The sequence below is a fragment of the Pinus tabuliformis genome, chromosome 6 (genome assembly GCF_031772625.1).
Source record: "Pinus tabuliformis cultivar Carrire ecotype Pingquan chromosome 6, CPIR1, whole genome shotgun sequence".
Classification (NCBI taxonomy): domain Eukaryota; kingdom Viridiplantae; phylum Streptophyta; class Pinopsida; order Pinales; family Pinaceae; genus Pinus; species Pinus tabuliformis.
The window spans coordinates 779,181,953-779,326,131 of NC_142292.1; positions in this window are offsets into that span (position 1 = coordinate 779,181,953).

The following is a 144,179-nucleotide window of genomic DNA, read 5'->3' on the forward strand; positions in this document are numbered from 1 at the left end:
CTTCTTCAAGTACACATGTAGATCATGAGGCATGGTTGATTGACTCAGGTTCATCCTTTCACTTCACTCCCCATAGAGAGTGGTTCTGCGAGTATGAGAAATACGACGGTGATGATGTCTTCTTAGGGGATGATAGGAATGCTACAATCATTGGTTGCGGAAAAGTAAAGTTGAAGTTGCAAGGTGGAAGGGTTAAAACACTTCCGGGTGTTCTGCATATTCCTGCATTGGCCAGAAATCTGATTTCTGTAAGCAAGCAGGATGATGTAGGTGTAAAAACAGTGTTCGAGAAGGATACCTGCAAGATGGTTCAGGGAGCACTGGTATTGATGCGGGGATTTCAGATTGGAACTCTGTACAAGCTGCAAGGTAGCATTGCTGTTGATGGGTGCAATAGCTCTATGGTTCTTGAAAGTGGAGCAGAAAATCTAGTGGTCTCTGGAGAGAAGACCATGATATGGCATCAAAGGCTTAGACATATTGGAGAGAAGGGCCTTCGAATACTTCATGGTAAAGGTATGGTAGAAGGTATGAGTAATAGCTCTCTATATTTTGATTTATGTGAAAATTGTGTATATGGGAAGCTGAATCGGGTGAGTTTCCCCTCTGGTGGTAAGAGGGCGAAACAGATATTAGAACTTGTGCACAGTGATGTGTTTGGACCTGTGAAGGTTCCATCACTGGGTAAGTTTGTGTACTATGTATCATTTATAGATGACTTCTTAGGGAATACATGGATATATTTCCTTAAGAAGAAATTTGAAGTCTTTGACAGGTTTAAAGAATTTAAGGCTCTGGTGGAAAACCAGACAGAGAAGAAGATAAAGGTGTTGAGGATAGATAATGGTGGAGAGTTTTGCAGTCATCTTTGTGTATCCCTCTCTCTCTCTCTAACCCTTCTCTCCCTATCTCTCCCCCCTCCTCTTCCTATCTCTCTCGCTTCCTCTCCTCTCTCCATTACTCCCTCTCCATCTCTCCCTCATTATTGAAGGTATTTTGAGCCTATTTACAATTAATTGGGAAATAAATGCATAAAGAATATAAATTGAATCACACAGCAAGAAACACAAGAAATTTACACGGTAAAACCCTAATAGTGTGTCGAGGAAACCTTCACGGGGCAAGGGATTGGAATTCTTATTGATCCAGGTCAAAAATAAGACTCTCTAAGTTATATCAAGCCTTTTAGGCAATCAACATTTTAATATGGATAATTTTGTTGTGTAACTTCCTATAGTTACAAAATTCACTGAACCGTAAAACTAAATTTACTTAGATAATTACATTGTTAATATTGATTGTTGTCATTCTTTAACAATCTCCACCTTGACAATAGTTTTCCTAATTCCTTTCGCATGCCCATTCATCATCTCCTCTGCAAGCAAAGAGAAGCCAAACACCATCGCAATGTCTCTACTAAAATTGGCTTTGTGAACATGTTTGTGTGATTCTTCTGTGTAGGGACCTTATTGAGAGATACTTTGCCTCCATTAATCACATGTATCACAAAATGGTACCTTACATCAATATGCTTAGTCTTACCGTGATAAGCTAGATTTGTAACCAAATGAACAACACTCTAACTATTATAGAACACATTCATTTTCTCCTGCATCCTTCTAATCTCATCAAGTAGACCTTTCAACTACATTTCCTATTTATAGGCATCTGAAGTAGCTATATATTCTTCTTCAGTAGTGGACAAAGAAACTATATCTTAAAGATTTGACATCCAACTAATTTCTCCACCTGCAAGAGTAAATACATATCTTGTAGTAGATCTCCTCTTGTCCAAATCACCTACATAATCAACATCCACATATCCATAGACTAAAACTTCATTACCATTAAAGATGATACAATGGTCACTTGTGTCTCTTAAATACCGAAGCACCCATTTAACTACTCGCCAATGTTCTTCTCCCAGATTTTCCATGAACCTGCTGACAACTCCAAGTACATGTGAAATATCAGGTCTTGTAGATACCATCACATACCTTAATTTTCCTACCGCATTTTCATATGGTACATGAGACATATACTTCTTTTATTCATCAGTTCTAGGACTCAAACCCGAAGAAATCTTAAAATGGGAAGGTAATGGAACATTAACAAGTTTCACATTGTTCATACCAAACTTTTCAAGTACTTTCTGCACATACTTCTGTTGTGATAACCAGAGCTTTCCATTTTTCCTGTTTTTGTGTATCTCCATGCCCAAGATATGGTTTTCTGCTCCAAGATCCTTCATACCAAACATCCTAAAAAGTTGATCCTTCAACCTATTGATCTCTTCCATGCTTTTGCTTGTAATAAGACTATCATCAACATACAAGACTAACATAATGAATATTACAATGAAACTCTTAAAGTACACACAATGGTCATACTAACTTCTAGTAAAGTTCTAGCTCACCATGAAGGAGTAAAACTTGTTTTGCCATTGCTTGGGGGACAACCTCAAGCCATACAATGATTTCTTGAGCTTTCAAACTAGTTTTTTTGCGACCCTGTACAAAACCTTCCATATAAATCTTTTCATCTAAATATTCATGAAGAAAATTTGTTTTAACATATAACTATTCTAACTCAAGATCAAGTACTATAGTTAGTGCTCACACAGTTTGAGTAGAAAGAAGTTTTACGACTGGTGAAAAAAATCTCATGAAATTCAATACCTTCAATGTGAGAATACTCTTTTGCTACCAACCTTTCCTTATATCTTTCAATACTTCCATCAACATTTCACTTTTATTTGAAGATCCATTTTCATCTGAAAACACTTCTCCCTTCAAAAAGTTCTACAAGATCCCAGTTTTTGTTCTTGGCTAATGAATCCATTTCTTCATCCATAGCCTTTTTCCACTTTTTGCTATACACATCATCCACTGCTTCCTAATAAAAATAAGGTTCCTCATCTTCAGTAATCAATGCAATAGATGAATCAGAATATTCATACCTTTTGGTTGTTTTTATTTCTCCTGTAGATATCCTTAGAGTGACTGGTTGTTAGACAAGTTCTTCAACTTCTATAGTTTCCTTTGCATATTCTTCACTTTTTTCTTCAGAGTTCTCTCCTTCCTTTTGACTTTCTGAAAAGGGTTTATCCTCCAACTAAATTTGTTGATTTGGTGATACCTATTCTTATTTAGCTTTTACAACATCCAATTTTAAAAGAGAAGATTCATCAAATGTTACATCTATACTAATGTATATCCTACGTGAAGAAGGATCCCACAACCTATATCCTTTCACTGCATAATCATACCCAACAAAGACATAACATTTTGCTTTTGGGTCTAGCTTAAAATGTTGATTCTTCATAATAAGAGCATAGGCATCATAACAAAAAATTATTAAATGTGAATAATCAAAAGTCTGACGTGACCAAAATTCTTTAGGAATTTTACAATCAATGGTAACTAAAGGTGATCTGTTTACCAAATAACAAGTACTAGATATCACTTCTTCCCATAACTCCTTCAACAGGTTAGCATTGTTGATCATGCTTCTGGTTCTTTCCATAAGAGTCTGATTCATACGTTCAACAATGCCATCTTTTTTAGGAGTATAAACAACAATTTATGTCTAACAATCCCTTCATACTTATAGTATTTTTCAAATTCTAAGGAAGTAAATTCACCACCATTTTCAATTCTTACATATTTAATTGATTTGCTTATTTTCATTTCCACCATAGCCTTAAATTGTTTAAAAACACTAAATACATTAGATTTTATTTTCAACATATAGACCGAGAATTTCTTAGAGAAATCATCAATAAACATTAAGAAGTATAATGCACCTCCATAAGATATAGTAGGATATGGTCCCAAAGATAATAATGAATATAGTCCACAATTCCTTTACTATTATGAATTCTAGTTTTAAATTTCTCTTTACATTGTTTTCCATATACATAATGCTTACAAAATTCCAAACTCAAGGATTTCAAATTTGGAAGCAAATTATAATTCATTAGTAACTGAAGACCCTTCTCACTCATGTGACCCAGTCATTGATTCCATTGGTGATTATCTTCATCTGACTTCTCAGATACAATTGTTTCCTCACTTACCTAAGTACTTCCTTTGAGTCTGTAAATATTTTCGATCTTCTTTTCCTTCATAACAACCAAAGAGCCCTTTGAAACTTTTAGCACTCCATTTTGACCTGTAAACTTGTAACATTCTGAGTCCAATACTCCCAAAGGAATCAATTCTTTTCTTAACTGAGGTACGTATATAACATCAGTCAATGTTCTAATTGTAGCATCATACATTTTAATTCTGGCATTTCCCATTCTAATAGTTTAAAAATATACATTATTACCCATAAACACAGAACTACCATTCACAATTTGATATGAAGTGAACCAATTTATGTGTGGACTCATGTGATGAGAGTCTCCAAAATCCAACAACACAGGGCCTTGATTCATACACATCATGTCGCTTCCACAAGTATGGTTGTCCTAATAATACATCACAAGCTTCAAGGGCAGCAACGTCACACAATACCTCATCTGTGAAGGGCTTGATGTTGTATGGAAGGCGACACTGCTGGCTCACATGAAGATCCCGTCCTTGGTGAAACCACCCGATGGTGTACGTTTGTGGATGTGCTATGGTCGATAAGCCCAACTGCTTCATGACCTCTACCGAAATGAGGTTCTTTTGGCTCCCGTTATCGATAATGAACTGTAGCGGGGATCCTTTTACCCACATCTGGGAGTGGAAGAGACGCTCCTCCTCCTCTAGATCTTCGAGTTCCTCCTTCTGTATCTTTGTGGTGGAAACGGTGGCATTGGGCTCTGCATCGATAATCTGCTTCCCTTTATCATTCCCCTTCTCAAGTTCTGACTCAGAGTTGGAACATACATCTGATTTTGAAACCTTTAACTCAGCCACCAGTGACTGCTTGGCCCGACACTCACTTGTGTTGTGGGTGGAGCTCTTATGGAACTCACACCACTTTCTCGTGTCCTTTTTCGGCTTCACGGTGTTGTTCTTTGCTTGCAGCTTTGGCGGGTTGTCTTGGGCCACCCCGCCTTAGATTTTTCCTTTGTTCTGGGGTTTGGGGGCACCTTTCCCTTGCTTCAAATTCGCAGATCCAAAGTCTCACTTCTTCTGTTCAAACTTTTGCTCGACCTTGACGGCATATCGGTATGTCACGTCGAGCGAGGGGATGTTCAGGAATTCTATTTCTTCCTAGATGTATTTGTGCAGGTAGCCACGGTATTTGAGTACCAATTGCTGCTCTGAATTCGTGATACCCAACTTTGTGTGAAGGGTATGGAAAATATTGGTAAACTCCAGCGTGTCTTGGTCCCTCCCCTGCCGCAGCATGGTCCACTTTATGTATTGATCCTCATAGCTTCCGACAGGGTAATACTTCTCCCTAGCATCCCGAAATGAATCCCAAGTGGGTGCAACTGAAAATAGAGAGCCTGTACTTTCATCCTTCTGCTCACAGTAGGTTTCCGCCCAGTCTTTGACGTGGGGGGCTGCTTTGAGAAGAGTGAAAATAATCTTTTCCCAACTGGAAAAATCATGAACAAAAAAATAACCCTCTAGCAGATTTAACCATTTATTGACGGCATCTGCGTCTATCTGACCCTCGAATATGGGGATTTCAAAATTATCTTGTACCTTAAATGGTGTGGCATTTCTAGAGTAGCTGTTGGAAGCCGATGCGTTGCCCCTGGGTAGCCGCTGAAGGATCTGGGCAAAATTGTCCAACATCGCGTTCCTTTGTCATTCGAGGGCTTCTTCGAGCAAGATTTTGATAGAATCTCCTACCCCCTCGTCCTTATTTTCATCTGCCATGGGAGAACATCGAGATTTGCGAGGCTAGTCTTGCAAAGGTTCGACTAGTTCAAGCCTAACTCCTTATATTTTGATCTCGTTGGGGACATGCAAAGAAAAATAGAGAAAAAGTAAACCACTCTAATACCACTGATCTAGATTTAAACAGAAATGCAACAAATCACAAAGATAACCATAAACACAGAGATGCAGCCGAAATAATACTTCATTTCATTAATGTAAAATACTGAAATATGCTTACAAACAACAATGGAAATAAACCAGCTAGGGTGATGGTAACTTATCTCTAAGAAGAGATGTGGTGGCTACATGCCTCTGAACTGTGTTACAATGAGGCTCGAAGGCCTATTTATTGTTGAGAAATAATGCAAAACCCTAAACATCCAAAAACCTAACCCTATAAGATGAAATGCCAAACTGTGGGCCCCATTTGGGTAAATTGGTACATCAACTTCTCGGGGTCGTAACCTTGGCATATGATCTTCGTTAGGTCTATCCGAGAACTACTAATTTGGGAAGAGAAAAATTGGAAAATGGCCCCATGTTGCTCCCAGTTTTCCCAAAAAAACGTTGTTTAGGGCCTCAAAATGGCTCCATAAGTTCAAGACCCGAAAAAGTGCTAAAAATAGTAAACTGTACTACAATTAAGGAAACTGAAAAGCTAAAAGAAACAATGATGGGGGTCCAAGTGGACTTGGCAGGTGGCCACCAATATCCACTTAGATCATTCCTCCCCCCTTAGTAAGCAATGGTCCTCATTGCGTTGAGTTCCTCCATGAGATGAGGAAACTTCTGCTGAACTTGGTCCTTGGTGAGCCACTTGCCTTGGTGAAGGAGTTGTCCTACTTTGACAACTCGATATAGTCAGATATTCAGTTGGCAAGTGTGCTTGATCTATGTGTCCATGACCTAATCAGTTGCAGCTTGTTCCATGCAATCTGGATTTAACTCTGTGGTTGTGAGTTGTTCTGCAATGTCGGATGTGTCTAGTAATGGTGGAAAGTATGGTTGAAGGCGGTCCACATTGAACACTGGGTGCAAGCCAAGGAATGGGGGAATGCTGAGCTCAAATGCATTGTCTCCCACAACCTTGGTAATGGTTTAAGGACCATATTGGAATGGTATGAGTTTCCGATAGGCTCCGGTAAGGTGTTCCTTTTGCAAATGCAACCAGACTTTGTCGCCCACCTAAAACTTGTGTGGCACCCGATGTTGATCATGTCACTACTTGGACTTGGCATTTGATTTCTTCAGAATGTCATAGACCTGCTGCGAATATGTTGGATGTGCTCAATGAAGTTGGTTGACTTATCTGTTTCGAACTGGATATGAGCCAAATCTGTGTGAGTAGCTGCAAATGGCATGTTCACATCAATGGGACATAGTGGCTAGAATCCCAAGCCCACCTAAAAAGGGTTGTGACCAGTCGAGCTGTGAAGAGCCCAGTTGTAGTTGTGTTGAACATAGGGGAGGCTCTCGTCTCATGCACGTGGATGCTTTGAGTTGTACATGTGCAGAATGTGTACGATCATCCTGTTGACAACCTCTATCTGGCCATCAGTTTGAGGATGGAAGGCTATGGACTTAGTGAGTTTGGTGTCTAGCATCGACCAGAGACTAGACCAAAATGTATTGAGGAATCCGTTGTCCCGGTCTGAGATGATAGACTATGGGATCCCAAAGTGTACCCACACTCGTTCAAAGAAGAGTTTAGCAGTGGCTTTTGCTATGATATTCTTCTTGCAGGCCACCATAATGGCCATCTTCAAGAACCTGCTGACAACCACAAAAACACAGTTGTTTTAATGCTTAGTGGAAGGAAGGCCTAACATGTAATCCATGGAGATGGATTCCCAAGGTTGAATAGGGGTAGGCAGCGGGGTATAGAGGCCTTTCTTGTTGATGGTCGGTTTGGCAATGGCGCAGGCAGTGCATGATTTGATGTACTTCCTAACATCTTGTCGAAGATTTAGAAAATAGAAATACTTCTGCAGTACTTCCACCGTTTTCTCGACCTCAAAATGCCCAGCAGCCCGACTGTAGTGTGCTTCCCAAATCATCTTGGCGCGCTCGCTTGAAGGAACACAAAGGTGACCCAGGTAGCATAACAAGGTATCCTGGAGGTGAAATTCTGGAACATGCTAACCCTTCAAGAGGTGTTTGGTATGTGTGGCCAAATTTTGGGTCGCTTTTGTAGAGAAGTGGCCAATCAGAAGTCTCATGCCCACAAGATTTGAGCACGGTGGTTAATGCCATGATTGGTGGTCAACTAAGGCAATCTGAAACATTATTGGTGTTGCTCTTCTTATACTTGATATTCAAATGGAACTGTTGCAGGTATGTGGACCACTTCTAATGGTGATCATTCTGCAATTTCCCTTGGGTCTGTATGAACTGTAGGGGTCGGTGGTCTGTGCGGATGACCATTTCCTTCCCCAAAATGTAATGCTTCCATTGTCGGCAGGCCCGCACAATGGAATACATCTCTTTGTCATAAGTGGGATACTTTCGGACTGTGTCTGAAAGTGTCTCACTGTGATATATCACTGGATGCCTGTGTTGAGTAAGGACTGCCCCAATAGCATGGTTAGAGGCATCTGTCTCGACCTCAAATGGTTGTTGCAAGTTTGCTAATGCGAGCACTCGTGCCGTGCAGAGGCAATATTTCAACTCTGTGAATGCCTTCTGTTGAGATTCAGACCACAAGGATTTTTCTTTCGCTCCTCCCTTGGTGACTTGACTCAAGGGCCAAGTGATATGATAAAATCCCAACACGAACCTGGGGTAGATGTTGGCAAGACCTAGAAAGTTGCGGAGCTCTGTCATAGTGGTTGGAGATGGCCAATCCCGAATGACTTGGATCTTGGCCGGATCCACATGCACCCCCTGTTCATCAATAATGTATCCCAGATACTGAACCTAGATCATGCCAAAAGTGCATTTATCCAAATTGGCACATAACTTGTGTTGCCGCAATGTTTGGAGAACCTATCGGATGTGGTGGAGGTGCTCTTCCCAACTCTGGCTAAAGATCGGGATGTCATCCAAGCATACCACCACAAATGAGTTGGTGAATGGCCGCAAGATATCATCCATAGTCTCATGAAGGTTGCAGGAGCATTCGTCAATCCGAAAGGCAAAACCAACCATTCGAAGAGGCCCTCCTTGGCTTTGAAGGTAGTCTTCCACACATCGGAGGGTTCGATTGGTACCTGGTGATATGCTGACTTCAAATCGATCTTGCTATATATTTTGCCTCATTTAGTTGGTCCAGGAGGTCATCAGTCCGTGGGATCAGGTACCTATTATGGACAGTGATCTTATTCAGCGCCCGTTAGTTAATACAGAGTCTCCAAGTCCCATCCTTCTTCTATACCAACATGAGCGGGCTCCCATAGGGCGATGAACTCGGACGGATGTGACCTTTCTGCAGTAGCTCCTGAATCTTCCTCTTCATTTCATCATTCTCCAGAACATAGCGTCAATAGATTGGTCCATTGGGCAGCGGCGCACCTGGGGTCAGATCGATGGAGTGCTTGACCTGACAGTGAATAGGAACCCTTACAGGGGAGGTGAAGATGTCCTCGTACTCCTCCACGACCTTGTCCATCTGTAGTTGTCGTGCAGAGGGGCCTTGTCTAGAGGTCATGGCCACTATCTTCTTCCTTCCTTGAGGGCGTATCATCAGGAAAAATTTTTTCCCAGTTTTGGAAATGAGCTTACTACATTGTTTTGCAGTAACCAAAGAGATGGCGGTAGGCAGTGCTACCTCAGGTATCCTGTACAACTTATTTCCCAAAGTAACAATAATAGCATGAGACCTTGATTCATACACAGCATGTCGCTTCCACAAGTATGGTTGTCCTAATAATACATCACAAACTTCAAGGGGAGCAATGTCACACAATACCTAATCCGTGAAGGGCTTGATGTTGTATGGAAGGCGACAATGCTAGCTCACGCGAAGATATCGTCCTTGGTGAAGCCACCCGATGGTGTACAGTCGTGGATGTGCTATGGTCGGTAAGCCCAGTCGCTTCATGACCTCTGCCGAAATGAGGTTCTTTTGGATCCCGCTATCAACAATGAATTGTAGCGAGGAGCCCTTTACCCACATCTGGGAGTGGAAGAGACGATCCTCCTCCTCTGGATCTTCAGGTTCCTCCTTCTGTAGCTTCGTGGTGGCAATGGTGGCATTAGGCTCTGCATCGATAATCTGCTTCCCTTTGTCATTCCCCTTGTCAGGATCTAACTCAGAGTCAGAACATGCATCTGATTCTGAAACCCTTAACTCAGCCACTAGTGACTGCTTGGCCTGACACTCACTTGTGTTGTGGGTGGAGCTCTTATGGAACTCACACCACTTTCCTGTGTCCTTTTTTTGGCTTCACGGCGTTGTTCTTTGCTTGCAGCTTTGGCAGGTTGTCTTGGGCTACCCTGCCTTGGCTTTGTCCTTTGTTCTATGGTTTGGGGGCACCTTTCCCTTGCCTCGAATTCGTAGATCCAAAGTCTCACTTCTTCTGTTTAAACTTTTACTCGACCTTGACGACATATCGGTATGTCGTGTCGAGCGAGGGGATGTTCAGGAATTTTATTTCTTCCTGGATGTACTTGTGTAAGCAGCCACGGTATTTGAGTACAAAATGCTGCTTCGAATCCTTGATACCCAACTTTGTGTGAAGGGTATGGAAATTATTGGTAAACTCAAGCATGTCTTGGTCCCTCCCCTGCTACAGCGTGGTCCACTTTATGTATTGATCCTCATAGCTTCCGACAAGGTAGTACTGCTCCTTGATGGCATCCCGGAATGAATCCCAAGTGGGTACAACTGAAAATAGTGAGCTTGAACTTTCATCCTTTTGCTTGCAGTAGGTTTCCCACCAGTCCTTGACGTGGGGGGCTGCTTTGAGAAGAGCAAAAATAATCTTTTCCCGACTGGAAAAATCATGAACATAAAAATAACCCTCTAGCAGATTTAACCATTTATCGATAGCATCTGCGTCTATCTAACCCTCGAATATGGGGATTTCAAAATTAACTTGTACCTTAAACGGTGTGGCGTTTCTAGAGTATCTATTGGAAGCCTATGCGTCGCCCTTGGGTAGCTGCTAAAGGATCTGGGCAAAGATGTCCATCATCACGTTCCTTTGTCGCTCGAGGGCTTCTTCGAGCAAGATTTTGATAGGATCTCCTTCCCCTCATCTTTCGTTTCATACGCCATGGGAGGCCATCGGAATTTGCGAGGCTGGTCTTGCAAAGGTTCGACTAGTTCAAGCCCTAACTCCTTATATCCTGACCTCGTTGGGGACATGAAAAGAAAAATAGAGAAAAAGAAGACCGCTCTGATACCACTGATCTGGATTTAAACAGGAATGCAACAAATCACAAAGATAACCATAAACACATAGATACAGCGGAAATAATACTTCATTTCATTAATGTAAAATACTAAAATATGCTTACAAACAACAATGGAAATAAACCAACTAGGGTGATGGTAGCTTATCTCTGAGAAGAGATGTGGTGGCTACATGCCTCTGAATTGTGTTATAATCAGGCTCGAAGGCCTATTTATTGTTGAGGAACAATGGAAAACCCTAAACATCAAAAACCTAACCCTAGAAGATGAAACGCCAAACTGTGGGCCTCGTTTGGGTAAATTGGTACATCAACTTCCCAGGTTCGTAACTTTGGCATATGATCTCCATTTGACACGCACAATATCTCATTAGAAAGGTCTATCCGAGAACTACTACTTTAGAAAGAGCAACATCCGTCCATGGACCCATGTTGCTCCCAGTTTTCCCAAAAAATGTCGTTTAGGGCCTCAAAACGGCTCCGAAAGTTCAGGACCCGAAAAACTGCTAAAAATAGTAAATTGTGCTACAATTAAGGAAACTGAAAAGCTGAAAGAAACAATGGTGGGGGTCTAAATGGACTTGGTAGGTGGCCACCAATATCCACCTGGATTAAGACTACTCGCGGCTATCAGGTGGATGGAATTTTGTTCTTCCCAAAGTTGTAGTGCTCGGATAGATCTTTCTAACGAGCTATTGTACACGTCAAATAGAGATCGTATGCAAAAGTTATGACCTTGGGAAGTTGATGTACCAATTTACCCAAATGGGGCCCACAGTTTGGCGTTTCATCTCCTAGGGTTAGGTTTTTGGATGTTTAGGGTTTTCCATTGTTTCTCAATAATAAATAGGCCTTCGAGCCTCATTGTAACACAGTTCAGAGGCATGTAGCCACCACATCTCTTCTCAGAGATAAGCAACCATCACCTTAGCTGGTTTATTTCCATTTCTGTTTGTAAGAATATTTCATTATTTTACATTAATGAAATGAAATATTATTTCCGTTGCATCTTTGTGTTTATGGTTATCTCTTTAATTTGTTGCGTTCCTGTTTAAATCTGGATCAGTGGTATCAGAGCGTCTGCTTTTTCTCTATTTTTCTTTGCATGTCCCCAACGAGGTCGGGATATAAGGAGTTAGGGCTTGAACTAGTTGAACCTTTGCAAGACCAGCCTCGCAAATCCCGATGGCCTCCTATGGTGGATGAAAAGAAAGATGAGGGGGCAGGAGATCCTATCAAAATCTTGCTTGAAGAAGCCCTCAAGCAATAAAGGAACGTGATGATGGACAACTTTGCCCAGATCCTTCAGCGACTACCCAGAGGCAATGCATCGGTTTCCAACAGCTACTCTGGAAATGCCACACCCTTTAAGGTACAAGTTAATTTTGAAATCCCCATCTTCGAGGGTCAAATAGACACAGATGTTGTAGATAAATGGTTAAATCTACTAGAAGGGTATTTTTCTGTTCATGATTTTTCTAGTCGAGAAGAGATTATTTTCGCTCTTCTCTAAGCAGCCCCCCACGTCAAGGACTAGTGGGAAACCTACTGCGAGCAGAAGGATGAAAGTATGAGCTCACTGTTTTTAGTCGCACCCACTTGGAATTCATTCTGGGATGCCATCAAGGAGCAGTATTACCCTGTAAAAAGCTATGAGGAAAAATACATAAACTGGACCACACTGCTGTAGGGAAGGGACCAAGATGTGCCAGAGTTCACAAACATTTTTCATACCCTTCGTACACAGTTGGGTATCAAGAATTCTAAGCTGCATTTGGTACTCAAATACCGTGGTTGCCTACACAGATACATCCAGGAAGAGATGGAGTTCCTGAACATCTCCTCGCTCGGTGCAGTGTACCGATACACTGTTAAGATCGAGCAGAAGTTTAAATAGAAGAAGCGAGACTTTGAATCTGCGAATCTAAAGACCAAAGTACAAAGTCAAGGCGGGGTGACCCAAGACAACCTGTCGAAGCCACAAGAAAAGAACAACACCATGAAGTCGAAGAAGGACACAGGAAAGTGGTGTGAGTTCAACAAGAGCCCACTCACAAAACAAGTGAGTGTCGAACCAAGCAGTCATTCGTGGTCGAGTTAAAGGCTTCAGAATCAGAGGCATGTTCCGACCCTAAGTCAGAACCCGACAAGGGGAATGGCAAAGGGAAGCAGATCATTGATGTAGAGCACAACGCCACTGTTTCCACCGCTAAGATCCAGAAGAATGAGCCCGAATATCCAGAGGAGGGGGAGCATCTTTTCCACTCATAGATGTGGGTGAAGGGTTCGGCACTGCAATTCATTGGCTATAGTGGCAGCTAAAATAACCTCATTTCAGTAGAGGTAGTGAAGCGGTTGGGCCTACCGACTACACCACAATTGCAACCGTACAGTATCGGGTGGCTTCACCAAGGACGAGATCTCCGAGTTTGCCAGCAGTGTCGCCTTCCCTACAACATCAAACCCGTCACAGACGAGGTATTGTGTGATGTTTCACCTTTGGATGTTTGTGATGTATTATTAGGTCAGCCATACTTGTGGAGGCAACATGTTGTGTGTGAGTCAAGGCCTCGCACTGTCATTATTTCTTTGTGTAATTCATTATATAGGATACCAGAGGTAGCCCCACATACCGCCAGCTCTTTGATCACTGCTAAGAAATGGAGCAAGCTCATCTTGCAGACTAGGAAATTCATTTTCTGTCTAGTTTGCTCCCAAAGTAAGGGGAAGATCGTCACCACATCCATGACACTTGCGAAGGTTTCCTCCACGCAGCAGCAACAGAAACAGAGGGATACGATCATGACAGAACACAGGAACAACTTCTCCTCACCCACAAGGCCACCACACAAGTTTCAGGTGGGCGACAAATTTTGGTTACATATGTAGAAAGAACACCTTACAAGAGCCCATTAAAAGCTCAGACCACTCTGACATGGTCCTTACAGCATTACCAAGGTTGTGGGAAATAATTCTTTGGAGCACAGCATTCCTACATTCCTTCACTTGCACCAAGTGTTCAATGTGTACCACCTGTTATCACAAAACCCAACCCTGATAGGCTGCTGATCAAGAAGACTTTGAGTAACTATTTCAAACCAAAATTTTGGCTGAGGCTTAGCCTCCTCAACCTGAGAGGGCTCTCTCACTGGGTTAAAGATTTCAATTAAGGATTAGATGGCTAACTCTAAAAAAAAACAAGTGAAAAGGTATAAATGGTTGAACACAATCAATAAACATCCATTGGGCTTATGGAGTCAGAATATGTTTCAGTATCACAGTAAGATTAGCTTAACATGGAAGTCAGGGCATCAAGAGTTTTAATATATCAGCAAAACAGAACAAAAATATAAGGAACACAACCTATAAACACATGTAGGAAGTTAGAGCATTGTCAATGAATTCTAAGTAACATGCATTCATACCACTACAAGTGAGTAAATGGAGGAAACCATGAGGAAAATCAAACATTAAAACTCTCTTCTGAATCCTGAGTAGTAAAGCCAAATCTCTGTATTAACATAAAAAACACACAGCCTTCCACAATGACACAGTATGACTGTTTCTTTTGAAAATTTCCAACCCTTGAGGCATTCCACCTCTTGTCTTATATAGAGTCATCATTAAAATCTTGGATTCCTTCCTCCAACATGAGGGGAATTCGAATTTTCTTGACCTGACACCTATTCAAACCTAAAACAGACTATTAATTACAAGTAGCAGTTATCTAACAGTCTTAGAGTCCTAATACAATTAGGAGTAAAACTCCTTATTATGATAGTAACAACCTAAACTAGGAATTAAATTCAATACTTGACAACTGTTCCTCCTTAACTTCGACCTTGGTGATGCCCATAACCCTCTAGCTGGCCTTCAATAACTTCTCCTTCATCTGTCTTGAAAACTAGGAAAATGTCTCCTGCAATTATGACTTTAAAGAAAGCCTCGTATCTCCCAACTGGTGATACTTATGAAAAAAGTGAGATAGGTTATTGTATCTGGGGATTTTATGAAGAGAAACCTCCTTCAGAATTCCAGATCACTTTTGCATGTGGCCAAAACCTGATCTTTAAAATGACTGCTAAAACAGAAAACAAAGTTCCTATCAGCAGTTTTGTAGTGAAGGTTAAACCATAAATTTCTCCCACATCATACTGAATTTGAAGAAAATGAAAGAGGTTTTTGTATTATAGTATGTTAGGAATAAAAACCTCTTTCACTTTTCAGAAATGAGTTTTCAATCGCTCAGGAATCCCCTTGGAAGTTGACTGCTAAAAACAAGGAGAGAGAGTTCCTCCTTTTAGGGTTTCATCCTTATGCTTGTCTTCGAATCCTTCTGCTGACCAAACTAGCCCCTTTAATCATATAACACATGTTGAGTTAGTCATAGAACCCTTCTCTTACACTTGTGCCAAAACTAAACTCCTTGAAGTTGCCTGAAGAAAGTCAAACTAGATGTGCTACGAAATAACTATTATTTTTGTAGCGCAAGGCTTAATTCTTGCATATATCCTTCATTCCTTGAGTTTTTATTTAATTAGGCTTTAAACTTATTCAAATGATCTCCTTACATTTCTGCAATAGCATCCTTCTCCAAAAATAGCCCCTTCATTTCTTTGAAGATTAACCAAAAAAAACAAAACTGCACCTACAGTAGTTTTGTAGCGCGCTACGAAACTACTGTGCATGTTGAGTCATCAACTTCTCCCAACTCATAATGAATTTGAAGAAAATGAAAGATGTTTTTGTATATAGGTATGTTAGGAAGAAAAACCTCTTTCAGTTTTCCAAAATATGCTTTCAGTTTCTCAAGAAACCCCTTCGAAGTTGACTACTTAAAATAGAAAACAAAGTTTTTTTTTGCTGAAAAACGCTGCTTCAATGATTTTGTAGCGCAAAACGAGCTTTTTACACTGTTTGCGCTACAAAAACGTGGATTTGTAGTTAATTTCAAAATTCTTTCAAAATGACTTGAGATATGACTTCTAAACACAAGGGGAGACTTCTAAGACATGGAATAAGGTTGTCAAACTTTGTTTGGAAATGAAATATGACCTTAAAGACTTCTAACCCTATGACCTAACCCTTTAAGCATGAAATGACCTAGAGACCCTTTAACACCATGACTAGAAGAAGGGTTTGTAAATGAGAATGACACTATTGAGACTCTAATCCTATCACTTATCCCTTTAAGCATGCGATGACTCAAAACTTATTATAAGACCATGACTAGAAACAAGGCAAACTTTTCAAAGTTAAAAAAAAAATAAAAAAATTTGGGTGATAACACCGCCCTCGACCATGCTTCCCACCATTACTGGACACATCAGAGATTGCAAAACAACTCATCAGGGACCAAGTTCAGCAGAGGGAGGAACTCAATGCAATGGGGACCATTGCTTCCTAAGGGGGCAGGAATGATCCAGGTGGAAGATGGTGGCCACCCACCTATCCCATTTGGACCCCCATAACTATCTCTTTCAGTTTTTCAGTTTCCGTAATTGTAGCACAATTTGCTATTTTTAGCAGTTTTTCGGGTCCTGAACTTCCGGAGTTGTTTTGAGGCCCTAAACGACGTTTTTGGGGAAATCTGGGAGCAACATGCATTTGTTAATTAATGTTGTTCTACCCAAAGTTGTAGTGCTCGGATAGATCTTTCTAACGAGCTATTGTATGTGTCAAACGGAGATCGTATGCCAAAGTTACGACCCCGGGAAGTTGATGTACCAATTTAGCCAAACGGGGCCCTCAGTTTGGCGTTTCATTTCCTAGAGTTAGGTTTTTGTATGTTTATGGTTTTCCATTGTTTCTCAACAATAAATAGGCCTTTGAGCCTCATTGTAACACAGTTCAGAGGCATGTAGCCACCACATCTCTTCTCAGAGATAAGCTACCATCACCATAGCTGGTTTATTTCCATTTCTATTTGTAAGCATATTTCAATATTTTACATTAATGAAATGAAGTATTATTTCCGTTGCATCTCTTTGTTTATGGTTATCTTTGTAATTTGTTGCATTCTTGTTTAAATCCGAATCAATGGTATCAAAGCGTCTGCTTTTTCTCTGTTTTTCTTTGCATGTCCCCAACGAGGTCAGGATATAAGGAGTTAGGGCTTGAACTAGTCGAACCTTTGCAAGACCAGCCTCGCAAATCCCGACGGCCTCCCATGGTGGATGAAAAGAAAGACGAGGGGGCGGGAGATCCTATCAAAATCTTGCTTGAAGAAGCCCTCAAGTGACAAAGGAATGCGATGATGGACAACTTTGCCCAGATCCTTCGGCGGCTACCCAGAGGCGACGCATCAACATCCAACAACTACTTTGGAAACGCCACACCTTTAAGGTACAAGTTAATTTTGAAATCCCCATCTTCGAGTGTCAATTAGAAGCATACGTTGTAGATAAATGGTTAAATCTGCTAGAAGGGTATTTTTCTGTTCATGATTTTTCCAGTCGGGAAAAGATTATTTTCGCTCTTCTCAAAGTAGCCCCCCACGTCAAGGACTGGTGGGAATCCTAATGGGAGTAGAAGGATGAAAGTATGGGCTCACTGTTTTCAGCCGCACCCACTTGGGATTCATTCTGGGATGACATCAAGGAGCAGTATTACCCTGTCAAAAGCTATGAGGACAAATACATAAAGTGGACCACGCTGTAGCAGTGAAAAGACCAAGATGTGCCAGAGTTCACAAACATTTTTCATACCCTTCACACATAGTTGGGTATCAAAGATTCTAAGCTGCATTTGGTACTCAAATACCGCGGCTACCTACACAGATACATATAGGAAGAGATGGAGTTCCTGAACATATCCTCACTCGGCACGACATACCGATACGCTGTCAAGATCGAGCAGAAGTTTAAATAGAAGAAGCAAGACTTTGGATTTGCGAATCTGAAGACCAAAGGACAAAGTCAAGGCGGGGTGACCAAGGACAACCCGTCGAAGCCACAAGAAAATAACAACACCACGAAGTCAAAGAAGGACACAGGAAAGTGGTGTGTGTTCCACAAGAGCCCCACTCACAACACAAGTGAGTGTCGAACCAAGCAGTCGCTGGTGGCCGAGTTAAAGGCTTCAAAATCATATGCATGTTCTGACCCTGAGTCAGAATCCGAAAAGGGGAATGGCAAAGGGAAGCAGATGATTGATGCGGAGCCCAGCGCCACTGTTGCCACTGCCAAGATCCAGAAGAATGAGCCTGAAGATCCAGAGGAGGGGGAGCGTCTTTTCCACTCAGATGTGGGTGAAGGGTTTGCCACTGCAATTCATTGTCGACAGTGGCAGCCAAAAGAACCTCATTTCAGCAGAGGTAGTGAAGCGGTTGGGCCTACCGACTACACCACACCCACAGCTGTACAATATCGGGTGGCTTCACCAAGGACGAGATCTCCGAGTTTTTCAGCAGTATTTCCTTCCCTACAACATCAAACCCTTCACAGATGAGGTATTGTGTGATGTTGCACCTCTAGATGTTTATGATGTATTATTAGGCCAGCCAAACTTGTGGAGGCGACATGCTGTGTATGAGTCAAGGCCTTGCACTGTCATTATTTCTTTGTGTAATTCATTATACATGATACTGGAAGTAGCCCGCCTACCGCCACTTCTTTGATCACTGGTAAGAAATGCAACAAGCTCATCTCGCAGAATAGGAAATTCATTTTCTGTCTAGTTTGCTCCCAAAGTAAGGGGAAGATCACCGCCACATCCATGACCCCCACGAAGGGTTCCTCCACACAACAGCAATAGCAGCAGAGGGATATAGTCATGGTAGAACACAGGAACAACTTCTGCTCACCCACAAGGCCACCACACAAGTTTCAGGTGGGCGACAAAGTTTGGTTACATATGCAGAAAGAATGCCTTACAAGAGCCCATTAGAAGCTCAGACCACTCCGACATGGTCCTTACAACATTACCAAGGCTGTGGGAAACAATTCTTTGGAGCACATCATTCCTCCATTCCTTCGCTTGCACAAAGTGTTCAATGTGTACCGCCCTCGACCATGCTTCCCACCATTATTGGACACATCAGAGATTGCAGAACAGCTCACGAGGGACCAAGTTCAGTCAATGGAGGAACTCAACGCAATGGGGACCATTGCTTCCTGAGGGGGTAGGAATGCTTGAGGTGGAAGTTGGTGGCCACCTACCTATCCCATTTGGACCCTGACGACTGTCTCTTTTAGTTTTTTAGTTTCGTTAATTGTAGCACAATTTACTATTTTTAGCAGTTTTTCGAGTCCTGAACTTCCAGAGCCGTTTTGAGGCCCTAAACAACATTTTTTGGGAAATCTGGGAGCAACATGGGTCCTTGTCAAAATGTTTCTCTTCCAAAAGTTGTAGTGCTCAGATAGATCTTTCTAATGAGCTATTGTACGCATCAAACGGAGATTGTATGCCAAAGTTACGACCCCGAGAAGTTGAAGTACCAATTTACCTAAACGGGGCCCACAGTTTGGCGTTTCATCTCCTAGGGTTAGGTTTTTGGATGTTTAGGGTTTTCCATTGTTTCTAAACAATAAATAGGCCTTCGAGCCTCATTGTAACACAGTTCAGAGGCATGTAGCCACCACATTTCTTCTTAGAGATAAACTACCATCGCCCTAGCTAGTTTATTTCGATTTCTATTTGTAAGCATATTTCAGTGTTTTACATTAATGAAATGAAGTATTATTTCCGCTGCATCTCTGTGTTTATGGTTATCTCTGTAATTTGTTGCGTTCCTGTTTAAATCCAGATTAGTGGTATCAGAGCGTCTACTTTTTCTCTATTTTTCTTTGCATGTCCCCAACGAGGTCGAGATATAAGGAGTTAGGGCTTGAACTGGTCGAACCTTTGCAAGACCAGCCTCGAAAATCCTGACGGCCTCCCATGGAGGATGAAAATAACGATGAGGGGGCAGGAGATCCTATCAAAAGCTTGCTCAAAGAAGCCCTCGAGCGACAAAGGAACGCGATGATAGACAGCTTTGCCTAGATCCTTCAGCGGCTACCCAGAGGCAACGCATCGACTTCCAACAAATACTCTGAAAATGCCACACCCTCTAAGGTACAAGTTAATTTTGAAATCCCCATCTTCGAGGGTCAAATAGACGCAGATGCCGTAGATAAATGGTTAAATCAGGGTATTTTTCTGTTCATGATTTTTCTAGTCAGGAAAAGATTATTTTCACTCTTCTCAAAGCAGCCCCCCACGTCAAGGGCTGGTGGGAAACCTACTGCGAGCAGAAGGTTGAAAGTATGGGTTTACTATTTTCAACCACACCCACTTGGAATTCATTCCGAGATGCCATCAAGGAGTAGTATTACCTGTCAAAAGCCATGAGGAAAAATACATAAAGTGGACCATGTTGCGGCAGGGAAGGGACCAAGATGTGCCATAGTTCACAAACATTTTTCATACCCTTCACACATAGTTGCGTATCAAGGATTTTGAGTTGCATTTGGTACTCAAATACCATGGCTGCCTACATAGATACATCCAGGAAGAGATGGAGTTCATGAACATCTCCTCGCTCAGCATGGCGTACCGATACACTGTCAAGATCAAGCAGATGTTTAAACAGAAGAAGCAAGACTTTGGATCTGCGAATCCGAAGACCAAAGGACAAAGTCAAGGCGAGGTGACCCAAGACAACCCATCGAAGCCGCAAGAAAAGAACAACACCACGAAGTCGAAGAAGGACACAAGAAAGTGGTGTGAGTTCCACAAGAGCCCCACTTACAACACAAGTGAGTGTCAGACCAAGCAGTCTTGGTGGGCGAGTTAAAGGCTTCAGAATCAAATGCATGTTCCGACCCTCAGTCAGAACCTAACAATGGTAATGGCAAAGGGAAGCAGACCATTGATGCGGAGCCCAGCGCCACTATTGCCACGCTAAGATCCAGAAGAATGAGCTTGAAGATCCAAAGGAGTGGGAGCGTCTTTTCCACTCATAGATGTGGGTGAAGGGTTCACCGCTACAATTCATTGTCGATAGTGGTAGTCAAAAGAACCTCATTTCAGCAGAGGTATTGAAGCGTTGGGCCTACCGACTATACCACACCCGCAGTCGTACAGTATCGAGTGGCTTCACCAAGGACGATATCTCCAAGTTCACCAGCAATGTCGCCTTCCCTACAGCATCAAACCCTTCACATACGAGGTATTGTGTGATGTTGCACCTCTAGATGTTTGTCATGTATTATTAGGCCAACCATACTTGTGGAGGCGATATGCTGTGTATGAGTCAAGGCCTTACGCTATCATTATTTCTTTGTGTAATTCATTATACAGGATACCGAAGGTAGCTCCACATACCGCCACCTCATTGATCACTGCTAAGAAATGTAACAAGCTCATATTGCAGACTAGGAAATTCATTTTCTGTCTGGTTCGCTCCCAAAGTAAGGGGAATATCGGCGCCATATCCATGACCCCCGTGAAGGGTTCCTCCACGCAGCAGCAATAGCAACAGAGGGATACGGTCATGAAAAAACACAGGAACAACTTCTCCTCACCCTTAGGGCCACCACACAAGTTTCAAGTGGGCGAAAACGTTTCGTTACATATGAAGAAAGAACACCTTACAAGAGCCCATCAGAAGCTCAAACCACTCCAACATGGTCCTTACATCATTTCCAAGGTTGTGGGAAATAATGCTTTGGAGCACAGCATTCCTCCATTCCTTCGCCTGCACCAAGTGTTCAATGTGTACCTCCCTTGACCATGCTTCCCACCATTATTGGACACATCAAAGATTGCAAAACAGCTCACCAGGGACCAAGCTCAGCAGATGGAGGAACTCAACGCAATGGGGAGAATTGCTTCCAGGGGGGGAGGAATGATCCAAGTGGATGTTGGTGGCCACCCACCTATCCCATTTGGACCTCCACAACTGTCTCTTTCAGTTTTTCAGTTTCCGCAATTGTAGCACAATTGACTATTTTTAGCAGTTTTTCGGGTCCTGAACTTCCGAAGCCATTTTGAGGCCCTAAACGATGTATTTTGGGAAATTTGGGAGCAACATGGGTCACTGGACCAATGTTTCTCTTCCCAAAGTTGTAGTGCTTAGATAGATCTTTCTAACGAGCTATTGTACGCATCAAACAAAGATCGTATGCCAAAGTTACGACCCCGGGAAGTTGATGTACCAATTTATCCAAACGGGGCCCACAATTTGGCGTTTCATCTCCTAGGGTTAGGTTTTTGGATGTTTAGGGTTTTCCATTGTTTCTCAACAATAAATAGGCCTTCGAGCCTCATTGTAACACAGTTCATAGGCATGTAACCACCACATCTCTTCTTAGAGATAAGCTACCATCGCCCTAGCTGGTTTATTTCCATTTCTGTTTGTAAGCATATTTTAGTATTTTACATTAATGAAATGAAGTATTATTTCCGCTGCATCTCTGTGTTTATGGTTATCTCTGTAATATGTTGCGTTCTTGTTTAAATCTGGATTAGTGGTATCAGAGCGTCTGCTTTTTGTCTGTTTTTCTTTGTATGTCCCCAATGAGGTCGGGATATAAGGAGTTAGGGCTTGAACTGGTCGAACCTTTGCAAGACCAGCCTCGCAAATCCCGATGGCCTCCCATGGTGGACGAAAAGAAAGATGAGGGGACAGGAGATCCTATCAAAATCTTGCTCAAAGAAGCCCTTGAACGACAAAGGAACACGATGATGGATAGCTTTTCCCAGATCCTTTAGTGGCTACCTAGAGGCGACGCATCGGCTTCCAACAGCTACTCTAGAAATGCCACACCCTTTAAGGTACAAGTTAATTTTGAAATGCCCATCTTCGAGGGTCAAATAGATGCAGATGTCGTAGATAAATGGTTATATCTGCTAGAAGGGTATTTTTCTGTTCATGATTTTTCTAGTCGGGAAAAGATTATTTTCGCTCTTCTCAAAGAAGCCCCCCACATCAAGGGCTGGTGGGAAACCTACTGCGAGCAGAAGGATGAAAGTATGTGCTCACTGTTTTTAGCCGCACCCACTTGGAATTCATTCCGGGATTCCATCAAGGAGCAGTATTACCCTGTCAAAAGCTATGAGGACAAATACATAAAGTGGACCACACTGCGGCAAGGAAGGGACGAAGATGTGCCAGAGTTCACAAATAGTTTTCATACCCTTCGCACACAGTTGGGTATCAAGGATTCTAAGCTGCATTTGGTACTCAAATATTATGGCTGCCTACATAGATACATCCAAGAAGAGATGGAGTTCTTGAACATCTTCTCGCTCAGCACGATGCACCGATACGCTGTCAAAATAGAGCAGAAGTTTAAACAAAAGAAGCGAGACTTTGGATTTGCGAATCCGAAGACTAAAGGACAAAGTCAAGGCGGCATGACCCAAGACAACTCATCGAAGCCACAAGAAAAGAACAACACCACAAAGTTGAAGAAGGACGCAGGAAAGTGGTGTGAGTTCCATAAGAGCCCCACTCACAACACAAGTGAGTGTCAGACCAGGCATTCGTTGGTGGCCTAGTTAAAGGCTGTAGAATCAGATGCATGTTCCAACCCTAAGTTAGAACCCAACAAGGGGAATGGCAAAGGGAAGTATATCATTGATGCGGAGCCCAGTGCCACTGTTGCTACTGCCAAGATCCAGAAGAATGAGCCGAAGATCCAAAGGAGGGGGAGCGTCTTTTCCACTCACAGATGTGGGTGAAGGGTTCGCCATTGCAATTCATTGTCGACAGTGGTAGCCAAAAGAACCTCATTTCAGCAGAGGTCGTGAAGCGGTTGGGCCTACCGACTACACCACACTCGTAACCGTACAGTATCGGGTGGCTTCACCAAGGACGAGATCTCCGAGTTTTCCAGCAGTGTCGCCTTCCCTACAACATCAAACCCTTCACAGATGAGGTATTGTGTGATGTTGCACCTCTGGATGTTTGTGATGTATTATTAGGCCAACCATACTTGTGGAGGTGACATGTTGTGTATGAGTCAAGGCCTCGCGCTATCATTATTTCTTTGTGTAATTCATTATACAGGATACCGGAGGTAGCCCCACCTACCGCCACCTCTTTGATCACTGCTAAGAAATGCAGCAAGCTCATCTCCCAGACTAGGAAATTCATTTTCTATCTGGTTTGCTCCCAAAGTAAGGGGAAGATCGTCACCACATCCATGACCCCCGTGAAGGGTTCCTCCATGCAGCAGCAACATCAACAGAGGGATATGGTCATGACAGAACATGAGAACAACTTCTCCTCACCCACAAGGCCACCACACAAGTTTCATGTGGGCAACAAAGTTTGGTTACATATGCATAAGGAATGCCTTACAAGAGCCCATCAGAAGCTCAGACCACTCCGATATGGTCCTTACAGCATTACCAAGGCTGTGGGAAACAATGCTTTGGAACACATCATTCCTCCATTCCTTCGCCTGCACCAAGTGTTCAATGTGTACCACCCTTGACCATGCTTCCCACCATCACTGGACACATCAGATATTGCAAAACAACTCACCAGTGACCAAGTTCAGCAGATGGAGGAACTCAATGCAATGGGGACCATTGCTTCCTAAGGGGGGAGGAATGTTCCAGGTGGATGTTGGTGGCCACCCACCTATCCCATTTGGACCCCCACAACTGTATCTTTCATTTTTTCAGTTTCTGTAATTGTAGCACAATTTACTAGTTTTAGCATTTTTTCGTGTCCTGAACTTCCAGAGCCGTTTTGAGGCCCTAAACGACATTTTTTTGGAAATCTGGGAGAAACATGGGTCCATGGACTGACGTTTCTCTTTCGATAATTGTAGTGCTTAGGTAGATCTTTCTAACGAGCTATTGTATGCATCAAACGAAGATCGTATGCCAAAGTTACGACCCCAGGAAGTTGATATACCAATTTACCCAAACGGGGCCCATAGTTTGGTGTTTCATCTCCTAGGGTTAGGTTTTTGGACGTTTACGATTTTCCATTGTTTCTCAACAATAAATAGGCCTTCAAGCCTCATTGTAACACAATTTAAAGGCATGTAACCACCACATCTCTTATCATAGATAAGCTACCATCGCCCTAGCTGGTTTATTTCCATTTCTGTTTGTAAGCATATTTCAGTATTTTACATTAATGAAATGAAGTATTATTTCCCCCTGCATCTCTGTTTTTATGGTTATCTCCATAATTTTTTTTGTTCCTATTTGAATCTGGATCACTAGACTACTTGGAGGGGGTACCGTAGAAACGGGAGAATTAACCCCTTGAGTTATGAGAGCGGGAGGATTTTCCTCATGTCTTGATGGAACAGGAGGGTTGTCTCCAAGCTCATTAGAATCTGAAGAAATAAAAAGAACCTGAGTGGTATCATACTCACTCTCTTCGGGAAAGGTATGATTAACTGGAGGTGAAATCGAGTCAACTGTTTCCTTGACCTGTTGATTTGGGTCAAGTATAGACTCATAGGATTCACTTTTAGAGAGAGTGGGTTTGACCGACGGTTGATTTTGGTCAGTCAATTCATCAACTAGTGAGGGATTAAGGGATAGTATCCTATAACCAAATGGAAGTCGTTGCGGAGAAGCAGGACGGTTATACAACACTTTTTTGGCTTCATCCAAATAGGGACAGAGGTGAATGGGGTGATTCCCTTCACATAACCTACAGGGAAACTTAATTTACCCTTCTTTCCATGAACTTTACTACCACTAGTTGATGTTGTATCACCAACATGATCTCTAGAAGTTGATGAAACATGATGATGTGAACGGGAAGACATTCTTCTAAGATCTAAGGAATATTAGGACAATTTCAAAGAAGATGGTCTCCCGCACAAAGTTTGCATGGATATCAAACTTTTTGAGGCTTGATGGATGATTTCTCATTAGATGTTCAATGGTTCCTTGGTTGCCCCACTGCTGAATTTGCTTCTTCTTCTTCTTAGCCACCTTGTTACTAGTACCAATACTTTCACCAGGAGAAGAGGAAGAAGGGGAGGAAGAAAAAAACAACGAAGAAGGCAAAGGGTCAACTTTAGGATCAACTGGAGGTTGATTTTGTCCAGTTGGAGGTGTACTCGATTGCAGATAAATCACGACATTTTGAACCAAGGAGGTTGAAAACAACCATACTTCCAAGCCAATGGTAAATCCCGGTAGGGATAATGTAGCCATATAAGGAGCACCAATATTTCCGAAAGGAGGAATAGGACTAGGATTCCCATCAAAAGAAATTCCTTGATCGGTGGACTCCGGATTTGTCACCATATGTTTCAACCTAAGATCAACTAAGGAGTGAGTGTGGAGGATGTTATCCATGGTCAATTAATTTTATTTTAATCAAAGTAACATAACAAAACAAAATAAGGATAATCTAGGCAAAAGGTTTACCAAGCAACTGTGAACTGAAAAATACCTACTGGTGAACTGAGAAGTACGAGTAGGCAATCTCCCCGAACGTTGTGTTCGGTGTATCACAGTGTATAAGGTGGCGGAATCAGTTACCTAAGGATGGATAGAAACCTATTTTTTCCTCCCATATATACCTGAAAGTACGTGGGGGCGCAATCTGTATAAGAGTTGTCTAATGCAAAACTGCATAGTGAGAGAATTCCCATATACTTTACGTACTGTAACACTGCTATATACCCAAAGGTACGTGGACAAGCTGTGATATACTCATGTAAATGGAATGAGGTATCACACTCGGGATGTATTGCAGGCAAGTTAGAAACAACTTCTTTGTTTTACGATGCTGGAACAGTCTCTAGCCTAGAACCACTAAATGTTTTTTGTTAGGTGACAATGCTCCATTAGGTTAATTCAGATAAATTTTATGTTGATCTTCTTTAGAATTTTCCTTTCATGGTTCACCACGTGATGTATGTTTGCAATTCCTAAAATGCAACTAATATGATAATCATTCTTTTCATTCAATTGAACAATGAAAACCTTAGCTAGTAGGGATAGAGCAATCAGATCTTTGACAAAGAGAAAAGAGCACATCTAATGAAATTTCCCTAGATATTCCTTTCAAGCATTCACAAACTACAATATGAACGATGCAAGCTTTCTTTTCGAATCCCTTAATGTTACGATGAACAAAAAGGAAAATAATGCACATGCAATCAATCAATCTTTAATAAGAACGAAGACTTTTACAATAGTTCTGTTTCGAAGGAAAATAAGACTTTACAACACTTTCTTTCGAACAAAGATTAATCAACTATATTCTAACTTTGACTATAGACTGATAATGACAAAGAAAACATTTAAGAAACATTAATCAATCAAGTCAAAGTAGGGTTAGACAAGGAGATAGAAACTTGTTCTCTGAGACATAACATTCATTGATCAATCAACAAACAAACAAACAGAGAAAAGTTGGCAAAAACACATTCCAAAGGTGAAAATTTTCCCTAAGGTGGATCAGCGCAGGTCAAAGAGGGCCTAACTACACTGCAGAGCACTGTCTCTCACTCAAGGGTGCTCTGCAGAGCACTGTCCCTTGACCAAGCCTGTGCTGATTCCTAAGAGGCCACTCAAGAGTCATCTAACCTCAAATTTTGACCAAAATTCAATGCAAAGGAGATGAAATACAGTCAATGAACACAAGTAGGGTTTGCAAGCATGTCCTAGGAGGTGGATAAGCTATTAGAAAAGATGATCTTCCCTAGTATGGTCGCTAATTTGTTTTGGAGAACTTGGTATCTACGGATAAATACTAATTCCCTAGATAAGTAGCCATATCTAGAACAACAGTTTAAAGTATTTTAGTCTTTTCCTATAAGAAATAGATAAGATGAGAAAACCTACTTGTAGTTTTTCTTTCCTCTAGTCTCCTTTGTATCGATCATGTTTCTCCTTCCTGTACTTAATACGCTTGAGAAGTACCTGTAAAAACAATAGAAAAAAAAAGAATCAATCAAAGAAAAAGATCTATTGAATATAAGTGAATGGAATCAGATACATTTCACACATATAAGCATTATAAGACAATACAAACATATGGGAGAAAGGTTCAAACACTTTATTGAATAGAAGAAGGAATCACAACCATTGTGTCTGATTCAAAGTCATTCCTCCATCTTGGATCCCATCCACATCACATCAAAAGCATGACAAACTTGTAGCATTACAATACTTGCTTCAAAGCCAATTCTCATAGCAACATTATCTCCTTACAATTCAACATAGTGTAGCCCCTGATCACTTAGATGAGTGGTCAATTTATAGGAAGATGAAGGAGGTTTTGTCATAAATGGTGGCATTGAATGGCCTTCCATACTTAGAATTAGTTCCATTGAGGAAGGGATGAGAGGATAGGATGCACCTTAACTCATTCCTCATCCATTTTCGAGCTCATAGGAGTTAATAAGTGAGGGAACCTTCTAGATGACTCCAAAAGATAAGAATATTCCCCAAACCCTATGTGAATTTCGCTCAATCTCGCCCAGCGCAGGTGAAAGGAAGCCTAAGTGCTCTACAGAGCACCCTAGCATGGACTTAACTGCTCTGCAGCGCACCCTTACATGGGCCTACCTGTGCTGGTCCCTCTAGAGGCTATTTCTGGATGTCTTCAAGTCATGAAACTGTCTGGGAAGGAGGCATTCAAAGGGGTGACTTTTTTAGGGCATGTAGCAACTGAAATTAGGGTTTGATGAGCCCTAAAACACTGATCTGGATGATGGGATTGATGTGCCCAAATGGATCTGTAACAACACCACAAAGAAAACCACCTCAATGTATGTCCTCAAACAGAAGTGATTTAGGACCTAAATGTTTTTATTGTGGTAGAGTTGGTCACATAGCTAAAGATTGCCAGAAGGAGAAGTTTGATGAAGGTCGCCATACACATAAGAAGCATGCAGCACACTTTGCTGATGAATATAAGAATCAAAATCTCATAATGCTTGTATCTGATTCTGCATTCTCTGCTGAGAATGATGAACCATAAACTTGGTTTGTGGACTCAGGATCTTCCACTCACATGACAGGTAATAGACACTAGTTTGAGAATTTTAAAGAAATCATCAGTGGTGCAAATATCTACCTTGGTGATGATAGTGGGTACCAAATCAAAGGGTGTGGTAATGTTCTTGTCGTTTTGCCTGATGGAAATATTAGACATATTCAAAATGTAATGTATGTACTCGGAATAAAAAAGAATATGATCTTTGTTTCTATGATAACACATCGGAACCTTAAGTTAGAGTTTTTTAACTCTTATTGCGTTATTGAAGATCTGCTGGATCGTATGAAGCCAACTTCATTAGGTATTGGAGTGGGAGGATTGTATAAGATGAATGTAAGAAGCGCACCACACGAAGCCTTGACTTCATCAGTTATAAATGCAGAAGACTTATGGCATCAAAGATTCGGTCATATCAATTTCGATGACCTTCTGCTACTTCAGAAACGAGGTATGGTCAATCGTCTTCCTGTTTTAAAGAATGTTCATGTTGACTATGAAGCATGTGCTCTTGGGAAGATGCATACAGATGAGTTTCCTGCAAATGTAGATAGAAAGAAGAGAGATATACTAGAGCTTGTGCACACTGATTTGTGTGGGCCGATGCAAATGGGGTCATTAGGAGGTGCCTATTATTTCATATTATTTATTGATGATTACATGATATTTACTTGGGTATATTTTCTGAGAAATAAGAGTCATACTTTTGAATATTTTAAAGAGTTCAAAAGCATGATTGAAAAAAAGACAAGAAAATTCATCAAAATTCTCCGCTCAGATCAAGGGGGAGAATACAAGAAGGGTGGTTTCATCAAATATTGCAAGGACCATGGGATAGTTCAGCAGTTCACAGTACCCCACACTCCTCAACATAACGGGGTTGCAGAGAGGAAGAACATAACCCTTATGGAGTGTACTTGAAGCATGTTAAAAGGTAAGAGTCTGTATAATGGATTTTGGCAGAAGAAATAAATATTGTAGTATACTTGAAGAATAGGAGTCCAACAAAAAGCCTTGATTTTAAAACTCCATTCGGAGCTTTATTAGGTTTTAAGCCTGTGCAGTTAATCATTTAAGAGTTTATGGCTCCAAATCTTTTGTTGATGTTCCAAAAGAGGTAGGAAGAAACTGGATTCAAAGGCCATTAAATGCATTTTTGTTGGGTACTGCACAGAGTTTAAATCTTAGAAATTTTTTAATCCCTCTACTCATAAAGTGTTTGCAAGTAGAGATGTAGTATTCCTTGAGTAGGTTGATGATGGAAACCATGATAGAAGCAATGAAGAATGACACATGCCTTTGTTGGTGGAAGATGGAAGTGATGAAAGGGACAACCATGAGCATCAACAATAATAGAAAAAAGCAGTTGCGGAATGTACAGATGGTGTTGAAGTTTCTAATTTTCCTTAGCTGGAAACCCTCCATGCACTTTGTCTGATTTATTCCTACCTATTGTTATTCTCCTTAACAAGTTATTTACAATGTAAATACTGAAAATAAACACTAGTGCATGCTCAACATATTACAGATTAGCAACTAAAAGAAACAGAAACAAACACACCTATGACACCATTATTTTTGGACTAATGTCCCCGAAAAAACCCAATGTGGGAAAACCAGTGCAACTATCTGAGGGTTTTCTTACTAAGCAATATCAGAGTACAATCTAGGTGCCGAAACTGGCCTACCCAACAGAGAATTTCCTTGGCAGTAATACCTCTCATTTTCTAACAAATCTACTAGCTGAAACCTCGGATAATCCTTTCGGCAGCTACTCAGCACCAATCTACCCCAGAAACCCCAGCTTCAACCTCTCTCTAGACTGCGTCAGCCCCTCTCTACCTCACGTTGGCTCTGCGTCACCCTGGATGGGTCTGTGTCAGCCTTAGGAGGCCTTGCGTCAACCCTTTGGCCCTCTGTGTTAGCAACACTGGCCTCTCTGAGGCTCTGCACAGCTCTTGGCTGCCTCTGCATGGCCCTACGTGATCCTTGGCTGGCTCTACGTCACTCGCCTTTGCTACTGCGCTGCTCTCCCGACACTATCTCTGCCTCTCTGTCTCTATGTACTCAAATTCCCCTCAGTTGCATCTCTTGATCACTAATTCTATCTCTCTTAGCAAACCCCGCTCTAGAGAATAGAATGATTGATCACTCTGGTGTGTTCTCCAAGTGACACTCAAGCCTCCTCTTATACTTTTCTTGTTGACATATCAACGGCTGAGATTAAGTCCCTAATTAATGGCTAAGATTATATTTGAATTGATCCATGTCTTTTGGACCATTCTAACACAGTTTCATATTAATCCACATTAATATTTTATTTTCCCTAAGTTTAGACTTAGGGACTCCATTAAAAATATTTATTATTTTAATATCTCTTGAACTGTTTAGAATCTACCCAAACCCTTTCTGGGTATTGGATATCTCATGTGCCCCAACCTCTCCATGAAATTTCGTGGCTAGAGCACATCCGATGCTACCCCAAATCCCTCTTAGCGAAGACTGTTCTCTAACAATACTCCTTACTGAGTATTACTCTGATCATATGGCATTGGTACCTGTGTTGATGCTAGGCCTTCTTGCCCAACATTTTCTACACTGTTGCATCCTGTATTGTTGCCCATGGTTCTACCACTTCCACTGCTGCATTTGTACGACAGCTCCCTCTGCATCCATGTTGCTGCTGGTCCTTTCTCCCGGCACTGCATCGACACTGCACCTCCTCTAATCAAGTTGCATCATGCTGCTCACTGCTGCACTGCAACTTAGTTACTGAGAAGTAAGTAACTGATCTCCCAATATGATCTCCCTGTTGGGCTAGAGACACCCACTGATGTTGAAGCTCCCTCTGCTACTGACAAGTGCTCCCTCTGTGACCTCTACACTGCTGTAACAACTCCCTGCATCTCACACCGTTGCACACCTCTCTATACCATCCTGCACTGGTGCAACACTCTTGTGCCTCTCGCACTGCTGCAGCCTGCTAGCCTCGCATTATCTCGAGACTCCTGCATTGTAGCTTTCTCTGCCACTCCATCCTCATCCATCTCTACCCGACTCAGCCAGTCCTGCTACTCCTCTTCAGGGCTCCCGTAGCGAGGTATAATCCAAGAGGTTGGGTACCTCGAGGATCCTACCCCTCATCGCCTGTAGTCTTCCTAACTACAGCTTGATGTCTCCCCACTTTAGCTCAAGTGGTGCATGTGCACTCATGGCACAGTCATCGTCTGTTAAAACTTCTTTCTCTGTCCGTGTTGGCACTGCCTTAGTCTCAAAAGACTCTCCCTTACTCCTCTTCCTTAGACACTGGGTCACATAATGACCCAGTTCCCCACAATGGAAGCACTTGATCTTGGAGAGATCTTTCTTCTTCCGCTTCTCCTACTTTCCCTTAGATGCTAGGGCCACATCTTCCTCCTCATGCTTGACTTTGATCCCTTTGTTGTTGCTACCTGTCTTTGACTGTCGTCTTATCTCTTCCTGGCGAAGAGCTGCCCACATCTCATCCCAAGGTGGGAGAGTCCCTCTGCCCAATATACTCTGGACAAATACCTCCCAATCTTCTGAGACAACATTTACGGTTATCCTCACCATCAACTCCTGATTTGGTGTCGCCCCTATGGCAATCAATTGATCTCAGATCTCATTCAGTCCTCCAAGGAAGGTGTCAATTGGTTCTCCCTCCTTCATCTGATATGACCTCAATTGATTCTCCAGCAGAATTCTTCTCTGCACATCAGTATGTTGGTACAGCTTCTTAAGAGCCTCCCACATCTCAAATGTCGTTTCCTTCTCAATTATGTGTGGTACTACATGATCCTTGACCCCGTCAAGGATAATGCACTTGGCCCTCACCATCGCCTCCTCATACCTGTCATTGTCATTGGGGTCGACTGGGATAGCTATTACCTTTAAGGCAAAGTTCTTGACACAATTCCTGTCAAGAACTGATAAGATTCTAGCCTTCCAGACTGCGAAGTTTAATGCTCCGTATAGTCTATCCTCGTCTCTTACTCCATGTAGTGCCATGATGCTTCTCTACTTCCCTCTTGGAAGTTCTTTGTTCGACTCCTCTAAGTCTCTACTTCCTGTCTGGAAGTTCTCTTTTGGACTCCCTCTGAGTCTTGATTTCCCTCCTGGAAATCCTTCTACTTCTATCGAGATGCCCCTTACTCTGATCGTCTTGTGCAACCACACCAATGATCCAGGTTCCTCGGCTAGAAAACCTCAGTAGCAACTCCTCTGGCATTTCTCTGTCAGGTACTGTTCTGACTACAGTACCTCACCAGCTCCACTCTACAATATTCCTGTAGCCTTCTAAACCCCATCAACCTGAAGGTGAGAGCTCTTAGGCTCTATGCAATCCTGGCACTAGCAAACCGGCCTCCTCAGCCAACTGCATCAGCCCTCCCAGCTACTGCATGGCTCTGCGTGAGGCTTCTTTTTCCTTCCTTAGCCTCTACGGTGCCTCTTCCCGAATCACCCTTGATGACGCAGGCACTGCATCACCCTCCCTTATTACTGTTGTGCTAGAAACATCTTTTGTCACCTCAAGACAGTTGTTTTCTACTACTATTGCTCTATTTGTCTTATGTCCTTTAGTCCTCCCGTGATCTGCAATCACACTCTGATACCATGTTGAAGTTTCTAATTTTCCTTAGTTGGAAACCTTCCATGCACTTTATCTGATTTATTCCTACCTACTTGTTATTTTCCTTAACAAGTTATTTACAATGTAAATACTGAAAATAAACACTAGTGCATGCTCAACATATTACAGATCATCAACTAAAAGAAACAAAAACAAGCACGCCATATGAAACCATTATTTTTTGACTGGTGTCCTCGAAAAAACACAATGTGGGAAAATCGGTACAGCTATCTGAGGGTTTTATTATTAAGCAATATCAGAGTACAATCTGGGTGCTAAAATTGGCCTACCCAATAGAGAATTTCCTTGGCAGTAATACCTCTCAGTTTCTGACAAATCTACTGGCCGAAACCTCGGATAATCCTTCCAGCAGCTACTCAGCACCAATCTGCCCCAAAAACCCCAGCGTCAGCCTCTCTCTAGACTGCGTCAGCCCCTCTCTACCTCACACTGGCTCTGCGTCACCCCGGATGGGTTTGCGTCAGCCTTAAGAGGCCCTGCGTCATCCCTCTAGCCCTCTGCGTCAGCAACGCTGGCCTCTCTGAGGCTCTGCGCAGCTCCCGGCTACCTCTGCATGGCCCTACGTGATCCCTGGCTGGCTTTGCATCACTTGCCTTAGCTACTGCGCTGCTCTCCCGATATTATCTCTGCCTCTCTGTCTCTCTGTACTCAATTGCCCCTCTGCTACATCTCCCGATCACTAATTCTATCTCTCTTAGCAAACCCCGCTCTAGAGAATAGAATGATTGTTCACTCTGGTGTGTTCTCCAAGTGACCCTCAAGCCTCCTCTTATACTTTTCCTGTTGACATATCAACGGCCGAGATTAAGTCGCTAATCAATGGCTAATATTAGATCTGGCTTGATCCATGTCTTTTGGACCATTCTAACACAGTTTCATATTAATCCACAATAATATTTTATTTTCCCTAAGTTTAGACTTATGGACTCCATTAAAAATATTAATTATTTTAATATCTCTTGAACTGTTTAGAATCTACCGAAACCCTTTCTGGGTATTGGAGATCTCATGTGCCCCTCTCCACCAAATTTCGTGGCTAGAGCACATCCGATGCTACCCCAAATTAACAAGTGGCAAGCCAAGCCCACCAAGGGATGATCAGAACAGATTTGAAGCCAGTCCACCACTCAGGAGATCAGGTAGGAAAATTCAGTTTCCAGCAAGATATAGGGATCATGCTCTTATAACTAGTATGTTAAATGTTGTTGAACCCTCTAATTATAAATAAGAAAGTCAATATAGTGAATGGAGGGCAGCCATGGAAGAGGAATATGAGTCAATACTTAAAAACAAAACCTGGGATCTAGTTGAACTACCTGAAGGCAAACAACCCATAGGTTGCAAATGGTTATACAAGCCTAAATTTAAAGTAGATGGGAGCATAGAAAAATATAAAGCTAGGCTGGTTGCAAAGGGGTACTCGCAGAAAGAATGAAAAGGCTATGAGGAAACTTTCACCCCTGTAGCTAAATTAAACACAATTAGAATGTTAATTGCTTTAGCTACCAAACATCATTGGATGATACACCAGCTAGATGTGAAATCTGCATTCTTAAATGGGGAATTAAAAGAAGAAGTGTATTTAATGCAACCTAAAGGGTTTGTTAAACAGGGGGAGGAACACTTAGTTTGTAGATTGAAGAAAGCATTGTATGGACTAAAACAGACACCCAAGTCGTGGTATGATAAAATTGATTCATTTTTCCTACAACATAGTTATAAAAGAAGCAAGAATGACCTTAATCTGTATACCGTGTTTGATGAAAAGGGGAAAATTGATTTGATTTATTTAAATGTAGATGATCTTATCATCACAGGAAATACTGATGAACTCATTAAAGAAATCAAAGAGAAGATGTCGCAGGTTTTTGATATGAAAGACCTCGGAGAGTTACACTATTGTTTGGGTCTAGAAGTCTGGAGGGATTCTGGCCAGACATTTCTGTCTTAGAGAAAGTATGTCAGGAGTTTATTGAAAAAGTTCAGAATGGATCAGTGCAAAGCAGCATCAGTGCCTTTATAGTAGAAGACCAAACTTCAGAATAATGATGGTTCTACGAAGGTTGATGTAACACTGTATAGACAGCTGGTTGGGAGTCTAATTTACTTGACTACCACTAGGCCGGATTTGGCTTTTGCAGTCAGTGTATTGAGCCAATTCATTTCAAAGCCTCTTTTGAATCATTGGGCTGAAACAAATGGTGTCTTAAGATTGATAGGTTTCTCAGACTCAGACTGGGACGAAAATCTAGATGACCGACGATCCATAACAGGTTATGATTTCAGCATTGGGTCCGGGGTCATTGCATGGAGCAGCAAGAAGCACAAAAATGTATCCTTGTCTTCAGCAAAAGTAGAGTATAAAGAAATGTGTGCATCAACATATGAGGTAGTTTGGTTGAGGAGACTTCTCCAGGATGCCGGAGAAGAAAAAAAGATGCAACTGTTATCATATCTGATAATCAAAGCTCAATCAAACTTGCAAATAATCGAGTGTTTCATAAAAATATCAAGCATATCGATACACAGTTTCACTTTGTTAGGGAGAAGGTTTAGTGAAAGAAAATACATATTGAATATTGTAATACTTGTGACAATGTTGCAGACATTTTTACCAAGCCTCTTGGAAGAATTAAATTTGAGTTATTTAGGGAGATGTTAGGAGTGCTAGTGAACCCTTTCTCCATTAAGGGGGAGTGTTAAAGTTAATGGAGAAATGTATTCTAGGAGAGAGTCAGTTCATTAGTTACGTGTAAGACTTGGATTAGGAATTTGTTCCTATTTTCTAGGTGGTTGTTCTAACCTCCCTATTTGCTTGTAAACTATACATTCTTGATTGTTAATGAGAAGTGTGTAGAGATTTCTGCCACAAGAAGTCTCCAAGTGAAGCCCTCATCTGAGAGTTGTTAAGTTTATTGAATATATCATGTGTCTTCCAGTTTTTAACAGATACTTCTTCCAACCCTTCTTGGAACTTTTCTACCTTTCAACAAAATGTAAATTTTTTATGCACCTTGCCATGACCAGGAGCAAAATTAATAGAAAATCCTTCTCATTTGTGTGAGGATATTAGACATTAAATATTTATGACTAAAAGTAAAGTAGTGAATGAATATTAAATTTAAGATTACTTATGTTATCAATGATTATTAACAATAATAGCAATGGTTTAAAATTGTTTTAATAAATTTAATGTTATCTAATTTTGATGATATTTAAAATAAACATTAATTTTAAGTTAATCACCATAAATGTTATAAAATAATTTTGTGTGTGGGATGATTAGCTAGGCATGCCAAGGTAACCACTAGCCACACTTTTACACCATCTTTTTATCATTCATCTAGTAAGTAACAAATGGAGAGTGGAAAGTATAACTTGGGTTTAAACATAGTAGGTTCAACTAGTCTTTTCACTCCACTCTACACCAATTGTCATAATTTATTGCAGAATGATAATGCATTGTCTAGAATTAAGGTGGTTCGAGTATTGTAACCCTTGGCATATAAATTAGTTAATCGAGCCATTCATTTTGTCCTCCCTCTCGAAAAAATTTCTCTAAGTAAATAGTACATTTCTAGGGAGCATGGAATATTTCTCTAAGTAAATAGTACATTTTTAGGGAGCATAAATAGTTTCAGTTTGTCCTCCCTCTGGAAAAGATTTCTCTAAGTAAATAGTACATTTCTAGGGAGCATAAATAATTTCAAGTCTTATTGTTTCTTAATTATAGACTCCCTTTTTTTTGAAATATATATTCAGTTTTTCAGCTTCTCCTCTATGCCTTCTTTGACATCATCCTTTGGCTTATATTTTTCTCTTGATTCCTTGAAGCCATACTTCACCATACACCCTTTCTATGTGGTTTAATAGAGGTACTTGTGTTTGGTTGTCTTCATCCCCTTGTTCTCCCCCTATTGAGCTCCTCCTTTCTTTACTCTATACTTTAGCTCTAGGTTTCCATCCTCCTTTGGTTCCTCTACCCAGTCGCCAAGCTTGGTCCCTCTCATCCCTTTGTTCTTTATGCCCCTCTCCCTAGTCTTCAACTTCATCATCTTATTGGCCTAAATATTTCACTCTTCTTTCCCATCCTCTCATCAAGCCAATTGCAACGTCTTGTATAGGTTCTACACTCTTTGTTCTAAGATCCAATAAGAAATAACTTTATCCATGGACTTAAGCTCAAGTAAGCATCAAGGCAACAACTAACAGATATAGGGAACTAACTCCTCACTCAGTGCAGGAAGAATTGAACTATGTTGAGTGTGAAGCTTGGATCAAAAGAATGTTTATGTCGAGCATATAAGTAGGATAAGATGTGGGGTAGGGGGTCCCATACATATGTAACACTCATACTAGGTAAACCTTGTACTTGCAAACTGTGGATATACACTAATAGATAAAAATGATCATGGGAAAGGTGCTAGTAGAAAGGAATGAAGCCCATAAAGAAATCCTCCTTTGTATTGATGCCTTACAAGGATAAGTCAATAAAATGGACAAAAAAATATCAGTGGTTGCTACGAAGTTGGAAAATACAGATTTTCATAGCTATTAAGAGGATGATCAAGCCCTTGTTCCTCTCCAAGTGGATTCTCATAACAGATAAACATGTTTCTAGATTTTTCAGTTTTGATTCTAGATTATAAGTGCAATCATATTAGACATTGTAGGATTTTATTTATTGAAGCTATTGTTAGTCTTAGACTTGGTTACTTAAATAATTCTCAATTTTGAGAGTAGTATTTTAAACTTTAGACATGCTATTATACTTCTTGTTTAGTTTCCCAATGAGATATGGGAAGTATGGTGTATATAACTATTTTGTTTGATAATATAAGATAATCTAATTCACAAAAAAAAAAAAAAAAATCATTATAAATTATTTAACTATTAATAATATTCAAATAGTTTTGGTAATTGCATAGCATGCAGTGAAAATGCACTCCTAAAATAGTTAAGGGCATGTACATTCTCTTTAAAAGTTGTAAGTTCAAATTTATAGGGGTAAAGTATGAATATTTTTGTAATTCTTATTCCACATACAAAAATATTAAAAAATCAAAACCTCTCTCTCTCTCTCTCTCTCTCTCTCAGTTCAAATTTATAGGGGTAAAGTATGAATATTTTTGTAATTCTTATTCCATAAACAAAAATATTAAAAAATCAAAACCTCTCTCACTCTCTCTCTCTCTCTTCAAATTTATAGGGGTAAAGTATGAATATTTTTGTAATTCTTATTTCACAAACAAAAATATTTTTTGTAATTCTTATTCCACAAACAAAAATATTAAAAAATCAAAACCTCTCTCTCTCTCTCTCTTAGTTCAAATTTATAGGGGTAAAGTATGAATATTTTTGTAATTCTTATTCCACAAATAAAAATATTTTTTGTAATTCTTATTCCACAAACAAAAATATTAAAAAATCAAAACCTCTCTCTCTCTCTCTCTCTCTCTCTCTCGGGGTAAAGTATGAATATTTTTGTAATTCTTATTCCACAAGCAAAAATATTAAAAAATCAAAACCTCTCTCTCTCTCTCTCTCTCTCGGGGTAAAGTATGAATATTTTTGTAATTCTTATTCCACAAACAAAAATATTAAAAAATCAAAACCTCTACCTCTCTTTCTCTCTCTAGGGGTAAAGTATGAATATTTTTGTAATTCTTATTCCACAAACAAAAATATTAAAAAATCAAAACCTCTTTCTATCTCTCCCATTGCTAAAAATATAAATTAAATCCGAAGATTAAAAAAAACAAACAAACAAACAAAAAACAAAAAAACAAAAACAAAAACAAAAAACAAAAAAAACAAAAAAAACAAAAACAAAAACAAAAAACAAAAAACAAAACAAAACAAAATAAAACAAAACAAAAAAACAAAACAAAACATAACTTAACTTAACTTCTAACTTTTAACTTTTTTTTTTAATTTATTAAAAATAAATTAAGGGTTTTCTACACCTTATTATGAGAAAGATGTGTAATTGCTTCAACGTTAAACTTGTGCTTGACATGTTTCTATTTTAATAATAATAAAATATTTATTAAAAAACTAAAATATTATTGTGAAAATAAACTTCCAACGCTTTAATTTAATTATTAATAATTATAAAGCACCAAAAAGATTTCAGATTATTTTCCAAAAACAATGTTTACAGCTTAAAAATAATAATTAAAAAAAAAAAAAGTTCTTGGTGCCTTAAACAAAAAAATATTTCGCACTTTGCACTCCGCACTTCACAATTTTTTTTGCCTCCAATCTCATCTTTCCGATCAGAATATAAAGTTTACATCAACTAGGTCGCATCTTTGGACAAAATTATAGGGTTGGCAGGGTACTTGGCTACATGTCAGATTCTTTGTTCAAAATCTAGCGGAGAGTTTTTTCGTGGAAAACTCATTGTAAATAACACACACCAGAGTTGCGAAAAGATATCGTACCAGACTTGTAAATATTTAGGCCAAGAATTTTTTTAATTTTGGTCGAGAGTTTCTGGACTGAGTTTTCGGTCAATTAAAATTAAGAATTTTTTTGGAAATGAAAAATTTTTAGAAACCAAATTCTTACAAAATTTAAGAGTTACATGATGTTTTGGGTATCACTGGATTTAGCTTTGAATCTAGTTTTTAATGATGTAAGACTTACTCATTGTCACGAAGAATAGATATTATTATTATTAATTTCATACTAAAGTGTGTCACTGACATTTTGAGAGTTCTAAAAATTACCTTAAATGAAAATTCATTAACTTCAAAATCCAAACACATTTGAAAAATCATCTAAAGTTTTTTCTCTCTCTCTTTTTCAAAATAATATTTTCAATTGACTTCTTAATGATCACATTAAAAAGAAAATTGATGGATCATTGAATGTGTTGAAAAATCACCATTTTTTTGTCTTACTCTATTTGGTTAATTGTTAAAACACAGTGATTGAATCTGAAAAATCACCAAAAAAAGTCCATGTTCGAGTGCAATCTGTGTAAATTGTGATGATATAATTTTTTCCCAAAATGAATCACTATGTCTAAATATCATGGTGGTTTTTTAAGTCGCTCATTATACATGCTTGAGATTTCAATAATATGCAATTAGTGAACACTAAATGTCCTCAGCTATATGTCAATAAAAAATTAAAATATATATATATAAGACAAGACAATTCTCTACAAATCTTGTTTTATTGTAAAACAAAATTCTCAAAAAAAAAATGAGTTTCCAATCGTTAGAAGTTGAAAGAACATAAAAATTCACAATTTTCTATGTAAAAAACAAACTAAAAGTGTTTCCCAATTTTGTGTTTTCTAAGGGAAGATAACAAAAGTGTAAACAAAACTCTTGCATTGACATGGACAACATTTATCATGAACAAATAGAGTTGAGCAATTAATAATTGTGTTGATTGGGAAACAAATAATGCTTTTATGTGGGTGGGTATGATCTATGGGCCTTATAATGCATGTTTAAAAAAAGGTCTAAGATGTTGTTATAGAGCTTGTGACATGTGTTTATATAAGTTGGAATTAACTTCCACACATTCACGAAATATTTTTAGTAGTAGTTATGTAGAGGTTTGTGATTTATTTCAAAAGTAGTTATGTTTTTTTTGCTTTTTAATTTAATTTATAAAATTTCATCTCCACTATTGTCATATTCTATTTCCATTAGTTTTTTATTTATGATATATAACTTGCATGTGGTTGATTATGCATATCCGTATACATATAACTCATATTAATTATATTTTTATAAATAATAATAATTAAAGTCATAATTTAGTTAATTTTTATGATTTCTTTTAATCTTGGTAATGTGAAATATATCATATAGTAAGTGTTCTGGTGCGTATGACATATTGATGTTTATCTCAACTATTTAATTTGTACGTCTACGCTAGTTTTAATTAAAATCCTTCTAGTTTGGCCAAAAGCATTTTACAACCAATTATAGCTAAATAAATGTTGAGGAGAAATATTGTAGTGAAGCCTTAAATAAAATAATAATAATAATAATAATACATAATAAATAATTTTGACTTAATTAAAAAAATAATAAAAAGTTAAAAAGTAATAATAAGAATAATAATAAGATTTCACTCAATTTGCTATATTGTAATTTTGTTTTTATTAATTAGCATACATTCATGTTAAGCTCGGATCCATTAAGTTCCACATAAATCAATTCTTGGAGGTGCAAACATATTGTAAAACTTTAAAAAAAGTTTGTGCCTGGCGAGATTTGATCCCCTTAGATGTTGATTTTATATATATATATATATATATATATAGAGAGAGAGAGAGAGAGAGAGAGAGAGAGATGTTTTCTACTTCTTAGTATGAAGGGAATGTGTACTTAAAAAATATACAAAAAAAATATTTTGACCTACACAATATGAAAATATAAGATTTCAATCTCACATGACCATTTTAATTACCTGTCTTTCTCTCTCTATATATTGATATAAAATTAAGTTAATACGAAAATTGAAATATTTTATTTATAGATTACATTAAAATATTTTTTTGTTTACCTGTATTTTTTTAAAATACCACATCTCAATTTAACACCAAATGATTTTCACATCTCTTTCATATTAATTTTAGATGCCACATGTCAACTCCATATTGAAGAGACAATGAATCACACATTTCCCCCATACAAAAAGTTAGAAAGCAATAACATTGATTAAAATTAATGTGGAAATTGAAATATTTTATTCATGGCCAACATTGAAATATGGTTTTATTTTTAGTAGTTTTTTAATCTGCTAATGTAAGTATTATTTTTTTTCATTTGTAAATATTATAGGACAACATCTCGTCATATTGGATCATAAAGCACCTCTAGGCACAATTAGATTTTTTTTTAGTTTCAATTACTTTATCTCTATATATAAAGTTGATGTAAAATTAAGATAGAAATTGAAATATTTTATTTGTGATTGAAATTGAAATATTTTTTCATTAATATCATTTTTAATCTACCAATGTAAGTATAATTTTAGTATACTTTAATGTAATTTCAAGGTACAACATCTCCCTCATACTAGATTGCAAAGCACCTCTAGATGCAATAAAATTACAAACAAATTATAATATCTATATCACATTAAATGAAATTAATGATTCGTATTATTGACCATGATATATATTTTTTTGTGTGGATAATTATACCTTCACATAAAATATAAACTAATAAACATAAACATAATAGCTTCGTGAGTTGTGCTTTTCTTCAGATGAGAGGCTCACTTGATCATATTTTGGGAGATCATATTTCAGGAGGCTCACTTGATCATATTTTGGGAGATCATATTTCAAGAGGGGGATCCACCTAGAAAGGTGGTTATTATTCACTTTCATTGTTAGAGGGGAAATTAGCATAATTCCCCAAAGCCTTTTCCAACCTTTTTATTTTCTTGTCTAGCTCATCTACCTTCTCCACTATTTCAACCATACAAATTATCAACTCTTGTTGTGTGTCAGCTCTCTCCGTAAGCACTCTACCCATAAATATTTTCCTTTGCCAATATAAGTTGATTGTATAAATATAGGATGAGGAACAAGCTTGGGTAGAGCTACCCACATCAAGAATCCAATCTCTAGTTTCACTTTCCACATACTTCACAAGACTAAATATTCTACTCTATCGCACTTGGTGTTCCACTTTAGAAATGTCTCTATGTACTACTTCTCGTATAATTCTTCTATATAAATCCATTGTTGCACTAGTAGTTGATTATGCATAGGTTTGACCTGCAATAGAAGGAAGTGAGTTAGAGGTAGGGAGGAAACCTAGGTGGCTTCTTCACCCAATACAATGAGTGGCTGAAAGGTGACGCCTAACCATATTGATAGACCCAAAATTATACACCACCCAAAGACAAGAAACCCTAGCGTAAGTTCAAGGATATTGAGTAACACAGAGGGGAAGGAGCCATTGAACCTAGAGTGGAATACATTGATAGCAAAGGGGGAACACCGAGAGAAACCCTTGAAGGGAAATACAAACCCCAGGGGCGAGACCATGATAAAATTAGAACGAAAATAATCTAGAAATGGAGACCAAGTGAAAATGAGATCAACACATAAACTTAAGATCCAAATCTAGTTTCCACATAACGAGACCCCGCCAAAATTAACAAGCCCAAGACAAGCACATAAAACAAGAATGCTATGAAACTAGAATTCTATGATAACATTGATATCATCACATTTATAGCTATAGAAATGTTTAAGGTGAAGACAAGAGAAATTCCAAACCTACAACACCTTCTTTGCAATTGAAATGCCCTAGCAGTAGCAAACTCCATGCTATTGTGCTTCGAATTGAGGATGAGCACCAACCCTACATGTAAGGTTCACATTTTTTCTTAGGTTTTCTTTCTTTGGAATAGTAAGTCCATGAAGGATAGTAATTTCCCAAGAAGTATGTGCAAAGAGAGGTCCTCGAACTATTATATAAGTTATAGGTTTCCCTTCCTCATTGTCTTTCTCTCAACCACTGTCATCATACTTCATCTTCCAGTTTAATTCATACAAGATTTTTTCCCATTCACACCTCTGATATGAGTGTAAAGTGAGTTGTCCCTCTCCGAACTCTTGCACATCTAGAAACCTTGCCTCCATCTTCTCCTACGCTCCAAGCACATATTGTTCTAATTTATGTTGTACAACCTTCAATGTAGGATTCCATTTCTTGGTATCCTTTCCTCTCATCATTAAATGTCCTGCCCTCATTTCAATTAATGGAGTCTACCCCACTATTTAAGCACCCTCCTCCTTGGGGTTTAAAACTTTATATTTGAAGTGAATTAATAAACATATAATTAAGAATAAGAATATTTCTATATATAGAAATATGAAATTGATATAAAATATAAATAGTATTGTTAAGAACAAGTGTAGATCTCTCTTAACTCAATATCTACTAAGCATTAAGGGGAATTAAATCTCTTGAGGTGTAAATCATTGCTCAATTTTTGCACTCAAAAAAAAGTTTGCATTTTGGGTGTATCTATTTTGGAATAAAGCCTCCATAACTTAATTTAATTATCAGTGACCATTAGATTTATAATAGAGATTTAACCTTCATAGAATATCCATAAAATATTTTTAGTAATAGTCAATATAGAAGTTTGAGATTTATTTCAAAGTAAATTATATCATTTCTTTTTTTCTATTTAATTAAAAAAATGTCATATATATAAGTGTTATAGAATTTTTAATATTCAAGATTATGTTAATATATTTTTCTATTACATATTTTTTAAATTTACATATATATTTAATTCATATATTATTTTTTTAGTTGATAAAAATAATAATTTAATTAAGTTTTATGTTAATTTGAGATTTATTTCCAAATAAATTATATCATTTCTTTGTTTCAATTTACTTTAAAAAAAATGTAGTTTCTACGAGTGTTATTCAATTTTAAGTACAGTGTTATTCAATTTTTACTACGTGAGATTATGTTAATATGTTTTTTATTACATATTTTTTAAATTTACATATATATTTAGTTGATAAATTATTTTTTAATTAATAAAAATAATAATTTAATTAAGTTTTATGTTAAATTTTTTTAAATGTGAAATGTATCATAATATACATTTAATTTAATTTATATATATATATATATATTTTGATATAAATGGAGACATATATATAATTGTATTTACTTTTCCAATATATTTATCATTAAAAATGTTTTTTATTTTTTAGATTAAGATTGATTACAAGAGTAAGTAATATTTGATATGTAAAATTATTGAATTTTAGACATATTCAAAGGATATTGGATCTTTATGTTGATAGACATGTCTATATTTTAATACAATTTTCAGAATTTTAATTTAATAGTCAATGATTATTAAGTGCATGATAAGGATTCAACTTCCACAAAATATTCTAGAATATTTCTAATAGTATTCACAAATTAGAGTTTGAGATTTATCTCCAAAGTAGTTATGTCATTTTTGTCTTTTTAATCAAATTGATTAATTAAAAAATAACATATGAATAAGTATCATATAAAATGAGTTATAGTTTTTCTGTGCATGTGATATTGATAATGGTATTAACCCATAGTATTGTAACAAAGCCTATCTATTGATTAAAAAATTTCATGATAAAGTGAGGATATATATATATATATATATATATATATATATATATATATATATATATATTCCATGGAAAGAAATCAACCTTCATTTACCATGACAACCCACAATTATACTCACTTAAAACTCCATGGTTAAGAATCTTGTTACATGTTTTTTTAAATGTATATATATGTTTAACTTAGATATTAATTCTTTTAATTAGTATTTTTTTTAAGAAAAAAACAGTATTCCTCTCAGCCACAGACTATAATGAGGTTGTTGGTACCACACCATCCCACAAGTTTACCCACTTAAGAGTTTACAATGCTCAAAGCCAATACAAAAATATTCATAGGAAAAAAAGTCATTACAACAATATTTATCAAAGCCAATACAAAAATTTTCATAGGAAAAAAAGTCATTACAACAATATTTATCAAGGAATTATAACGCATCATGTCAGTAATGGGGATCTAAAAGTGGGTGGGGAAGATAACAACTATTCCACCCAACCACCCTAGATAACCCTAATTGGCTTTTAATCAATAATAATAATAATTAAAGTTGTAATAAATAGTAATTAATGGAAAACAAAGCAATTGGAAGAAGAGAGATGTAGCTCTTAGTGGAGACAAGACTCAATACTTGTACTCACACTTGCCTTCATCTAGGAAGAAAATACTTACATATATAGGATTACAAAGTAGTTGAGGAATTTGAATAAACTCCTCAAAAGTAGCATGTGAAACCTAATGAAAGCATAACAAAGTCTAAATATTGATTTTCTAGAATTTATCTATTATTATTTTAACACGTCTCCTTAATCGAGAAATGAATTATTTATCATTCAACCAAAGTCCTACTTTTCCTTTCTTAGCACACTATAAGCCTCCTAATATGGTTTGTCATGATCATTTGTGGTACCTAATGGTCCATAGAGTGCAAGCTTGCTTGGAGCATTTCTCCTCTCACTATTTCTAGTGTCAACCATCTCAGCATTTGATTCTTCCCATCTAAGCAAGGTTGTATCTGCTTCCATGTGCTCCTTGTGAGTCACCCCATCAGGGTCATTCTCCTAATTGTTGTGGATGTATAATGTGATTTATTTTGTCCTCCATAGCTTACAGTAGATCTTCGAGATGATAACTACATTGGATAAGAATTATTGGTTCTCTTGAACACACTTTAGTTTCCTTTATGTCTTTGTTGCGCTCTTAGTCCTATGTTGCCTTGGTCATCATCTAGATTTTCAAAAATAGGCTCCTCACTTGAATCATTACACTCATCCTCATGATCATCAAGAAACTCTTCAATCACAAGATCCTATTGATAAGATTGTGGTTCCTGGTCATCAATGAAACCATACTATTTTCTAGAGAATTCTTATGACCCAAAAATGCTACCAGACCCAAAAATTCTTCCAAATGGTTTCATGAAAAAAGGATCATCAAAAGGGCCACCATTGAAGAATAAGCTTGAAAACATATTTCTCCCACTTATGGAACCAAACGGGTCTTGACACGATTTGTTCTTGAGTTGAATTGGTGGGGATATACCAAGATTCATTATTTATACTTCGTAATATTTTGTTTCAAGTTTTGAAAACTGCACATCCCACATTGATCCACTGAGCATTATGAATACATTTTTGTTCCTAGTTAAATTATTTTGTGTTTGTGGAATAAAGTTTCTTGTGCACCGCCATTCTCTCACACATACCTCATCCTCTTCACATCCTTCATTTTGCACAAATTCATAACATTATGCAATTGTTCTCCTACACAACTAAATCTATAAAAGTTTTAAATGGAAAAGAGTTTACAATGAAATAATAGGAGATAAACACACTACAAATACATGTCCTATTGTCAGTTTCAGAGCACTAACCGAAGAAATGCCCCACCCCCCGCTCACGTAAAGGACTACTTAGAGCATTCTATCAATGTGAGTGTGATAGCACTCACCAACGGAATGGCCACTCACATTTTTTTTTTAATGATTTGTTAAACACTGACAAATACTTAAAATAAATCACCCTCCACTAGGGGAATTATGTTACCTCAAGGCTCCTTGAGCCAATGGAAAAATAGAAATAAGATTGCAAAAATAAATAAATAAATAAAATAAAAAAATAAAAAAATAGATTTGAATTTACAGAAAAATAGAAATATTCAACATTTTCCCCAAATTTTGGTTAAAATTACAAAAATTCAACAAAATAATAGTCAATACACTTTGACCACAAAGCCAATACTATAATCCCTGGAGAAACATAAACTAATAAAACTTACTATATATATTTAATTAAAAATACCAATACAAAATTATAGTATCAAAATTTATTATTAAATAATAATAATAATAATTAATTTCAATAACTTTTAACAAAGATATATGTGATTATCATTAAGACAGTGTTAAAATCTTACAAATCAGTGTTAAAATCTTACAAATCATTTACTTGTAAAGGATTAAAATGAAATCAAATTTTAGTAATTTTCATCTAGAGATACGTTGTTGTCATTGAGATACTCTATATTGATATTTAAACAAAGTATTAAAGGAAAATTAAATTTTAAAATATATATCTAATATTTAAACAAAGTATTAAAGGAAAATTAAATTTTAAAATATATATCTAAAAAATATTATCGTTTAATAGAATTTCAATAGAAGAATATGGCATTGTAATCCGATAATTTATAATACTATGTAGATAACACTAACTCGTAAAACATAGTTTATAAAATATCTTAAATTTTATAATTAATAATATAAATATAAATATAAATATGAAAGGTTAATTTTCAAATTAGTAAAGTTTTTGTACAATTACAACATCCCATGTTTATCTAAATCAACATTAATTTAAACTTTTGAATGCTTCATGCATGTATTAAATATGGCTCAAATAAATACAATTGTGTTTTCGATCTTATAGTTCGTTGCATATGATTACAATTTCATAACTTATAAAGATAGTAAGTAAGTATATTAATGTAGAACAATATTCCAATATAAAATGATGCCATTAACTAAATAATTTAAATTTTTACATAGATAAGTAATAGTTTACTTGGATTTTTTAAAATTATTTGGATGATTTTAAAATTTTATGTTGGTGTTAGAAAAGTATTTTAAGATTACTAAGTTTTGTCGGTTTATAAGTTTAGAGAAATTGTTATTGTAGTATTTATTTTGAAATTGTAATTTAATTTGGGTATATGTAAGGCATTTTAAGAGAAAGTGCTTGCCATTTTCAACTTTTATAACATCACAAAGATAATAGATTCTTTCATTCCATGGTATTTTGGAAATTCTTCAATCCCAATTTCACTATGTAGCTCATACGAGTTTGTTCTTATAATAACAATGTTAATTTCCTTATGTGTGCTAGTCATAACTAAGAGATTTTTTTTTTATCTTTTAGATTACGATTCATCACCTCCCTGTAATATCTTAATCTTTTTTGTTCTCTAATTCTTTATTGCACCATAAACTCCTCTATAATTTAGATGTAATAATGCTTTTAGTATGACCAATATTTTGCAAAATGACTTATTCTTATATTCCCCAATGATTTATCCAAGACTTGGTATCTTTATGCTATCCTTGCTTGAGCTACTACCAATTTCGGCTAGATTTTGAAGCAATTTGAGAAACCTCTTGTTATCTATGTTGCTTATCTTGTTCTTATATGTTAAGTACTTAATCATGGTCATGTTTTGAATAAGGGAAAGTCTCGCTTCTATGAGGAGGATGGGATAGGGTGCATTGTTTCTCTAGTCTAGTTCACTTTAGCTTGATTAGCGTTATCTCTTTGGCTATGTTGTATGCTTTTCTCGCATTTCAAAATCTTAGAAAATTGTTGTGTTTTCTAGTGTGGTTGGACACTGGCTCCTGAGCACTTTCTTGGTCATTTAAAAGAAGTATGGGGAGTGTTTATGTGGGTCTATGGCTTGCCAAATTCCTATGTATCATTCAATTTTTGTTCATTGTTTTTAGATGAACATTGATGGATTTTAGAGGGTTGCAAAAATTAGGAGAGTACTTTAAACCCATGAAGAAAATATCTAAAGCAACAAAATCTTTATATTTTCGGTTACCTCAAAAGTCCATGACAATGAACATTAACTCATTTCTCATTTTCCTTCTATCATAGGTACATGCTTTAGTTAAAACAACTAATTTCCACCATTGAAGTTGAATGCAACATGTTAAAGAATATGGTAGTCAATCTACACAAAGATGCTCAATTTTGAGGCAACCAACTAGCAAATTTTTGTGAATGTAAGCCAAGGGGCACTAAAGGAAGAGGACATTGTGTACCCATTGATCAAGAACATGGAGATTGGGAACCAAAACATTACCCTAAGGAATATAGATCTAGCAAAAGCCACAAAATGTCATATTTTACATTCTATAGTTATTATCATATTAAGTATTTATTATAAAGTTTATAATAACAATAATTATAAGGAAATGTTGCTAAATAATATATATAGTCATAACTTTTTAATAACACAATTACCTAATTTAAATTAATTAATCAATTAAAAAACAGAAAACTAATCACATCAATAAAATCACTGATTAATAAAATAAATTAATTTTTAGTTAACATTACACAAAATTATATAATCTTATAATTTTTTTATAAAATCAAATAATTATACTACTCAAAATATATTTACATAAATTCATTTTAATTTATTTTAAAAAATAAAAATCCATCCATTTTTTAAAATAAATTATCTCACTTTACTTATTTTCAATTTTTCATATTAAATATGAAAATTCAAAACTATTTTTACTTTAATTTATTAATGCTACACGTATTACACTATGTTAGGTAAACATCTATTTCACTAGGGATATTTCTTAATGCAACTAGACACTCTGTACCAAACCTATATTAATTACATATGTATTTATAGACAACACGTATGAAATACCTTAAACAATTAAATATTGTTTCAAAATGAAAAGTGTGTTTGTGACAAATTCAACTTCCTATTAAAGATTTATTTATTCATTGATGACAATTGCTACTGCATCAATGTCAAGCAATGTGTAAGATTCGTTATCATGCACACTATGGCATATCCATTATAAGTGTGTTTTTGAAAGTAAGTGTTGAAAGTATTTTTTGATATATTTTTTAAATTGGTGAAAAGGGAATGTTAAAGTAATGCAAATTGATTGTGTTATTTGAATATGGAGAAGTATTTGTTTTGGATGATATTAGATAACTGGTTGAACAAGACCTATAAATAAATTGTGTTATTTGAAGATGGAGAAGGATTTGTTTTATATGCTAATAGATGATTGGTTGAATATTACCTATAAATAAATTAAATATATTATTTAGTGAGTTAGGTGATAATGGATGTATCGTAAGAGGATATGGCATGTCTAATTATCTTAATTTTCACCCAATTAGGAACTGTACACTGCAATTATTTTTCAAATCTTGTGTATCTTCACCAAGATGGTGGAAACATTGATGTAAAGATTTAAAATCTTTCTATTCAAATACATGTTGTTCCAACCGAATATACTTTCACTTTCTCTTGATTTTGTTTATTTTGTAAAAAGATCTTAAGCTAAATAAGAAAAAGGCATATTTTTTTAGAAAATTTTGAATTAGATGGAAAAGCTTTTTAATTTTTGGAAGATTAAAGTTTACAATACAATAATAATTTTTTTAGATTTTGTAAAAATAAAGACAAGAAATTGATATCTTGATCTTTTACTAAATAGAATAAAGTAATTTTCTAAAAAAGCAGCAATATTTGTTTATCCACAAAGTTGTCATACACATGAACCTTGAAATCATTGAAAAGAATTCTTCATTTCCACATAAAATATTAATTGATGAGGAAATCTAAACATTTTATGAATTAGACTTTTTTCTATAATTATCATTAGAATATGATCATATAATTTTTGGTGAATTGCAATTTTTCAATGTTGAAATTGCATTTTAGAATTCATAAATGAATTCAGCACCCTAAAAATTCCTCATTACACCTCAATTATGCTATCTCGAAAACTACTATTTGCAATTCCAACAATTCTTTTGAATTTCTAGCCAAATTTGGGGCGAAAACAACTAGGAAATTATGACTAAAAAATGTTCAAATTGTAACAATTTAATGCTAAAATAAGATGGTACTCGCTAGTCGACAGTGTGTAGAACAATCGATGAATGAGTGCACTATTAAGGCACTCCTTACATAATAGTCATTGGTTTGAAACTCAATGGGTATCCTGCTTGGCAAACTCTCAATTAGAGTTTATAATGGTAGTGGTCGAAATCAATCCCATGTGACATGACTATGAGACTGGTGTAATTGTTCCTCTAGTCACAAAAAAAAAGATGGTCCTCTCTAGGCTAAGATGATGTTTTTATTCTAGAAAGGAAACGTGGAAATCCACTAACCAAGGACTACTACACTACCATCTTATTTAACCTAGCTACAATTTATAGCCTTCCAAAACTTATTTTCCATGGCATTTCAAAGCTTCTTAATGATTTTAGACATTAATCTAGTTTAGTTGGCATATGGATGTTGATAGGTACTATCACTTTTTAATGACTTTCAAAGCTTGCTTCTTTCACTTGGAAGTGCCCAATAGCAACCACCTTAGTAGTAGGATCTACAACGGCAACAACTCAACCTAGAATCCCATAAACGATATGGAATTCAAGCACTTGGGTTCCAATCCCTACTCTAGCACATAAGGCTAAGAAGGTAAAGAAATTTCACAACATCACTATGAAGATCCACTTTTGAGTGAGAATTCAGTGTGGTGGTTGTCAATCTACATTCTTTTGCCTTCTGAGATGCATTTGCGTTGAACTCCAATCCCATGAGAATACATAACATGGATTAATGTTTGGATTCTAAAGAAAAGGTATAGCTTGTAAGTGGTCAAGATGGATGCAATAGTGGAATATTTCATTATTGCAATGATATTGTTCCACCTACACAAATATGCAACAAGAAAATTTAAGGAGTACCATGTGACCATTATTCCATTAACAAGAAAATAAAAACTTCCACAACAATATCTACAAATTTACATTATTCCTTCCGTGTTCAATTGTAAACAAAAAAAAAAATATAACAATCCCATGAAATAGTAGATGATGATAAGAAAAATTATAGATAAAATTATCAAGATTAGGAGACTTGCTTCAAGGTCCTCAATAAGGATGATGATGTGCAAAACACAACTCACAAATTCAATCTGATCAAATTCATTGAAAGGTGGGCAAGGTAGATAGGATACCATTATTGGATAACAATAGTGATTTTTAATTACACCAATTATTATTATTGTTATTCACAAGATTACTATGAAAACCTCTCCCTTTAATCACTTCGACATTCCAGTTCACTCACTTAAAGAGTAGGCTTGTTTATTATGTCTTAAGGTATAAGATTTAAATTTCTTTAGCCATTTTCCTTTCTCTAATTAACATAAGGTTGAATAGTTTTACTTGTAAGGAAAATAAATTAAATTAAAAGCACATTTTAGATAATATAATAATATTGATTTAGCATGGTGCCACAAAGTTTAACTATTAGGTTTTTAATTAATAAATCATTCTTCTAAACCAATGTTTTTATGCAACCAGCTCACAAAATAGAAGAAGACATAGATCGACGACTTGAGAAAAATCTTGTTTGAGGGGGCAACCTCCTTTACATCACATAAATGAACAATTCTTTAAATGATACAAATGACAAGACCTCCTTTCTATATATAAGAGTATATGGGGTCACAATATAATCAAAGCCTACATAACAATAATAATGTAAGGGCACAACAAAAACAATAGTGGGCTTCTATGTGGCACAACAACAACAATATGGGGGCTATATTAACAATAACAATAAGGAGACTACATTATTATTATAGGGACCTAACATGCCCCTCTCCTTCAAAAAAAGTGTTGTCCTCAACGCTTGAGTAGTCTTGGATGCTTCCTTATAAAATTACCATCCTCCCATGTGGAATCTTCAACGAGTAAGTTCTTCCACTTAATGAGATACTCTGAAAATGATTGATTCCATAGTTTCCGGGTTCTCGTTTATGTGACTGCTTCAGGCTCCAATATGATTTTTCCTTCTTCGTCAAGTGATGGAAATATTGATTTAATAGAGAGCTTGTCACCGATAACCTTCTTTAAGCATGAAACATGGAAAACTAGGTGTACTCGAGAAGATGCAGGCAAATCCAATTTGTATGTCATAGTATCAATCTTTTGCAACACCTTATAAGGACAATAGAACTTGGGTGATGATTTATTATCCTTCTTAGCTTGCTTGAGGGACATTTTTTTGTATGGTTGTAGCCATAAAAATACGCAGTCGCCTACATCAGAACTTCTTTCACTGCAATGTTGGTATGCTTGTTGTTTCATTCGATTCTACGCTAGAGTGAGGTTATCCTTTAAGATTTGGATAACTTGTTTTTGATGCTCGATGTGATCTTCGACTAATTGAACCTTATAATTTTCTCTTAAATTTGGTGTGATGGACAGTGGGTGATATCCATAAAGTTCCATAAATGGGATCATTTTTGTTGCAGTATGGAAGGAAGTGTTATACCACCATTCAGCTAGAGGTAGCCACTTGACCCATTGTGTTTGTTTATGAGATACAAAGTAACGAATATATCCTTCCAAAAATTTGTTCACTATATCACTTTTCCCAACAAATTGAGGATGATAAGATGAGCTATGAGCTAATTGAGTACCAAGACAAGAAAATAATTCCATCCAAAAATTTCCAGTGAAAATGGGATCTCTGTCACTTACAATAACATTTAGGTTTCCATGTAGCTTTTGAATAGTTTCCATAAATGCAGTAGAAATTATACTGGATTTAAAAGGATGAGATAATGCAGAAAAGTGTGCATGCTTGGTAAGTCTATCAACTACCACCATGATGACACTTTCCTTCAAACTTGGGTAAACCTCTGATAAAATCCATTGAGACCTCCTCCCAACGCTGACCTGGAATGGATAAAGGTTGTAACAGACCTAGGGTCCTAATTGTCTCAACTTTATTTTGTTTGCAAACCAAACATTTTTCCATAAACTTCTAAATATCATATTTAAGGCCATCCGAAAAAAAAATCCTTCTAGATGTTGTGGTAAGTTTTTAAAAATCTTGAGTACCCTCTGTTATCACTGAAAATGCTGTTGTCAAAATTTTTTAGTCTAGCTTAAAGTCAGGGTGTTTTCGCAGCGCCTGAATTCTGTTTAGCAGTTTCGCAGCGCTACCTGTTTGAGTGGTTTCGTAGCGTGCTACGAAACTGGGGATTTGTTCGAGTTTTCAGTGGAGGCCCGAATCCTAGCATGCTTATTGTACAGAGTTCTACTTCCCTCCAGGAATGTTGATGAGAGCAGTGACAGTGTGTTCAAGGAGACACCCTATGATGATGCAGCTATTGTGGGATTGCCATCAAATACATTAAGGGAGTTATCTCTGAATTCTGGCTCATGGGTGATTGTGAAAGATGTACATACTAATGTGGGAGACTTGCAGGAGATTTTGTGTTGAATCCTCCAGACAAAGAATCTATTAAATTCCATAAGTCATAGAGTGTTTGACATTTGGGATTGTCTTTTCACAATCTGTAACCTCTTTCACAAAACAGGGCGCCACAATGGATTGAAAGATTTGAAAAATATTTATGATAAAGTTCATGTTCACACCTTGTTCAAGGATAAAGATAAGGATACTTCGGCGTTTCAATCTGAGGATGATTGATTTTTCTGTCATAGGTGACCTCTAAGGTAGGTAAGTGCCATGCAGGTGTTGATATTGATGCATTGAAGGAATTATTTTTAATCAGTTTGCTGCCAGATAGGAAACTGAAGTATTTTGGCCAGCAATCTCTCCATGTTCTATCAAAATCAAAGGATGCAAATTCACTTTTTCTATTTTGGTATTGGGAAGATTGTCTAAAGCAGAGGTTTGAGCGCTTTGTCGTTGCATTGGAAGATGCTTCCAAAGATGCGCTACCTTTCTTAAAAGACAAAGCCTTGGAACTCTTGAATTCCTTGTTTCTGTTTCACTGCAAAATATGGTACCCAAGGTTGAATGTTTTTCCTATGTATTGTGCTCGGTCTTTTTCCAATGGATACCTTACAGTTTGTATAGTCACTGCTGCACAGAAAAGGATATATGGGAACTGAAAGATCTAGGACATCAAACAGCTCAGAGGATTGTTCTGGTTTCTGATCCATTGCATTTTGTGCAAGAAATAAACCAAAATTTTCCAAATTTGGTTTCGTTTTGTCTCGGATGAAGCTTAATCAGTTAATCAAAGATGAAATTATTACCAAGTAGCGCATGGTGCTTCCAGGAAAATCCCTGATAGCAATAAATGGAGATTTAGTAAACATCGAGAGCATTGATCTTTTCTCGTTGATGGGATTGGTTCGTGGAGAATTGTCATTGGCGGACCAAGTAGCAAGGTTAAAGGTTCTTCGAAAGGTTATGAAGATGCTATTATATACACCTGCGCCATCCGAACAGGGTTCTTTTCGTTTAGACTTCCGTTCTATCCACGTACACTATCTGAGCAATCTTAGAACAAAAGCTAATGTAATTTAAAGTGGACATAATGCACTTTTAAACAAGAACCGAAATTTCAGGTCGTTGGTTTGGCACCGACATGAGTCATAATACAGATGGCGATGAAGGAGTTAGGTTTGGCCTTTTGGCTGATCTATATACGTCCACATACTCGGTATCATGCTAAATCGGATCCTCATGACCGTGAATGGTGTTAAGGAGCCCGAGTATTTTGTAAAGCTGGGTTGTATTTTTATGCACATGGAGTAGGATGGCGGAGAGTTCAAGTAGCAGACAACATAGAGCATGATTAGTGGCTTCATGCTAACGGATGAGCGTCTATATGAAGAATTCACTGTTAAGGATCAAATAAATGATGGTCTGCATCATACTAAAAGTCCATTTTTGATTCCCATGATGCAATGACACCGCCTCCATTTTCTCACGGGTTTCTCTATATTTGTTGACATTAAATGAATTCCAGACAAGTTTCGGTAAGCCAAGGAAGAAGTTTGGATCCATGAAGGCCAAGCGATGGCAGTAGCGGCCAAGGCGTTGGCTTACTAGAATACAGAGTATGTAATTGGCTAAACTTGTACATGTCCCCAAAGCTAGAACCATTTCTGCGTGGGAGCAATCCTATTCGCACATTTAAACGGGGTTTTGATTTGGTAGCTTTTGATGAATGTACCCGATTCCTGGCTTTATATGATGCACAAGTATCCAAGGTTTTAATATACAGATTTGATGAATCATTCCGGAATATAGACTGGACAGGTGTTGAAATTATGTTGGAATTGTTTTCTGGGAGTACAAGTATAATATGGATGCAGTGTATTCCTGGGAAAGCAGAATTGCTTCTAGTTGATGACATGAACAGGGTTAGGGTGGTAGAACTTCATCATCAGCCTTTGATGAAACCGAAAAGTCTACAATGTGTTCAGACCGCAAAGAGGAGATTTTCTCATCTTCTTCTCAAGAAACTTCTCAAGCTGTAAGCAAGGCTTCATCAGAATTTGAGCTCAAAGTTTACATGCCAGGTGATGCCATGTCCTTTTTGAAGAACATTTCCTTGGATAAGATCGCTGAAGATGTTGGTGATTTCCAGCCACAGAAGTTTTGGAGTTTAAAGAATTACCAAAGTACAAGTCAAATTCAGAGGGAGATTGTAAATATTCCAAGAACCATGGCTCTCAGAAGACTTGCGCTACATTAGATTACATCTATCACATTTTTGATAACTATGCTGTTAGTTCTGCACTCTGTAGCGGAAGTATTAGGCATCTTACCTTCCATGTTTTGTTGAACTCAAGAAATACGATTGGAGAAGATGATGGACAAAGAAAATGTAAAGAATACTTGCAGCTTCTGATTGAGCAGTTAGAAAAAGAAAAAGGAAAGGATTTTTCAAATCTCGGGATTCAGTTTCAAGTTATCATGTCTGAAAGCTGGGACTCAAATATTGTAGATGTTTTGTTCTCTTCTTATAAAAAGAGGCCTTTGGGAAACTGGATCTGTCAACTTATTTGTCTTGTACCCATCCAAATAGCCCGGGCTGAAAACAATGGACTACATCCTTTGCTTGATGGGCTTCAGATACCTCCCCATCACACTTATGCAGATAGCATATCTCTAGCAAACTTGCTCCGTTTTGGCTTATATGACGCTGTGTTGAGTCAGTGGGATGGTAAAATCATGGTGGTCTCATCAATTGCAGTTGGTTCATCTATTGGAGGTTCATGTTACAGGGAATGCGATTCTGAATCTCAGCATAGCAAAGGTGAAACTGAAGATTGGCAATATCAGCTATTCAATTTTGTGAGAAGTTTAAAGGAAGACTGTAGTTTATTTAAATCACACAGCAGTTTCGTAGCGCGCTACGAAACTGCTGTAGGTGATGATTTTAAAGCGCAGAACAGTTAGTGTGATACTGTGAGCGGGAGTTGTGGAAGAGAGATATCTGTTTATCAATACCATCTACAGCACATTCAAAAACATGGTAGTATTTCATACCTGGGGTTGTTAAAAGATTTGGGAACATGTTGCTACACTTTAGGAGAATGTTGGGAGACAGAAGCCGTGAAAACAGAGCACCTTCCTTGGTTAATTAATGAAGCCATCTACGTGACTGGAATCCAAGGCCAACTCATTTAGTGTACTTTCCTTCAGTCATCTCAACTCAAGCAGCAAAAGGACATGTGTCAAGAGCCAGAATAGCATCATGCTACGAGGAGCAAAGATTGTGGATTTTGATTAAATGAAAACCATTTGTAATTTCAGTTTAATCATTATGTAATTAATAAGTTAGTTATGCACTAGATAGGGATAGTCAATAGCCACCTTCGAGGCTCCCCTCATGCTGGAGGAGGAAGCTCGAGGTGGATAAGTTTGTTTGCCTATAAAGGGATCAGATTAGAATGTAGAAAGGGTTGGACATTTTATAGAAAAACAGAGTTGTTTTGGGCCATTGTAAAGCTTATGACAGTAATAGTAAAACAGTGTTGATTTCTTCTCAAGATTCTCGATGGATTATTGTGGTCAAATATAAGGATAGTGTTTTATGTTTATGTTCATTTACAGCCTTGTTGTAACACAATCACTCAGAATTCATAATCTTATGCTCTGACTTCCTGTGTGTTTAGCAAGCTGTGGTTTTGTGGTTTTGATGGAGTATGTTTGACACTTAATGCAAAGAGCCTTGACTTCTATGAAATGATCATGTTTTTCTTGTTTACTTAGTGTATGAGACTCCATAGCCCAATGAGAACCAGTTTGATATGTTTCCAACCAGCTTTTGCTTTCATGACTGAGTAAAGAGTTAGCCATCTGTTGTAGTGAATGATTTTATCAAGAGTTTGTGAGAGAGCCCTCTCTGATCAAAGAGGCTAAGCTTTGATCTAAAGTTAGGTTGAAAGAGTTACATGAAATCTTGCTTGGTTGCAGCCCTCAGTAGTGATTTTGTGATAACACCCTCCTAAGGGGGAGTTGTGAAATTCTAAAAGAATATTTTGTTTGAGTTAGGAATTCTTACAAAGATATAAGCGATCTTTGTACCATAATGAATTATTTTTCCAGCTAAATGTATCAGAAGTACTAGGGTCTTGTTGCAACTTTTAAATGAGTGGCCACACATTTTCATCATTTTTCCATTCACCCCTTGCTTCGATTATCCAATCAAGGTGGTAATAGAAATGGCACAAAGTGATGCTTCCACATCCTCATCCTTTCTTGAGAGTGCATCTGTAACAACATTTTTCTTCCCTTTTTCGTAGATGATTACAAAGTCATAACCCAACATCTTTGTGATCCATTTTTGCTACTCTTATATAAATAATATTTGTTCCAAAAAGTATTTAGGACTATAAAGATTTGTTTTTACCTTGAAGTGTCTTCACATTAGGTAAGGTCACCATTGCTTTAGTGCATGTAGTATTTCCAACATTTCCTTCTCATAAATAGGTTTGTGTAAATACTTTCCTTTGGTTGGACGACTTTCAAAAGTAGTGGGTCTTCCTTGCATTAAAACACCACCAATTCCATTTTCTAAGGCATCACATTCCACAATAAAGGTTTTTGTGAAGTCTAGCGTAGCTAAGACCTGTGCTTGTCACATTGCTCCTTTAAGATGTTCAAAGGACTTAGTTGCTTCCGGAGTCCAAGAAAATGCATCTTTCTTCTGTAATTTTGTTAGAGGTGCTTCAATTATCCCATAATTCTTAACAAACTTGCGATAATATTCAGTCAACCCAAGAAATCCCCGAAGATGATGTATGGTTGTGGGGATTTTCCATTCCTTAACGGCTTAAATTTCTTTAGGGTCTACCTTAACACCCTCATGAGATACAATATGACTCAAATATCCCATCTCCTGTACTCCAAAGAAACATTTGGAGGTTTTTTCATATAATTGTTTCTCTTCCAATAGTTTGCACACCCTTTCAACATGTTGAACATGATCCTTCTAGGAATTTTTGTAGATTAGTATATCATAAAAAACTACTAACACAAATTTTCTAAGGAAGGGTTTGGAAATGGAATTCATCAAACCTTGAAATGTGGAAGGTGCATTAGTAAGGCCAAAATGCATGACCAAAAATTCATAATGGCCCTCATGAGTTCTGAATGTTTTTTTCAAAATGTCTTGAATCTTCATTCTAATTTGATGATATCCTGAATGAAGATCTAGCTTGGTGAAGTAAATTGCTCCATGTAATTCATCCAACAATTCATCAATGACAGGAATGGGAAATTTATCTTTAATAGTGATCTTGTTGGATGAATTATATCCTGAATGAAGATCTAGCTTGGTGAAGTAAATTGCTCCATGTAATTCATCCAACAATTCATCAATGACAGGAATGGGAAATTTATCTTTAATAGTGATCTTTTTGGATCCAGACACAGACGCCTAATCCGTTCTTCTTGTGCACCAATACTACTGGAGCAGAGAAAGAACTTTGACTAGGTTGAATTATACCGACCTAGATAACATTTCTACAATCATACGTTCAATTTCACTCTTTTGGTCGTAGGGATATCTGTAAGGCTTGATGTTTGTAGGAACATTTCCTGGGATCAAATGAATAGCATGATCATGATCATGAATAGATTGGAGGAATTTGGGAGTCTAAAATACCTTGGAATGATTGTCCAAGACTTTTTGGAGATATGGAGGAATAGATGATTTCGATGTTTGAATCTTTGGCGAGCATAGTTGTGCAATTATGCCCCATTGTTCTTTATTTAAAATTTTTGTCATGCCATTAGAGATGATTATATTTAATGGTTTCCTTGTGATACCCCTTAATTAAATTCCTTTCCTTCCCCAAAAATTTCAAGAAAAGTTCTTGAAAATTAAAATCTATCATCCCCAAAGATTTTAACCATTGGACTCCTAGTACAACATCAACACCACCCATTGGAATGTAGAGCATTGGAATATTCAATACATATTCCCCCATGGTTAGCTTGATATTATGGTACTTTCTAGAGAAATTTATGGTTCATCCATTTGTAACCATCACTCGACACTCTAGTGTTGGATAAAGGAAGCAATTCAATTCCTTAGCTATCTTAAAATGAATAAAATTATGGGTACTACTTGAATCCATCAACACTATTACCTTTTTCTTACTGATATGTCCTTCTACCTTAAAAGTTTGAGGAGTGGTGATCCTTGCCAATGCATTACAAGATATGGTTGGATTCATTTCTTCTTTCTCTAGGATTGGTTCCCGGTGTATATCCTCTTCTTTTGATGTTTCTCATTCCTTTTCCTCCTCCTCTTCACAATCTACGTAAAATAATTTCTTCTCAACAAACATATGACCTTTAGTGTATTTTCTATCACAACTATAACAAAGCCCTTTTCCTCTTTTTTCTTCCAATTTTTGTGGTGTCAACCTTGTAGGTTGTGGAACACTAGGAGCAACAACACTTCCATATTTATAGTTGTGAGTGGTAGACTTCCTTGTTGCCATAATTTTGCTTTCAACTTTTCTTGCCACCCTGAATGCCTTCTCTAATGATTTAGGTTCCCAAAGGCGAACCTCATGTCAGATGTTATCCTTTAAAGTCCCTATGAAGACATCAATATTATGCTCCTATGGAATATCAGTTACCCTTATATTCAATTTTTGGAAGTCCTCAATGTCCTCCGCTATTGAACCCTTTTGTTTGAGATTTATCAATTGGCTAAAGAAGGTGTTTCTCTTTGTATCCTCATAATGTGCTATCATTTCCTCTGTAAAAATTTACCAAGTTACAAGTGGTTTATGAGAAAAAAATCATCGATACCATACAAACTGATTGGGTTCTAAATATGAGGATGCAATGCATACCTTTTGTGTGTGTTGCACATCATTGAGATCAAAATTTTGCTCCATCCGTAGTATCCATTTTACCGGATCCTTGCCATCAAACTTGCTCATATATATCTTTGGAATGTGGTGGGTCTTCAACCCAACATTAGAGTCTCTAAAATCACAATTCATAATCTTTTTATCCTCATCATTATTTTCATGGATTACTTTGTCACCATGGGGAGGATTTTCTTGTAGCAACTTTGTCAAACCTTCCTTTAAACCTTCCATGTCTGCTTTTAAACATTCCATGTCCCCTTTTAAACCATCCATGTCTTCTTTTATTTTTTTTATCTAAACCATCCATCTTAACATTCATTACTTCCAATTCATTTTTTGTTGCTCTTTAGAGAGTGAAATATTTTGCACTTGGTCCTGTAACTTTGATATATCATGTTGCATTTCTTCCTCTTCTTCATGCGTAATATTAGAGATTTATGGTTGCTTACTTAGTGTATCCATTTTTTTTGTTTCGATTAATATTGGAATGAAATAATGATATCTATGTTTCAATATTCCCTTTGAATCACTTCAAACTGATTCTTCAAACAAAAGTTATGCAAATTAAAAAAATATACACACCTTTTTCCTTGTGTTTTGGAGCTAGATATTGAAACTGTTGTATCTTTGTAATTTCAGCTCTCTAATATCTAAAATTCCTTCTTGTGCTATCCCTTTGTGTCTTATTTCCAATGCCACAAGTCAGACCAAAATTGGATTCTTCAATGTAAGGTTATGCCCAATCTCCCATGATGACCTGATTATGGACTCGTTCAGTAGAGCGAAATTGTACGGAGTTCCACATTTCACTGTTTCGACCTTCGACCTTGCAAATGATACAAAAAAAACTAAAGTAAGTGCACTTTTTATCATTTTTTACGAAATTCAAATCCAATGCCCAGAGGGAAAGTTTGACAATTTTCCCTACGCCACCTATCTGAGATGGAGTTTTGGAGCCTACAAAAACCCTAACTTCCTCAGATCATATCTTCGAAAATATAGCAACCCAAGATCTGAAATTCGTACAAGAATTTCAAAAATATTTCAAATCCATGTGATTTCAATTTCAACTTCTGAAGCCTCATGGAAAAAAATTATAGCAAAAATTCTAAGATGACCTGTTTGAAGAAGAGAAACCCTAGAATTCAAAGCTCTGATACCAAATGTTATGCAACTAGCTTACAAAATAGAAGAAAATATATATCAATGACTTGAGAAATAGCCTCTTCAATGGGGAAACCTCCTTTACATCACATAAACGAACAATTATTTGGATGATACAAATGACAAGACCTCCTTTCTATATATAGGAGTCTAAGGGGTCACAATATAATCAAAGCCTACATAACTATAATAATGTAAGGGAACAACAATAACAATAGTGGGCTTCTATGGGGCACAACAATAACAATATGGGGGATACATTAACAATAACAATAAGGGGAATACACTATTATTATAGGGACCTAAAATTTTTTATCTCAAATTTATTTACTAATGTGTGATGTTATTCTCTCCATTCATACATTTCCTTTCTCTTATCATAAGAAGTTGTTATGGAGTGTGGAAAAAAGGTATGTAGTAATACTACCCGCACTTCATAATTTATATTTACTTCAATTTATTCCTTCACCCTTAAAAACCACTAGAAATAAGAGGTGTAATCATAATACATCTTAAACCCCCTTCAAAAATTCAAATCCTCTACCCAACACTATAGGGATGGGACAATTTTCTCATCTATTTCGAGTATCTATGTGTTCCTGAATATTTTTTATTGTCACATTGTCAAGACATCAACACCACCCTAACTTAGGTTTCACATCATATTTGTTCTCATTTGTGATTGTTTGGATTCATTGATCTACCTTATGGAAAAGCTAACTAACCATAATACTACCATCCCATAGGCTTGCACCTCCACAATCCAAAATAGATGTTAGGGAATGAGTATGATACTTTGCTGATAAATATACCCTTTGTACTTATACTATCACATAAGACTAAGACCATCATGCTCTCCCTTCTCTTCCTATTTAACACACTTTGGAAATTGAAACGACGTTTTAGGCATCTTCCATTTCTCTCCTCAAAATTAAGAATTATGTTGGATGTACATTAATATATTAGTATGGTTTTAATAGAAATATTCAGAACGATTTAGCGTAATTTTCACTTTCTATTACCTATTTATAAACATCAAGCTAAAAATATTCAATCTTGATTTTCCTTATCTACACTTGACATCAAGATACAACGATTCCAATTGGCGGGACCCCCCTTACTTACACCTCCTATTACACTAGGTTGGTAAATTCAACCTATGAGTGCTTGAAATCCAAGTGGTTAATGGAGGGACAATAATTGAAATTACTATTAGATTTCTAATGACCAAAAACAACATCAACCTAGAAATGTTGATCTTAACTTACTTTTACCTAATTAACAACATCAAACAAGAAATTTTCAATTTAAAACTATTTGGTCTACACCTAAAAAATAAAACTATTATTTTGAACATCCTCAATTTTTGAAACCTTGCATTGCTTCCACCTTGCATTACATCAAGTCAAAAAAGTATGCCTCTAGATATATAATGACCTCAACCCTCTAATTATCCTACTAATGCATCACCAATAAAATAGTTCATAAAAGACAAACACCATGGAAACACAATAATAGAAATTGGAATTGAATTCTTACCAACAAAATTCATCTTGATCTTAACTTTCTTTTACACCTTAAAACCTTCAACTTGACCTTAATTTTGTTTTATACCTTAAACCTTCATCCAAACCCTACCTTATTTGCACTTGAAAATTGAGTTAAAGTAATTCATAAAGGTTACATAAAACTATAAGAAGATGCTTAAATTATGGCGATTATGCAATGTTACATAGAGCTACAAGAATATGGTTGAATTGTGGTGATTATGTTTGAGAAATTATGGCAATGAGATCTTATTATTTCCTAATAGCAAAGGTTTTTATGATAAAGATTTAATAACTATATTTTACATGGGATTCTTAAACATATAGTAAATTCTTAAACTTTATGTTTTCCCTAGATGTGGAATTGGTAAATGAAAAATTGATTTTGATCGGAATTGACCTATGTGCACTCATGTTGTCATATCTTAATGTTAAAATTTACTCAAATTAAATGTTTTTCTTAATTAAGTAGAATACTATAATGATGAGTGCCTTCTTTGATAGAGGTGCTCAAATTTATGCATTTCATCTTCACTTCGCAATATCAACCCTAATCCTTCATTGGAAATATAATACCAAAGTGATTACGCATACATATAAAATTAAACCAAACAAATTTCTCAATTCAAATATGGTTTCTTAACAATATAGATCACATTAAAATCTTTGATTAATCCATTTTGTACGAGATGCATTTAAAATGTAAGCAACATCATATGCAATTTTTTTTGGTAAGGTTAATTTGTATTCATTGATTAAGAAGATACAATGTGGCTCGTTCTAGTTTTCCCTAGTCTGCCACTTGGGAAACTAGACCAGTAGTAAAACCAAGTTTCTTAATCATCCAAATAGGAAATTCAAAATACATTATCAAAAAAATTGTGATTTTGGTATGTATAGCCTTACAACCTAATTTATCATCTAACATGTAAACAAAAAACCAACAAAGAGAACTAAAACAACTAGAAAAGTTATGACCAATCATACAGACTTGGAGGAAGTTGATAATTTTATTGCTATCTACTCATTTTTACTCCCCAGTGAGCTTATTGGATCCAGAAGTAGGTCAAAGTGTTTTCCCAGAAGAATTTCCATATGTCAATAAGTGTCCACTGTGTGCATGCATTGATTGGACCTTCATCTAGTACGAAATGTGTCAAGCACCCAGTTTGCAATCTTCACAACATCACAACCACGCTCAACAATAATTTCTCGTTCTACTTCAGTAATCCCATCCTATATTTGTTATGGAATTTGGTTGCGATATAAGTGTGTTGAGGATTCTACTCGTTGTTGGGCATATGAACCTCCATGTCCCCTATAATAACCAGACCCTATCCTACTTTTTGCTCTTTATCTACACATTAATTCCAATAGTAGAGAGAGGAAGAAAATCCTCAAGTGATAGAACACTGCTCTTGTAATGGGATTAATGGGAAAGGGGAGCACAAGATCAATGGAGAGTGAAGGAAAATAGAATTCCATGATATGAGAGAATTTAGCAAGACTTGAATTACCCAAAGAAAGACACGGAAAGAAAATGATGTTACAGGAGAGAAGAAACATCAAAGGATGGATATCTCGATGATAACTCACTAGAGTGGATGAAGGATGGAGTGTTGGAAGAAAAAAACAACACATATAAATAGTACTCCCAGAGGTTGTGTTAAGAGTCAGCACAAAGGCTAAGGAAACAACAAAAAAGATCCAACTTACTGATAGAAAGATTGAGCAAGAAGACCCTAGAGGCCACTACTAAATACTTAGACATAATCAGAGAGAAGAAGCTCATGAACAATAATAATAGCCAAAACTTCAATTCACAATAACTTAAGTAAACAAGTGTTTCACGCTAATTTCAACGACCTTTTCTAACTAGAATCCTCTCCTAGATATCATACTTGCCTTTTGTGGGAAGACGGGATGAGAAAATGATTAACAACACAATATGGCTAGAACCAAACATAATTACTTCCTGTCATCCCTGCCCAATCTTTGCAATCAAACTGCTATGAAATTTGAGATAGGTCTGACATCAGATGGGTAAAATGCCACATAATGCTCCATGTAGAGGAATTACTATGTGTGGTTATCATCATGGAGGGTTCATGACCACATATTTATCCATGAGTGCTTGATGGGACGATCGCCATACACCCTCCCACCTAACCCATCTCGAGAACCCCATCTAGAAAGCATCATATATAAAATTGATAACATACATAAATTCAAGTTGTAATAAAAACACTAGCTATCCATAACTTATATCATTCTTTAATTAAAAATAAATTGAGATATTTAAATATCAAATATAAGAATACTAAAACCTATAATTCTTATTATTTTAGTTTTCAAATTTCAAAGATATAACATATCATGATTTTCAAATATCTTATAAATTGATATAACATAAGATATAGTATGGGAATTTAATAGTGTCATACTCCATGCCTAACCATGGCCCCATGTACTTTTCCAACATATGCATAGAATACTAAAACCTATAATCCTTATCATTTTCATTTTCAAATTTCAAAGAGATAACTTATCATGATTTTCCAAATATCTTATGAATTGATACAACATAAGATATAGTATTGCAATTGAATAGTGTCATACTTCATGCCTAACCATGACCCCACATACTTTTGCAACATTTACATAAAATACTAAAACCTATAATCCTTATTATTTTCATTTTCAAATTTCAAATAGATAACTTATCATGATTTTCCAAATATCTTATCAATTGATAGAACATAAGATATAGTATAAGAATTGAATAATGTCATACTCCATGCCTAACCATGACCCCATGTATTTTGCAACATATACATAAAATACTAAAACCTATAATCCTTATCATTTTCATTTTCAAATTTCAAAGAGATAACTCATCATGATTTTCCAAATATCTTATGAATTGATAAAACATACAACATAGAATGGAAATTGAATAGTGTCATACTCCATGCCTAACCATGACCCATGTACTTTTGCAACATATATATAAACTACTAAAACCTATATTTTTCATTTACAAATTTCAAAGAGATATGATTTTCTAAATATCTTATAAATTGATAGAACATAGTATAAGAATTGAATAATGTCATACTCTATACCTAACCATGACCCCACATACTTTTGCAACATATACATAAAATACTAAAATTTAGAATTGAGCTAATTTATCATGATATTTCAAATATCTTATGAATTAATAAAAAATAAAATAGTATGAAAATTGAATAGTGTCATGCTCCATACCTAACGATGACCCACTTACTTTTGCAACATATACATCAACTTGGACATTGGATTCCCTTATTTATCCCAATATTTGCTCATAGATATCTTATATCAAGATTTTATTAAGAGCCATCTCGAAATTTCCCTTAGACTTATTTGGATTTGGATTTATTCGCAAAAGTGTATTTCTTTCCGACATTTCACAATTCTAGGCGAAAAGGGTCTTTGATTACAATGGTAAAGAAAACTTGATAAGTATTCTAACAAAGTTTGTTTTGAAATAATTTAATCGAAGGTCATGTTACCATCACATTTCATTACGAGACCTTTGATTTTTTATTCCAAGGTGATAAGCGCAAGCGATAAGGAACAACCAATCATTTAATAAAAAGTATATATGAGATTTGTTAATATAAAATAGCTTATCACAATTGAAATTCTTCATATTTATCAAACGTGGAAAACACCACTTATCCATTATTAAATAACAATATAGATATTTAATTGCAAATTGTATTAAAAGTGAAGCTAAATAATAGTTTACAAATTTAAAAAAAATTATTATAAAATAAAATTTCAATACAAGAATATTTTATTATATTATAATAAGATAATTTATAATATCAGGGAGATAGTAACTATCAATAAGAAATAGCTTACAAAATATGATATTAAAATTTCAATAATGTAAATATGAAAGCCAATTTCTAAACTAGTCTAACGTTTTTTTAAAACAAAAACCAATATTTTATTACTCATTAGATTGAAATCCAGGACTTTTACAAAAGTCAGTAGTCTGAAGAGCTGCAGTTACCATATAACAAAGACCAAGGATCAAATCATAAAGAGACTCAGACATTTAAATAGTCAGGACTAAAAGATAGGTGGACCAACTATCAACCGAAATTTTCCAGTTGAAGACTACAAAAATATTGGAACCGACTATTAACCCTGGAACTAACTATGAACAATCATTGGAGCCAACTATTAACGACGACTTTGAAAAGGATAACAAAAGCTTTAAAATATTCCAAACAGGGCCTCTTAGCTTACGCCCATATCAACAACAATCTCAAAAAAAGACAATGAGAGACCTTAACTGAAACAATCTTGAGAGAGATCTCGAAACATAACACAAATAAAGGGGGGTCAAAACAAGTGGTAGAGCCCAACATGAAGACTCTCTCTGGCATGAAACTCTTCCAGATGTATAATTCCAAGTTTCATTTGAAGACCTTCTTTGGACAGGGAGTTAGCTTGCAGGTTAAATTCCTTGTTAACATGAAAGAAATAAATTGAAGAGAAGCCACTGCATAACTCCTCCACCTTGGCCTTCCAATGATAGAGGTTCATTAACTGCAAGTTGGAATTTCCTGTTAGCCAATCAATAATAATCTTGGAATCACCATCGAAACTTATATCAGAGATAGATAAAGAATTTTCTATCAACATGGCTTCCCAAGCGGCTAGAAGCTCCACTTTCATGTTTGTGCCCAAACCACAACCAATCTTAGCTTTAATAACATGGTTTCTTGCAAGGAGGATGATGAAACTTCCAACACAAATGCCTTGCTGCGTTGCGCCATCAAAGAAGGCAATAGGATACTGAAGATTGAGAGCTAGGGAAATGACTATGGTTGAGGAGCGGTCTTTGATATTTGGAGGATACTCTTTCTAGAGGGCAGTGACTTTGCATGAGGCCAACCGTATGTTGGGCTTGATGTTTTCAAAGACCAATTTATTTCTTAGCCCCCAAATTTTCCAAGCAGTGAAGATCAAGACTAAGCGAAATTTTATCTTGTTAGCATACCAGAAATGAAGGCATTCAGCAAAGGAGGAGAAATGAGAAGAGATTTTAATTTCAAGAGCATCTAGCACAAAAACCCACAAAGATATTTCCACTTCACATCTTAGAAGAATATGATCAACGCTTTCCTCTCCATTTCTACATTAAACACAAATGTTGGGCCCTTGAAACTCCCTCTTTTGTAAGTTGTCCCACAACAAGATTTTGTTCTTCAGGATTAGCCACATGAAATTCTTTAATTTTATGGGAAAGTTCCATTTCCATATTAGTGGATACCACCAGATAGCTTCCTCATGAAATATAGAGCAGGTAATGGCGTTGTAGACTACATTGGCTAAAATGATTTCTGATGAGTTCCCCAATCCCACAAAAGCCCGTTTGTTTCTCTGGAAAGATTGATTCCATTAAGATGCAAGTTATGAACAAAAATATCCAATTCCGTGGCCAATTCACCCTACAGGGACAGGTCTGGAGAAGAGAGCCAATGGCTCGAGGAACAGTCAAAGGGGAAGGAGATGAGAGCCTAAGCCAAAATGAATATACCTTTCGAATTGAAAGATAGGATTAGAGCATCTGAAGGAAATTAGAAGTGAGTGTCTGCAATAAATGGATATTTTTCAAGTCGGACCTAGCACCCATTGCCAAATTTCCACCAGAGCCATCTGAAAATCCAGGGGAAGGAATTGATAAAGTTTTTTTAGACAACTGATCCAAGGATAGAGGACGTTGGAAAAAAGAAACCTTCTTACGTACCCAATCATGCAAAGGTTTTTTTTGATTTATTTGTATTTGATAACAACTCTCGAAAGTCCATTTCCTTCTATGGATCCCCATAGGCTCTTGGATGATAATTTTTGAGGCCCCAACCCCTAGCTTCTTTGGATTTTTTGAGAGCCTCCTACCAGCAAGGTGAATTTTGTTTTTCTCAGACTTTCCTGACCACAAGAACTGGGACATACTTTTCCTGATTATGTTGAGCATGGAGGCTGGGATTTTTCCCCAGTCATCCAGAAAACATGGATGCTTTGGATCACTGATTTGACTAGCACCAAGCGAGCTTTGAGAGATAACTACCTATGGCACCAACAACTAATTTTCTTCTCCACCTTCTTAATGAGCCAAAGCTAGTCTTCTCTCTTGTAGTTATTAGGTTTGAGCCAAAATCCCAGGTATTTAATGCCTTGGTCCAGGTTTTCCTTTTTGCAACACCATATGCTTGGAACTTTTGTCATGACAGAATCCTCGATCTCATGAATGAAAAAACATGATTTTTCTGGGCTGACCTCCATCCCTGAAGCTAGGGAAAAATTTGAAATTATCATGTTGTAAGTGACCCATTATTCAAGGGAGTCATCTCCAAAAATCAACACATCATTGACAAACAATAAACAAGAGATAATGATACCAGTAATGACTTTAATACCTATTATAGCGGCTACAACCACCCTCCAAAATTTTTCCTCTGCTTTGATTTTGGAGCCTTCCTTCTAAACCACATCAACTCATCTTACACTGATCTGAGTATCCATCCTTTGAATGAGCCTTATCCTTTTCATTTTGGCTTGTGTTTGCTCACTTAGTTGATTTTCTGAGCCACAAGTCAATATCCTGACTTGGTCCCTTAACAGTTCTGGGCTTGCCTCAGAACACTGCGTAATTCTTGAGGGAAACTGGCCTTGTTGTTGGGAATTGCTCAGTCCTGACTGCCAGTGAGCCTTGTGCTCTGGAAATGCGCAGTTATGAAAAGGAAGCCTAGTACTAAGCCCATAAATTGCATAGACCCCATTGTGCTAAGAAACTGCGTAGTGCATGAGTTGGAGAGTTTCCCAGACATTCCCATAATTGCACAATCTTTCTAGGCAATGCATGGCAGTTTTTGCCAAAATAACAAAAAAAGAAAAAAACGTCCCGAAAAAATATGGATCTATTTTTAGTAACCTAAAGGAGGCACTTGTGTCATTTTTAGAAACCTCTGCCAAACGTCGCATTTTCCTTGATTTTAGGCATGTGCATCATAAACCCTAACTTGGCCAAATCTATGTAATCGACATTGTTAAAGCTCATTTTCACACTCGATCTTGGAGCTCTAGCATTCTCGAGGAGATCAAGAAGCCTTTGGTGCAATCGTCGTAGCTTTTCTAGGTGATTTTTACTTTTCTTGTCTTTTGCCTCTTTTCTGTCGCTTTTCGTTGTTTAGCTTGTGTGATTATTGTTTCACTTGTTTCTTTGCACGAATGTTGGAGTTTTAATTTTTTTTAGCTTGTAAAAGTGTTGTTTCAAGTTATAGATTGCCTTTACTAAGTGTTGCATGATTTTTCCCATTTTTGCACCAACGGTCGTTGTTGTGGAAACTCTCTTCACATGCTTCGTTTTCCTTCAGTTTAATCAATTGATGCACTTGTTTCACATGCATGCATCAACACTTAGTTATATATGCACTCAACCTCATACCATCTTTCAAATCTGCTTGTTTTTCATGCTCCCCTTGGGCAAAACTAGGTCCCCTTACCCGGATCTCATTGTGCACAGCTAGCTCTGCAAAATATGGAGACTCAAGCCTCTAGCTTGGCTTCTGGAATTGCACAGAGCCTAGCTTGGGTTGTCTCCAACTGCACATTGCGTAGTTCAAGGAGCCAGTCGCCCAACTTGGCCACTGAGACTGCGTAATGCATAGTCTCTCCCAGGCCTTGGCCCAGAATGAACTGCGCATTGCGCAATTCCAATTATCAAGCTCCCATACTGACTGTTGGGACTGCAAAATGTGTAGTTCTCACAGTCAGCCAGTCACCTCTGTCAATCAAAACTGCATAATCCTTCCCATCATGAGCATGACTTGTTGTTTGATCTTGTCTTGAAGTTGTTTTTCTTTTAGCTAACATTTGCTTGCCATGAGTGTCCTCTTTGTCCCACATATACATCAGTTATTGAGCATCTCTCTAGTAGTTACCGTTAACATGGCATCCAATAGAGTTGCCTCAAAGGAAACCGTCAAGAGAGTACTAGGGAAGCAGTTGAGCAAACTATGACATTGAGTAGTGCCAATGGGAGAGAGCTTACCATCTTCAGGGCAGAAAACTTTTAGCAAATGTATCAATTTCCCGAGCTGGTGAAGCACATAGACTCACTCTTTTATGCCAGCCATAGCTATGTGAGCACGAGAGACATTTCCAACCACTAGGTGAAAAATTCGTCGAATTTTAGACAAACACCTACACATGTTTACAAGATGAAGTCCCTTAGGAAGGCTAACCATTTCTTGATCATCTTTCCTTGTAGAATATATGGTCAAGAGAACACATAAACCTTCCTGAAGGGTTGGTAGTCTTACTGGACCAGTAGGTGAATGATGGGAGACCATTCAACTGGCTGGGTTAGTTGGCTCATTAGTTGAAGTCCTATGTGCCTAAGGCTCAGAATCCATCGAGGAATGAGCGAGCAAGGTTTTACATGTAGGCATACTTACTGGATGCAATATGTGCCCAACAACAGTTCCCGAGCATGAGATGGACATGGACACCAAAAGGGACTTCCGTCAACATCTATTGCAAGTTGCTTTCCGACTGCATCTATCGAGGAGTGATGGAAAGGCTAACTGGCCATTTTATCATCCCATTGTACAAGCTTATATTTTAGCAGGATCCACCTTGCATGCCTCAAGAAACAATGGAGGTGATAGTAAACATTGCAGATTGGTATGACTCACCAGGTGGCAGCTTCATCAGAGTGTTTGGCGAAGAGAAGCCTATGCATGTTATACCAAGGTATGCCACTAACAAACTGATCATGGAAGAAGTTTCATACCACCTCTCTATAGGGTTTTCAGCAAGACGACATAGGAAGAAGAAAGCACCATGGCCCACTCTTCCTTTGTGGATCGGATTATACGAGATTAAAAGCTTGAAATATGTAGATCTCGGGGCTAAGGACATAGTGAAATTCGAGTCCGACACCATGGATTTTAATCCATATGATCCCCACGGTATTTTCAATAACCACTTCACGCGAGTTTACTTTTCATGGATCCATTGGACATGTCATTGGCCAGAGGAGGACCCTTGGAGGTACTGCTACAATGCTTCTAGAATTAATGAGTTGGTTAGTATAGAGAAAGCTTGGAAATATTCTTTGCAGACAACAGCAAGCCCAGAAGCAACAACAATAGTAGTAGAAGGAAACAATCTAGTGTAGGACAAGGGAAAGAGGGAGGTTGTTGAGAACCTAGAGGGAGAGAAAAGATGCAAGATGAAGGAAGATCCTATCCTGGAGAAGATAGCTTTGGAGGTAGAAGCAAAAAGGGAGCAATGTATAAAGAGAGAAGAGTGAAGGAAGAGAGAAAAGCAGAGACTGAAGGAAGTAGAATTGAAGTTGAAGGAAGAATAAGAATTGAGGAGGAGAGAAAAAGAAGAAAAGTAGAAGCAGGAAGAGGAACAAAGGCAAGGCATGATGATAGAACAAACAATGTCGATACAGGTTGATGAGCCTAAACAACTAGTAGGTGAGGAATAGGGTGAACAGATGTGGACCGGGAGCTTGCTCAGCAGAATGAGAAATTGATTAAAGTGACAGTTATGGAGTTGGAACATGAGCCAAAGAATGAATACACTGACCTAATTCGGAGAGCACCACGGGTCATCCCTCAATCTTCATTACCTCAAGTGTCAAAACTAGCCCTGAGCGAGCAAGGAGATGTTGTTCTCATTGATGATGATCCCGTCATGGATGTGTATAATCTATCATTTGACAAGTTGCAGAAGAATATTGTACAGGCACGGAGGAAGCACTTTCCATATGATCACGCATCACTTTCATTCATCAAGGAAAGGGTGATAGTGTCACACACTAGGAAGCATCCAACTTCCATTGCCCAAGCCAAATTGGCATATGCAGGAGCAACAAGCTCAAATGTTTAGTATTTGATGGTCGAGAATGAGCAATTGGCAAAGAACTTGTAGGCTTCCAGGAAAGTGGCATAACAACTTCGAGCATCAGCGCAAATGTAGTTTCCTCATTGGGGGAGATGGAGACAGTGATACTTGTTGAAGTATCAACACTTGGTTATACCATGCAGAAGCTTTATGATAGATTTGTCACCATGCATAAAGAAGTTGTCCATGTGCATGGCCTACAATAGCAGAGCAAAGAGTTTGTTCAAAATCTTAAGAACATACTTGCTTCCATCGCCCATGTACGAGAGTGGAAAATGCGATACAAAGGAGCCCCACTTGAATTAGAGAAGAAGATGAAGCCACAGGTAAAGCTGACGAAATCGAAGGTCCGAATGTTGATCCAAAACTACGAGCAACTCACCTCATTCATCAGAAGCATACATGCCTCATATGTGCGGTTGTAAAATAGTTTGGATTTCATGGTGAGAAAGCACCGAATCCCATCAATCGGTTCCCTCTCTGATGCTAAACCCAAGAACCAAGTCTAGCTAGAGATCAATGAGTACTTGGAGAAGCTAAGATGAGAGGCCACTAGGGAAGACTTGGAGATGAATGCACACAACATGTAGAAGTACATTGGTGGTCCTGTCAAGGTCAACACCATGCTATTCATGCTTCAAAATGAGTTGGATACAGGTTCCAAGACCATATACCCGAATGCCATGGAGGAAAGAGTCTGCTTCCAGAAAGACACCATGACACAGTACCAAGCGTGGCACCAATATGTGACCGAGAATCATCAATTGGAGATTGTTGAGCTAAACTTTCCCGAAACTCCAAAATCATAGTGTTGTGTCTTGTTAGGTTGTCTCTAGCGTATTTTGTCCTATATGGGTACATGTGGAAAATGTAATATTATTTGTAAATATGTTGTAAGTGAAATTCCAAGTGTCAATATTGGAATATGAAAATTCATCATGTAATGTAATGTGTCATTTAGTGAATAAGTTGAAGAGTCATGAGGGAAGTCAAAGAGTCACAAAGGGGAATGTCAAGGGTCACCCCACCCTTTGTTATAAATAAAACCTCATAACTCATAGAACATGCTTTTAGGGAGTTAAAATTTTGGCTAGGATTAGGCTTAGAGAAGGCTTGGGAGTATTGTGAAGAGCCTTTGCTTCTTCATAGCATAGAGTGAGTATACTTCTTTGGAGGAGCAAGTGTTATTGACTGTAATGTTCTACTATTGGGGCTAGTGGTCGTCAATGGTGTATGTATGGATGGAACTTTCACTTACAATAATAAAATTAGGGCCAACACGCTTTCATGCATATGTTGTTAATATATTAGGACTATTCTTGTTGTATTGGAAATGTATGTTATTTAAATTATGCATATGCTTATGAAATACTTGCATGAATTTGTATGAATCTTGTTTAATGTGTGTTGTTGGATTAACTCATCACTTTAACTTGTGGACTATTCTCCATTTTACCTTGTGATGTCATTTCGCTCATGTGTTCCTTTCAAGCTGCGTACTATTACAGGCTTCTAAAAGGCGCACTTCCTTTTCCCCTCCGTGTGTTAGAACCTTCATGCATCGCACTTAACTCTTTGCAGGGTCACACACTTTCTCTCACCCAAAGTTATCATACTTTCCTCTACGCACTACCGCAGTCAAGGCATTACACTACCACCCACTACTGGGACTCTTACTCCAAATAGTCATAAGTCTAGTTAGGACGTTATATTGGGAGATCCACTTAATCTTGGCAGGTCCAACACTGTCAATATTTCTTGCGCTAGAAGGAGGGCCAGATGATAAGCTAAGCCCTTGAAGTTTATTTTTAATTTCTACACATATTTCATGACTTCTTTCCAAATAAAAACCCCAACATGTTTTTCTAACCTTGCACATTTTGAAGTGCCAATGAGCATTTAGATGACTTGTCGAAATTTAATTTTAATGGCGAGGGTGGAATAACCTTGCTCACACACACAGTTGCTTTGCTAGTTTCTATGACAGGCATGATGTTCTGCCTGACGATATTTCCTGTGGGTTTTTCGCTTTCACGATCAAAGGGCATGCAGAGAAATGGTGTCACATATTTCCCGCAACCTCTATACACTTTTGATTATTTTTTTAGAGCAACATGTCGCGCTTTTGTTCTTTATGGACGTAAATCCCTTAATAAAAAAAATTGAAATTGTGAAAATCACCTCACGAATCTCTTCAAGATTTTCACTATTGTTTTGAATTTCCTAAAGATGAATTTGACTGGGAATTCTTGGATGAAATATTTCAATATCTTGTTCACGTTTCTAAAAGTCCCCATGAGTTAGAATATTTCGAACCTCTCCTAACATACCTCGGTGTTAGAGCTTCTAAATCTAAGACGGACAAGGTTGTTGCCCCAAGTGACCCTCCGTCCCCTTCCCATTAAACAACTCTAGCTCCGCAGGTTGAGGTGGGAGAAGTTGACCATCCACTTGTTGATCTATCTCCATCTCCTCCTACCCCACCCTCTCAGAATTTCTGTGCATATTTGGATTGTAACTCTGATGGTTTTCATGTGGTCTTATCTCCTCATCCTCCATCCTTCGGTGCCTTTGAGCCCCCAGATTTTGGTGTGTTGTGTTCATTCGTCTTGGATCTCACTTGTGATGTTCATGAGGATCAAGTTCTCGACAGATTTGGTGTTGAAAAACCAACCTGCGATATCATTTTTTATGAGTATGTGTGTGAATCTGAACAATAATCTGCGGTGAAGGATGGCCTCCCCTTGTCTGCGCCCCGTCTACTCTATCCTGACGTCTTCCACGATTCTTTCATTTCTGTTCCATCATGTGAAAATTCATTGCTGGATATTTTTGTTTCCGATCATTCACAGAACATGTGGAATGCCAATTTTTCATTTGAATGTGGAGAGGACGAATATCTCTTCCCGAATCCACCCAATCTCTCATCTTACCTTTCCGGAAACATAGAGGGTAAAATTTCTCATTTTTCATCATCGCCTCTTTATGATTCAATATATCATGAGGATGCCTTTGTCCATCATCTTGAACTTTCTGATCATGGTTGTCGTGATCTTTTCATTCATTCATTCGATCACGATTTTGATTTGTCCACTGTTGATATTTCTAAGCCATCGGTCTTTGATGATCCATCTTCTGATGAATTGGAAACTCCTCAAGCTGTCGAGGCACTTTAACCCGAGCTAATGGTTATGTCAGGTTCTCGTAGCTTTGAGGTCAATTCCACTTTGGATCATAAAGTTGTTGAATCATTCCAGCATCCTCATCACTCTTTTGTTCACATTGAAAATTAATCTATCTCACAATTTTTGCATCCTCCACCGAAATCACACAATCCTATTTATCAAGCATTGGAGGAGTTATATGTAGCAAGCATTGTTTCAAAACGAAAGTTTTCTTCTTTATTTATGTTTTCTCATTTTTCAATATTGAAGGTGTGTACATGCTTGTATTCCACTCACAATGTGTTAGATCACCATGGTACACCTGCAGAGTGCCTCTCATGTGCTTTCCGTTTTTACTTTTTTGAGGATGCATTCAAGCTTCGAACGTATCAGTTTGCATTGTTTTATCTTTCTTGTTGGTTGGTTTACTTGTATATCATTTTTGTTGGTCATGCTCTCGCCTACATGGGCCAACCAATGCGCTGATGGCTACATTGGAAGTATCACTTTATGTAAGTTGGCTTATGTTCTGCTTAGGTTAGGAGTAAGAGTAGGTTTTATTTTCAGGTTTTTTTCTTTATTTTCTTACTTTTTTTTGCCTTTTCCCACTTATTTCCTTTATTTGTTTGCTTTTGCACCTGTAGGTTAGTTTTCACATGAAACCATGTTTGGCTTCTTAGACAAGCAGGGTAAAGTTCGAGAGCAACTTGTACAACTATAAACAATTGGTTATCTTTCTATCCCATCTCTTTATGTGAATATTTCATTTCTTCTAGTCGATGATACCATGATAGAAAATATGTTCCTTTCAGAGAGAGTCATGGTGAAATCACAATGTTTGCACTCTTAACTAGTAACACCTACTCTAATCGGTTTTCTATATTCGGTTAACCCTTGTCAACTCAGTCAAGTAGAGTAAGGAGAGGGGGAAAACCTTAACAAGTAGGTCATAGGTATATATAAATATCCTTCTATGAAGGGAGAACCTCTTCTGCTATCAATTAGTCAGGATCCCTCTTCCACCTCATTAAATAAGTGCCTATGCATAGTTCTTCAAAAATGAAAATAAAATTAAAAAATGAAAAAAAAATAATAAAGAGTGAAAGAAGAGAAAGGCTTCCTACGCAGAGAGGTGAAGAAAGTAACTCCATCGGGGTATCGTACAGGCTCGCTGGCAGTGGAGAAATGCTTGTGTTCCTAAAGTGAATCTGGCGGGGTACTGTCCAGGCTTGCTAGCAACAAAGCAACACCAGAGATGAAACTAAAACTTTGACAACCTATTTTACTTGTGCATCTATGTACCCCTCATCCCCAATCGAAACCACTCAGTTTGACTTGGCTTGGTATGTGTGTTGCCGATAAAGAGAATGGTAGGGGCTACACATTGAGCTCAAGCTAAGTGAAGAAGCTATGATAATCGAAGAACTGAACAATAATTCAGGAAGAGTTAGACTCACTTTACATGAGACAAGGTCCATACAAAGAGTTAAAGTTCTACCACTGTGTCGCCAATGTTGTAGCGGCTATAATCACCCCCCAAAAATTTTCCTATGCTTCAATTTTAGAGCCTTCCTTGTAAACCATCCAAGTATCCATGCTTCGACTGAGCCTTATCCTTTTCATTTTGGCTTGTGTTTGCTCACTTAGTCAATCTTCTGACCCACAAGACAATCTCTTGACTTGGTCCCTTAACAGTTTCGGGCTTACCTCATAACATTATGTAATTCTTGAGGGAAACTGGCCTTGCTATTGGGAATTGTGCAGTCTTGACTTTTAGTGAGTCTTGAGCTCTGGAAATGTGCAGTTATGGAGGGGCAGCCCAGTACTGATCCCAGAAATTGCGTAGACCCCACTGTTCTCAGAAACTACGTAGTGCATGAGCCGAAGAGTTGCCCAGTCCTTCCTAGAACTGCACAATCTTTCTGGGCAATGCATGGAAGTTTTTCCAAAGGAAAAAAGGAAAAAACATCCCTAAAAATAGTGATCTATTTTTAGTAACCCAAAGGAGGCACTTGTGTCATTTTTAGAAACTTCTGCCAAGTGTCATAAACCCTAAATTGAAAAAATATATTTAATAGACACTGTTAGAGCTCATTTTCACACTCGATCTTGGATCTCTAACATTCCTGAGGAGATTAAGGAGCCTTCGGTGTGATCATTGTCGCTTTTCCAGGTGAGTTTTGTTTTTCTCGATTGCCGCTTTTTCTGTCATTTTTTGTTGTTTAGCTTGTGTGAGTGTTGTTTCACTTGTTTCTTTGCACGAATTATGTTGTTTTAACTTTTTTTAGCTTGTAGAAGTGTTGATTCAAGTTATATATTTCCTTTCCCAAGTTTCGCAAGAGTTTTCTCATTTTTTCACCAATGGTTGTCGTTGCGGCAACTCTCTTCACATGCTTCATTTTCCTTCATTTTAATCAATTGATGCACTTGTTTCACATGCATGCATCAACACTTAGTCAAATATGCACTCATCATCACATCATCTTTCAAATTTTCTTGTTTTTCACAATCCCCTTGGGAAAATCTTGGTCCCCTTGCCCAGATCTCACTGTGCACAGATAGCTCGGTGCAATTTGGACACTTAAGCCTTTGGCTTGGCTTCTGGAATTGCGTAGAGCCTAGCTTGGGTTGGCTCCAACTGCGCACAGCGTAGTTCTAGGATCCAATCTCCCACTTGGCCATTGAGACTGCGCAATGCGCAGTCTCTCCCAGGCCTTGGTCCAAACTGAACTACGGATTGCAAAGTTCCAGTCATCAAGATCCACACTAACTATTGGGACTGCACAATGGGTTGTTTCGACAGTCATCCAGTCACCTTTGTCAGTCAAAACTACAAAAGCCTTCCCATCATGAGCTCGACTTGCTACTTGATATTATCTTGAAGTTTTTTTTCTTTTAGCTGACATTTTCTTTCCATGAGTGTCCTCTTTGTCCCATAGCTACAACAATTGTTAAGCATCTCTCTAGCAGTTATAGTTAACATCACATCCAAGAGCATTGAATCAAGGGAAATCGACGAGAACAGTGTTGGGGAAGCAGTTGAGTAGATATTAGTTGATCTATGAGTATATGCAGATACTTAGTTGCTCATTGAGAAGGGAACAACGATGACATATCAACAGATCAAAGACACTTTTGCAGAGGACTTCAAGGTAGATTTAGAGGACCCACAAGTTTATCTTAGCATCCAACGGTCAGGATTATACAAGGTTGCATGCAGGTACCCTGCCTTCCCATGTGTGGGCATCATCAGCTGGATTGTCTCACATATGGATGAGAAGAATATGACATTGAGCAGTGCCAACGAGAGAGAGCTTGCCACCTTCAGGGCAGAAAAATTTCAGCAAATGTATCACTTGCTTGAGCTGATGAAGCATATGGACTCACTATTCTATGCCACACATTGCTATATGAAAACAAGAGACATTGTTAAGAATTGGGTGAAAGAGCCATCAAAGTTTAGACAGAAACCTACCCATGTTTACAAGACAAAGTCCCTCAGGAAGGCTTACCAGATCTTAATCATCTTTTCTTGTAGAATATATGGTCAAGAGAACGCATAAAACTTTCTTGAAAGGTGGGTAGTCTTACTGGACCAATTGGTGAATGATGAGAGGCCATTCAATTGGTCTGGTCTATTGGCTCATTAGTTGAAGTCCTATGTGGCTAAGGCTCAAAATCCACCCAAGAATGAGAAAGCAAGGTTTTACATGTCCGTATACATACTGGATGCAATTTGTGACCAACAATAGTTCCCTGGAATGAGGTGGACATGGACACCAAAAGAGACTTTCGTCAACATCTATTTCAAGTTGTTTTCTGACTGTATCTATAGAGGAGTGATGGCAAGGCTAACTAACCATTTTATCATCCCGTTTTACAAGCTTATATTTGAGAAGGATCCACCTTACATGTCTTGAGAATCAATGGAGGTGATAGTAAACATTGCATATTGGTATGCCTCACCAGGTGGCACGTTCATCAAAGTGTTTGGTGGAGAGAAGCCTCCACATGTTTTACCAAGGTATGCCACTGAAAAACTGATCATACAAGAAATTTCATACCACCTCACTAAAGGTTTGTCAGTAGGACTACATAGGAAGAAGAAAGCACCATGGCCCACTCTTCCTTTGTGGATCAGATTATATGAGATTAAGAGCTTGAAAGATGCAGATGTCGAGGCTAAGGACATAGTGAAATTCGAGTTCGACACTAATGATTTTAATCTGTATGGACCATTGTATGCGATTTTACTTTATGTGGATCCACAAGACATGTCATTGGCCAAAGGAGGACCCTTGGAGGTACCACTACAATGCCTCCAGATTCAATGAGTTGGTCAATATATAAAATTCTTGGAAATCTGCTCTGCAAGTAGTAGTAGGTCCAGAAGCAACAACAAAAATAGTAGAAGGCAACAATCCAATGCAGAAAAGGGAAAGAAGAAGGTTTATGAGAACCCAAAGGGAGAGAAAATATGCAAGATGAAGGCAGATCCTATCCTGGAGAAGGAAAATTTGGGAACATAAGAAAAGAGGGAGCAACAGATGAAGAGAGAAAAGCGAAGGAAGAGAGAAAAGTAGAGGCTGCAGGAATCAGAACTGAAGCTACAAGAGATAGATAAGAAGATGAAGGAAGAACAGGAGTTGAGGAGGAGAGAAAGAGAATAGAAGAAGAAGTAGGAAGAGGAACAAAGGCAAGGAATGATGACAGAGTAAACAACATCAATACAGGTTGATGAGCCAGAACAACCAATAGCTGAGGAAGAGGGTGAACAGATGCAGGATCGGGAGCTTGCTCAACAGATTGAGAAATTGATTAAAGTGACAAACATGGAGTTGGAACAGGAGCCACAAAATGAAGACACTGACCTGATGCCGAGAGCACCACAGGTCATCCCTCAGTCTCCACCACCTCTAGTGTCAGAACCAGCCCCGAGCGAGTAAGGAGATGTTGTTCTCCTTGATGATGATTTGGTCATGGATGTGTACAATCTATCATTTGACGAGTTGTAGAAGAAGATTGTACATACATGAAGGAAGCACTTTCCAGATGATCTCGCATCACCTGTATTCATCAAGGAAATGGTGATAGTGTCAGACATTAGGAAGAATCCAACTGCCATTGCCCAAGCCAACTCGGCTTATGCAGGCTAACAGGAAAGAGGTAGAACAACTCTGAGCATCAACACAGAATGTAGTTTCTACATTGGGGGAGATGAAGACAATGATACTTGTTGAAGTATCAACACTTGGTGATACCATGCAGAATCTCTATGACATATTTTCCAGTGTATGTAAAGTAGTGGTTTGTGTGCATAACCTACAACAGTAGAGAAAAGAGTTTGTTCAAACTCTCAAGAACATACATGTTGCCATCACCCATGTACAAGAGTGGACAATGCCGTGCAAAGGGGCCCCACTTCACTTAGAGAACAAGATGAAGCCATAGGCAGATCCGGATAAAGCAAAGGTCTGAATGTTGACCTAGAACTATGAGCATCTCGCCTCATTCATCGACAACATACATGCCTCATATGGGCGGTTGTACAACAATTTGAAAGCCATGGTGAGAAAGCACCAGATCCCATAAATCGATTCCCTTACTGATGATAAACCCAAGAACCAAGCCCGGCTAGAGATCGATGAGTACTTGGAGCAGCTAAGATGAGAGGCCACTAGGGAATACTTGGATTTAAACGCACAAAACATGCAGAAGTACATTTGTGGTCCTGTCAAGGTCAACATCATGCTGCTCATGCTTCAAAACGAGTTGGATACATGTTCCAAGACCATATACCTGAATGACATGGAGGCAAGAGTCTGCTTCCAGAAAGACACCATCAAATAGTTTGGGGACACCATCACATAGTACCAAGCTTGGCACCGATATGTGATCGAGAAGCATCAAGTGGATGTTGTTGAGCTGGACTTTCCCCAAACTCTAGAATCATAACGTTGTGTCTTGTTAAGCTATCTCTAGCCTATTTTGTCATATATGGGTACATGTGGAAAGTGTAATATTATTTGTAATTATGTTGTAAATGAAATTCCAAGTGTCAATACTGGAATATGAAAAGTCATCATGTAATGTAATGTGTTATTTAGTGAATAAGTTGAAGAGTCATGGGGGAAGTCAAAGAGTCACAAATGGTAATGTCAAGGGTCACCCCACCCTTTCGTATAAATAGAACCTTATAACCCATAGAACAGGCTTTTAGGGAGCCAAGATTTTGGCTAGGCTTAGGCTTAAAGACGACTTGGGGGTATTGCGAAGAGTCTTGGCTTCTCCATAGCTTGGAGTAAGTATACTTATTTGGAGGAGCAGGTGTTCTTGACTGTAATGTTCCACTATTGGGACTAGTGGTCGTCAATGGTGTATGTATGGATGGAACTTTCACTTATAATAATAAAATCAAACCCAACACACTTTCATGCATATGTTCTTAATATAGTAGGACTATTCTTATTGTATTGGCAATGTATGTTATTTACGCATATTCTTATGAACTACATTGTATGCATTTGTATGAATCTTATTGAATGCATGTTGTTGGATTAACTCATCACTTTAACTTGTGGATTATTCTTCATTTTAGCTTGTGATGTCATTATGCTCGTGTGTTCCTTTCAAGTTGTGTACTATTACAGGCTTATAAGGGGAACACTTCCTTTTCCCCGCCATGTGTTAGAACCTCCATGCATCACACTTGACTCCCACAGGGTTACACACTTTCTCTCACCTAAAGTTATTGTACTTTAATCTATGCACTACCACGGTCAAGGCATTACACTACCACCCATTGTTGGGACTCTTACTCCAAACGATGTGAGGTCTAGTTGGGACTTCATATCGCGGAGATCCCCTAAATGTTGGCGGGTCCAACACTGTCAATAATACCTTTTAGAAAATCTTCACTTCTTGCCTTTAGTATAATTTTGTTAAAACCTTCAATGACCAAAAGGAAAAGAATGGGGGACAAAGGGAAACCCCGATGAAGCCTTCTAGAACTAGAGAAAAAAGAGGTAGGGGAGCCATTAATCAAACCTACAAAGAAAGCAGAGGAAACATAGGCCATAATCCAATTAGTTACAGAGTGACCCAAACTGACTTGAATAAGCAACAATATAAGGAAATCCCAATTTACCTTGTCAAAGGCTTTCTTGAGATCTAAATTGAAAATAAGAGATTTGATCTTCTTATTCTTGATCAAATAGATACATTATTGAGATAACCCAATAGCCTCGTGAATCTGACAACCAGGAAGAAACCCAAAATGTTCCTTGGAGACTTCAGAGGCTAATTTCTCCTTTAGGTAGGTGGCAATAGTTTTGGAGATGACCTTATATTCCAGGTTGCACATAGAAATGGGGCATAAATTGTCATAGGAGAGGGGTTTAGAATATTTTGGAATTAGGGTCAGGTAAGAAGTGTTAATGGAGCTACTGACTCTCAGATTTACACTAGATTCCTAAAACACTTTTAAAAGGTCATGACCCAACATATCAAAAAAGTGAATAAAAATATTAGCAGTCAAATAGTTGGGCCCTGGGCTCTTATCTTTTTCACAAGACTTTAGAATACCTTCCAATTCCTCTAAGGACACCTACCGACCAACAAAATCTATCTCCTCATCAAAGAAGTTCCATCAATTTGTTAAACTGGAATTGCTTAAGGAGATGGGAGAAATGGGATACCGATGCACACTGTAGTTCTATAGAGCCTACAATCATTGAACCATAGGAGTCCTTCAACTCCCAAATGGAATTTATGTTTTTCTTGAAAGAATAATATTTGCAGAAAAACTTGGAGTTCCCATCTCCTTTCGAAGCCTAGTTGATTCTACTTATAATTCTCAGTTCTTCTTATTTTAATTTTAGGATGTGCAGCTTCTTAATTGCAGATTGTTAATAAGCTCTTTAAAATATGGCGATAACATATCATTGCGTGATGGATTGTTTAGAAAGTCTATTTCTTGCGCAATGGTTGTTAGCTCTTGATTAAGTTCCTTCTTTTTGTTCCATTCCCATTTAACCACTAGATGTTTCAATCTATTTAACTTGTAGGAGAAAGAGTCTATATCAGGCTCAAGCTGCGGAACTTTCATTGAATTCTAAGATTCCTTCACCAAATTGTTAAAGGATTGATCTTCAAGCCAAATTTGGTTAAATTTAAATGGAACGTACTTGAAGGACTTTTCAAACTCAATCCCCAGTAACAAAAGGCGATGGTTGAGACGCTTTCTGAGAAAATCCAAGATTTGAAATGGCTGAAGCAAGGGAAGATATTTTCAGCCAAAAGGAAGCGATCTAATATTTTTTTTATCCCTTACATGTCTAGTTTTCCATTTTTCTAGGTTGGGGCCATTGGGACTAGAAAAACATCAATGAACCCAACGTCCGGAAAGAGGATGTTGAAATACATAGTGAGGGGGTATAATTTATCTTTGCTACGGCCCATATTTCGTGTGCTGAAAGAGTTAAGTTTAGATCCCCTACAAGAATTAAGTTACTTCTGCTTTGAAAACCGTTTCTTTAGGAGGTGTCCCATAAATTCCTTCTTTCAAAATAAGGCCCATAATAGTTTACCAATGTTGTCGTTATAAGGAGGCCCCTGAAGTGTTCTTCAAGAATAATTCCCACATTAGAACAATAGGCCGAGAAGGAAACAATGGATTGGTACCAGACCACTACAAGACCACTCGATTGACCTTGTGCATATGTTGCATAGATGCACTAGCCTAGGCAGAACTTGGAAAAGAATTTCTGGGCTTTGAATCTAGTGACCATCATTACCTCAAAAAGCATAACGGAAGGGTGATGAGACTCGATAAATATTTTTAGAAAGAGGTATTTTTACCTTCCCCCTATTCCCTTGATATTTAGAGATAGGAATTTCATTAGGGGATCTGTGTTGCGGGCTTTTGTTCTCCAAGGGTTTATGGAATGGAATTGGAAATGCCACGAGAAGGAACTTCTCTAGCTAGAGAAATTTTATTTTGTTTCTTCTTCTTACGAGCAGTGACAAAGGAGTCAGAGGGGGGGAATTCCGACAGAGGGGGGAGAGATGTGGAATAATTGAGGATCATGATAGGGACAGGGTTAAGACAGGCATAATAGGGGATAGAGAAGGGAGGAGGAGAATATGGGTCTAAGGAAGAAGGATTGGAGGATAACCCTTGGGTGGAGGAGGGGATCGAGAGGGGGTTGGGGGAAGGGCCAAGGTCAAGTGTTTCTGTAGGAATCCACTGACCCTTGGTAAGGGGATAAAGGAATTGGGTAAGAAAGGGGTATGTGGGTCATGATGGGAAGTGAAGGAATATTTTCCAGAGCCTGAAGGCCATTGAAAGAAAGGAGAAGACCCAGAAGGGGGTAAGGTAACAGTCCCATTAGTTGGGGGATAAGAGGCGTTGATAGGAGGGCTGCCACTAATAGGTTGTAGACCCAATACTTTCAAAGAGTTTTTGAGGATATTAATACTTGAACATGGATTGAAAAAGTCCTTTACAGAATTGTGATTGAGCTCATCTAGCATGATAATATCTTTAGGGGAAAGAGACAAAATTAGGGAGACATGAAAGGGAGTTACCTAGGAAGTCAAGTGTCCGAAGATGAGATTTCCTACTCAGGGGAACTTGATGTAAAAGTACCATTTAAAAGAAGTTGTGTCAAGTCAGAGCGAAGGGAGGAGAACTCGTGAGACTTGAAATTAGGCTTCTAGGATTCAGAAATGGGGGAGTTACCTTGACCCATGTCGAAAGACGTAAGGGAAGTCTCTGAGTTGCTGAGCAAAGAGTATATGAACTCCATCATGTCATGAAAAGGATTATGTTGATGACATGTACCCCTTCCAAAGTGTGGTTAATTAAATTCCTTGCGCAGGTGCCTGGTCTAATGATGGTCGAGGAATCTGAAAGGGGTTTTCCAATAATCTAAGGGTTGAACGTAGGTCTTTTCCCCACAATATGTCAACAATTCTTTAGGAATATTAGCTTCAGAGTCCAACTCAACTAAAATCCAAGCAACCCGTTTGTCGAACTCCACTAATTATTTGTTGTCAAAATATATGAACTTCCCAAGCACATTGGACACCATGATGAAGATGATCCTCATCTAGATCTCAAGTGGGAATCCTAGAAATTTCACCCAAAAATATTTGAGAGGCGACTTCTCCATTGTCGGGTTAAAACTCACGTGCCATCTTTGGGTCCAAAGATAACCTTTTCCAAAGACCTAGGGTTCATATTATATTTTAATTGGGTCTTCATCTCACAAAAAATGTAAGGCGAGCCAGTCATTAGCAAGAAGGATGATTTTCGGGGAGTATCAAAGTATGGGCTCCCAAGCTGACTGAACCCACACCTGGATGCTTTCCCTGGAGAATGAAATGTAGATAAATATTCCAACCAGTGTCTTATGAACTAGGCTGGAAACTCTACTTAGATTGACATCTTCTCTTAACACGAGAGATGGATTTACCTCCCCTTATTTTACCACCTTTTTCCTCTGACACGCTCTCACTACTTTTCCCCACAACCCAGAATGAACAGGATTTGAAGATAGAGGAGGAGAGTCTCTCATGCTTGGAGATTTCACTTGTTGAATCATTCCCTGAGTTGTGGCATCTGTCTTTGACTTTTCCATCACGTTTATAGGTCCTTCGAGAACTAAATCTACGTTCTGCACGGGCTGATATTTAAGAACCGTTGCCACCAAATCCTTCGGTGCACCACTAACTTGAGGAGGGGGATGAAAGAGGGGTCGAGTTGACAAAAAATGTAGGGGATGAGAGCGGAAATCAGAGGACTGACAAAATATGGGGGCGACATCATTGGGTTCCCCAAAAGACCCATAGTCCAGACAGTCTAGGGAGGTTGAAATTCCTAACACTTTTTTGCTTCTAGAACTAAAGTAAAGTGTTGAATTCGAGGGAAAGAATGGGGAAAGAGGGATTGCTAGATTTCCAGTGTCTCCCCTGAAACAAGAAAAAATATCCTATCAATCTCGCTCAACCAACACTTATTACAGAAATATTATTCAACACTTGCATGAAACTTGCTGCAAATTGGTATCTCGATAAACACGGGCCAGATTACGTGAACCATTGCACTAGTTTTTGGGAGGTCGCTAGCCTAAAAACTGGGCATTTCAAAATCAATTGAGGCATTTCGCCATGGCTAGGGTTTCTTTGCCATCGCTTCCCAACCTCTTGCAACCTGTCACAAAAATACTTTATGATGTCCAGATTCAACTCAGTGTCATAAACGAATCTAACTTGTGATGTGGTTACAATCTTTTTTAGTCATTATGCAAAACAATATTAAGTTATAACTCTGAAGGGTCTCATGTGCATACCAATTGTTTTCCAAACAAATATGGTTGTGTTCCCTTCCTTAAATAATGTTCCTCACATATGATCAATGTTTTATAGCCCATAAAGATATAAAGGGTATTAATGTGAAAAAGTATTCGAATAAAAAAACATGTCACTATAACTACATAATTTGAAACTTTACGTGTACAATGATCATAATTCAATGAGCATCAATTGGAAAATATATAGATATTAGAATGTCAATGATATTAACAAAAAAGAGTCCATTTCTAATAACTTTAGAGATGTGTTGAATGTTGACCAAATGAATATGTTTGGATTCCTTACCTAAATTGTAGTTCCTTATTATTAGTCCTTGGCTACGGCAAAGCAGGGACTATAGTGATCGATAGATAGTTGACCCAATATTAATCGATTTGACCTATAACTGTATTTAACTTTTAGCCAATGTTTTAATAAGAATATTTTAGTAAACAAACTTTTATCCAAAGTTTCAACTTGTACGTCTTATTGCCAGCATAAATGTATGATTTTCGTGATACATAGGATAAAAGGTTATGAATTTTAATTTATGCAGTTTAATACTAGTTTGGATTTAGCATGATTTTTGTGATACATAGGATAAAAGGTTATGAATTTTAATTTATGCAATTTAATACTAGTTTGGATTTAGCATTAATTCAAAAACATTTAATGTTTGACCTACTTTCCATTTTTTCCTAATCCAAAGGGTGTGGTGTAATGGGTTGTTGGCATGTCAAGCATCTGTTTGCCATCTAAAAACACACAAAACCAACACAACACAAAAACAATAGAATCTTCGCTTACTGCTTATTGTTTGCAATCTCTGTTTATTGCTTGTAGACTTTGTATGCTTTACCAATTTCAGCTTTGCTTATTTCTTGTAGACTCTGTATGCTTTGCCAATTTCGGCTCATTCTCTCGAGTGCACCAGAACACCGTATTCTTCTCATTCTCCTGAATGCACTACAGTAGCAGAATGAGCACACTAGAATACCTTCAGTTCAGCTCATTCTCCATAGCTCACCAGAATAGCATAAAACAGATGCACAAAAATCCTTAAGCAAAAAATAGCAGAATTTGGGTATTCTGCTCATTCTCTTGAGCGCACCAAAATACCTTCAGTGCATTCTCCTAAGTGTACCAGAACAATAGAAAGACCAGAATAGCAGAAATATAGAAAGATATGTCTTGCACAGGTGCAGAGAAATCCTTAGGCAAAGTCTTGTGCCTCCTTAAGAAGAAACTCCAAGCCAAATATGAGATTGATCCTAGTCAACAGAAAAAATGTAAGAGAAAGAACAGAAACATGGAAAAAATGCAACAGAAATAAAAGAAACATTGAAAACGCTTATGCTAAAGACAAAATGCGAAAAGTGGCAATGTTATGGCTGAATTAGTGAAGGCGAGAGGGGACATGCAATAATCATACACTATGCCAACCAAAACAACCATTGGCTACTATGACGAGGTAAACTCAGTCGATATAAATCATTCACAAGGAGGGGTCATGGACCAATGGACCAGTCGCTATATTAACCAGAGCAACAGGTACATAGAAGCTACACTTAATGATGCTCTCTAGCCCTGTGGGATGTCATAGAAGTAGAAGTTAGGAGTTCTTTCAAGTTTAGACTCTCGACTGGCCTTTTTATAACCTGCTTGAAATGAAAAAATCCCTATTAAATGAGACAACACTTTGATGCTTACCTATTTTGAGAGAAATTTGCTACAACACGACCTGATCGCCAATGGTAAGATACACAAATGAAACCCCATCTTGCTTGTGCTCAAATCTTTGTATCCAAACGATTTATTGTTATAGAGATACAGTTAAACCAATGTATGGAGTCTTATGAGCTTTGACAATATGGAACCAAAAAAATTATTCTGAAACATGCATCCATAAGTGTCAATGACTATAGGTTTCCCAACGAGATTGAGATTTTGACTTAGAACTGCAATGAGGATTGGGTCCAGATCGAGGTAAAAGCTCTACGATAAATCCAGTACCTTGAACTTTTCTAGATGTCTGAGCTTGGTCAAGGAGGTATGAATGAACCGGTTGAAGCTGAGGCATAATTGTTCCAATTTTCTCTAGAATGCAGATGTCGAGTTCAGGATCATACCCAAGATATAATTTTGGCTTATGTTAAGAATTGCTAGGTTTAACCATCTTACTATTTCCAGGTCTATCATCTGGTTCACATTATGGTTCCCCAACTAAGATTTTTCAAGTTGAGGAACTTGCAGACAGAGGTTGAGAAGCTCCATGTCAAGTTCATGTCATCCAAATTCATAGCTAAGACGAAGCCCTCGATGCATCTGATTCCCTTTCACCTACAAGGGCTCTAATCTAATGGTCTCGACTTACCTAGGAAGTCACCCAACTCTCCCATTTTTCATCTAAAGTCTGGCATCGTTCCCACCTCGATGTCCCTTATAGCATAATACAAACTGAATAAAAACAACATAGTCCATCTCATTGCTAGAACTGTGGCCATTCTCTCACCAAAAACAGTAACATTCATCGACTAAATTACATTGACCAGTCAAAACAAAATGTGCTTCATAACAGAGACATGCATTATGTACAGAAGTGAGATCAGACAAAATAAGCCATGACATAACTTTCAAGCTGCACAATCTGTCAAGTGGTAAATGACGCATATGGTGGCAGATATTTGGCACTGTGTATATAAATTGATATATGGTCCGTGACACTTTCTGGTTGGAGACCAAGACATTATTTTCATGACTGCACACGTACGGACAGGTTTTATGAAAGATGGAAACTAAAGGTTACACTTTTCTGCCACATGAGATTGTTTTCATATAAATTTATATGAATTTATTTGTAAGCCTTGAACTTCGAACTATTCTTTACTTCGCGATGATACTCACCCCATATCGGGTGATGAGGTGTTGCTGAGATGCATCTTGAAACTACGCTCGAATGCATAAGTTAAAGCTAGGTAGGTTTTTTGATGGGCATAAGTATGACCGGATTAATAAAGGTTGTTACAATTTAATGTTGCTCGACCTGATTCCCGCTCACTTACTTAATTTAGTTACTATGTATGTGTTTTCCCATACCAATTTCGTTTTCTTTTACCTTTATTTACTACTTCACCGTGTTTTATTTTGTTAATTTACTGGTTCTATCGCTTCTTTGATGGTTGGGTAGTAGTGGCTTTCGAAAGGCTCACCCTTTAGGATTAAAGAAAGGCACACAAACCCATGTTAGGATCAAGATGGTGGGCATAAAATAAGTTGTAGTAAGCAAGTAGCCAACCTAGTTGGAGAATCCATGGCTTGCCAAAGTTGAGATAGTTTAATTGATTATGTTGCAATGCATGATTCGTTGTAAGAGGATAGTCACATTGTGTTATAGCTCCAAATCTCACTCTTATGGTTTGTGATGCTGCACTCATGGCCTAGGGCAACCCCTCCTTCTAGACCTGGTCCAAAAATTTAAAAAACAGTGTTTTATCCCTTATACGTGACATTTCCCTGAGTTAAACGCGTGTATATGCGGGTAGGTGTATACCCAACCCACGTATATGTATTAAAACACTTAAAAAAATATAAAACTCCTTAATTTCGGGTGGAGATCGCGGGTTTTACCTGCTGATCACCTGTTAGTGCCCGTGGCCCAACTGTTCCCAACTAATTCCCAACTAAAAAACTACTTTGGGAGAAGTATAAAAAGGCTTCAATGGGAAGGCCTAAAGGAGGAGAGAAGAGAGAGAAAGGTTATTATGCTGAGATTTCCCTAACCAGGTCTGAAGATCCTTGTGCCTCCTGCACTTCCCCCATTTTTACAGGAAACCCTTGTTTCCTTGTGTGATGATGTCCATTTTCTACTTGTGATATCATGGAGTAAGTCATGAAAGGAGTTTGTTAAAGTCTTGAGACTGGACGAATTCGGAAGACGTTTCCGCTTGGAGCCTGCAGAAGGAAGACTCAGGTGAAATTATTCCTTTCTGTACTTTATTTGTCTATAATAAAAGAAACACATGTCTTTGTTCCTGATATAAATCTTCTTCATGTTTATGATATTCATGTTAGAATTCATATGTGAATGGTTGCTTAATTTCATAACTAACTACCTTTCTTTATAATATGAAGATGGTTTCTTTATAATGTTTAGTCCATATACTACTGTACTTTCTTGAATTGGTTGTTTTTCAGGTCAAAGGAGAAAAAGGAACTCGAAGAAGGGCTTGGACCCTGGAAGGACCTTCTCAAACGGAGGACCTCAGGTACACCCCTTATCATAGAGTTTGCTTATATTAGCATTATGGTTGTGTGGAATGTGTGTTTCTCTGTATAGACAACTTTCAGTCTGCTAGGGTATCAGCCCAAGACCCTGGGGGAACTTTTCCCTTAACAGAATTGGCGACTCCGCTGGGGACAACATCATTGTTGCTCCTAGTTTGGGTGTTTTCAAGCCAATCAGGGCTCAGTTGTCTGTTTGCTTGCTGTTGCTGTGTAGTCTGTTCTTGAATTGTAAGTTTGGTCAGTTTCTTCAGACTATTTTTTATTTTTTCTTGAAATCTTTTATATATGTTGTTTTTCTTGTTTACAGAGGCATATATACGCATGTTTCCTTAAGTTAACCCACGTATACGCAGGTTTCCTTAGGCACAGTTGCGTATACACACAATCTGTACATCAGTACAGTCGCGTATATCTTGCAATTTTCAAGATTTTTTAAATATTTTTGTCTCTGAAGGTCTGTCTGCTAGTTTGATTCAATCCTGAACAGTCACTTTCCAGTGTCAGTTGTTAGTTTTACACCAAGTATCTGATTTCAAATTCTCTCTGATTGTGAGAAGTGTTGGTCTTGTTTTTTTTTTGCAACCGTCATCGTTTTTTGCTTAAGCACGCAAGATTTCTTGCTGGAAATCTTGGCTGCTCTGATTCTTCGGGGCAGGAAGATTGATCTCAATATTTGTGTCAAATCTGGTTTTTGGTGACTTTTTGTTTGCTTGACAAAACTGCTTTTTGTGACCATCCACTTTTTGTTTCATGAAAGTTGTTGATTGACACTTTCTTGAAAATTGTCTTTTTGATCTTTTGGTCTTTGTTGCCAAAGCTTTCATTTCTGCTTTTGATTGTTAAGAGCATCTTTAAACACATTTCTTTTTGTTAAGTTTTCATCCATTTTGTGTTGTCAACCTGCAAAAGTGTTTGTTGCCTATTCTTCAATCATAAAGTTTCAGTCTTGCTGAGAGCTTTTTTGAAAAGACATTTTTGTTTTTGCTTTGAAGAAAACTTTTTGAAAAACTTGGTTTTGCTTTCTTGAACTTTGTTTTGATTTGGTTTCCTTTTAGTGAATGAAAGTGCTTTTTGTTTGTCTTGAAACTTGTTTTTAGTGTTTAGACGAAATGAATGGTAGCAACTCATATTCCACCTAAACATTTTAAGTGGAAAAATAAAAATTGATAAACAAGCAACGTTCATTTCTTTATTTGAGAGTAGTTTTGAGTCTTGCATCAGCATGTACTTGTTGCAGTAGGATAGATTTGCACATCTTTTTAGGCATCCATAGCTTTGTTAACTTTTGTGAGTGTGAAGCTTGAATTAATGAAAAGAAAAGAAAATTTTGTTTTATTTGAAGTTCCTCTGAACCCTGTAGAAATTTCTTTTCATCGAAAAACGAAAACAAGTGCATTTGCATGTAGTTTGGTTTTTATTAATTTCTTTTGCGTCAAAACACCACTAGTTTCACTTCCACTTATCCCGTGACTTAAAGAACAGCCTATTTTAAAATCAAGCGCTAATTAAAATTCACTAAAACTTTTTATTATCAAGTTAGATACACCAACAAGTTTTAGGATTTTAGGGCCTTGGATTAGGCGAGTGGAGAGTTAACTCTCCAAGGCCATTTAAACTGTCAAACATAGGAGTCTGAATAGTGAGTGAAAATCCAATAGCGTTAGGAAGACCAGGAAAGCTCTGGATCTGGGAGTTAAGCACGAGGGTCTGTGAAGACAGGGAAGAGAGATACCCCCTCTCCTACTTGTCCGAACTTACCTCACAACTATTCCTCCTGGATTTTGCGACGAGTTGGTATCCATAGTTGCTACTCCTAGTGATCTACACAGGTGGCTGCGGAGGGGAATCCCATGGCACCTGAGGTCAACGTTGCATCACTCTCAACGGTACTACTGTAGGGCACCCTTGCGAAGCTTGGGGGCTTGCACCAGCGTAGGTTGTTGTTAAGAGCTCAGCGTAACTTCCTCTATTACCTTCGCTGATAGGACTGGGCCGTCATTATCCCAGACTATCTTCGGAAGGCCCCTTAATTCACTTTCTTGTATTTTGGTGTCCGGTCCTAATCACCCGGAGCGGAAATACTTGGAAGTTGTTTGACTGGCTGATATCTTTAGGGACTTTATAGTGTGTGCTCTGTGCTCTTAGTTGGCCTAGCTTTCAATTTTTTGAGTCTTTAGTTAGATCTTAACAAAAAATTCAAAGTGGCTGACCGATCACCTAGACGGTCTCGAAGACTTCATGGTCTTTCACCACCAAGTTTAGAGCCTTCTCCTAGAAGGCGCAGAGGTAATACTGTTGGTGGGTTTCGTCCCACGGCAGCTGACACATCGGGGATTGATCCTCCTCTCGAGGGCATTAGTGTTCAAGCAAGGCCTGGCACTTCCACAGAACAAGAGAGGAACACTCCAGTTCTTTCTCGAGTTCTCTTTCAAACAGAGAATAACATAGAGGTAGAAGAACTCTCAGAGTCGTTAGCGGCTCTGAATTCTCCCCTACCATCTAGCCATCCAGAAGTATTACAATATGTTGGGACTCCGACGCATAGACCGTCAAGTCCAGGTCACATTACGCACTTACCGTCGATGACCACTACTGGAAGCATGGCTTCTACTACAAGTGCTACAACTATGCAAACTCCAACATCAATACAAGGGGGAGGAACGATTTCCATCTCCTCTGCTTCTTTGTTTGGGTCTTTTGCTAGCACATCTTTAGTTGGGTCTACCTCCATTCCTTCCACGAGTGGAAATTCCCAAACCAATGCTTTTAGTTCTGGATTCTTCACATTTGGCACCCAGTCACAGGGTATTCTATCAGTTCCGTTTAGTGCCGCCACGTCCATGATGGGTGGATCGACTTCATTCCAGGGTTTTCCTTTCGGAAGTGGTCATATACCACATTCCAACCCGACAGTAGGATCTATGCCTTTTTCTTCTACAAGACAAAGCAGCAATCCTTTCCAAGGTTGGACTAACCCTGTGGTTAGTGGCATGGGAACTGGGAATCCGTTTTTCGGCCAACAAGGGAATAGGCCGTACTCCACAGTTAGTTCGTTTCAAAGTATTCCTCCCTTAGCTTCTACTTGGAATCCGTATCAGGGGTTATCAACTCCTTATAATCCTTTAGGAGGAAGCTTTGCTGGTTATGGAGGCTTTGCGGCCGGAGTTGGTCAAACTCTGAATTTTGCTGGATCACAAGGCTTGCCTTTTGGTTCAGCTAGTTTTACTGGTTACTTCGGGCAGCCTGGTGCCTTCCAAAATCCAGGCCAATCTTTTCAGAACTTTGGGAGCTCCGCCCAGTCTGGGTGGAATCCCCAAGGTCCTCCTAGTCTTCCGTTTCTGGCAACTTTGAACTTGCCAGATCTCACTAAGTTAACAAATGATCCAATCAAATACAATTCAGCCTGGCCTCCAGTCCCAACCAAACTCCCTTCGGACATTCCAAAATTCGAAGGGAAGAGCGGTGAAGACCCAGGCGACCATGTAACCACATTCCATTTGTGGTGCTCATCGAACTCCCTTATTGATGACTCGATTAGGTTGAGACTTTTTCAACGCACCTTGATTGGTAATGCGGCCAAATGGTATATAGAGTTGCCAGGGGGCAGCTTTACATCTTTCGCTGACTTAGCTAATATTTTCTTAAATCATTTCCAGTTGCCTGTCCGTTATGATGCCGGAACTGAACTTCTGGCCACTTTTCGTCAAGATAAGGCAACTCACATTTCTGACCATATTCAGGAATGGAGACGGAGAAAGAGGCTCATTAAAGCCGAAATCCCTCCGGAGTACCGTCTCGAATGGTTTTTGAAATCTTTACAACCTGAGATCTCTAAGGATGTCTCCATGTCCGGAGTCTATTCTGAGGAGCAAGCCATTTTTAGGGCCCAGCAATTAGAATTGATCTACTCTCAGTCTGGGATCCTACAAAAATACTTGCCAGATGCTCCTGGGTCTAAGGTTGATATAGCCAAGTCGAAGCCAAGTCCCCATGTGGATGGTATCATTGGATCGGTAGACACAAATGTGGTGAACTTGTTGAGCCAATTGCAGCAGTTGTCTTTGCAAACTGCTCCTAACAACCAAGTCACATCGTCTAACCCTTTGGCTTCCAAACCCTCTTTGATTAATGCCATCCAATCTGATAACCCTAAAGGAAATCAAAATTCCAATGGGAAAAAGAAAGGATGAGGTAAGAAAAAGAACCAGGATGGGAAGGCTGACGCAAATAAATCTGGCAATAATGCTGGTGGTGGTAGAAATGAGTCTAGAAAGAAAGTCAAGTTTCCATGCAAATTGTGTGGTGGAGACCATTTAACTCACCTCTGCCCCAAGATTGAAGACGCTCAGCGCTTGTTAGGGCAGCAAGGGACTTCTAGTTCTCAGGCTGTGTTAACCAACCCTTTTCCCCAAGGGCAGTAACTTTGATCCGAATGGAAAATGGCATCAACCCATGGTACTCATCCACCCATATTATTCATCGACCCATGGAATTTACCCATGGTATTGTAAATGGCATCTGCCCGTGGTATTGTAAAATCCACCCATGGAATTCACCCGTGGTATTGTAACTGGAAAATACTATAAGTAACAAGTCACATTTTGTAAAAGGAAAAGATTGTCTGCCACAGTGTAGCCTTTACAGTTCAGAGGCATGTATCCGCCACATCTCTTCTCAGAGATAAGCTACCATCACCCTAGCTGGTTTATTTCCATTACTGTTTGTAAGCTTTATAGTTATTATCGGTTTAATAAAAAGTTTCTTTGTATTTTTATGGGGCATTCTCCTCTTTTTTTCTTCGGGCAATTCAAGTTTTCAGATCTTGGGGGTCTCTCCTCCCAAGATCCATTTCAATCTCTTAGATCTTGGGGGCCTCCCCCCAAGATCCAGATCAGTGGTATCAGAGCAGGTTATGATTCCATGGGAATGAGGGTTTGATGCATATTTCAGTTTCAAATTTTGCAGCAATATTCAACAAACTTTAGGCATGTGCTACAACCTCCACAGAGCACTTTCTTGGGTCAAGCAGGAAGAATTTTTTTCTCATTTTTTTGCAGGAATTTTTTTTTGGGCGGCGACTTTGCAGATCAGATATGAAACATTTGGTACAAAATTTACAAAAACAAATACCAGATCTAGATTCCTCTTGAAAAATCACCCAATTTCAAAAAAAAAAATGGGTCGAATCGAAGTTTGGATGTGGGAGATATCGCTGATTTAAAATCAGCTATTTTATCAGAATTTTTGTGACGGCGGAACTGTTGCAGCGTGAATCTGAGATCTCAGAGTGTCCATATAAGGATTTCTATCACATGGGAAGATGCAAAATGGTCCTTCTGCTTCCAAAAATAGGTTATAATGAATATTATGAGTTATATTGATTGAGTTATGCCCATTTTAATTCTGGAGCAGCATTTGGAGTGGGTTCCCACTAGAGACGTGCCCTCCCATCCCACTTTAGTAGGCACCTGCTTCACATTCATTAGTTTCAACATAGCAGCATTCGGCTTAGGTTATTTGGAGACGTGCCCTCCCACCCCAGGCTATGTAGGCACCTGCTACTTCATCAGCAACCAACATCATGGTTATGGGTCAACCACATAAAATCCTTGTCATCGAAGTCCATTTGCTAGGCCACACACTGTCAGAATCACAGTTGGTCACAAGCATTACAGGGTATCTCTATCCTCGGATCTTCTTTTATCAGGGTTTCGAGTTAACCACATAAAACCCTTATCTTCAGTGGCTCTTCATATTCAACAAAGGCTTTGCAGAAGGGAACTTTACGCAATGGGGACCATTGCTTCTTAAGGAGGGAGGAATGATCCGAATGGAAAATGGCATCAACCCATGGTACTCATCCACCCATATTATTCATCGACCCATGGAATTTACCCATGGTATTGTAAATGGCATCTGCCCGTGGTATTGTAAAATCCACCCATGGTATTCATTCATCCATGGAATTCACCCGTGGTATTGTAACTGGAAAATACTATAAGTAACAAGTCACATTTTGTAAAAGGAAAAGATTGTCCGCCACAGTGTAGCCTTTAAAGTTCAGAGGCATGTAGCCGCCACATCTCTTCTCAGAGATAAGCTACCATCGCCCTAGCTGGTTTATTTCCATTACTGTTTGTAAGCTTTACAGTTATTATCTGTTTTAATAAAAAGTTTCTTTGTGGTTTTGTTTATGGGGCATTCTCCTCTTTTTTTCTTCTGGCAATTCAAGTTTTCAGATCTTGGGGGTCTCTCCTCCCAAGATCCATTTCAATCTCTTAGATCTTGGGGGCCTCCCCCCAAGATCCGGATCAAACTTCTTGCTGGCGCGAGTTCAAACCCTGGAACCTCCGCAGGGGGCAACCAGGAAGGGGAAAAATCATCAAAAGTTTTCATGATGGGTACTAACGTCCATGTGGCTGCTCGGTCACGTGATTACGGTGAAGCTGAAACTTCCAAGGACAAGACTGCTCCCGGAAATACCGACCTTCATATTGAGTGACCCCCTGTCGAGACTATACCACGAATACCGAAAGGTTTCGCTAAACACGCGACGATTAATCCTAATGCTAGGGCCGCCCAGAACTACTCCATTGTTGAGGATCTGGCTCAGAGTCCATGTGCCATGTCCGCTTTAGAGGTTCTCCAGTCGTGTCCGGCTCAACGAAGTGCTTTACTTTCCGCGATTGGGGCAGTTGATCCAACTAACTCTTTAGTGCTCACTTTCGACATGTTAAATGTCAAAAAGCAACTCCCTCATCACATGGATTTCCAAATAAAGTCTACATACCGAAAAATTAACATTTTTCGTACCGTTATTGATGAAGGAGCTTCCACGTGCGTCATGTTGATGTCATGCTGGAAGGCTATTGGATCGCCTTCAGTTGTTCCTTCACCTACCGTCCTGACTGCGTTTGATAGTCATTCTCATAAGTCACATGGGATTATCTCGGCCTTTCCCATATGTGTTGGGGGGCGAAGTCGTTAACATTGAAGTAGAGGTCATTGATGCTAACCTAGACTATAATCTCCTCTTAGGAAGGAACTGGGTATATGAAATGGACGTCGTTGTTTCGACTCTCTTTTGTGTCATTTACTTTCCTCATGAGGGGAAAATTGTTAAGGTTGATCAATTGGATTATTGTCCAGTCGATCCTCAAGCAATCACTGAGTCTACTGTTCCATTAGTGGATAACCCTCGTCCGCTGACTAAGAATTTAGGAGTTGGGATGTATTCCTCACTGATGGGTACCTTTGATCTTCCTTCTCCTATCGCTAGAATCAATGTCGTTTCATCATCTAAGGAGTCTCCTCGAGAAGAGTTCTTCCAAACTCATTATTTTTCAGACCCTTGGACCTTGCCTTCACCTATGACCACATTAGCTGAAGGAAAAGTAAATGGAATGGTATTCCCCATGTCTGCAGTTGAGCTTAGATATCACTCTATCGTTAACTCTGCAGACGACCACTCTACTTCTTTTTCCGAAGAGGAGTTAGATGGTCATGTGGCCCTGGCCTGGAGCCTTGATTCTACCTCTGCCTTGGACTGCTTAGATTCGGTTTTACCTTCTGAAGAAGCAATCCTCGAAGCGATGATGGGTATAGATCGACCTTGGGAAGACTTACACCATCGTTCATACTTTCTTCCTCCATTGCAGGAAGTAGAATCTAGGTTCTCCGAGCTCTTTACTAGTGATGTTTGTACAATATCAAATCCTTTGGCTCCAGCACACTTTCGTGCCGAAGGTAATATGTCGGTGATTTCAAAAACGATATCTATAAACATCTCTAGGGACCCTAACGTGATCAAGAATCTCTTCATCGGAATCGAATGTTCCCCTGAAGAAATTCAAATTTACACCGACCTTTTCAAGGAATTTCGAGATGTATTTGCTTGGTCTTATGAAGAAATGCCTGGCATTGATCCTTCTATAGTTCAACATGATATCAAGACATATGAAAACGCCAAACCGGTCCGTCAAAGGCTTCGACCGGTTAACCCTAGGAAAGCAGCAATTAAAGCTGAATTTGAGAAGCTGCTCAAGGCGGGTTTTATATACCCTATTCCTCTTACTGATTGGGTTTCTAATCCAGTCCCTGTGGACAAAAAGCAAGGAACAATCTGAGTATGCATCGATTTTAGGGACCTAAACAAGGCTTGTCCCAAAGATAATTACCCCACGCCATTCATTGATCAGATTATCGACGAGTGTGCCAGTAATGAGATTTTTTCCTTCATGGATGGTTTTTCTGGTTATAATCAAATTTCTATCCATCTTGAAGATCAACATAAGACAACCTTTATATGTCCCTGGGGTACCTTTGCATACAGAAAGATGCCTTTTGGTCTTAAAAATGCTGGAGCCACTTTCCAGCAGGCCATGTCATATGCTTTCCACGACATTAAACATATCATCGAAGCATACTTGGACGATCTCGCTGCTTGTTCTCAAAAGAGAACTGATCACCCTAGTCATCTTCGAATGGTTTTTGAGCGATGTCGTTTTTATAAAATCCGGTTGAATCCCAACAAGTGCGTTTTTGCGGTTACGTCCGGTCAGTTGTTAGGGTTCATTGTGTCAAATGAAGGGATTAGGGTTGATCCCTTCAAGGTTGAGGCAATAGTTCACTTTCCTCCCCCGTCCTCAATTCGACAACTTCAAAGTCTTCAAGGGCAGGCTAATTTCTTAAGATGGTTTATAGCGAACTATGCCGAGATCACTAAAGGGTTCATGTGTTTGCTACGGAAAGGAGTTCCATTCGTGTGGGATGACTTTGCACAGCGGTCGTTCGATGCTTTGAAAAAGGCATTAGTCTCTGCCCCGCTTTTGAGTCCACCGGATTATGGTAGGGACTTCCTTTTATATCTTGCTGCAGCAGAATCAACCATTGGTATGGTTCTCGTTCAGGAAGACGATGTTCTCACAGAGCATGTGATTTATTATTTGAGCTGAGGCTTAATAGGTCCTGAACTTCGCTATTCTCCAGTTGAGAAGTTGGCTTTGGCATCTGTCCATGTTGTCCAGCGGCTTCGTCATTATATCCTGCTATGCAAAACTTTTGTCTTAGCGATAGTCAATCCATTTCAATTTTTCCTCAGTAGGCGAGTGATTGGGGGCAAATATAATCGATGGATAGTCATTTTGCAAGAATTTGATCTTGAGTTATTGTCTGCCAAGTCTAAGAAATCCATGGTTTTTGCCGAGCTAATTTCTGAGCTGCCTTGTGGAGAGGATACTGTTTATGAGGAAATTTTTCCCGATGAACATTTATTCCTCATCTCTTCACTCGACCCTTGGTATGGAGATATCATTGTCTATCTCCAGACTTCGAAGTTTCCCTCTACTTTCTCCAAGGATGAACGTCGAAAATTACGTCACCTGGCTAAAAACTATGTTATCATTGGTGATACATTATATCGTCGAGGGGTTGATTCAATCCTTCGATGCTATTTAACCTTAGAGGAAGTAGAGTCAGTGCTAAATGACTGCCACAGTGGAGCTTGTGGTGGTCATCTATCAGGGCTTGCTATAGCACAGCGCATCTTACGTGCCGGCTATTTTTGGCCTTTGCTCTTTAAAGATTGTATTGAAGCGGTCAAACGTTGTCACCCGTGTCAAATTTATACTCGGAAGATGCGCGCACATCCAGCTCCTCTTTTTCCCGTTGTCACTGTTGGTCCCTTTACTAAGTGGGGTATCGATTTTACAACTTGTAATCCGCCTTCAGCGGCGAATCACAGGTACATTATCGTGGCTGTAGACTACTTTACGAAGTGGGTCGAGGCCATGCCCACTTATAAAAACGATAGTGACACGGCAGCATTGTTCCTTTTTAATCAGATTATCTCAAGATTCGGTATCCCGAGAGAGATTTTCACTGATCATGGCAGTCATTTCCAGAATCAACTGATGTCTAAATTGGCTCTCAAATTGGGTTTCCGGCAGGAGCATTCGTCTCCTTATTATCCTCAGGCCAATGGACAGGTCGAGGTAGTTAAAAAAACTCTTAAGACAATCCTGCAATGGACAATCGACAAAAATTGGTCCAATTGGCACCTTATGTTGTATCCAGCTCTTTGGGCATACCGAACCTCCATAAAGACTGCTACTGGTTTTACACCTTTTCAGTTGGTTTATGGGATGGAATCTATCTTTCCGGTTGAATGTGAAATTCCATCTCTTAATTTAGCTGTTGAGCTCCTTCCAGAGACTTCGAGTCTCGAAGAGCGCCTCCTTCACTTGGAACATCTCGATGAGCAACATCGAGATGCCGCCACGATGAATGAGGCTCATAAGAAAAGGGTTAAAACGCAGTATGATAAAGTTGTCCGTCCTCGAGTCTTTTCTGAAGGTGACCTTGTCTTGGTCTATGACCAAGATAAGGACACCTTGGGGGCAGGCAAGTTTAAGCCTATGTGGTATGGTCCTTTCATTATTAAACGAGTTTTAGAAAAAGGGTCGTATGAGTTAATCGATTTTGAGGGAAACAAGCTGGCGGAGCCCCGAAACGGGCTCTACCTAAAGAAGTACTTTGCTTAAGTAGGAGTTAGGCAATGGCTTCTTTGTACATTATGTATATTTGTACATATCTCATCAAGAGTTTTTCAATACCAACACTTTTTGGTCTGTTGTGGCAGGTGTTGATGGATGACTTGGTCTATTTTGGGTTCGCCGATGGTGCTAGTCGACACACTCGGAATCTCGCTTCCGCAGCTTGGGTACTCTACTATCCAACTGGTCAATTGATGGTATCAAGGGGCGTATGCATTGGTCCCGCTTCAAATAACATGGCTGAGTATACTGCCGTCATTAATTTACTATCCGAGGCAATTTCTTATGGAATCAACTCGTTGGTAGTTTATCTTGATTCACAATTGATAGTGTCACAATTGAACAACATTTATCGGGTAAGGGATCCATGTTTATTTCGCCAGTATTTAAGGGTGAGGTTGTTGCAAAGATCATTTACTTATATTAATTATTTGCACATTCCAAGATCTCATAATTGGTTAGCTGATTCTATCGCTAATCAAGCATTAGACTGGCATATCAATCATTCATCACAATAAAATCAAGCATCAAAAAGTCGAACTGTATATAGATATATACATATATATATATATATATATATATATATATCATAAAACATCTCGAGTGTACATAAGTTTGTCCAAAAAATATACAAAATTGGGACTCAAATGCCCATAATCATGTCTGGCATATCTAATGCCCCAGCTCAGGATGAGCGGCTAAGTAGGTAGCTATCGCATTGGCCACACGCTGAAAAGTGCGAACCCAGTCACGTGGCATGCCAACCACATGACGCTACATATCCTCAGGAAGGTCCTCTATGGCAGCCATCGGTACTCGGTGACTTAGTCTCACCAAGTGTCGCTGAACGGTATGTAGAAGTTGTTCTGTATCAACAGCCACCTCTTCGGCTCCTCGGCTACGCCATCCATGCTGCGGGAACCCATCTAGTCATACCGGCCCAATATCTGGAACATGATCATCATATTAGTCATTTGAATCCCATCAAAAACATTTTTCAAAATTCATTATTATATTTGAAAAATCCAAAAAAATCATAAAATCAAAAAATACTTACCAATGTCGCCCCATGCTGCGGTCGGTGGTAATGCTAGATTGGGATCTCCTCAGAAATCCAACCCAGCATAAGGGTAGTCATCTATGGCGATGATCTGTTGATCCCACCAGGTAAAGAAGTCATCGTCAAATGCAGTCTGTGGGACGTCCCCACCCCCTAGACGTTTCATCAGGTTGGCCCACCTGCCCATGCGTGGATCTCGTGGGGTGCTGATGGAAACTGCTACCCTAGGGCGGAGTGCAGGGACCCTCTCAAAAAAGAAAGAACACAGAATAGTCCCATATCCAAAGTTTTTGGTCTGCCCCCTCTTGATAGAAGTGAGCTGGCTCTTCATGCTAGCTAGAAGAGGAGTGCACCAGTCAAATATAGTGGTGAGATAGTCAACTGCCACGCTCATGGTTAGCCATGATGCCTGGTGCAGAGAAGCTGATTTGTTCACTCGAGCTATGGTGAATAGGATTATCCTCAGCGGTAAACTCGCCACATGTGTGATGGAAATCTATCTCCCAACCTTCTTGGGATGTCTCGAGAAATATATCTGTACGTAGTCCTCGATTGAGAGACTGCCCTGTGTCCTGCCCCGAGAATGTACTACCTCTCCCCTTCGGGAAAGGCCCATGATTCTATCCTGAGTGGCATCTGGTCAATCATAAAGGCATCCTCCTCGATATTCCAGTAATCAATGAGCATCTCAAGTAGACGTGTGTTTGCTTTCATATTCGGCAGTTTGAAGAATTTAAGCAAACCACATCCCCGTAGGGCATCCAAAGCATCAGGATCGTTCATGACTTCATCATCCACCGCGGTATGCTCTCTTTCTCACCAAGTGACCGGCATCCTGAAGAAAAAATGATTTTCAACCATTAGTTTTTTGTTTAAAAATGTTCGCGGCGTATACGCGGGTCCCTATGCACACAATCGCGTATAGGGCCCGTGTGTACACGGGTTTCATATTACCAACCCGCGTATACGCTGCGGTGAAATTTTTGGCAAAAAATTCAACGGTAAAACATTAATTAAAAATTCTAAAACTAGTCACAATCAATTGCAAGACAAGTATAAGAGTTACCTGGAGGTTTTTGAAGAATCTGAACGGTTGAATTTGGCGTATGGGAAGTTTGCTCCTTTTGCTCCACTTCTTTGCTCTCAAACTCAAATGGTGAAAATGGTGAGTCCAAAAGCTCTTTTATAAGTTTTGAAAATGCAAATTTTTTTCAAAATTTTATTTTTTTTGGCCTCATGTGAATTTTAACTTGGGAGCTTTGAATGCCGAGAATGGTTTGATTTTCAGGACATTTTGGACGTTTTTTCGACAGTTTCGAGACGGTTCCATGACTGCTAACCCGTCATGCAGGTATCGTTTTCTCACTGGCATATAGGCTAGGGACACCATTTTTCCGTTGCATTATGCATACTAGCCTCCATTTGTCGATACATCTGCCATAGGGTCGATCCCATTATGTTATGGTTCATAAGCCATCTTCACTCGCCGATTCTTTAAATCATGACACGATGGTAGGAGCCATCCTTTACATGGGCATCGTAGTTAACACCTCACTGACATTTGTTGCCCATGCTGCTCCAATTTGAGTAGGCTCGGGAGTCCTCTGTAGTCCCGCCATGACTTATGCGATGAAGACTCATTCCTCTTTGCTTCTTTGCTTTGTTCTGGCCTTATACCCTAGAGGCTCCTTTGTGTTGAGTTGTACTATTGCATTGCATGTTGATTACTTGCACCTTTTGGCCTAGAGCCGGCTTCACTTGGACTCGTGTTTAAGCCAACTTTTGACCATGATGACTACAAAATAAACCTTTCATACCTTTGACTTCTGCATCTTGACACACCTTGACCCGTGGAAGGAACACACCTTTGAGTGTCATTGACCAGTTTTCACCTCCCTGCATTGAGCATAGGAATGTTCTATTCCCAGGAACTAGATCATCTATTTCACCGACGCTCGTTCTTTCCACTGTACCATAGCATTCTTCTATTCTTTTTCCAGCTTAACAAAAAAAGATAAAAAAAATTATATATTCCAAAAAAGAGCAGGAACGGGACAGTATTTCCATTTATTGTTGGCAGCTAGAGTCAGTCGTGTCGCCCTAGAAAAAAGCACTCAAAACAAAGTCTCCTCCATTTGGGCGGGATTTAGTTTGACTTAGGTACGCCTTAACCTTGTTATTGAGTCAATTCTCCCCCGATTGGTTATCTCTTCCAATCATATGGAGGGTTCGTTCATGCCTCCTGCATGACGAACTTATACAGAGTCATCATATGCTGCCACATAGTCACATTGAGTCATGCTTTTGTTCAAGGGAAGTTAGCCTGAGTTAGCCTCTCTGCGGTGTCTCTTGACTTATTTTTCAGTCGGCCATCCCTGGTTGTCAGTATCATGTCTATCATCACATCAGTTATATTGGTCCTTTACTCGTGCCGGTTTGAAAAGGTCTCCATTGACTTCTTGCTGGCGGGTCTTGTCCTTATCAACGATGACATCTTTCTCTGAGGACAAGCCTAGAGCTGCACCCTGGCCCTATTTTCATTATTGATAGGTCACCTTGTGCTCAACATCGATCAGTATCATGGGTCTTTGACTGAGTGGTTTCCCTTGTGTTCGACATCAGCTTACATTATCACACATTGGGATTCGTGCAGTACCTTGGTTTCCATTTGACCCTATTGGTGGATACCTCACCTCTATGTCAGCTTCCATTATTGGTTGGTTCAAAGGGTTTTTGTCGTGCACTAACCACATCTTGTGTACGCCGGAAACGTACGTCGGTTGGGTTACTACATCTCTTTCGTCTAATTCCTTCCACATTATTGGCCTACGGGTTACACTCGCGCTAGATTGATGAAGGATGCCTTAATGACTTCCTTCTAGCGGATCTTTCCCTATTGACTCCGACTCATTACTCTGGGGCAAAGATCTAGAGTCCATTTGGCAGTACCTTGGGGTTTGCAGTCATTAGTGGTAGATCCTTTGCTATCGACAGTGGGAAACCATCATTGTCTCCTGATCGATAGATTCTTACAGGTGTTTGACTCCAACTCATCTATTCACACTTGTTAGATTGTACTGGGTACCTTGATGCTCATTATCATTATCGATGAGTAGTCTTGCGTTTGTTAACGGTATACACCAATGACCGATAATCAAACAATTTCTCACATGGTTGACTTCAGCTCATTTATTCCCATGATGTAGAAATTTACCACGGCGGTCGGTGGAGACCTCAGGTTGTATCAGCATTCATTGGTTCACTTGACAGTTGCTCCTGTTGCTGCTAGTTGATACCATTCCACCTTATATGTTGCAGTCAGTCATGGCGACATTCTATATGCTGGGACCTGATTTTGCAGTGCAGTACCATCCTATTCCATCATGTTCAGTTGGTACTTTTTGTGATCAGTTCTTGATATCAGTGATCTGGTTCATCCTTCAGCATCATTGACATTCTTATATGTGATATTCATACATGTACTTGTTCTATCATGATCAGATGATCCACTATGTTTTTCCAGTTCTTTATACTTTTATACTTAGTGGATCTACTTGTACTTGATATGCGGACATGCTTTACTTTTTCTGAGCATGGGTATGCCCGCCTCAGACAGTGTTTCTTTCTGATCTCCTTTTGTGGCTTGGTAGGCTGAACTCTGGTGAAGTCCTTCTCGATTTTTGACAGATTTCCATTCCATCGACTTGCTTAATACATTTTGGCCATCATGTACCCCTTCTGACCTCATGTATTAGGGGGCATCCGTTATAGCTCCAAATCTCACTCTTATGGTTTGTGATGCTGCACTCATGGCCTAGGGCAACCCCTCCTTCCAGACCTGGTCCAAAAATTTTTAAAAAAGTGTTTTATCCCTTATACGCGACATTGCCCTGAGTTAGACGCGTGTATACACGGGTAGGTGTATACCCAACCCACGTATATGTATTAAAACACTTAAAAAAATATAAAACTTCTTAATTTTGGGTGGAGATCGCGGGTTTTACCTGCTGATAACTTGTTAATGCCCGTGGCCCAACTGTTCCCAACTAATTCCCAACTAAAAAACTACTTTGGGAGAAGTATAAAAAGGCTTCAATGGGAAGGCCTAAAGGAGGAGAGAAGAGAGAGAAAGGTTATTATGCTAAGATTTCCCTAACCAGGTCTGAAGATCCTTGTGCCTCCTGCGCTTCCCCCATTCTTATAGGAAACCCTTGTTTCCTTGTGTGATGATGTCCATTTGCTACTTGTGATATCATGGAGTAAGTCATGGAAGGAGTTTGTTAAAGGCTTGAGATTGGACGAATTCGGAGGACGGTTCCGCTTGGAGCCTGCGAAAGGACGACTCAGGTGAAATTATTCCTTTTTGTACTTTATTTGTCTATAATAAAAGAAACACATGTCTTTGTTCCTGATATAAATCTTCTTCATGTTTATGATATTCATGTTAGAATTCATATGTGAATGGTTGTTTAATTTCATAACTAACTACCTTTCTTTATAATATGAAGATGGTTTCTTTATAATGTTTAGTCCATATACTATTGTATTTTCTTGAATTGGTTGTTTTTCAGGTCAAAGGAGCAAAAGGAACTCCAAGAAGGGTTTGGACCCTGGAAGGACCTTCTCAAACATAGGACCTCAGGTACGCCCCTTATCATAGTGTTTGCTTATATTAGCATTATCGCTGTGTGGAATGTGTGTTTCTCTGTATATACAACTTTCAGTCTGCTAGGGTATCAGCCCAAGACCCTAGGGGAACTTTTCCCTTAACACACTGGATATCATCCAAGTATAGTTTGTTGCTCATCCTATGCATCTCAAGACTATTTTAAGATTTATTTCCTTTTTATCCCTGGCTTGCCAAAGTTGGAGATAGTTTAATTGATTATGCTGCAATGCATGATTCATTGTAACAGGATAGGCCCACTGGATATCATTCAAGTAGAGTTTGTTGCTCATCTTATGCATCTCAAGACTATTTTAAGATTTATTTCCTTTTTCCACCGGACACAGTTTCTTAGTGACTCAACATTGAGAAGAGATAAGTAAATGTAAATTAACAACAAATGTACAATAATGTTTTAAACCAAAATCATCAACATGTAACATAATTGTATCAATGGATATTAGCTTACCCATCATATAGAATTTTTGAATGGAGCTTAATACTTTATTTAATAAATAAAAAAATTAAGACATTTAGGCAAAAAAAATCATAATTGTACAACATATTTGGAATTTCTATGTAAATGAATTTGTCTCAATGTACGACATATGCATATCGTAAGGCTATGGGATATAGATCAAATCAGTTTTTCTTAGCAAGAACTATCGTTGCATGCAACACTTGTTTATAATTAAATTTCCACGACATCATCTAAACACTAACACATATCAAATTCATTATACACATTCTTTATATGTCCATTGTTTTTAATCCATTATAAACCTTCCTCATTTTCCATTTATCATAAATGTGGAATTACTCACTAAAATCCACACAAATTAAAATAAACCATGTATAAATTTAATAAATAAATTAAACATATAGTTAACATATTTTTTGACACATAGACAGTCTAGGCAAGACTCAATCTGAATTTGCAACCATTGGAGCCATGAAACATTATTACATCTTGAAATCCATAATGTTTGTTGTCATTATTTAACTCTTTCATATTTTGAATAAAAATTAAAAATGCATAAGAAGATTTGTTTAAAATGAAAAGTTTTATTCAAAGGTTTAATTGACCCACGGTTGGTTATGGTTTTATGATGAATATGTTTTTTACATTAAGTGGGTTGTGTTATGAAAAATTATAAAATAATGTACATATGTGCTTTTTTAGCTCATGTTTTAAATAAGTGATGAAGAATGAGTTATATCCTTATATGGGGTGGGAAGGGACGTGTCTCGTCCTATAGATAGTGTTATCACTTTGTAATTTTCTTAGTTGTGAAAGGAAAACTCGGAGGTAATATTGAACCAATCTTTTAGATTTGAAGTTAGCCCTTCCAACCCAGAAAGGGATCTCTTTACAACTCAGTTGTCTAATGCCACTTCAACAGTTGGTTGTGTGCTCAGATTAATGACCGGATCTTTGGTAGGGTGAGGGTTTAAAACTGTGGTAAGGCAAATAAGTAAAACCATTGGGCATGGAGTCAAAACTGAGTACTAATCAAGGCGTTTCCAATATGTTGGTTTGTGAACAAACAATATTATAGGGGCCTAATAAGCAGTATTTCCTTAGACATAAAATGTTGTAGTATGGTGGGAAGCAAGCATAACAACTCAATTACAACAGAGCACTAATATCACAAGTGATTTATGTAATAATATCAGAAGACAAAGAGGTATATTTGAATGTATGGAATTAAAGTATCAATAAATGAATTATATATCATGTAACTTTATTCAAACACTGAGGAGGGACAAAATATGAAAATTTGAGTAAGAGACACATCCACTAAGAGACAGACTGGAAAATACAACAACAAGAATCTCTGATTTGAAATATCTGAGTACTTCTGATCTTGGAAAACTTTGATTAATTTCAGAAGAGTCTTTACATATACACAATGATTTTCTTTCAAAAAACCCAAACCCTCCTCATTACAAATGATAGATTTAAATAAGAAATTACAATCTACTAACTCCAACTAGTTTTTAGGAAAAAAATTAATAAAATAAATAAAATCTAGGAAAGGTTGCAAGTTTCTTTTCGAACTGTTGGAATTAAATTTGGAATTAGTCTTTTGTTTGCTTATCTTTTGCCTTAGAAAACTCAAACGTCCTTCTGAATCTAGATTTTATCCTAAATATGTTGATTTTAAAGTTATGATTGTTTCAAATAATCAAGGAGGAGATAATATCTCATCCCCAAGTCGAAATGGTGAGGTGGCTCAACAACTGATGACTAGGCATTTTAAAGAAAAATAAATCTAGCAAATTCCTGAAAAATAGGGTCTAATGAACCCTTCGTATCTCCAAAACCATGATAGATATGTAAAAACCGAGAGAGGTTTCTTTAAATTAGCCCATTCCAAACAAAAAATTATTTTGTTTTCCAAAAATTTATTTCCAGTTGTTTGGAAACGTCGCTTGAAGACAATAACTAAAACAAGGAAAAAACAAAGTGCTATAGACAATTTTGGTAGCTCCTTTGCTTTGTCAATTCACATTCTTCATTCACTCCTTGGATTAATTATGTATATATTACCAACTGAGATCACAATAACCATTAGACTCAATCTCCGCCGATTCATATTGGAAAATTTTAAAACCCTCATTGACTGGATGCACAACTACAATGAGTTGGATTTTATTTTCGCAACACTTTTTCAAAATTTTGAGTACTGACTTTATGCTTAGGAGTTCAACACAAAATTTTAACATAACAAAGGATAATATTAAAAGATATTTATATGTGCTAACATATATGAACGATGTTTTCAACCCACTTAATGATTAAGGTTAACGTACCTATAATCGATGCCATCAGGTGGAGACTGGAGTTCATTCTAGTGACAAGTTAATGCAGTCAAGGTGGTGGTGGTTATGGTTCACACTGGGTTGTATTCTGGCTCATATTCTCACAAGTTGCTTCAGTTTGGTCATTGTGGTTTGGGTCCTAATATCCTTATTATTTAGGTAGGTTTGTTCGATGAAATTCACTTCACTCATCATCACCCTCCTTAATAAGTTTTGTATTAGGCCCAAGGCAAGTTACCTGGTGTTCTTCACTTCTTTTTGGCTATAACAACTTGAGCTTTTCTATGCTTTTCTATGCTTTTTGAGCTATTCTATGCTTTTCTGTGTATGCATGTCTTGGTTCAACATTTAGGCATGTGTGTGATTTTTCATGTAATCTTCCCCTTGTATTCCAAGATGGTTCAACAAAGAGTGTGTTGCCGAAGAGGACAAGGAGATCATGGCTTGTCAGGGGACTCCTGTTCTTGTATGCGAGTAGAGATTTCAACGAGGTTGTACAAGGAGCAGGTGTCACCAAAGTTTAAGGAGGATTTATAAGAATTATAAGATGACATAGTTGCAAAATTCCAATGCTTGTATTATTCAAAGTGATTATATATGTGAAGGAATGGGTGTTAGACATAGGCTACATTCATGGCTGGAAGAACCAACATCTACTTACCATTTACCTATAGTGGATAATGACTCCATTGTCGATTTGAGTTCTTATGGATTGGAATCATGTTAAAAATAAAATTCTCATGGTCTTGGATGCCAATATGCTTTAGAAAAAGAACATGAGTGAGTGCATCAAGAGGATTGAGGCCATGTTTCCCCTAGTGGTACTCTGAGATGTTGCAACCCAAGGGATCTAAACCCAAATGAGGCGGATGCTTCCACCTCATCTTAATATTTATCATGAGGTTTAGCTTTCAATCTATCTCATATTTTGGTTCTACTAATCATTTTTAACAGTAGTATAGTAGTATGCATTATTCAGGTTATGACTATTTAAAGGTAGATCATATTGAAGAATTTATATATAATTTTGATAGTCCTAGGAATAATTTGTTTTTGAGGTCGCTCTTATGAACTCTTTGTTTTTTCAAAATGATGCTCTCTTATCTTGTTAGTGGTATGGTTTCCAAAGTGGCAGGCCACTAACATGCAAAGACCTTGGACTTATATAATTTTTTGCAAATAGTCGAATTTTTAGCTTACAAAAGAAGAAATTTTTTTTTGTAAGAAATTAGTATATTGAAGACTATGGTTCTATAGAATTCTTATAAATTGAAAGTGGTTGCATGATTGGTGATATAGCAACATAGATTCACTTTATCCCTATATCTATTTAGTATTATTTAGTATTGAAAGAGAATTAAAAATCTCAAATTCAAGCTTATTAGCATTTAAAAAATAAAAAGCAATGTTATGATTACTTTATGCAAGCTTATTTATTCATTTTTTTGACACTAACCCTTTCTCTCTTCTTTTATTATTATTTTCTACCATTTTTTTTTAATGACATTACCCCTTAATTTTTGGTTGAATTTAAGGACATATTTATTCCCTATACACACCTAGCTCCTTCACTAGGATCAGTGTGTTTGAGGTAAGAGTAAATGGAGCTATCGCTCCAAGGACATGTCCCTTTATGGATTCTCCAGTAGGTACATTAAGAATTGGACTTGAGATAGTTGTGGTAAATTCTCATGAATCTATCATTGCATCATATCAAAATTGACTTCTTCCATTTTAGTTTATTAACATTATATATGTTACATTATATTACATCACACATCTCTTCTACTCATGGTGTAGAATACATCTTAATTCTCTTGCTATAACTAAGGGATGCCTACCAAACTCATATAAACAAAACATACATTTATAGATGACATCTTTCTTTAGTGTATGGGAAATAAATAATTAAGAATCTATTTCAATAATTCCCTTTAACTGTGATGTGTCGAAAAATAACCCTTGAGATTTAACCTACTCTTTTAGGTGTTCTTTCATTGATAAGTTACCTTAATAAGTGCTTCCATGATGTTAATGTCCACTTCATTACAAAAGTTTCTAATATCATATTAGTATTAAGCTTATACACCTTCTATATTTTTTTATTCTAAAGATATCTCTAACAATATGCTTAAACTTACAGAATCATTTAAATATTATTTTTATAATTTAACTATTAATTTTTTTAATATATAATTTAAATTTAGTTTAAACACATATATTAAAAAAATAAATCACTCTAACTTTAACTCTACTTAATAGTAATAAAGTAAATAAGATTTGTTTATATTTAAATCACATTTTCCCATATGTTTAGATACATTGAAGCATTCCAATCCAATGAAACCTTTTATTTTGACCCAAAGTGATAAGAATATGAATCAAAAGAAATTGCAGAGGTACAAGTCCCTGCCAAGCAAGCAAGGAGTGTCTAGTGTCTAGTGGTGGCAGTGGTTCGAGTTGTCCAATAGGAAGGAAGTGTCTTGCTCGACCTTGAATGATGCTTCATTAACATTATTCAACTTTAATTGCATAATGAGAGAGATTACTTTAGTTCCAATTATGATCTATTGAGATATGATTCTGAGCTCCCACGAAGGAAGCTGAAAGGTGCTTCTATTCCTCTATATGTATCTCTCATTTAATATAAATTTAATAGTAGTGGGAGACCATTATTATCCTTTATGGTGATCAATGGCATGCTTGTATACCATAGCCAACTGTTCGTGACATTTACATTTAGTAAAATTTGGACACATTTGAGCTTAATTAGTTATATGTTGTTGGATGCACACGGTGTTTGACATTTACATTTAGTAAAATTTGGACACATTTGAACTTAATTAGTTATATGTTGTTGGATGCACACAATGTTGGATGTGTACATGTAAATTAGCTACACATTGTTGGATGCTAAAGAAATAATGATCCTTGCAATGTACACATGAACTTAATCAGTGTGTAGATTGTAGGATGCCAAGCCATCATGTTTATGTTTATCCTCTTTGAAACCAAAAAAAAAGTCATTCATGACATATAGATGAAACAATTAGTTCAATAGTATCAAACATATTGGGTAATTTAATGATATAAAAAATAATGGATTCTTTTAATGAATAAGATTTGATTTCCATGATTGTTTCTAGTTGTGTATGGAATAAATTATTTAAAAATATTTTGTAGTTTTTCAATTGGTATGTTAATTGTGGTTATTTCAAGTGGCTGGGTAGGGTGGTTGTTATCTTACCTACCCAATTTAAATTCTCAATAATAGCATGATAAGCTATAATGCCTTGATAAATATTGTTGTAATGGCTTCCTACTTATCTGTGAATTTTTAAGTATACTTGTAGACTACCTTGATACTAGCAACCTCATTCTAACTCTCAGACTAAGAAAAAGTCGATTTATTTCCTCAGAAAAATATAAATAAATAAATGAAAATATTTTCAAATTATTTATATATATCATTTAAAAAATTCGACTTGAAGCTTGCTTTAAAAGGAAAATATTTTTTGGGGGGGCACTCTTCTTTTGGAGCTGTAATTAAAACTCCATGCAATTTTCATTAAGTCCACTAACATGTAGGAAAATAAAACTTCAAGTTGGGATAATTATGGTCTTATTATATTAATAAAAGGATATCATTCAAAAGTGACCAAGTGATCGATTTGGCTCCAAATGTCACCCAATCTTAAAGTGACCCTATGTTCAACTTCTTTTTGTAAGTGTGCATTCTCATTAATAAATGTATAATATTGGTTCCTAAATCAAATAACCTATGAAGATATCAATCAACAAAGCTAAAATAAGTGTGATTTACAATTGCAATTACTATTACACAAAACTATGCTTGCTTTAGAAGAATGTTTGACTGTATCATTAACCCTATTAAGAGAAAATGAATGAAGAAGGGGCAAAATGGGGTTTTGAAATTTTAGGGTCTCACCTTTATTTGATGCTTAGGGATATAATATAGGTCATAACAAGAAATATTTATTAGGACTTCAAGGACTATTGTGTCTACACGTTTTGCAAAAAAATTAATGAGACAATTACAAATTGGTGAAGGTAAAAAAAGAGCATTGAAGCATGAAGTTGAGTCAAGAGAGGAGGATGTCAATTCCATCCTTGAATATCAACAAGTAATTGTCCATTTGAAGGAAAAAAAATATTTAAATTCAACTGAGTATGTTGTAAGAATTTAGAATACCCCAAATATAGAAATGACAAGCTAAAAGTTGGTTTGTTGAACAAATAGAATAAACCATAGAAAAATATAATGAAATAGCGAGGTTAACATAAGCAAGTGAAATTCAGAGGAATGACATAGCGTTCGAGCCTGTACCATGATAGGGTTTATGGATTTGATTATAGAACAAAGCTTTTGATGGCTCCTAAGAGAGGAGGAGGGGACATCACTCCCTCATATTGGGATCCAATAGCAAGGAACAATAAAGCAAACATCCTCCAAAGATCCATACCTTTCCAAGCTCTTCCTTGACCTAACACCCATGTAGTAGAATCTCAATTAACTTTTTGAAACCAAGTGAGGGTGTTATCCCTGTGACCAGTTGTGATAATCCAATACTGATGTTGAAAACTAGCACCTACATTCCTAAATCCTCCATGTCGCCAACTTACAAAATTAGATCCAACAACATTAGTGAAAAAATATGACGCGTGCAATATTATGTGCTCATCGGAAAGTTTATAGGGTTATGGTCCTCAAAACAGGCTCTTGTGTGGTGGATCAAGTAAAATTGGAAACTCCATAGGGATGTGGATTTGAATTTGGGATCAAAAGGGTTTCTTATAGAAACATTCTACAACCTAGAAGACCACAACAAAAAATTCCAAGGTATCCCCTATTTCTTCAATTTGGTTGAATTATATTTACGTATTTGGAAGAATGATTTAGCTCGAACAAGGAAGACTTTTCATATCCTTCAGTTTGGATCCATCTATATTCCTTACCATGAGATTTTTTGGAACCATAAGTCCTGGAAGGCATAGGTAATACTCTTGGCTCCTTTGTAATGTGCTTGAAAGCCTCTAAACAAGGAAGATACCTCTTTTTCCTGCATATATGTTTACATGGACATCTATAAACACTTGTTGGAACATATTTATCTAAGCTACCTAGATGAAACCTGAGATCAATTGATAGACTACAAGCATATCACCTTCTAATGTAGGTGATGCCATGAGAATGGGAATCTCTTTCAAGACTACCAACTCAATAAGCCTCTGAACCCTCCGAGATCACAACCAACTACAAATGCAGAATGGTTCCAAAAGGTTACCAACCTCAAAAGAAAACAAAAGCATCATAATGAAACTTGAACTATACATACTGATCAAAGAAATAGTAAATATGAAGTTTTAAATAAACTAGAGGATCAAGAGTAGCATAATGAAGTATTTTCTGAGAAGATACCAACGTAGAATTTCACCAACTACACCTCCAAGGAAATTTTAGGGAAAGAGGGCACATGTACTGATAGTGACAAGGAAACCTCATTGGAATACTTTGAAATGGCTCATAAAACAACATGTACGATAGACAAGAGGAAGTTGAATACATGGAATGGGATGAGCTATATATTCAAGCTCTAGAAAATGCCTATCAAAATCAAGACCCCTATCAAATCCCTAATAATGTAGTGGAATTCATCTCCAGGGCCGGCTTCACACTAAAAAAAAAAAGACTTTAAAGTGTTAAAGGTTAGAACCCCTATAATACCACTAAGATTGAGCTAAAGAAATATAATCAAAAATCTAGAAAAGTAGAAAGGAAAAAAGGTAGAAAATCAAACAAAGAGTTTATTCAGGGGAAAAATTAGTCAAATTGAGTAGGATTAAGTTGGTTTTAGATTCCTACCCACCTATCCTCCCTAGTTCTCAAGGAATATTGTTTCATGGAATATAAGGGTCTCAACAAAAAAATTCAAACACATACTCCTCAAAGAAAAAATTAAGGTAGGAAAATCCAATTAAGTTATGTTACAAGAAACAAAGTGCTCAGAATAGTAACTCAACAAATAGTCTCATTCTATTTGGAAGGGTTGTAATCTAATCAATTTGGATGCACAAGGAGCATCAAGAGGGATAGCTATAATGTGGAATCCCACAATTCTTACCGTCTCAAATTTCATAGCAACTCACCACACATTATCTACTAGATTTTAGTGATTGGGATTTGAAAAGGAGGGTTTCGTCACCAACGTATACAATCCAAATTCTCAAAGGGAAAAGGTATCTTTTATGAACTCCCTTTGAAATATCAAGGTGATCACAAGTAGCAGCTACTGGATAATAGGTGTGATTTCAACATTATTGTAGAAAGAGAGGTGATATCAAATGTTTGGATGCAGACTCCAAGCATCTCAATGATCTAATTGAGTATGTCAACCTAGTGGATATGAAAACCAACAATTTAATTTTTACTTGGAATAATCAGTGAGGGGGAATTACTATTATGGCCTCTTGGCTAGACAGATACCTAGTGTCATCAAACATAATCTAATCAGGTAAAAAAATGGCATCCTCACTTCTCCCACGTCATGGTTTAGATCATTAGCCATCTATCTACATTTAGATTGGAGTGGAAGCTCTATAAGAAGGCCATTTAGGTTCAAATCCTCTTGGTTAAGACACTGCTCCTTCATGAGTAATATTGAATAATGGTGGAAACAAGCTCCAAACATAAAAAGCACCAGCATGCACAATTGTTAGATAAAACTAAACTACATAAAACAATGCCTTAAGGATTGGAACAAGAAAGAGTTTAGAAACATTCATGAACCAAAATGCTATCTTAAAGAAGAAATGCAGGAAGTACAACAAAAATAATGGAAAAAGGAAAAACAAAAGATCTAGGATTCAATTAAATTCAATTTGGTGCATAGTCAAAGGAAAGACAAGCATAAGAGGATATCCTAATCAATAATTTAGTGTTTAAATTTAGGTGATCACAACACTATTTTCTTTCACAAGGCCATGATACAACACAAAAATCACAACCACATCACATGCATGAAGAACCCCAAGGAAAAAAAATGGAAATCCATCAAGACATGGAGGATGAAGTAAAATCCTACTACCATCAACTTCTCACAAAGCCTATTATAGATAGATGACAATTTATGGCTAAGATAACCAAGAACATTCCTAGAATCATCTCTCATGAGCATAACAACTTTAACATGAACAAGATCTCTCTACAAGAATTGGAACAACTTATGAGAGATATTAAGAAGGGAACCATCCCAAGCCCTAATGGCTTCATAGTGGAATTATTTCAAGCTTGATAGAATATTCTTGGTCAATATCTATGGGAAGTGGTGAAGCACTCTTGTAGATTTACCATAGTCCTAATTGCTCTAGATGCAAACTTTATCACTATAGTTCCCAACGATAACAAAGGGGAAAATCCAACTACTTATAGACCCATTGCACTCTGCAATTTTGTATAGAAAATAGTCTCCAAATTCATAACCAACAAACTAATGCCCATTTTTCCTACAATCATATCAACAGAGCAAACAACGTTGAAGAAAGGAAAATAGTGGACAACATCTTATTAGCCCATGAACTCATACACAAAGTTAAGGTCACTAAGAAACTAGATATGTTCATAAAATTAGACCTCTCCAAAGAATTTGATAAACTTAGCTAGAAATATATGTATCATATGCTTTTAGCCACCGACTTCAGGAAAAAATGTATTTTTTGGATCTTAGCCCTAGTTTCTAAAGTTTTATTCGCTATCTTTCTTAATGGTTCACCCTATTAGCACCTAAATCTGCCTTAGGCTGAAGGAAGGCAAAATTCAGGGTAACCACAAACCACGCTCAGTCTGGTAGCTAGCCCTACCAGAATAGGAGAGGGCTCTCTCTGAGTCACGCTCAGTGAATAGATAAACGAAATGGTCTGAGATGACTTACAGTGAAATATTGATCTTAGGCTAGTAAGTGAATATGGATACAAGAAACAATCTTTTATGAATGACTGAGTTTCTGGGATGGTATGGGACCAACGGACAACAAGGAACAGAGAATTTAATACAAAGGCACAGATTATTTCGTGACGCAAGACCGACGGAAAGTATAGAAATTTAGTTCAAAATAACGCGGAATGTAGACATTTCTTAGGAGGGTGAAAAGGGCATAAGTACATGAATCCTTTTCAATGGAAGAAAAACATTGAACATGAAATTTTCCCACAGGCAGAGCAATATAAATGAATTCTACCTTATCTAACTTAGAAAATTTCACTGGAAATGAATATGAAATGAACTGTGAAACATAATGAAATACACATGAAACATAAGAGACACATTTTCTACACTCACAACCACATGAATCTCATGAAACAGAGCCGCTGCCTTTCATTAATCCTCTGTCAAAATATACAATGAAGAAACAGAGTTTCTTTCCCACAATCTCCTAGAAATTACAAGCCAACCAACCCTTTGCAAATAGTTTGCATACAATATATAGAATGTGCCATGAAGAGATAAAATGCCCAAGGGTTGGGGAGTTACTCGAATCATTACAAAATGGAGGTGGAAAGCCAAACCATTAGCTACAGGTGCAGTGATACAAACATGACAAATGGCTTGGGTGACTGTTTGCCTTCCTTTGCCACTTGGATAAAAGCCAATCTGGAGTGAAAATACTTTAAATGCCGCCTTAGGTGCTGAAAAAGTGAAATGTAGATGAGCGGGCCCACTTGGAGAAGTCGCGAATCGAAATTTCGCGAAACAGACGCGATTTTGGCCTTTTTCTCTATATGCATCGCGCCAAATTCTATATGCGTCGTGCCACTTTGGAGGCTGTTTTGAGATACCTTCAAGAGTCCAAATTGTGCCCAAGTGTGCTTGTTGGAAAGCCTGGCCTGTCTACTTTCCAACCCAAGTGGAATTTCTGAATTTTGTGCTCATTTGCCCCTCCAAATATTCATTCTCCCAAGACTGCTTCCTGTGTGTCCAAATAGGGGCGGAGAGGTCATTTTTTGAGTGTTTTTGACCTCCTGGAGACTCGAAGCATGCCAAAATTTCTTGTCCAAGCACCAGTAGTCGTGATTTTTCATGCTGAATCCAAAAATTCAAACCATTTGTGATTTGTAGCTCCCAATCCTAAGCGCCGTGCCACAGGGAGAAAAAACCTGTGTTGTGACCAAAAATTTGCCATGTGACCAAAATTGCCCCAAATTTCTTGAAATGTGGGCTGGAGATCCTCTATGAGGTGCTATGCTGGGCCAAAGAGGCTTAGGCCAATATCTGAAGTCGATCAAGCTCCATTTTCCTCTTTTGCTTCTTGATTGCCTTCCTCAATTTCGCCTTCAAATTCCTGATCCGGGCCTTGCATACTTTGTTTCGCGCCATGTAGTGGAAAGCCATGTGTCTCAGCAGTGCATGGTCCTTGTCGGCCTTGTCCAACAGCCTCTCCAAGTGCATGTTAACTCTCTCGAGATTGGCCTCCCGATCCTCATTAATCTCTTGCTCCAATGACGTGAGCTCAACTCTTCTCCTTTGTGCAGCTTGGCGATGCTCACGAATGTTTTGTAGCTCCATGATCACCTGTTGATCCTCAAGCTATTTGTTCCTCTGCTCCAGATATTTCATGTTCCACTTAGCCCTCTCCAAGTCAAGGGATAAGGCTTCGATCTCTGATTGCTGCTCCTGGATGATCTCTTTGAGCTGTGCACTTGTCGGTTCTGTATTTGTCTCATCATCATGAAGGAGAATGAATTCGGTCTCTCATTCTCCTGATGGCTCACCTGAAGGCCCCTCCTCCTACATTGGCTCTTTGCCTTTGTCCTGTTCCTGTGATGCTGATGGTGGAAGCGAGGCCCCTTCCACCCCGGGTGGAGATAACACTCGCTTTGCCGCTGCAAACAAACGTCGGGTGCCTTTCTGATATGTAATGAAAACCGGCACACTAGCAGTCTCATGGCGCTCATACCGACGAGAAGGTTCACCCTCTTGCTTAACCTCTGATAATACCTGTGAAGTGCTGAAGAAGTCACGGGAGATGAAGTCCTCCCAAGCAATGCCCTACAATCCCAGCTGATGATCCACCAAAATCCTAATAAGAGCAAAGTGATAAACACTGTTAAGTTGCTGCTGAGGGGTCTTGTGCTGCATGAAGGTGTTCATCCTCTCTATGTTCCTGCAAATGAAAAATGGGATGTTCATCATCCGTACCCTGGTAAAGTGCATGAGCAACCTGATGTGATAGGCATATAGACGAGAGAACCTCCCCTCACAGCTGAAATATTTCATGATCAACCTCATGAGTGGAGCATATTCATCTTTCGAGTATCTGAATGGAAATACTCTTATGAGATGCCTCAAGCAACTGGCCTTAATGTAAGGCTCATAATGCTGCCGATCAACTTTCTGTTTCTTGTGCCATGGTTCTCCAACATTCAGTATACCGGTTGCTAATGAGACAGTTTCGGGTGTCAGTGTGAAGGTGACCCCAGCCAAGATAGAGTGATCTCCATGTAGGTGAAGCACAAAAAGACAGGCCAACTCATGATGAACTCGAACATTAGCCACTCTTTGACAAAATTCAAAACATGATAGATGCTAGAAGCATGACATGGCAAGAGGGCAGGCCTACAATTCAGTGAGGGTAGTGGGCTCATCCCTAACATGTTTGCCACTCTTGTGATGTCTCCTGGGAGCCTGCTCTTCCGAGGATGAGTCACTTTGTGTCTCCATCTCATACTCTGATGAATGTTGTGATGCCATGACTGCTGTGTGTACTGTATTTAGGCTGCCCTTTGATGATGGTGTGAAGCTGGGTGCTTTTGTGATATCTGCCACCAAGGGGAACAATGAAACAAAAGGGAGTATTAGGAGGGGAGTAATGTGATGGGAATAGGGGTTATGGGGAGAAGTTTGTTTAGGGATATGTAGGGGGTTTGGGTATTTGATAGGGTATCTTTTTGGGGTGTTATGTTGACAAATAAGAGGAGGGGAAAGATAATAGGGTTTGGTAGTGTTTTAGGGTAGGGATAATAGGAAAAATGAGAAAGGGAGGATAGAAAAAAATGGTAGGTGAGGGAAAAATGGTGGGTGAAAATGGAACCTTGGCCTCAATACCACAATTATGCAACCCTAGCAACAATGGCCTTTGGTGTTTTCTTGTGGTTGATTTTATGAGTTTTGTTGCATTCAAACATAGCCATAAACCACCATATCATTTATAAACTTTGATGAACAAGTCATGTCATAGAGCCTACCTTTCAATTTGATGGGCTTCACAAGAAATTTGAGGTGATTTGGCACGGTTTTGGCCCTTTGTGGGTGTGCGCCACACGCCAAACCCAGTGCACCACGCCCTGGGTGTGCACTGCACACGTTGAAAAAATACACTGAGGGATGGCTCTGTGTGTGCCGCGCCCTCTGTGTGCACCGCGCCCCTATGTATATGTGCCGCACCCTGCAAACTTCCTCCAACCTTGCTCCAAACACGCACGATGCACACTCAAACACTTTGTAATGTTTCCCTATACACTTGATTCACACAATGACTTTGATTTTGGTGGAAACTTGTATATAAAGACTTGGAAGTCATGGGTTAAATTTTTGCTTCTTCAAAAACCCATTTTTCTAATGTTATGTTTTGACACTTTTTCACTGACTTAAAGCAACACTGATTTTCACTTTCCCTTTGAAATTTTAGCTCAAATGATGAAATTTTCGGCACTTTTTGCAGGGATTGCATGACAAGACATTTGGCCACGGAAACCATGCCTGCATCTGAAGAAATCAATTGACGACTTTTTTGAAAATTTTATCACCAATGACACTGTTTGACTTTTCTTCAAAACAGAGTTTTGAAGAACAGTCGAAGTTTATCAATATGACAATGAAACTCTCTGAATCATTACTTTGTAAGGGCCTCACTCTGGCCTGCATGGCTTTACTGGACATATTTAAAGACCAAATTGATTAATCCCTAGACCTAATGATCGAAAATGACTTTTGTCCATTAAAGGACCAGACCTTGACTGTCATGGACTTTGGTGATCATTGACAAAAGACCTAAGCCAGCAGAAGCCAAACATGGGGGGAAATGACTAGCAATGACCTTTTCCATTAGATTATGGCATGCCCCTAGCAGAATGCAGCTGAGTGAATGGAGCAGGACTCCTAAAAAATGAAATGCATAAAGAGTTTTGATCTCTAACGGAGGGCTGACCAGACCGAATCTAACATTGGCTCCAATGGGGGATGGTAGCTCCTTGGAGGTGCCAAGAATAGCAGATCTCTGGAAGAGCTAGACAGTGCCTTCGTCCATTGGGCTATGGAGTCATCATTCCGAAAAACAACACAGGACTCTGACTCATTTATGAAACTAAAATGACCAAAAAATTGACTCAAACTTGACATTGAAATGACTTGAAGACTAACTCGACAAACTCAAACCAAACTGAAATAAAAATGGTATTTACAATGAAAATGGAAGCAACGTTAATAACTCAGAAATGGTACCGTTTGAGCACCCGACCATTGATCGGCCCTCCTGGACAATCTTCCCCGTTCATTTCCTTCAGAAGAAAGGCATTCTGACCTCGATATGCTGCAATCTTGAAAGGACCTTTCCAAATATTCTCGAACTTACCGTGCTTACCTTTTTCTGCATTCCTTGCATCCCACTTTAGCACCACATCATCCAACTGAAATTTATCCGCCTTTGCTTTTCTGTCATAAATTTTCTTGATCTTCTCCTGCAATTTGGATGTGTTCTTGAAAACTTCTTCTCTGGTCTGCTGCAAGTGGACCATTTGATTCAACCTTATCTGCATGGGATCTTCTTCACTGCCGGCCTCCTGAAGAAGTTTGACTACCGGGGCAGCGAGAGAGGTAGGAAATACTGTATCAACTCCATAAACAAGCTCAAACGGTGATGTACCAATGGATTTCTTCTGGCTGACCCGATCTGCCCAAAGTGCATTGACTAACCTCTTATGCCAGCTCTTCTTATTTATTTCCAGCAGCTTCTTAATGATGTTGACCAATGATTTGTTCGAAGACTCCGCCAATCCATTGCCTTGTGGATGATAGGCAGTTGAGTGACCCAATATGATGTGATATTTATGACAAAACTCTACCATCCTTTTTGATTTGAAAGTTGTTGCGTTATCAGTGATTAACTTATTCGGGACACCAAAGTGAGACAAGATGTTATTTTCAAGGAATGAAATGATTACCGCATCAGTAGCTTTCCTAGTGGGAATTGCCTCGATCCATTTCGTGAAATAATCTGTCGCTGTGAGGATCCATCTATGCTGACCGAAAGAAGAGGGATGAATTTCACCAATGAAATCCAATCCCCATTACTGGAAAGGAGCACTCACCTCAGTAGGCTTAAGTGGCAAAGGCTGTAACTTCTGCTTTCCTTCGAAAATCTGACACTTATGACAGCGCTTGACCATCTTATATACATCAGCGAACAATGTCGGCCAATAGTACCCTGCTCTCATAATTTTATTTGCTGTTGACTTCCAAAAAAGGTGACCACCACAGTCTCCTTGGTGGCAGTCCTCCATGACCTTCTTTGCTTCTTCTTCCACCAAACAATTCAAAAGAATGCCACCGGGATCTTTCCAATACAGTGCAGAATTAAGAATGCAAAGCTTGGCAGCTTTCAACTTGAGTGTTCTTGCTTTGTTTCTAGTCATGCCGGGCGGTGGTGACAAATTTTTAAGCACATATATGATATTTGAATACCACGGAGAGAGAGCAAACATTTCAGATACCTGAATTGATGATGCTTCCTCATTCTCATCGGACATAGCAGCGACTAGATTTATGTCCAAGGCGTGCAAGTTTGATTCGGCCATTAACTTTGCCAATCCCTGTCCTTTAACCAGCTTTGTGGGCTTTATTTCCACATCATATTCCAGCAAGTTTGCAATCCATTTGCCTCGTCTCCCTTCCGGATCGGTCTGCAATAAAACATCTTTGACAGAAGCGTTAGGAACATAGGCCAAAATATGAGAATGTAGAATATATACCCGGAAATCTTTCAATGCCTTCACAAGGGCAAGGGCTTGCTTCTCAATGATGTTGTATTTTAAGGCTGCATCTCTTATAGCTCTGCTGAAGAATGCAATGGGTCTTTCATGATCATCTCTTTTCTACAATAACACAGCTGCCATAGTGTGCTCCGAAGCAAATGAAAACAATATGAAATCCTGAGTGTAGTCCAGGCTGACTAGAACGGGAGCTGAAGAAAGAGCCAATTTGACTAAATTGAAAGATTTTACAGCCTCCTCCATCCACTTCACTTGGCTGTCCTTCTTAAGCATGTTTGTCATCTCTCTTAGGTGCTCAGCAAGATTAGGTACAAAGCGGTGTAAAAAATTCATTTTACCATTGAAAGATTGTATCTCTTTCTTATTCCAGGGCAAATCGATTTGTTGAATTGCTTGCACACGTGCTGGGTCAATACGAATGCCATCTTTTGAGATAATGTGCCTGAGTAATTTTCCTTCCTCCATGGCGAACAAGCTCTTTTTCGGATTTAGCGACAAGCCATATTTTATGCACTTTTGAAAGACAGTTTTTAGATGGTACATGTGCTCTTCATTAGATTTGGAAAACACCGTCAAATCATCCAGGTACACAACCAAAAAGACATCCTTCTCATTTGCAAAAGCCAAGTCCATTAAACCGAAAGGCATTTTAGCGTAATGAAAGGTTCCCCATGGAGTGGTGAACGTTGTCTTGTCTCGGTCATCTTCATGGACAGAAACTTGATTATATCCGGAATAACCATCAAGTAATGACATAAGAGATGCTCCCACTACTCACTGAAGTATATGGTCCATTTTGGGCAGTGGATAATTATCTTTCAACGAAACTTTATTGAGATTTCTAAAATCAATGCATAAGTGAATCTCACCTGTCTTCTTTCGTACAGGCACCAAATTAGAGATCCAATTTGAAAATCTGATGGGAACAATGATCCCTGATTTGTACAACCTGTTTATCTCCTTTTCAATAGATGGCAGCAACTTTGGATTTAGCCTTCTCAACTTCTGTCTGAATTGTTTTTGATTGGGCTTGATGGGTATAGTGTGCTGAATTATATTGGTATCATATGTCTTTAAGTCATAATAGTCCCAAGCAAACATATCTGCAAATGAAGCCAACAAACTGATGTATTTGTCCTTGATCTTTGGCGGCAATGCTTTGGACAATTTTACCAACTTAGGATTAGCAGTTGTTCCGATGTTGACCTCTTCTACACCCTTCTCCGTTGGCTGCAATGTTGGCTTGCAGGCTACATCATCTTGATCAAAAAGTTCTTCTAAAGGTATCAAGCCTTTAGGAATAACATTATTCTTCAGCTGCAACACGTCCATTTCATTGATCTACACCTCATCTGTACCATTACCTTTACCATCGTCATTTTCTACATCAATTGAGGTCTCTTTGAACTTGCCTTTGTTTTGTAGAAAATCATCAATCTCCTCATCATCTTGGAACACTTGCCAATATCTCTAATTGTTTGGAACGGTTGGACGATGCTTGACATGGATTTTGAATTTATTGCTAGAGTTCATTGGGATCTTCAAACTACTTGCTGCCTTGGCAAGAGCGTCAGCAATACTATTTTGTATACGAGGCACGCATGTCAAGGTGTATTCTAAAAATAATTTTAGGATGTATAGAACTGCATTATGGTAAGACCGCATCCTAGGATGCTTTGCCTGATACTCACCTCTGACCTGCTTAATTACCAATTCGGAGTCGCCATATACTGAAATCCTCTTAGCATTCAGCTTTCTTAGAATCTTTAGGCCAGCAATCAGAGCTTCATACTCAGCTTCATTGTTTGAACACTCAAAAGCCAACTTGTAAGAGCATACCCGCACGTTACTAGGCACTTTGTTCAGGGTGGAGAAAGGACTGCGTACCCAAATTCCAATTCCAGCGCCATCATTTCCCACTGCTCCATTGAAATCCATGGTCCACAAACCTTCTTCCTCCTCTTGCAAGTGCTAGAAATCTGTTTGTTGTGCCTTGTCTGCTTGCTATCCATTACTTTCATCTGATTGCCCAACAGTGTTCTGCTGTTCTCGTCCTTCTTTCTTTAAAATTCCTCTGAAATTTTCTGTTATTTCTGGAATATCATCTGCTTCAACTAACTGACTATCTATATCATTGAAACTATCTGAATACAAAACAAAAGACTCTAAATCTGTATGTACATAGTTAATTGGATGATTTATTGGTTTCTCCTTGCTTGTGATCATGTATTTCATTTTTTGTTCCCAATACAATTTCCTCATTTGTCCAAACACTGGAATCGTTGCATAGGAGAAATCTAGCTGTAGTGTCCCTTTCAATTTTGCTACCCAAGACCTGGAAAGAAGCATGCCAAACCTGGGAGGAATATCTACTACAACAACATCCATCAAAACATTCTTCATTGGGAGCTGATCCAGACTCACAACCAAGTCTTTGATGAGTCCTATACATCTTACTCTGCTGGAATCAAATGAATAGAGATCATGGTATTTCCGGGTGATGTCCAGACCAAGCTTATCCATGATAGCCTTGGGCATGAGATTGTGAGAAGCTCTGGAATCGAACATGGCATTATGTAACACAAAATCATGCAACCTTAAACTGATATAAAAGGGTGGCACATCACTATCAGGAGACTCACCATTCGATGTTGGCCCAAAAATCATTTCAGGTTGATCATCTTCGACATTCACCATGTCAGACATTGGGTCCAAATTCAACATTTTAGATACTTGCCCTCTATAACTGTTGTTCCTCATTATTTCAGTCAAGGGGATGGATACCTTTAATTTAGAAATCTCATTCTCTAAATTAAAAGCGGGAATCTTTTCTACCTCTTTGACTGGGATTTCTTTCTTTTCCTTTTCTTTTGAGGCAACTCGTTGATGTGATTGTTCTGCTGATGGTGATTTGCTGCTCTCTAGACCAACCGCCTCCTTTCCTTTCCTTTGTGTAACTGATGAATCATTCTTTGATGCCTCAACATCCTTCCTTTTCTGAATTGGTTTGACCAGCACATCTTTGTTTCTAAGTGTATATCGCTGCTACTGGGCGGACAGAGCATTCATGTAGCCTCTTTGGTACTCATCTGATTCTTCCTCTAAGACGATGTCGTTTGCTAGAATGAAATCTACATCTTTGTGTGCAGCCGAACTTTCTGCATACTCCTCATCCTTAAAGAGATCAATAGGCAAATCATCAGGAGTAAAGAGTTGGTTTTCTTCACCTATTATATTCCTGTCCTCATCTGACTCCGGTCCATGCACAAAATTTTGCTGCAAAGGTGTTTGTACTGGTTGTTGTGTTGTCTGCTCTTGGGCTCACTGATCTCCCTGTCTTATTCTATATTGTGGTTGCTGCTGGCCACGAAAGTTAGGATTTCTAACTTGTGGCTCCGGTTTGTCAAGTTTCACCCTTTCAAGCATCTGCTCTACCTTATTTAGTAATTGATCCATCGAGCAAGACTCTTCTTTGACTGTGACCTTCTTTTCTGGTTTCGCTCTAGCTCTTTTGGACAGCAGATTTGCTTCAACGCTGACCGCTATCTTCTGCATGTCTTCCATTGTGGCCAGTTCTCTCTCTCTTAATTGATAAGCCATGTCAGCATCAAAACCATCTGGGAACTTCACCATGGCTAGTCCCACAGGTGGCCTTAGATGATCTGGAATTTCGTTATAAACTAAATTGAATCTAATGCAATAGTCTTGGACCGACTCACCAGCGTTTCGTTTGATTTGCTCATATTCAGCCAGAATTTGAAGAGGATTCTTTTTCACTTCCCATCGGTTTAAAAATTGTCTTTGTAGGTCGGCCAAGGTAGCGATACTTGCCGCCGGCAAACCTCTGAACCATTTCCTCACATCACCTGCAAATGTCTGTACAAAGAGTCTCATTGCCACATTCTCCGCATCGATCTCATGAAGTTCATAGAAATCTGCCATTCTGTCCACATGTTGCTGAGCAGTAATGCTGTTAGGAGTGCCATCAAAAAACGGGATTTTGCTTTGATAATATGCGGGCATATCATCTAGAACTTGAGGCAGAACCAGGGGTGCAAAACGGGCAACCATCACTCTTGGTGGATTTGGCCTTGGAGGTGTTGGAGGAGTGTGCACAGTTTGTAAGGGGCTAGCAATTGGAGTTTGAAGTTGTGTCGCAATATAATTATCAATTGACCGGTTAGCCCTTTCAGTTTCTAGGTCTACAAGAAATTTTGGATCGGGGACAGTATAGTCAACAGCCCTTTCAGATTTGGTCTCGAACAATGATATTTCAAACCGCTCATCAAACTAAAGCTCTTCAAGATACTCAAAAATGTCAGGACATGAATGGGATTTGAATATGGGAGTTATAGTGCTCTCTTGACGAAGGAGTCTTGGAATCAAGTTGGGGTTTTCGTAAATATGAGGAGGATCTGGATCTGGATTGGCTCTGGTATATCATCTCGAAGCCAGCGTGCTATTTTTGAAAAAATGAGAAGGACATGAACAACTTACTCAGCCTATCAAATCCTAAACTTATCATCCGGAAGCTTAGAATTATCAAGAAGTAAGGGGATTAATTTCATCCCCAATGGAGTCGCCACTATGTTAGCACCTAAATCTGCCTTAGGCTGAAGGAAGGCAAAATTCAGGGTAACCACAAACCACGCTCAGTCTGGTAGCTAGCCCTACCAGAACAGGAGAGGGCTCTCTCCGAGTCACGCTCAGTGAATAGATAAACGAAATGGTCTGAGATGACTTACAGTGAAATATTGATCTTAGGCTAGTAAGTGAATATGGATACAAGAAACAATTTTTTATGAATGACTGAGTTTCTGGGATGGTATGGGACCAACAGACAGCAATGAACAGAGAATTTAATACAAAGGCACAGATTATTTCGTGAGGCAAGACCGGCGGAAAGTATAGCAATTTAGTTCGAAATAACGCGGAATGGAGAGATTGCTTAGGAGAGTGAAAAGGGCATAAGTACATGAATCCTTTTCAACGGAAGAAAAACACTGAACATGAAATTTTCCCACAGGCAGAGCAATATAAATGAATTCTACCTTATCTAACTTAGAAAATTTCACTGGAAATGAATATGAAATGAACTGTGAAACATAACGAAATACATATGAAACATAAGAGACACATTTGCTACACTCACAACCACATGAATCTCATGAAACAGAGCCGCTGCCTTTCATTAATCCTCTGTCAAAATATACAATGAAGAAACAGAGTTTCTTTCCCACAGTCTCCCAGAAATTACAAGCCAACCAACCCTTTGCAAATAGTTTGCATACAATATATAGAATGTGCCATGAAGAGATAGAACACCCAAGGGTTGGGGAGTTACTCGAATCATTACAAAATGGAGGTGGAAAGCCAAACCATTAGCTACAGGTGCAGCGTTACAAATATGACAAATGTCTTGGGTGACTGTTTGCCTTCCTTTGCCATTTGGATAGAAGCCAATCTGGAGTGAAAATACTTTAAATGCCACCTTAGGTGCCAAAAAATTGAAATGTAGATGAGCGGGCCCACTTGGAGAAGTCGCGAATCGAAATTTCGCGAAACGGGCACGATTTTGGCCTTTTTCTCTATATGCGCCACGCCAAATTCTATATGCGTCGCGCCACTTTGGAGGCTATTTTGAGGTACCTGTAGGAGTCCAAATTGTGCCCAAGTGTACTTTTTGGAAAGCCTGGCCTGTCTACTTTCCAACCCAAGTGGAATTTCTGAATTTGGTGCTCATTTGCCCCTCCAAATCTTCATTCTCCCAAGACTGCTTCCTGTGTGTCAAAATAGGGGCAGAGAGGTCATTTTTTGAGTGTTTTTGACCTCCTGGAGACTCAAATCATGCCCAAATTTCTTGTCCAAGCACCAGTAGTCGTGATTTTGCATGCTGAATCCAAAAATGCAAACCATTTGTGATTTGGAGCTCCCAATCCTAAAGAGGGAGAAAAAACCTGTGTTGTGACCAAAAATTTTCCATGTGACCAAAATTGCCCCAAATTTCTTGAAATTTGGGCTGGAGATCCTCTATGAGGTGCTATGCTGGGCCAAAGAGGCTTCGGCCAATATCTGAAGTCGATCGAGCTCCCTTTGCCTCTTTTGCTTCTTGATTGCCTTCCTCAATTTCGCCTTCAAATTCCTGATTCGAGCCTTGCATACTTTGTTTCGCGCCATGTAGTGGAAAGCCATGTGTCTCAGTAGTGCATGGTCCTTGTCAGCTTTGTCCAGCAGCCTCTCCAAGTGCATGTTAACTCTCTCGAGATTGGCCTCCTGATCCTCATTAATCTCTTGCTCCAATGACGTGAGCTCAACTCTTCTCCTTTGTGCAGCTTGGCGATGCTCACGAATGTTTTGTAGCTCCATGATCGCCTGTTGATCCTCAAGCTGTTTGTTCCTCTGCTCTAGATATTTCATGTTCCACTTAGCCCTCTCCAAGTCAAGGGATAAGGCTTCGATCTCTGATTGCTGCTCCTGGATGATCTCTTTGAGCTGTGCACTTGTCGGTTCTGTATCTGTCTCATCATCATGAAGGAGAACAAATTCGGTCTCTCGTTCACCTGATGGCTCACCTGAAGGCCCCTCATCCTGCATTGGCTCTTTGCCTTTGTCCTGTTCCTGTGATGCTGATGGTGGAAGCGAGGCCCCTTCCACCCCGGGTGGAGATAACACTCGCTTTGCCGCTGCAAACAAACGTCAGGTGCCTTTCTGATATGTAATGAAAACCAGCACACTAGCAGTCTCATGGTGCTCATACCGATGAGAAGGTTCACCCTCTTTCTTAACCTCTGATAATACCTGTGAAGTGCTGAAGAAGTCACGGGAGATGAAGTCCTCCCAAGCAATGCCCTGCAATCCCAGCTGATGATCCACCAAAATCCTAATAAGAGAAAAGTGATAAACACTGTTAAGTTGCTGCTGAGGGGTCTTCTGCTGCATGAAGGTGTTCATCCTCTCTATGTTCCTGCAAATGAAAAATGGGATGTTCATCATCCGTACCCTGGTAAAGTGCATGAGCAACCTGATGTGATAGGCATATAGACGAGAGAACCTCCCCTCACAGCTGAAATATTTCATGATCAACCTCATGAGTGGAGCATATTCATCTTTCAAATATCTGAATGGAAAGACTCTTGTGAGATGCCTCAAGCAACTGGCCTTAATGTAAGGCTCATAATGTTGCCGATCAACTTTCTGTTTCTTGTGCCATGGTTCTCCAACATTCGGTATACCGGTTGCTAATGAGACAGTTTCGGGTGTCAGTGTGAAGGTGACCCTGGCCAAGATAGAGTGATCTCCATGTAGGTGAAGCACAAAAAGACGGGCCAACTCATGATGAACTCGAACATTAGCCACTCTTTGACAAAATTCAAAACATGATAGATGTTGGAAGCATGACATGGCAAGAGGGCAGGCCTGCAATTCAGTGAGGGTAGTGGGCTCATCCCTAACATGTTTGCCACTCTTGTGATGTCTCCTGGGAGCCTGCTCTTCCGAGGATGAGTCACTTTGTGTCTCCATCTCATACTCTGATGAATGTTGTGATGCCATGACTGCTGTGTGTACTATATTTAGGCTGCCCTTTGATGATGGTGTGAAGCTGGGTGCTTTTGTAATATCTGCCACCAAGGGGAACAATGAAACAAAAGGGAGTATTAGGAGGGGAGTAATGTGATGGGAATAGGGGTTATGGGGAGAAGTTTGTTTAGGGATATGTAGGGGGTTTTGGTATTTGATAGGGTATGTTTTTGGGGTGTTATGTTGACAAATAAGAGGAGGGGAAAGAGAATAGGGTTTGGTAGTGTTTTAGGGTAGGGATAATACGAAAAATGATAAAGGGAGGATAGAAAAAAATTGTAGGTGAGGGAAAAATGGTGGGTGAAAATGGAACCTTGGCCTCAATACCACAATTATGCAACCCTAGCAACAATGGCCGTTGGTGTTTTCTTGTGGTTGATTTTATGAGTTTTGTTGCATTCAAACATAGCCATAAACCACGATATCATTTATAAACTTTGATGAACAAGTCATGTCATAGAGCCTACCTTTCAATTTGATGGGCTTCACAAGAAATTTGAGGTGATTTGGCACGGTTTTGGCCCTTTGTGGGTGTGCGCCGCGCGCCAAACCCAGTGCACCGCGCCCTGGGTGTGCACCGCGCACGTTGAAAAAATACACCAAGGGATGGCTCTGTGTGCGTCACACCCTTTGTGTGCATCGTGCCCCTGTGTATATGCGCCACGCCCTCTGTGTGCGCCGTGCCCCTGTGTATATGCGCCGCGCCCTGAAAACTGCCTCCAACCTTGCTCCAAACACGCACGATGCACACTCAAACACTTTGCAATGTTTCCCTATGCACTTGATTCGCACAATGACTTTGATTTTGGTGGAAACTTGTATATAAAGACTTGGAAGTCATGGGTTAAATTTTTGCTTCTTCAAAAACCCATTTTTCTAATGTTATGTTTTGACACTTTTTCATTGACTTAAAGCAACATTGATTTTCACTTTCCCTTTGAAATTTTAGCTCAAATGATGAAATTTTCGGCACTTTTTGCAGGGATTGCATGACAGGACATTTGGCCACGGAAACCATGCCTGCATCTGAAGAAATCAATTGACGACTTTTTTGAAAATTTTATCACCAATGACACTGTTTGACTTTTCTTCAAAACAGAGTTTTGAAGAACAATCGAAGTTTATCAATATGACGATGAAACTCTCTGAATCATTACTTTGTAAGGGCCTCACTCTGGCCTGCATGGCTTTACTGGACATATTTAAAGACCAAATTGATTAATCCCTAGACCTAATGATCGAAAATGACTTTTGTCCATTAAAGGACCAAACCTTGACTGTCATGGACTTTGGTGATCATTGACAAAAGACCTAAGCCAGCAGGAGCCAGACATGGGGGGAAATGACTAGCAATGACCTTTTCCGTCAGATTATGGCATGCCCCTAGCGGAATGCAGCTGAGTGAATGGAGCGGGACTCCTAAAAAATGAAATGCATAAAGAGTTTTGATCCCTGATGGAGGGCTGACCAGACCGACTCTAACACACCCAAAACCACCTTTGATCTTGCCAGGGGCATTCCTCGTGGATATCCTCTCTCTCCCTTTCTTTTCCTACTAACGACAAAGAGGATAAGAAAATGTATTAAATCCAAAGTGATTCATAACCACATTGGGGTTCTCAAAATGTATCCAAAATATGATCCCACCTCTCACCAGTAATTTGTGGATGACACAATACTCATGGGCCATCCCTCAATCTTAGAAGTTAGATATTTTCAGAAAATCTTGGAAAACTTCCAGGAAGATTCCAGTATGGATATCAATGCTAGAAAATCTCAAATCTTATTTTTTAGCACCCCCCTATCAACCTAGCTCTACATCTCTCATCTCCTCTAAATCCATAAAAGCTTTATCCCCTCCAAATACTTAGGATCTCATCTGCTAGCAAAATTCCCTAAGGCTTACCTCTTGGGAAGAGTTGTTGACCAACTTCAAAAATAAATTATCCTGTTGGACCTTTCAATTTGTCAACCTTCCAAGGCCTCTCATTCTTGTTAAGTATGTCCTACAAGTTATGCCCATATACCCTCTCTCTTATCTTGTAGCCCGAATATTGTCATTAAAAATATCTACAAAATTCAAACATAATTCTTATGGGTTGGAACCAAACTTAAACAAAAATGGTCCCTTATGACCTAAATAAAAATGTGCCTTTTCAAAATCAATGGTTGCCTTGCTCTACAAGACCGAGAATCCTTAACAAATATCCTAACAACAAAAACTTGGTAGAAATGGCTCAAAAACCTAAACGCACTATGGGGAAAATTATGGAGATAAAAATATACCCCAGGTGTGAACACATATAATTTAATCAAACTTGAAGGAGACCCCCAAGGCTCATAGATATGGAAGATTGTTTGGAAAAATAAAACACTTATCCAAGAACACTACTTCTAGGAAGTTAGAGAAGGGAAATATGCTTTATTTTGGGAGGACTATTGGAATTAGCTTCCTACCCTTGACCAATTTGATCGATCCCCTAGGTTAAAAGGCTAGATGATAAATAGAATCATGACCAAAGTAACAAACTACCAGAAAATGTCATAATCCCCTTATGGTTAGAGGGAATGGTTTATGAAAGGAATGGGGTTATCACAAGGAGTCTAAAGTGCTAGAGGAATTATATTTAAACTATAAGAGAATCCAATAAAAATCCAAATTGGACTAGAAAAACTCCATTAGGGCTACAAACCTGAAGGAAATTACAACCTTAAAGAGGCATGCAATCTACCTATTGGCATTTTAAAGCTCCAAAAAAAAATGGAAGAAAATATGGAATCTAAGGATTTGGCTAAAAGCTAAAACCTTCCTCTAGCTCATAGTCCATTGAAAACCCCTAAATTGGGACAAAAACAAGAAAATAGGGTTCATTGGTCCCTTGATCTTCCATCTCTACAAATTTGAGGAAGAAACCTTGGATCATATCATTGATGATTAGAATTTTGTATAGGACCTCTAGGATAAGGGGAATGAAACTTTTCGAACATCAGATAGAATCAAAGAAGCATAACCTTAACCATATCTAACTAGGGAATTCCTTCAATAATGGAATAGGAAATAAATCCTAGAAACTTCTACCATGATTCATACACTAGGAAAACTAGAAGGAAAGAAACAAAAGGATCTTCAAATCCATAAGGCATTTAGTTAGTGAAGTTTGGAAGTGCATTGTATCCAACATCAATGAATTTTTTCTTATCACTAATTTGTCACCTCGGGAATGGCAAGGAACCCCAAAGAGTCAATAACTTTAAACACCCTATACATACACCCTAAGTAAGAATTAAGAGACAAAGACCCTCAAAATTAGAAAATTTTAAGACCAAAGTATTGGTCACCCCTCCTCGGGGGTTCTTTCAAAATCAATTTTGATGGTGCATTAAAAGAAGACCCCATCCCAACAATCATTGGAGGAGTTATCAGGGATGCACAGGGAAAATATATCCATGTTTATGCAGGTTCTATAGGTATGGACACCAACAATACAGTAGAGTTATATGCTCTATAATTTGGCCTAGAGGTATCAATAATAAGAAGATTATCCAACATCATTCTAGAAGGGGCCTCACAGGTAATCATTAGAATGGTGGAAAAACTGCAGAATGGCTCTGCTCCTACCAAAATATACAAAAGTTAGAAACTAGAGGGTAGCCTAGAAATGATAAATTCACTATTAGCTCAAATTTAAATGGTTCTCCCCTCACATATTTGTGGAATAGGGAACAAAGTCACAAAAAAGTTGGAAAATGAAGGAATTTCCATGGGAAACCAAATCCTAGAATCATAATGGAACATGTTTCATCATTAACCTCTTCAAATGATATGCAGCAACCTGGTGCAGGTAGACTTTCTTACCCCCACATCAAGTGGGAATTAAACGAGTATCATCATAGGATAATGAGGTTGATAATTGGTTGGTATGATTGGCTTCACACTATCCTAAACATATTCCACATATTGTTTGTGGTCATTTCATATCAGAAGAGTTTGTGTGAGGTTTGGTTGGACAAGATGGTCACATGGTCTTAGAGGGTGGTGAGGTTAGTTGAGTCTTCAAAATTATATGACCCACCATGAATAAGTAGGTGACTATTATAAAAAATTATGACAGATTAATAGCTGAGGTTGATGATGGGAGAATAAACAAGGTTAAAGAAGACACCACACTTTTTCTCTCAACATGGTCTAAGGACAATACAAAGACTAGAAAATCTTAGCCAAAAGGAAACTTTCCTAGTATGAATAGTTGCTACAGAGGTAAGATTTCTCGTTGCATGATCTTATTATCATAGAATAGTCATTTACAGTTTTGTGGCTATGGTATTGCATCGGTTGTTATTTTTTGGCCTGTTACATAGGTTGAATTTCTCTCCAGGGAACCAATTACTCTAGAGTTAGCACACTCTGAAAATCCTGGTGTCCTCGGGTTATTGGTATGTGGTATTTTATATCAATGGTTAAAAGAAAATAAATCCAATATGTTAACCAAACAAATTCACCATTGGTTTCTATTTGGTTGGTGGTTTGTCCTACCCCTTCACATCTTTGGTTATTTCCCTAGGATGCCCAAATATCTCATGCTTTGATTTTCGTCCGACTTTGCTTCACTTCAGGGGCATTTCCTTTCTCATTCTCATATCACAATCATTTTTAATGTGATCCATGTTTCAATATCCTTTTATCTTATTTCTCTTTGCTTCCAGTCCATCTTACATTTTCCCTAAACTTCTTAATTCCCTTGTTCTCACTTGTCTCTACTGGTGTGGCTTGTGGTAGACAAAGTAGAAGTAGGGGCATGGCTAGTAGCATAGGTAGGGGCAATCATAGTTAGCACCTCATAGAGCCTCCAACCACTATTTCAAGAGCTCATAAGGCGACAAAGGAGGCAAATCAAAGATTCAACGAATGCACTCCTCCCAACATCCAAAGCCACATTCCTTTGATTTAGGAGAAGGCCTAAAATGGGTGTTCCTCCATTTCAGATGCAAATACTAGATTAATTTTGGGTTTGGGTGCTTGACACTAGTTGCAATCGCTTAAAGAAAACCAGATACTTAAGAGCGATTAATGTATATTGGCATATTAAAACAACCTTAGGCATAGCTATGTAAGCTAAAGTAGAGGTGCAGTAGGAGAACCAAGTGTAGCTAGATGATATAAATCGTTAATTAGAAAATATGGATCATAAAATAAACATTTTGGTAGTATGTATCACTAATATAGCTTCCATTCATCCGCAAGAAGATCCATGTCATCCTGAAAAAAATCTAGGTGGATTCTCCCACTAATTGATGTTCATCTTGGTTTTGTTGGCAAAATATTTTCTGTATTTTTGTTAATGGATAGGTTCTAGTTATATTTTTTAGCTACCTGGCGAGTTTTCATAGGATTATAAGGCCACTTAGAAAAATTTATTATGTAGTATGTGGAATAGTAGATAGACATTGATATCCTATGGAAAAAAATGGCATGTTGTGCAATTTGTTTGGTTTCCATAGTGGTAGGCCAATAGTAGCAACATAACAAAGTTTGAATATTTGGTCTTATAATATAATTTTATCGAATTTACAAAAGAAAACATAAGAAAGTGAAGAGATTGTAAAGCATGTTGATGAAATGTTAGCCTCTAGACCACCTACAAAGGTTTATGATCAATACCTAAGGAAGCATTTTTTGAAGTTCTAAATTGAGTGTTATCTCTCTTAGATGAAGATATATTACCAAAGTCATTGGAAATTCTATGAAATGTATGTTAACCTTGGCTAGAAATAAGAAGCCCTCTTTTTGAACTCTATTTGCATGATTATATCCTTCAATCGAAGTGAAGGTGGTTACTAGACCCCTATATTGGGGATGTGTAATTCAAGTCATTCATGTCCTAGCTATAAAATGAAACAACTAGGTTTATTGCAATAAAACAATACAATGTTGACGAGATGATAACATCATTGAAGGTGAGAGAAGAAGGTTCCAAGACAAGTGAGGATTAGAAGAACCACAACAAGTGATAGTGGATTCACCTACCTTCCCGGTACTAGAAAGAAGACAATTAAAGGTTTTACACATTGCATTAAACTAATCAATGCCCCTATAAATTAAGTGCCAAGGATTTCAGACATGAGATGTTAGGAACGAATAGAGGAGCTACTTATAAGAGCCACACTCATTACTAGGGCTCAAGATAACTATCTATTACAATGAATTTTATATTGAGGGAAAATGGAGCGGAATTAACAAGATTTCAAGTTATTATTCAAAGGAAGTAATTATTCCATAGTGTATGATGTTATAGATGAATGCTTCACAACATCGAAGGTTATAGAAGTATATATAGCTTAGCATGATAAGTATTACTCTCCTCAGTTAAAATAAGTAGCACTCTACAGTTTTTCTTGAGATCAATAACAATAGTAGAAGGGGAAACATCTTTAATAGTAGTAGCAAAGCATGAAATAGAAAGTGTAATGACCCAAACTCAAAACATACAAATTATTTACATCAACCAATGTTATTAATAATCAACACAAAATCATTCAATTGATTAGCATAGAATTTATGAAAACATGAGAAAGAAGATTGATCTATAAAGTGAAGATATACCTTATAGGAGATTTCAGAGTTGTGGCACTATTTGGATCCTATTGACTATAACAATGTTTTGGGGGTTGGCTCTCCACCCACTACAATAAGACCCTATGATTACAGTCCCTTTTTGCTTCCTTTTTTGCATAAAGATCCCATTTTTGGTGTTATTTGCATCCATTTATCAAATATGGTGCACAACTTGATGCAAAATTTGCATTGAGTTTTGCACCAAGTTTAGCACCAGGTATTGCAATAGGTTTTGAACCAAGTTTTATGCCAATTTTTGTGTCATACTTTGCACCAGGTTTTGTCGAAGGTTTTGCATCAAGTTTGGCACCTAATTTTCTTTCATCTACTTTTGCATCCTTTATTGCAGCCACTTTTTGTGCCTACACTTGCATCAACTTTTGTGTCATCTTTTGCATCCTTTTTATAATCAATTTTTGCATCCTTTTTTGCATTCCCTTTGCACAAAGTTTTGTGTAGAGGTTCATGTCTATTTTTGCATCTACTTTTGTTGCATCCACTTTTACATCTTGTTTTGCATCCATATTTACATCTTCTTTTGCATCTATTATTGTGTCCATTATTGCATCCAATTTTGTTGTGCCACAATCTATGACTAGTTTCCCACCTCCCTTTGCACCCACTTTTGCTTCTAATTATTCATCCATGTTTGCATCCTCATTTGCGTCTAGGTTTTCATCGACTTTTACATCTTTTTTTGCATCCATTTTTGTATCCACTTTTATGTCAGAATTTGCATCAGGTTTTATGTCTCATTTTGCATCGACTTATGTTGTATCCGCTTTTTCGTCCAATTTCACATCCACTGTTGCACACATGTTTACGTCCACCTTTACATCCCTTTTTGCATCAAGGTTTGCTTATTTTTTTGCATCTATCATTAAATCCACTTTTGCATACACTTTTGTTATGCCACAATCTATGCCATGTTTTTCACTTATTGTTGTACCCATGTTTGGTTCCAATTTTGCATCCATGTTTGCATCCTCTTTTGCATCCAATATTTGCATCAAATATTGCATCTCTTCTTGCATCCACTTTTGTGTTGAGTTTATGCATTTGGTTTTGCATCTCGTTTTGTATCTACTTCCATTTAATCCATTTTTTGCATCCAATTTATTTTTCCCTGCTGCACCCATGTTTGCATCCACTTTTACATCCCTTTTTGCATTTTGTTTTGCATCCAAGTTTGCATTTTTTTTTGTGTTTTTTGTTACATCCACTTTCGCATCCACTTTTGGTGTGCCACAATGTGTGCCATATCTTGCGCCTATCGTTGCAACCCACATTTTCTTCCACTTTTGCATCCACATTTGTATCCTCTTTTGTGTCCAAGTTCACATCGAATATTGTGTATGTTTTTGCATCCCCTATTGCATCCACTTTTACATCAAGTTTTTGCATCTCATTTTGCATCTAATTTTTCATCTAATTTTGTGTCCATTGTTGCACCCATGTTTGTGTCCATGTTTACATCCTTTTTTCATATTATTTTGCATCCAAGTTTGCCTCTTTTTTTCATACAAGTTTGTGTCATTTTTTGTGTTTATTGTTGCATCCACAATTTGTTCCAAGTTTTACACCTACTATTGCACCCATGTTTGCTTCCAATTTTGCATATGTGTTTGCATCCTATTTTGAGTCCAAGTTTTCATTGGCTATAGCATCTACTTTTGCATCCACTTTTGTATCAGGTTTTGCGTCTTGTTTTGCATCTACTTATGTTGCATCCACTTTTCATCCAATTTTACGTCTATTGTTGCCCACATTTTTGTGTTCGTTTTTGCGTTCCTTTTCCAACACTCATCATATTTTATACATTGATGATATTTCTTATGACATTGAAAATTATGAACAACTCACAATGTCAATAATCTTGACGATGATGACAATGAAGATGATGACGATAACATGAATTTTGATTATGATGATAATGACAATGATGATAAAGACAATGGTGGTTACAATGACAATGATGATGATAATGAAAATGATTATAATGATGACGATGCTAATGACTATTGGGTCCCTATAATACTAGTGATTACCCCATTACTATTGTAGTTATACCCCTTATTTATATTGTTGTGCCCCTATTACCCCCATATTGTTATTTCTGTGCCCCATAGAATCCCTCTATTGTTATTTTTGTGGCTTTATATTATTATTGTTAGGTCGGCTGGATTATATTGTGACTCCTTAGACTCCTATATATAGAAAGGAGGTTTTGTCATTTGTATCATCCAAGAATTGTTCATTTATGTAATGTAAAGGAGGTTTCCCCCTCGAAGAGGCTGAATTCTAAGGCGTTGATCTATCTTTTCTATCTTTTCTTGAGCTGGTTTCATAACATTTGGTATCAGAGCTTTGGATTCTAGGGTTTCGCTGCTCCAAACAGGTCATCGTGGCATTTTCGCTATAACTTTTTTTCTGTGACGTTTCAGAAGTCGCAAAAAAAAAACCCATTTGAGAAGAAATCGCGCTGAACCTTGGGTCCGAAATTCAGAGCTTTTCGCACGATATTTGCGGAGATATGATCTGAGGAAGTTGGTCTTTTTGCAGACTCCTGAATTACATTCAAAACAGGTGACCTGGGGAAAATCGTCATAACTTTCTCTCTGGGGATCGGATTGAAATTTCGTAAGAAGGTACAGAAAGAGGACGGACTGTAGTTTCTTGTGTGTGTGTTTCAGATTCAAAGGTTGAAACAGTGACTCGTGGCACGTCGTACAAGTTCGCTCTACTGAACCAGTCTAAAAGCAAGTCACTGTGGGAGATTTCACATAACTCTTCTTGGAGAATCCAATTTGGCTCAGACTTGTGGCATTGGAAAGAGGACGCAGAAGGCTACTACAGGTAGCAATTTCAGAACTAGATGATCCGAAATTACAGAGATACATCAGATTCAATATCAGGCTTCTATAAAGTGAAAAAAGGTGTGTAGTTTTTTTTTTTAATTTTTGTGTAAGC